Source organism: Muscardinus avellanarius, assembly GCF_963383645.1.
Source record: "Muscardinus avellanarius genome assembly, chromosome: 15".
NCBI classification, from domain to species: Eukaryota; Metazoa; Chordata; class Mammalia; order Rodentia; family Gliridae; genus Muscardinus; species Muscardinus avellanarius.
The window spans coordinates 43010239-43154417 of NC_137801.1; positions in this window are offsets into that span (position 1 = coordinate 43010239).

A 144179-nucleotide genomic window follows, 5' to 3' on the forward strand; every position below is an offset into this window, starting at 1 on the left:
AAGCAGAGTTTTAATGCCACACTGGGAATTAGTTGCCTGCTTGGTGTGTTCTGTCAGATCAGAATCTAGAAAATATTTTGGTAAAGAGCCTTCACTTATTAGTGTTCCTTTTACTAAACAACAAGTACAATGGCTTTTTCAGAATGCTGATTCATGGGCTATTGCTTTTGCATCCTTTATTGGAAAAACTGACAATAATTTACCTAAATTATTACAGTTTGTTAATAAACATGCTCTTATATTTCCTAAGATAATTCATACTACTCCCATATCTCAAGTGGTCTTGGTATTTAATGATGGCTCATCAAATGGTAAGGCATCTTATGTAATTAATAAACGTAGTACTATAATTCAAACATCTTTTACATCAGCTCAAGTTGTAGAATTGCATGTAGTAGCAGCTGTTTTTCAACATCTATCTGATACGCCTTTTAATTTATATACTGATAGTTTATATATAGCTAACGCCCTTCAAACATTAGAACACATAAGCTCAACCATCACATTATTTACATCATCAAAATAGTGCTGGTCTGCATAAATAGTTTCAAATTACCAGAGAAGCAGCACGACAAATTGTTAAACAATGTCCTATATGTTCAGAGTATTTATCTGTTCCCTTTTTAGGTGTAAATCCACGGGGATTGGTTCCCAATAATTTATGGCAAATGAATGTTATGCACATTTCTGCCTTTGGTAAACAAAAGTATGTTCATGTGTCTATTGATACTTTTTCAGGATTTATTATGGCTACAGCCCAAACTGGGGAAGCCGCTAAACATGTGATTTTCCATTGTTTGAAATGTTTTGATTTTTCAGGCCTTCCTACCTACATTAAAACTGATAATGGTTCAGGATATACAGGTATGGCTTTTAAATGATTTTGCAATACATACAATATTCAGCATATTACAGGTATACCCTATAATCCTCAAGGACAGGGTATTGTAGAACGTGCCCACCATTCTTTAAAAACAACACTCTTGAAAACAAATAAAAAGGGGGAGTTATATCCCCATTCACCACAGAACTCTTTAAATCATGTTCTTTTTATTCTTAATTTCTTGAATGCTGACAAAACTGGTCGCACAGCAGCAGAAAGATATTGGCATCCATCCTCCAAAAACAATTTTGCTTTAGTGAAATGGAAAGATCCTTGCATAGGAATTTGGAAAGGTCCTGACCCTGTACTAATGTGGGGAAGAGGGCATGTTTGTGTTTTTTCACAGGATAAAGATAATGCACGGTGGATACCTGAGCGGCTGGTGCGACATATGGATCAAGCAAAAATGGAAGAATCTCAGATTAATTCTAATGATGCTTATAGCTTCAGTGATGAATAAACATGGACTTATGTTCCAGATCATCCCATACTTCATCCAGCTGTTTGGGAACAACAGATCACTCTCTTCAGTGACAACTCACGATTGCTGGGACTTCTTGCTTTTAACTTTATACCCATTACAGAAACTTTTAATTATTTTGGACAAAGAATTGGCACACTCTTATGTTTTTCTAAAAATGTCAAAAAGATGGGATGTCTGCAGTTGATGCCCATGGTATTGCAGACAAGTACAAAGACTGAGAATAATTGTGCTATTAAAGGTGTGGTCTTGTGGGACTCTATTACACAGGGAAAGAAAAGTGTTAGCCCACTAATAAATTGTTTACCCTGTTAAACTGATTTAAAATGTGGAAATCCTAATGTTAATTGAAAAAAATGTCTTACTGAAATACTTATTTTTCATGGTATTCCCAATACCTTGTTTATTAGAGGCTTGGGACAAAGTGTGTCCTCGGAAAAAGTGAGAACATTTTTATTCAGCAGAAGTACATGATCTACATCTAAAAAGTACCCTCATTTAAGAGGCTGGTAGTCAGTGATGGGTAAGATTTCCTTGGGACAAGGAAACCTAAGACAGGATATACAGCTTATAGCTCTGTATTGTCCAAAGATGGGTAAACCTTGATAACTGAAGGAAACAACCTAAGACAGGCACAGTCTTGTTTTGAATATAATAAGAAAGGGGGAACTGTGGGGAGCCATTAAGGTTTTCTCCTTTAAGAATACTTTTGACTGTCCTTTGCCCAGAGCCAAAAAGGTTTGGGGTCATGGAAAGTTCAACATCAGAGAGAAGCTCAGGTGGAATTGATTGGTTTGGCTGTTAAGTGCACAGGTGGTGATGGCACAGGGTTGATAGGTTTGACTGTTACGCACATAGGTGGTGACGTCATGAGGGTTGGTTGACCAGGAGCGGTATAAATAGGACAAGAGTGATAAACCCTGGATCGGTCAGTAGAGATATCAACCCGAGAGTAGACTGGCGATTCTTCCATGAGAGAATTAAATATTCTATGAATAAAATTCATTGAATAAAATTCTTTTCATCCTCATTCCTCTCTTCAGAACCCGTACTTTTGCTGGCAGGCTCCAGCAATATAACTGTAGAAATAATACAGGACATTCAAAAAGAATTTATAGAGTGTTTAAAAGAAATAAAGGATCCAATCATTTAAGTAAAGCATCAGTTCAAAGTATAAACAATAGATTAGACCAAATGGAGAATAGAATCTCACTCATAGAAGATGATCACTCCAAAAACAAACGTATTGTTTATAATTTAGAAAAAGAAATCCAACAGCAGGAATCTGACATAAAAGAAATATGGGCCCATTTTAGGAGACCTAACCTAAGAATAATTGGAATAGAGGAGGGAAAAGAAGGTAAAACCAAAGGGATCAATACTCTTCAAAGAAGTTATAGCAGAAAATTTTCCAAACATAGAGCAAGAGTCTGATACACAGGTCCAGGAAACATATAGAACTATCTTTAGACAGGATCAGAGAAGAGGTTCCCCACACCACATAATTGTCAAAATGACCAATGTTGAAGCAAGGAGAGAATTATAAAGGCAACAAAAACAAAAGGTCAACTGACATTCAGAGGCAAACCAATTAAAATCACTCCAGACTTCCCAAACCAAATTACAAAAGCTAGAAGGGCTTAGAGTAACATATTCCAAACTCAGAAAATAATTTCCAGCCAAAAATTGTCTACCCACAAAAACTCTCTATCAAATTAGATGGGGAAATAAGAAGCTTCCATGACAAACAGAAACTGAAGAAATTTATGTCCTCAGAACCAGTGCTAAAGAAAATACTCAAAGAGATTAAGTACAAATAAGAAATAGGTAATACACGCCAGAACCAGAGAAACAAGATTTTCCATCCAGCAGACAGCTAAGAAAAGAAGAATGAACAGTATCTCAAACAGAAATAAAATCTTAACATGTTAGAAAGTAGAAATTATCTTTCAATAATCACACTGAATGTAAATGGTCTCAACTCCCCAATAAAAATACATTAAGTGGCAAAATGGATTAAAAACCAGAATCTATCCATCTTCTGCTTACAAGAAACACAACTTACAAGTAAAGACAGGAAGAAATACAAGGTAAAGGGCTAGAGCAAGGTACCAATGCTAACAGAACTCGAAGGCAAGCAGAAGTAGCAACTATGGTATCAGACACACCTCAAAGCCCTTGAAAATCAGGAACAATTGAACCCCAAAGCCAGCAGTGAAATGAAACCCTACCAAAGATACAACATGTGGGCCAAAGCTCGGAATATAACATGTAATTCTGACTAGTAAATGTCCCTGTAAGGGTCCTCCCCTAGCAAGGTGTGGCAAGGTGTCTCCTTTCCTCCCATCCTAGCTAGCTTATCCAATTATTATGTAAACCTGTCTTTAGAATGAGGATGAGGAAGTCCTAGTTCCCCTCCCCAACAAGGAAGCAGAAAAGTTAAAACACTTTCAGCTTAATTTGTTGCTTTTTTATTATGTTTTGAGAGAGGGAGATAGAATAAATGGTTTCATGGAAAACCCCAATAAGCTCAGGAAAAGGGTTTTGGAGTCTAATAGATATTTCATTTATCTGCCTTTATGTTCACCCTTTATGAATCCATATGCAAATATACTCTACAAAATCTGTGTCTGATGCAGTCAGTAAAATTTTTCTTCACTTGTCTATTTAAAGGAGAGTGACAGACATTGCTTAGGTCATGTGCTGAGTTCCACAATTCCAGCAACTGTCAGCAGCATTGTTTATTGAAAATAATCAATAGCTTTGACAGATAGAAAGGGGATGATTTAGTGGCATATTGTGATGCATCTTGACAGCATGTTTCAGAGTGGCTGTTCCTGTCAGGGTCTTCTCTTTAATTTTTTTCTAACCAGGACCCAAGGGAAAGTTGTTAGTGTCTTTAACACTGAAATTACTCACACATAAAGGGAAATGTAAACCTAGCACTTGCCTTAAGCTGTACTGCATCCACTATTAAATTTCACATTTTAACTCTTCCTTCTAACCTGATATACACTCAATACATTTTAAAATTTGGAATGAGAACTGCATTGGCCATACTTTTTTTCTTGGTTCTTTCATGCAATTGCAAGTAATTTGAGAAATTGATTAGCATGTATTATGAAATATATTAAAATTTCTGGCCGCAATACAGAACTAAAAAGTAAGTGACATTTTCATTGAAATTCATTACATACATCTAGAATTTCCATCATTGTGGCCACCTAAATAAGTACTATATTAGAACTTACTGTTATATAAAAGGCTTTTTATTTTACATAGAAAAATAAAAATCACAATACAACTTGTTTATGCCTAAAATACCTTTTCTCCTTACAGCAGAAAAAATTTATTATGTTAAATAATTTGACATACCATTTTCTTAATAGGTAATAAAAGGTGCAACTAATAATCCTCCTGTTACTTTAAACCATAGCTACATACTATCACTTAAATCACATTCTCAGCTGCTGCTCTTGCCAAAGCAGAGGATTGAATCTGATTCTCAATCCATAGGCAGTATTTCAAAGACTATGACTAGTCATAGTCTTCCAAATAGGTTGAGTTGAATCCTTAATAAGACAGAGAGACCTTCAATCCACAAGGTAAACTCCTAGTTTTCTGAAGATACAAGTCAATACACACACACAAAAGGTGAATAAGGAACACTGATAGCTTCTCAAGATCCAGGTCACAGTGCCCAGATTTTTCCTGGGGTTTATTGTCCAATTGGGTTAATGTAGTACTGTAGTTTTTTTACTTAATGCCTCCTGATAACTTGCCTGATATCCCAAAGAATTTTAAAAAATTATTCTTAAACCTTTGGCAACCCTTCCTTCCCTTCCCTGGGTCTCATGAATAAAACATCCATCCAGTCAGCAGCTTTGGTAGAGAGGAAAAGCTAGGTTCCATCTATCAATGTCAAGAGCTGAATTGCTCAGTGATTTCAGAGCCTTTAATAACAGTTTTGTTTGTTTGTCTGTTTGTTTGTTTTTAATGGCATTGGTAAATACTCAAATGCTGTTAGCCCCTGATCTCTGGGTAAATGTTTAATTTTTAGCCTGGTAACATATTACTACCATGTGAAAATGGTAAGACACCATGGTAACTAAATTGCTTTGTATTTTCCCATTTTTAATCTAGATTACTTTGATAGGACTGTCAAAGCAAAGTGTCATACACTGAGTGGTTGAAACAACAGAAATTGTCTTATAGTTCTAGAAACTACAAATCTAAGCTATAAGGCTATGAATTTTTAAAGCTATAAGACTGAGATTTAGTTCTTTCTTAGGACTAAGAGAATGTTCCATGATCCTTTCCTAGGTTATGGTCATTGCTGGCAATCTGGCATTTTTGGCTTGTGAAGACATCACTCTGATCTTTGATCTTCATGTGACCTCCCTGTGTGTATGTCTGTAACTGAATTACCTCTTCCTAGAAGAATATCAGTCATTTCAGACTGACAAATACTGCCTTGATTCAGAAATAAAAATGCAGGAAATGTGGAAGCCTTCTTAGTCATCAGGTTTCAGAATGGCTTGGGAGGAGCACAAACTGTCTATCCAAGGACCAAATAGGACCAGTAACCAGAAACCCTGATGATAAGCAGGACCTTAACAATTTTCTTGTTTACTCTGATTCATTTCTTACAATGTTTTGATTAAAACCATTAATTTAAAAAAAGACAACAGTGGAAGGAAATTAGAAGAGATCTTTCTCTTCAGTCCAACAACCCAACAATTTCAAAAGTTATTCTGACTTTTGCCATTCATGTGAGAGACTTCTAATCTAAGCAATCAATCAACATAAACACCATTGGTGAAAATCACAGTTCTGAGCTACCAAGGGCTTGGACTTCAAGAATTTGGGGAGGACACTATTGATCCATAACAAAATGTTTTCTACTATTTTTTATCATTGAGTTTTTTTTCTTCCATTTGGTTGCATCAAGATAAACACATAATCAGGCAAGGTAGCGCATGCTTGTAATCCCAGCATTCAGGAGGCTGAGACCAGAGGAATCGCGGTTCAGGGACAGCCTCAGTTGTTTATTATGCAACTTTTTTTTATGGTACTGGGGATGAAACCCTTTTATGTCCTGGATACACTCCCAGTCCTATTTTTATATTTTTTATTTGGAAACAGAGTCTCTTAAGCCAGCAAGGGTGGCTTCGAAACTTCACGATCCTCCTGTCTCCACCTCCCAAACCAAAGGTGGCAATTATAAGTGTCCACCACCATGCCTGGCTATCATGAAACTTTTTTTTTTTTGGTGGTACTGGGGTTTCTGGAAGCCTTTCTATCTCTGAGCTACACTCCCAGACCTATTTTTTATATTTTTATTTGGAAACAGGGTCTCTTAAGCCAGCATGGCTGGCTTCAAACCTGCATGATCCTCCTGTCTCCGCCTCCCAGGCGCAGGGATTTCAAGCATGTGCCACCATGCCTGGCTATTCTGCAACATTTTAAAACTTTACCTGCCATGTGGCGAGGCTGAGTCTGGAGCCAGTGAGACTGGGCCTGGAGCCTGTTACTTGGCAGGACTGGAACTGGGGACTTTTTCACAGCAAAGGGCCAGCAGGTTTCTTCAGCTGTGTAGCCAGAAAGCACTAGCAGCTGCCACAGCCTCACCTAATCTCTCAGCAGATTCCAGCTTCAAGTAACGTCTATTAAAAAAAATTGGTTGTGAGTGGATCATCTTGTCAAAGTTACCTCTGGCTTTCAGGTTTTCAGTAAGTGGGAATAAGTATGGAGACATAGAAGCTCTAATACATTGTTGGTGGGATTGCAAGTTGGTGCAGCCACTTTGGAAAACAGTATAGAAGATCCTCAGAAGAAAGAAAAAATACTTACTGTATGATCCAGCAATACCACCTCTGGGTATCTACCCAAAATAATGAAAACCAAAATACCAAACTAATGCATGAACAACCATGTTCATAGCTGCACAGTCCACCATTGCCAAACTATGGAACCAACCAAGATGTCCTGCAATGGATGAGTGGATTTTAAAACCATGGGATATGTACACTATGGAATTTTCCCAGCCATAAGAAAGACAAAATTATGGCATTTACAGTGAAATGTCACAAAAATAAGAAATCAGAAGTTTTTCTTAATGTACAAAATATTGGGGAGAAATGGGTAATAGGTGCAACTCTAGATGAAGAAGGCACCCTATAGAGGAGCAATTAAGGTGACATATTTGAGGTGATATGAGGGAGGGTATGGGAAACTCTTTAAAGCACATGATGTACTTAAACATATCAAAGTCAATCAGGAAGCCAAGCATGGGTAAGAGGGAGGGGGAGGGAAGGCGTGAGAGATTGGGTAGGGGCTGATTGGATGATGTGTGCATATATAGCTCCACAAGATTTTTATCCCACTGAGATGTATGACTACAATGAACCAATAAAATTTATTAAAAAAAGAAAAAAATATAATTTCTTCTCAAGTTACTTAAAAGTTATCTGGGTATGGTAGTCTGTACCTGTAACTCCAGTATTTGGGAGGCTGAGACATGAGGATGCAGGTCAGCCTCATCAATGTGGCAAGACTTTCAGCACTCAACTGAGACTGTTTTATTAAAAAAAAAAAGTAAAGAAAAAGGGCCAGGGTTCTAGCTTAAATATAGAATGTCCCTGGGTTTCATCCCCAGTACCACAAAAAAGTTACCAGGTTTAGGGCTTGAAGTAGTAAAAGGACAAGTCCAAACACTTATGAAAAGTCTCAGGATTCATAAAATCATTAGTGTTCCCAGATTATTTTTATTCTCCATTGGACAAAGATAAAAGTATGCTTTGAAAGTTTTTCTTCAGCCAGTTCCACTCTAAATACTTACATAATTACAAAAAAAATACATCTTCATTTAACCCAGAGAATCCATCTTGATCTTAAAGAATAGTGTTGACTCATGGTGAAGATAATTTTACACAGTATTTTTTTTGTGTGTGTTTACATGTGTATGAAGTACTGGGAGTTCAATTCAGGGACATTGGTCCGCTGAGCTATACACCTCAACCCTATTTTATTTTTTTATTTTGAAACATGATATTACAAAGTTTTGAAAGGCCTCACTAAGTTGCTAAGGCTGCCTTAAAAACCTATGATCCTTCTGACTCAGCTTCCCAAGTACTGAAATTACAAGCATATATCACTATACCCAGCTAATAGACAGTATGTGTTAATTTTATATTGCTTCCAAGGAAAAATTGCCTAGTCTATCCAGAATAAAATCACACCTCTTCTGGACTCTTTCAATGACATTAATCCTATTATACATATGGATGATTTTTATATATCCACAAAGTAAATACATGGGGTGGATATATAACTATGAATTAAGACGTGCTACCATGAGCTCTTGTGTGTCATAAAAGCAAATACAATTAAATTAAACCTAATAAAAATCAACCAAAGTGAAAGGGAAATATCATTTTCATATAGACAAAGCAGATGATCAGAGAGATCGTTTCCCTTAGGTCATAGTGGCTCACTTAGTTAGCTAAAAGCCACCTTATTATTCACACTCTGGTTCTCAGTCAATGAGCATCCTGGATGCATACACACATATACATAAATATGCACATACACTCACAGAGCAATTAACTTTCTTAATATAGTATAACTAAATCTAAACATTTTTTTCACTCACCTTCCTTTCCATCATTGTTTCTTCATTCTAACAAAGCTGGAAAGAAACTAAAACCCATTCACTACATAATTCTTTTCTTTACCTGCCAACACTGGATTCTATTAATGAAGCATCATAAAAATTTTTGTGACTATTAGTTTTGACCTGAAGACCTGTTAACCAATAAATATTGCTAAAGCCTTCTTGGATTGGGCCCATCTCAGTGGTAGTTCTGCCATGGAAGATCTGAGAAAACTTTATTTGTGGTTGATCTTTCAATATTCTTCTTGGAAGAAAATAATCATCTTCTTAAGAAACATTTGTTTTTAATATCTCAAAATATTATTTCAGAGAGTTATGTGACTAACTCTCTCCTTTGGAAATTATATTTGATATAGACAACAGAGTAAATCTACATACAAAAGACATATTTGCCTATTAGAGATATGTAATACAGAGGTAGTAGAATCCACCAATTATTTGCAAAGATACTCCTTGCCTATTTGCATGCTTTTCAGTTAGATTAAAATTATGCATCTAGGAAGTAAAAAAAATGAAAACTTAATAAGAAAGAAAAGTCACAGAATATTTGGGATTACTTTCTTGAATGGTTATATTTCTGACAACTGGGGGCATTCTTCCAAGGACATTACTATTTATATTATCCCTAATACTGTGATATGTTATGCACCTGTTTTAATGCATAATTAACTTTACCAGCATATAATTTCCTCAGGAAGCAATAGTTGCAGTCCCAGCTCTTGAAGTAGTCTCATTATACAAAAAAGAGAAAAAGATAAAGAAGCATGATTTAATTGATTACGTCTATTTTCCAAGGATCACTACTGTAGGAGAGAGATGCAGTAAGAATTTTGCTAAGTCTTGTTATGCATCCAGCTATAGCTTGCTGCCTCTTCTCCAGGAGTTGAATCATGGTCACTAAAGATAACAGAAAGTTCTAAAGGTAGGTCATTAGCCAGTGTCTGTGTTAGTTGTGGCCTTCTGCATGGGCCAAAAATGAAAAAAAGCTCTTTATAGTGATTCTTGAGGAGAACATGTGAGGAAGTATAACCCTTCCCAGGTTTAAAAGTCCCAGTTCTCTGAACTTGGCGGATGCTCTCAGCCACCCTGGGGACTCAAAACTCTGCTCAGAGTACAGTAAATGCCTTGGAACAGTTACCCACCTTCCCAACTAGACAAGTTTGCTAATGTCTGGACTGGAAAGAAGTTTTTCAGATAAAAACCACAAGAGACACAGGCACAGTAAAACCTCCACGATTCATTATTAACCACAATCAGATAGAGCATATCAGGTTAATAAAGGCTAAGAGTAGTGTTGTTTCTGGCTTGTCCCAGCTTATGCTGAGTCCTACTGTTAGAGTTGAGAAAATATTATAATATAAACTGAAAGAGTGGCCAAATGCAAAGAAGTCTTGGGCCCTCTTAGTTCTGTACATAGGGAGGGGCTCTGCAAATCCTGTCTCTGTCATACCTCAGGGGCTTTGCTTGGTGCAGTGCTTTGTGCCCTAGTGATGTTTTTCTGCCTTTAATAGGGCAGCTTTCTCCTTATCCACTAGATATCAGCTCACATGTCAATCTCCCAGAAAGACCTTTCTTCCTAACCTATCAAAGCAGTTTATCCCTATGTTATACCACCTACTTCAGAAATCCTGCCTTTATCCTGCCTTGATATTACCATATTTATATTATTTGTTTATATTTACCTTATTTATAATCTGCCTCAATATTGAGTTAATGCTTATAAGGCAGGAACTGTTTCTTAGATTCAACAGGACTTTTTAAAAAATATATAGCAGATGCCCAAGAAAGATTGGTCAAATGAGTGTTTTCTTGAACAAAACCATCCAACAGAACATTCTAGAATAATTGAATGTTCTGTATTACTCAGTGTTCAATATGGACTTGAAGTAAGGCAAGTATGTATATAATTTTTCAGAGCCATCAAAACGCCAGATTAGGAGTTTCTCATTGACTCAATAAGTGGTGGTCTTTGATCATGGAGGTTGTGTCCAATAGTTCTAAAGTACAGTAGTATCTTTAGAGAGAAGGCTCTTGATAAGTGTCTGAATGTGTGAGTGAAGCCCATTGAGCCATTCCATTTGGTTACTCAGGTTTATTTATTTTTTTATTCTTTTCTACTCATTGTGTTTATTTTCTCAACTGTAGAGTTCAAAGTAGATAGAAGGAAAAGGTAGGTTAGTAAGGAAAAGATAGCTTAGTAAGGCCTTTTTTTCCTGTATGTATACTCAAGTTTCTCAAACAAAAAGGCCCAAGCATAGAACAGAATCACAGTACAGGAGATTCATGGACTTAGGGAGCCTCATATTTCCACCAAGTTCAAGCACAATATTTAGAGGTGCACTGAAAGCCTATTTACCAGGGTCTATTTACCCAGATGCCAACAGGGACAGGCAACTTTTTGCCCAGACACATTCACAAAACAATATAAAAATGGGAATATCAAGAAAAAAATAGCAAAAATGGAATTGGCAAATAAGAAACCAAATGTTCTTTGTAAGTCTGGCTTGAATTCAGTCATCCTTGAAGTTTGCTATTCTAGCTCTCAAAGAATGTCAGCACGACATTATTGTAATTCCAGTATGTTAGAGGCTGAGAAAGGAGAATCACAGGTTCAAGACCAGCCTTAGCAACTGAGTGAGACTCTCAACAAACTAGCAAGTCTCTATTTCTAGGAAAACAAACAAACAAACAAAAGTAAAAAGGACTGAGGGTAAAGTTTGGGGGTAGGATGACTCTAAATTCAATCCTCAGTACCTCCCACCACTACATATACACAAAGTGAGTCTCCTACCACCTCTTGCATCTATAGCAAAGAATTACGTTTCCATTTTCTTTAGTCACTTACCTTGAAGATGTGCCCAGATAGACTTGTTCTAATTTGAAAGTTGCAGCTCTAAAAAGGAGTCTTCTAGGTAGAATTAACAATCATCCTTTTCTTCCCTTTCCCCTTTCTAACTCTTTCTCCCATTCTCCCTTCCCTTTAAACATCATCCTCACTCTTTGATATAAAGGAACATAGTCAGAATTTCCTCTTTTTGATCTAGTTAGAAAAATAGTTTCATTGCCTCTGTACTGACATGAACTGCAGCAGGACAGCCCCAGACCAGAAATTCTTTGCTTGAAATGGAAGAGCAGCCAGAACTTCAGAGCTACAGGTTGGACTGCCAGGTAACAGCATGAACTCAGAGGAGCCACAGGACCTGGTGTGCACACAGTGAGTGCGATAACTGTGAGTGCCAGTGTGCACAGAGGGAGCCACCTCAACTCCGGTATCACAGAAGGATGCTTAAGGTGTGATACCTGCACGGGCCCACAAGGGGAAGGTCCAAGCAAATACAAGACAGTGGCACATTCAACATTTATTAGTAACATAGTAGGACTCTTACTTTTTTATTATTTTCCTATCCTTTTATGTTTTATTTTTTTATTTTTGTGGTTTGGTATTGTTTGTTTTATTTTTTGGGTCTTTGGGTTTGTTTTGGTTTTTGGTTTTCTTGGGGGATAAGTTTTTGGTTCCTTCTTTTCTTACTTACGTATGGTGCTTAGTATCTTGTTTTATTTTATTTTATTCTCATACTGTTTATTCTCTTAATATTTTCTGTTCTCTCTTGGCGGTATTTTTCTCTTTTTTTTGTCAAAGTTGCTGTCTATACATGATGTATAAAAGTTAGCCTTTGTACCTTATCTTGTTTCTTTATCTATTTGTCTTTGTTCCCTTCCCCCACTTCTTCTACAAAGTCTTAAATTTAGGCTATATACTATCTTCCCTCAAAACTTTTTCTTTGTCCCCTAAATGTATCTCTGTGTTTAATACACAAAATTTCCCACATCTCCATACTTATATATTCCAATAAATACAACAGCCTTACTATCTATACTTCACCCATTCTCAACCGGATACAACCTTATTAGATGTAAATTCTTCCACAACCTAATCATATGTTCTACCTTACCTGACTCCTGCACCCATCACCCTAGCTACTCCACCATCACCCAACCCTCAACACTTGAAAAAGTATTGCTTAGCGGTTGACTTTTCTAAATTCCCAATACTAAGACTGTGCTAAAAATAATACCCACAAACGATGGGAAGACAGCAGAAAAGCAGGCCTGAGAACTCTGAAAAATATGAGAACCAGAAATAGTGGAGAAATGACAGAAGTCACAAACACTGACCTACAAGAAATGCAAGAAGGGGGGGTTCCGAATCTTGATCTACAATATGATAAAAGTATTTAAAACAAGTTTAGAGGAGAGGAAAGATGAGTTAGAAATACTAAGAAAGAATCAGAAAGAGGTCTGGAATAAAATGAATGAAATGAAGTCAGCAATAGAAAGAAATTCTGGAAGATTAGATGAAATGGAAAGTAGAATATCACTGTCAGAAGACAATTTATTCAAAATCAGAAACACAATCAATAGTATACAGAAGTCATTACAGCAACAAAACCTAAACATACAGCAAATTTGAGACAACATGAAATGCCCTAACTTACGGATAAAAGGGATTGAAGAAGGGATAGAGGTACAGACCATGGGCATCCATAATCTCTTCAGAGAAATAATTTTGGAGAATTTCCCAAACATGGAAAGAGACATAGATCTTCATGTTCAGGAGACATACAGAACACCATTAAGACAAGATTAAAGAAGGACCTCCCCACACAACAAAATAGTCAAAATGACTAACATAGAGGCCAAGGAAAAGATCTTAAAAGCAGTGAGAACAAAAGGTCGGGTGACATACAGAGGCAAAATAATAAGAATCACCCCAGACTATACAACCCAGGTCATGAATGCCAGGAGAGACTGATATGACATGATCCAGACCTTGGAAGAAAATAACTTAAAACAAAAACCTATATATCCAGCAAAACTACCATTCAAAGTTGACGAAGAAACAAAAGTGTTTAAAGATAAACAAAATCTCAAAAATTTATGAATTCAAAGCCAACACTAGAGAAAATACTTAAAGAAATAAACCATAAAGAAGAATAAAGAAGCAGACTTCAGAACCAGAGAAGAGAGGACAGTGATCAGAGGGGCTTCTAAGTAAAGAAGAAAGAAAAAGCTACCAAACAGATGAAAGAGCAAAAAATGACAGAAAACAAAAATCATATTTCAATAATAACTCTTAATGTAAAAGGACTTAACTCACCAATCAGAAGACATAGACTGGCAATGTAGATAAAAAAAAAATAACCCAAATATATGGTGTTTGCAAGAAACTCACCTTACAGCCAAAGACATTCACAGACTGAAAGTGAAAGGATAGAAAAAGATATACTATGCTACTGGAGAACAAAAAAGGGCAGGGGAAGCAATCCTGATATCCAACAAAACAGAATTTAAACTAAGACACATCAGAAGAGACAAATCAGGGCACTTCCTTTTATTAAAAGGAAAAAGACACCAAGAAGATATAATGATAATAAATGCTTATGCTTCAAATGTGAATATTTACATTTGTAAAACAAACCCTTCCAGACATCAGATTTCAAATAGACACAAATACAATAATTCTGGGAGACTTTGATATGCCTCTCACACCACTGGATTGATCTTTAAGGCAAAAGATGAATAAAGACTCTTTAGAACTAAAGAAAACTATAAACCAAATGGACCTAATAGACATATACAGAATATTTCATCCAGAAACTACAGAATACACATTCTTCTCATCACCCCATTGAACCTTCTCCAAAACAGATCACATCCTGGGACAAAAAGAAACCACCATCAAATTCAAAAGATGTAATATAATTCCATGCATCTTTTCAGACCATAATGGAATTAAAGTAGAAATCAACATCAGGAAACTCAAAAGAAACTACGCAAATACATGGAGACTGAATGATACACTATTGAATGATGAATGGGTAAAAGCAGAGATTAGGAAAGAAATAAATAAATTTTTGGAAATAAATGTAAACATAGACACAACTTATCAAAATCTATGGGACACTATGAAGGCAGTATTAAGAGGAAAGTTTGTAGCATTGAGTGCCCACATAAGAAGGACTCAGAATCACCAAGTTCAGATCCTAATGGCACAACTCAAGGACCTAGATAGACTGCCACAGTCCAATCCCAAAACCAGCAGAAGACAGGAAATTATTAAAATTCGAGCAGAAATAAATGAAATAGAGAACAACAACAACAACAACAACAACAACAAGAAAACAATTCAAAGAATGCCGCAAACCGCTCAGTCGAAATTGCCGTGATTCCACTCATGATCGAATAATCTCAGAAACGATGGGTGAGGATTCGGGTGCTGTTCTGCAGCCACTTATCTGCAGTGATTCTTTCCCTTCTAGGAAATAAATTTCTTTAAGTTCCTATTTATGGCGCTTCTGGAAAGAATTTGACATGGACAAAAGCTTCTTGAGCTATTGACATTTTATTACAAGAACCCAGGAAATTTATATCCTTCACCAGTGGGGTTAATAGTAAAAAAAAAAAAAAAGAAAGAAGAAAGGAGTGTAATCACCATAAATCAATAATCAAGGTAAAAAACCAAGTTAGTCTGGCATTCAAGAGATTAGCTCAGAATCTTCTCCGGATCCCGCAGCAGATCCAGCTGTCCTTGCGAAGGGCAAATTCCAGAAGAAACGGCACGCCCAGGGCTTGGAGGCCTCTCATGGAATCTTCTTTAACTTTTTTGGAACTTCCATCTTTAGGGCTTAGTCCATATGGCAGGCATGGGGAGATGTGGCGATCCAGGTGGATGTAATGGAATTCTCCCAGGTGTTGTCCTGCCTTGTCTTCTAAATTCTGAAAGCTTAAGCAAACTCACAACACAGTTTGGCAGATAAAACACCAAAATATACCATGAAGTTTTTAGATTTAGTTGTCAGATGTATTTCCTTAGCTGCTGAACACTTTTCCTCAAATGATAGGCTTATTAGAAGCCTATTCCTCTTTTAATAATCCATTTCCATGTCACAATCCTTCTGCAACCTGCTTTTAATCTTTCTAATTCCTTTCTTTCCCATTTGGGACAATCTTATGATAAGCTCTTCTTCATACAAGAATCCTTTCTTATTCTCACCATATTTCCTTTCTTTTACACATTTATTATATCTATCCTTTGTTCTGACATACTCATTTCTTAGCCACGTGGGACCTTCTTGTCTCGGGCAGTGCTCATACTGGGTGTAAAGGTTAAGAATCTTCCTAGCCTTCAGCTCTATTGTATTGGGCAGTATTAGCTGCTCATAAAGTTTATCTTCTCTGTATCTAGGCAGGATCGCAAGGATAAACAGTTACCGGTTGCCTCCCCTTTAGGGCTAATGGTTTCAGTTAACTTAATGCTTTTACTGTGTGTTAATGAAAGTCAGAGATAGAGGGGAAATCCACATTTTGTAATTGTTGTTACGTGAATGCTGCCACTGCATCTGAATTCTAACTAGATTTTATTACCACTTGAACAAAGCCGAGGACGTTTAGAGGCTTAGACAAATTACCAGAAAGTTTATTTTCCACGGACTCAGTTTCTCTCACAGTCCTGATCTTATACCACCGGAGCAATTCGTGTGGAGAGTTAAAAGAATCATTACCAAAAGAATAATAGTTATAAAAGAATATCTAAAGTGGAGGAGTATTTTGGCCAGAGACAACACCCTCTCTCGGGGCTACTTGCCAATTGGCTACGTGGGAGGTTGTCATGCATGCAGATGCTGAGAGGAAGTAGGTGGTCTTGGCAAAAGAATTAACAAAACAAAAATCTGGTTCTTTGAAAAGGTTAATAGAATTGATAAACCCCTGGACAACTTAACCAAAAGAAAAAGAGAATCAATGCAAATTACTAAAATCAGAAATGAAAAAGAAGGCGTCACCACAGATAGTAGAGAAATACAAAGGGTTATCAGAAACTACTTTAAAATTTTACTCCAATAGACAAGAAAACATGGAAAAAATCGATAGATTCCTAAACACAGTTAACCTACCTAAACTGAACCAAGAGGACACAGGAAGCCTAAAGCAACCAATAGCAAACAAAGAAATAGAAATGGCAATACAAACTCTTCATCAAAGAAAAGCCCAGGCCCAGATGGGTTTCCAGCTGAATTCTACAAAACCTTAGGTAAAGAACTAATACCAATACTGCATAACTTATTCCAGGAAATTGAAAGAGATGGAACTCTCTCAAATTCCTTCTATGAGGCCAGTATCACATTAATCTCCAAACCAAAGAAAGATACCTCAAGAAAGGAAAACTACAGACCAATATTCTTAATGAACATAGATGCAAAAATTCTAAACAAAATTCTAGCCATACACATTCAAAACCATATCAAGAGAATAATACAGCACGACCAAGTTGGTTTCATCCCGGAAAAAACAAGGCTGCTTCAACATATGCAAATCAATATATGCCATTCACCATATAAATAGAATCAAGAATAAAAAACCACATCATTATAGCAATAGATGCTGAAAAAGCATTTGAAAATATCCAACACCCATTCATGTTAAATACACTACAGAAAATTGGAATAGATGGAACGTACCTCAACACCATTAAGGCAATATACAACAACACAAAGCCAAGATTATACTGAATGGGGAAAAACAGCAAGAATTTCCCCTAAAATCAGGAACAAGACAAGGATGCCCATTATCACCACATCTCTTCAATATAGTCCTTGAGACTCCTGCCACAGCAATAAGAAAAGATAAGGAAATCAAAGGAATTCAAATAGGAAATGAGGAATTTAAATCATCCTTATTTGCAGATGACATGATCCTTTATCTAGAAGACTCTAAGAACTCAACCAAAAGACTTCTGGAGCTAATTAACAAATTCAGCAAAGTTACAGGATACAAAGTCAACCTAAAGAAATCAGTGGCTTTTCTTTACACCAACAATGAATCCACAATGAAAGAAATAGAACAATCAATTCCATTCATGATAACCTCAAAGCCAATAAAATACTGAGGAATAAAACTAACCAAAGATGTAAAAGACCTCTACAACAAAAACTATAAAACACTAAAGAAAGAAATTGAAGAAGACCTTGGAAGATGGAAAGACTCCCGTGCTCGTGGATAGGCAGAATAAATATAATCAAAATGGCCTTTCTGCCAAAAATGATTTATAGATTCAATGCAATTCCCAATAAAATACCAACAACATTCTTCAAAGACTTAGAAAAGGCTATCATGAGCATTATATGGAGAAAGAAAAGACCCAGAATAGCCAAAGCAATTCTCAGCAATAAGAATCATGCAGAAGGCATCACAATCCAAGTGTTCAAACTATAATATAGATCAATAATAGTAAAAACAGCATGGTACTGGCACAATTGCAGGTACACTGATCAGAAGAAAAGAATAGAAGATACAGAAACAAACCCACATAGCTACAGTCAATTAATCTTTGACAAAGGGGCCAAACTTATACGCTGGAGAAAAGACAGCCTTTTCAACAAATGGTGTTGGGAGAATTGGCTATCCATTCATAGAAAGATGGAACTAAACCCCTATATCTCACCATGCATAGGAATCAACTCGAGATGGATCAAAGACTTAGAAATTAGACCAGAGACTGTGAAGTTATTAGAGGAGAGCAGAGGCTCATCAATACAACAATAACAGGTACACTGACCAGTGGAACAGAATAGAAGATACAGAAACAAATCCACATGCCTACAGTCAATTAATCTTTGACAAAGGGGCCAAACTCATACGCTGGAGAAAAGACAGCCTTTTCAACAAATGGTGCTGGGAGAACTGGCTATCCATTAGTAGAAAGATGGAACTAAACCCCTATATCTCCCCATGCACAGGAGTCAACTCGAGATGGATCAAAGACTTACAAATAAGACCAGAGACTGTGAAGTTATTAGAGGAGAACATAGGCTCATCATTACAACATATAGGCACAGGCAGTAACTTTCTCAACAAAACCTCCAAAGCTCAGGAAATTAAAGCAAGAATTAACAAGTGGGATAGCATCAACTAAAAAGCTTCTCCTCATCAAAGGAAACCGTCAAGAACCTAAAGAGGAAGCCTACAGAATGGGAGAAGATGTTTACCAGTCACCACTCTGATAGGGGGCTGATATCCAGAATTTACAAAGAGCTCAAAAGACTCTACACTAGGAAAAAAAAAAACCCAATCAAGAAATGGGCAATCGAATTGAATAGACACTTTACAAAAGAAGAGATACAAATGGACAATAGATTCATGAAAAGATGTTCTTCATCATTAGCATCAGGGAGATGCAAACCAAAACTACACTGAGATTCCATCTAACCCCAGTCAGATTGGCAAGCCTAAAGAAATCAAATAACAACAAATGCTGGCGAGGATGTGGGGAAAGAGGAACTCTTTTACATTGTTGGTGGGAGTGCAAAATAGTTCAGCCACTATGGGGATCTGTGTGGAGATTCCTTAGAAAACTGGGAATAGATCCACCATATGATCCAGCTTTACCACTCCTGGGTATTTTTCCAAAGGGGTTGAAAATAGAGAACTACAGCAACATATGCTTACCTATGTTCATAGCAGCACAATTTGTAATAGCCAAAATATGAAAACAGCCTAGGTCCCCATCAACAAATGAATGGTTTGCAAAATTATGAGAAATACACACAAAGGAATGCTATTCAACTATGAATAAGAACAAAATCTTGTCGTTTGTAAGAAGATGGATAGTGCTGGAAGTCATTATTTTAAGTGAGATCAGCCAAACACAGAAAGAGAAGGGACATATATTTCCTCTAATATGCCCAAACTAGTGAGCATTGGGGATACCAGAGGGACTACAGATAATGGAAGGGAAATCTCAGCAAAGTTTGAATAAAAAACTAAGAGAGGAAGGAGGCTGAACTTGATTGATGAGGAGTTACTTCCAAATAGGTGTAAAAGTATGACTATAGCAATGTTACTCTGGGTGTTAATTGTCGGGAGGGGGTAAGGGAAAATGAGGGGGGAGAGGGTACTAAATACAGATTAAATGTATAACATTTACTTTCAATAAAAAAGAAAGAAAAATAATTTACAGAAGTCTTTTTTGATGTTGTGAATTGAACCATTGTGATTCTATCTCTGAGCTACATAGCTCCAGTACTTTTTTTATTTTGAAACAGGGTCTCATTAAATTGCTGAGAGTCTTTTTAAATTGATAGCCTCAAACATTTTGTCCTTCTGTTTCGGCCTCTCAAGTACTGGGACTACATGAGTGTGCCACCACAACCAGACTTATAGAAGTATTTTTGTTATTCTTTGTGACAGAATGGGCAATATGCATAAAACCTCTCTTTCTTTATTATTATTATTATTATTATTATTTATTATTATTATTATTATTATTATTATTGATATTATTACTTTTATTATTTTACTGGAGTTTGAACTCAGCCAGGGCAGTCTACCTCTGAGCTACACTCCCAGCCCTTTTTTATTTTAAGTCTTGCTAGGTTGCTGAGAGTCTTGTTAAGTTCCTGGGGCTGGCTTCAAACCTTCCTGCTTCGGCCTTCCAAGTTCTAGGATTGCAGGTTTGTGCCGCCATGCCTGTCTGACGTAGAACACTTCTGTTGTATGCGGAAGCAGATGTCTATCTCAAGGAAAAAACTCTTCTTTGGTTGAGTGAAGTTCTAAACTAATCATTTTAATGGAACACAAATTTCACTTAAAAGAACATCAGAGAAGCTATGGTATTGACACTTGAGTATTTGGCAGATATTTTTTTTCTAAATTAAAGTATTTGAAAAGTCACAGGGAACAAGTCAAAATATTTGCTGCCCATGTGAGTGTTTGTAAAATATATATATTTATGGAAAAATTGTATCTGTGAACTTAAATGTTTCCCAACTCATAAAAATTAATGTTAACTAATGCATTTTTGATATTGTACATTTAAACATCAATATTTTGAAGATGTAAACTGATATTTCCCAAATAATCCATGAATGACTTGACAAAATCTTGCTTGGGTAAAATACTCTTCAAAGTAGACCAATAGATTTTAACATACTAAATATAAAATATTAACTGATATCTTTTCAGATTTCAAATACTACAATTAGCATTGTCAATTTTTGGTGTAGGGTTAAAGATTACCCACAATTATATAAAAGAGGCTTTTAAAATGGTAATTTGTTTTATAGCTATACATCTGAGTGAGACCAGATTTTCATAATATACACAAATCAAACTAACATGTAACATGGATAAAAAAGCAGATAAGAAAATCCCAGAGTCTTCTTTTATGCAGACATTAAAAGACTTACAAAACTATAAAATAATACCACTCCTGATATTTTTTTTTTTGCTTTGGGAAATGTATTATTGCTTATAAAAACCTTACTGTTTAGTAAATTCATTTTTATTTTTAAAGTAAATAAATATAGTTTCTACTCACCAAAGAAAATCATCAAGAGTCTAAAGAGCGTACAGAATAGGAGAATATCTGCCAACTACTCTTCTGATATAGGACTAATATCTAGAATATATAAAGCCCCAAAACACAGATAACCAATCAATAAGTGGGCAACTGAACTAAATAGACAATTCACAAAAGAAAATCTGCAAAAGGCAAATAAATGCATTAAAACTTTTTGACATCATTAGCAATCAGAGAAATACAAATCAAAACTACACTGAGATTCCATTTAAACCTAATCAGAATGGCAATCATCAAGAAGTCAAACAACAATAAATGCTGGCTAGATTGTGGGAAAAAAGGAACTCTTAAATACTATTGAGGGGATTGTGAATATTTGCTGTAGCCACGCATGGTGGTGCACACCTGCAATCGCAAAACTTGGGAGGCTGAGACAGGAGGATTCCAGGTTTTATGGTCAGCCTCAGCAAGTAGTGAGACTCTTGTAACCTGGTAATGGATGCACCACAAGACTCAGCTATACCACTCTTGGATATCTTTCCAAAAGAAAAATAGCTAAATCATGTGTCTATCAATAGATAGACACTCTTGGGTATCTTTCCAAAAGAAAAATAGCTAAACCATATGTCTATCAACAGATTAATGGATTACAAAATTATGGGCTATACACACTATGGAATTCTACTCAGCAATAAAGAAGAACAAAATTATATAATTTACAGAAAAAAGGAAGGGCCTGGAGAACATTATGTTAAATGATAGTATCCAGCCACAGAAAATGAAGGGTTATATTTTCCTCTCATATGTGAAAGCTAAAGAGTAATTGGGGTATAAGAGAAACTTTAGATAGTGGAGAAGAAACCATAGTGGAGTTATGGAAGAGGTCTAGGGGAGAAGCATTGGGAAGGGAAGATAAGAGGGAAAACCAATGAAAGAAACACATATGTACATATGTGAAATCACCTGATATATGTATGGAAAAGGATAGAGAGTGGGGAGAGAACCAGTGGGAAGCTCTTCAAGTACTGTCTGCATATATATTCCTCTCTCAGAACTAAATAATTATGTGAGATTATAATGTACCAACAAAAGTATTTAATATATATTAAAATCCTATTTCTAATTTAAAATATTTGTAATCATCAATAATGTTGAAGTGTGAGGAATATTGAGCACAAAAAACATATGGACCATTATTTTAGAGAGATGCACACAGAGAGAGAAGGAACTATCCAGAATTTTGAAACCACAAATCAAAAATACATGGAGAGCTAAGTTCTTTAAAAGTCACTTTACCCTCTGGGAGACAATTAAACAACTGCTTTATAATCTGGATCTAACATCTTTACTAAAGCTTACACCATGCAATTCCAGAGCAGAAAAAGACACAGCCCAAGTTTTGCCCTAGGACATAGTTCTCTTCTTGTTTTCTTTTTCTTTTTAATTTTTTTTATTGATGCATTGTATTTATACATCATATTGGGGTAAAAAAAACAAACTCTTGTAGACATAAATGCACACATCACCCAGCCAGCCTCCACCCAGTCCCCACCTCACTTCCTCCCTATCCCTCCCCCCCATGCTTGGTTTAGTGGTTGACTAAGATGTGGATAAATACACAATGCTCTTTAAAGAGTTTCCCTCTCCCCACCTCCCATTCCCACAGTTAGGTTGACTTTTTGCTCCTATACAGGATCTCCTTTTTCACCTGGAGGCCCTCCTATGACCCCATTTACCCTAGCTTTCACATATTAGGGAAAGCATCCGATTCCATTTTGTGACTGACTAATCGTGCTTAACATAATGTCCTCAGGATCCATCCATTTACATGAAAATACAGCAATTGTATTTTTTTTTATGGCTGAGTAAAATTCCATTGTGTACATATCCCACAGTTTTGTAATCCATTCATATGTTAATGGACATCTTGTCTGGTTACACAGTTTGTTTATGGTGAATTGTGCAACTATGAACATAGATACACATGCATTAGTTTGATGGTTTAGTTTCCTTTCTTTTGGGTAGATACCCAGAAGTGGTATTGCTGGATCAAATGGTAGATTTATTTGCATTCTTCTGAGGATTCTCCATACTGTTTTGTAAAGTGGTTGTACTAACTTGCAATCCTACCAAAAATGTTTTTGAGTTCCCACTTCTCCACATCCTTGCCAGCATTTGTTGTTGTTTGTGTTTTGAATGATTGCCATTCTAGTTGGAGTTAGGTGAAATCTCAGAGTAGTTTTGATTTGCATCTCTCTGATTGCCAATGATGTGGAGCATTTTTTTTTCATGCATTTATTGGCCATTTGAATTTCTTCTTTGGTGAAGTGTCTATTTAGTTCACTTGCCCATTTTTTAATTGGATGATTTTTTTAGTGTTGAGTTTCTTGAGTTCTCCGTATATTCTAGATATTAGTCCTCTATCAGAGGGGTAAGTGGCAAAAATCTTCTTCCATTATGTTGGCTCTTGAGATTGAGGTTCTTGACAGTTTCCTTTGCTCAAAAGAAACTCTTCAATTTCATGCAATCCCACCCATTGATTTGCATTTTGTTTTGTTGTGTCTTTGGGGTCTTGTTGAGAAAGTTTTTATCTGTGCCAATTTGTTGCAGTTTTGGAACTATCCCCTCTTCAAGGAGCTTCAAGGTCTCTGATTTGATTTCCAAGTCTGTGATCCATCTTGAATTGACTTTTGTACAGGGTGAGAAAGTGGGATTAATTTCCAATTTTCTGCATATGGTTAACCAGTTTTGCCAACACCATTTTTTGAAGAGACTATCTTTTCTCCAGTGTATGTTTTTGGCCCCTGTGTCAAAAATCAATTGGCTGATAGTGCGTGGGCTTGTTTCTGGGTCTTCTATTCTGCTCCATTGGTCTATGTATTTTTTTTTTTGCCAGTACCATGCTGTTTTTATTACAATGGCTTTGTAGTATAGTTTAAAGTCAGGCATTGTGATTCCTCCTGCATGGTTTTTGTTGCTGAGAACTACCTTCGGTATTCTGGGCTTTTTGTTATTCCAGATAAATTTAAGAACTGATTTTTTCTATGTTGGTGAGGAAAGATCTTGGTAGTTTAATGGGCATTGCATTAAATCTGTAGATCACTTTTGGGAGGATGGCCATTTTAATGATATTTATTCTGCCAATTCATGAACATGGAAGATCCTTCCATCTTCTAAGATCTTCTTCGATTTCTTTTTTCAGTGTTTTATAATTTTCTTTGTAGAGATCTTTTACCTCCTTGGTCAAGTTTATTCCTAAGTACTTTATTTTTTTTGTGGGAGATCCTGAGTGGAAGTGTTTTCTGAATTTCTTTTTCAGTGGATTTATGGTTGGTGTACAGGAAAGCTTCTGATTTTTTAAGATTGATTTTGTATCTAGATACTTTGGTGAATTTGTTGATCAGTTCTATAAGCCTTTTGTTTGAGTTTGTTGGGTTTTCTAAATATAGTATCATGTCATCTGCAAATAGTGAAAGCTTGAGTTCTTCTTTTCCTATTTGTACTCCTCTGATTTCTTTTTCTTGCCTTATTGCTCTGGCTAGAGTCTCTAGTACTGTATTGAAAAGAAGTGTTGATAGTGGACATCCTTGTCTCATTCCAGTTTTTAGGGGGAATTCTTGAAGTTTTTCCCCACTTAATATGATGTTGGTGGTGGGCTTATTGTAGATTGCCTTAATAATATTGAGATATATTCCTTCTATTCCAATTCTCTGCAGTGGTTTTTATCATAAATGGATGTTGAATTTTATAAAATAAATTTTCAGCATCTATTGAAATGATTATGTGATTTTTGTCCTTGGTTCTGTTTATATGGGGAATTACATGGATTGATTTTCGTATGTTCAACCAGCCTTGCATCCCTGGGATGAACCCTACCTGGTCATGGTGTATGATTTTCTTGATGTGATTTTGAATGCGTGTTGCTAGTATTTTGTTTAATAGTATTGCATCCAAGTTTATCAGAGATATAGGCCTGTAGTTTTCCTTCCTTGAACTGTCTTTATTCGGTTTGGGTATTAGTGTGATGTTGGCTTCATAGAATGTATTTGGGAGCGTCCCGTTTTTTTCTATTTCATTAAATAATTTGAGGAGTATTGGTGTTAGCTCTTCTATAAATCTTTTATAGAATTCACTTGGGAAACCATCTGGTCCTGGGCTTTTCTTTGATGGTAAGCTCTTTATTCCTGTTTCAATCTCTTTGATTGTTTTTGGTTTGTTTAAGTGTTGTATATCTTCTTGACTCAGTTTAGGAAGGTTGTATTTATCTAGGAAGTTGTCGATTTCCTCCAGATTGTCCATTATGTTAGAGTATAGTTTTTCAATGTAGTTTCTGATAATCCTCTGGGTTTCTACACTATCAGTAGTAATTTCTACTTTTTCATCCCTTATTTTCATAATTTGGGTTGATTCTCTCTCTATTTTAGTAATCCTGAGTGGAATGCATGGGCTAGTAACTTATTTTTTTTGTCAGATGTTGCCTCTTTGTCTCCAGACAGTGCATGTACTTAAGTACAGGCTTCAGTAAGCTATCTTATTTTCACCTCTATTGTATTAATTGTCTATGAACTGTGGGTGCTTTGAGTAATAGAATTTACATTTCTTATATCCAGGCTGGACTACAAAGACGAGGAAGTAAACAAAAGCGCTGATTGCCTCTATGTATCTTTCAGGCTAAATGCTTCAACTGTCTTTATAGGCATCTAAAGCCAAAGGTCTTATTTGCCTTTACGCTTTTATTGTGGAATAATATTAGGACAAAGGGAAGAGAAGAAGGAGAGCTCTGCAGTATAACAGCTGTTTCCCCTTCCTACCTGAGTGCTTGGGCAACATTCAGGCACTGACTGTCTTTTTACATTTTTGGAAATCAATACTAGAGCACTTTTTCAATAAGGGGATAGCAACTGTAAGATATTTTTTTTCTGGGATAAATATTATTTTTATTATACAATATTGAGGCTTTATATTTCTATGTTTACTAAGGCTAAAAATAACATCAGCAACAATATATATATATATATATATACACACATTATATATTATATACATTATATATATACATTATATAATATATATATATATATATATATATATATATATATATAACATTATTTTATTTTACATCCTTCACAAAGTATGTTAAATGTTTAGTTTTTTCATTTCTTTTTCTTTTTCTTTTTTTTTGGTGGAGCCCTTCTACCTCCTGGCTATATTCATAGACCTATTTTATATTTTATTTGGAAACAGGGTCTCTTAAGCCAGAAAGGCTGGCTTCGAACTTGCATGATCCTCCTATCTCCACCTCCCAAGTGCAGGAATTACAAGCATGTGCCACCACACCCAGCATAGTTTTCTCATTTCTGCTCCCCTCAAAATTAGCAAACAAGCTGATCAAATATTATATAAAGAAATACTATAAGTAACAACAAGTCCTTAAAAGGAAACTATCTACACATTATATCTTGTCTTGATGTGGCATGATTCTAGGTTCCTGGGGTGACCTAGCTGGCTACTTGGCACCACTAGCCAACACATTTTTTATGGTAATGTAGATTGAACCTAAGGACATTCAAACACTAAGTAACACCTTTATTACTTTTTACTTTTTATTTTGAAACAGAGTGTCACTAAATTGTTGAGGTTCTCACTACATTTCTGAGGCTGGCTTCAAACATGTGATCCTCCTATCTCAGCCTCCTAAATATTGGGATTAAAGGTATGATCCACCATAACTGGCTTAACCTGACATGTTAACGTTCAACAAAAGCAACATAGAGTCTCTCAAGTACCAAATGTACTTCCTTGAAACCAGAAGGCTGAGAAGTTGATCACAGCATCCTACTAGTCTCCTCTGATAAGTGATTAAGGAATAAAATGTGGTCTGGAGAGTAATGGTGAAGATTTGATATTGAGTTCCCTCAGATTTTAGCTGAGCCTGAAGTCCCATTGTAGAACAATGGTCTGTTCCATTTGTTAGAAAGTTAGCAAGAAGTGAGGTCTTGCTTCACTGGGAGATACAAGAAGTCACTTTGCCTCATTGATGGACAACTTCATCCATAAATAGCCTCTGTCATAGCCAGATAATACCTTCTTTTGCTTTTAACTGAGTGCATTATAACTTTACATTATATTGAGATACAGCGTCAGAAAAATACATGCACACAACTCTTGTTGACCTCCCCACCAGGTACCCCCTCATGGTCTCTTCCCAAGTCTTTGATATTTATTTTGGCATTTTTATATATTCACAACATTATTTCTACTAATGCATTCTTTATGACTTTTTCCTACTAGTAATCCCCCTCAGTCACTCTACTGGAGTCTCTGCTTCTCTATTTGATATTGCTCACATTTCTGAATATCTCTGTAATTTCCACATATAAGAAAGAACACACATCTATTCATTCTTTGGAACTGGGCACATTCCATATAATATTCTTGAGTTCTATCTAATTTTCTATAAATGGTATGATTTTGTTCTTCTTTATGACTGAGCAAAATTCCATTATGTGTACAGATTTGTGATTCATTTTTATGTTGATGAACACCTAGGCTGATTTCTATTATAAGTTGTGCTGCTATAAACATGGATAATCAAGAATCATCATAATATTCTGATTTCATTTTCTTTGGGAAGATGTCCAGTATCACTATTGATGGGGCATATAATACTTCTGTTCTCAGTCTTCTGAGAAACCATACCACTTTCCAAAAGGATTGTTCTAGTTGGCAATACACCAAGAGTATAATAGAGCTTCTATTTCCCCACATACTCACCAGCATTTATTATTGTTCTTAATAACTGCTATTCTAATGGGAGTGAGATGGAATCTCAGTGAAGTTTTGATTTTCATTTCCCTGCCTCCTAAAGATGATGAACATTTTTTTCATGTTTTTTGGTCATTTATATTCCTTCTTTTGATAAGTGTCTCTTTAGTTTGGTTGTGTGTGTGTGTGTGTGTGTGTGTGTGTGTGTGTGTGTGTGTGTTGGGAATTGAACATAGAGGCATTCTACCTCCAAGCTACACCCAAACTAGATTTTTTTTGTATGGTAATGAGGATGGAACCCAAGGACATTCTACCTCTGAGCTACACCTCCAGCCCTATTTTTTATTATTTATTTTAAAACAGTCTCACTGAATTGCAAAGGGTCTCACTAAGTAGCTGAGGCTGTCCATGAACTTGCAATCTTCCTGTCTCAGCCTCCCAAATACTGGGATTACAAGTGTGAGCCACCATGTCCAGCTTTGGTTTCTCATTTTTTAGTGTTACACTTTTTAAGCTCTTTATATATTCTAGATATTAGATCTTTGTTGAATAGGTAGGTGGTGAAGATCTCATTCTGTAGGCTCTCTGTAGGATATTAATGGTTAATTTGCTATACAGAAGCTTTGAAGTTTCTACCTGTAACTATAGGTTGTCGTGTTGATCCTATACTTTTTTCTAGCAGTTTTAGAGATTCTGGTCTAATTTCTAGGTCTTTGAACCATCTTGAGTTTACTTTTGTGCAGGGTGAGAGGTTAGGGTTTTATCCCATTTTTCTACATAAAAACAGCCAATTTTCCCAACAACATTTGTTGAAAAGGCTGTTCTTTTTCCAGTGTATGAGTCTATCAAGGATCAACTGGTTACAGATAGGAGACTTTGTTTCTGAGTCTTCTGTTCCCTTAGCACTGACTCCCTGTGGCCATCTGAGACCTGAACTATATGGGCTGTTCTCTAGTACTGTGTAGTTGGGGTGAGTGGGGCTGTTCTCAAAGTGGAAAAACACTGGTGCTGGGTCAGTAGTGGAAAGGGTATGTTTTCTTCCCTAGCTTCAGGCATTGTGTCCTTCTCATTTACCATCTTAAGCCCCGCCCCAGATACTATGTCTTAAACCTGAATGGAACTGGGTATAACAAGCTTAAAATGCTTTCTAACTTTGTATCATGTGAAGAGAATTAAGCCTGGGAGTTTTGCTTAAGTACTGATGGGAAAGTTTCCATCCTCATGAATTTGGCAATGGGCACTAGGCTGTGGCATGGAAAAGGGCAGTGGCCTTTTCATTTGCATAGTTGTGATGAAGGAAGTTTTCAGAATATATAGAACTCACAACATGAACAATGCCAATGGAATTTCTATGTATGAAATGAACATCTCTGTAACCAATAAAAGCTGCCAACTAGTAACAGACCATTTTTCCCTTTTGTTTGTGAACAAGAGAACCATGTATTTTAGGTAGTATATCAGAATTTTTTGGCAGATGATGTTTGCATTGGTTTATCACAAAAGTACCTCAATGTATTTGTGTATGATATCAGTTCACTAACAAAACAAATGACTTTACCCTCAACTTTGTAGCCAAAATAAAGAAACAGGTCATGTGCATTTCTCTTACAATTTTGTGATTCATATTGTTGATATAAAATTAATTATCTAGTCTGATATCCATGTTTTGAAGTAAGCATTGTAATAAAAAGTCAACCCCCAGCATAGATTCCCTTTATTAGTGTCTTTAATATCAATTAATTAAGTTGCCAGCAATTTTGTTTTGTCAATTAAAGCAACATGACCATAGCATATTATCAATTGTTAAACTCCTTTTCAATAAAAGATTAAATTGCTCCAAAACTTTAATAGCATAAAGGATTTCAAATAATTTTTAATTCATCAGAAGACAACAGGTTTCTCAAAGATAAAACACAGAAACTAATTATGCCTAATTCATATTTCTTAATATTTCCCCTTAATCTTATTTATTTATTTATTTATTTATTTATTTATTTATTTATTTATTTTTGTGGTATTGGGGTTCCTGGAAACCCTTCTACTTCCGGGATACACTCCCAGACTTATTTTTATACTTTTTTTTTTTAATTTGGAAAAAGGGTCTCTTAAGCCAGCGCGGCTGGTTTCAAACCTGTGTGATCCTCATGCCTCTGCCTCCCAAGCAGACATTAAGAGCTCACTATATCCAGGTATGGTGGTACATACTTGTAATCCCAGTAATTGCAGGAAAGGGCTGAAGCAGGAGGATAACAGGTTTGAGATAAGTCTCTACATTTCAGCAACTTAATGAAACCCTTTTTCAAAATAAAAAGGGCTGGGATGTAGGTGGGATTTGGAATGACCCCGAGTTATAAAAAAGAGATTAATATTGCTTCCTGTGTTTATAAATTTCTTTTTCTTATCATGCCTTTCATGTACCAGGTACACGTGTAAATATGAACTCTTTTTAAACTGGACATCTTATGAGGTAGTCACTGTTACTAAATTTCTTTATGGGTAAAGAAGTTCAAGCACAGAGAGGGTAAATACCTTGCACATATTCATGCAGCAAATAAGTGGAAGAGTCAGGATTTGAGCTGCCAGAAAATATGGCGAATAGACCATGCTGCCCTTGCATTATTACTACCTGTTACATGCTCCTACCAAAATGCACACTGACTCTCTTTATTATAGATATTTCACTTTCTAATGCAATGCAATGTTGAAAAAACAGACTATCCATACTCCTGCCTCCCTCATACAACATCTGAAAATATTTCTGCATATTCTCTCCATTTTTTACTAAATGTGTGATTTTTTGCAATAGTTCTTAGACCAGACATGCAATTTCACCTGCCGTTTTACACCATAATATGAGAGCATAATTATGCAATAAAACATTATTCCCCAAAATGTATTTTATCACAATAGTTGTATTATTAGTCAGCCTTTGTTACTTTCTGTTGGTTTATGTTTATGATGAACATTCTTCCTGGTGAATGTCAGGCTTTATGTGGCTTGGTTAGCTCATACACAGAATTTGCATCAAATTCTGGGTACAATGTTACAGTGGCTAGATCCAAAAAGGAAAGTTGGAGCTCTGCCAGATATGAAAAGTCTTTCTGGGCATGGTTGTGCATGCCTGTAGTTCTGGTACTTGAGAAACTATGGAAGGAGGATCAGAGGCTCAAAACCAGATTCAACAACTTAGTAAGCCAACTCTCAGCTGTCTAGCAGCAAGACTATTTCCAAACAAAAAAGAAAAAGAAAAAGAAAAAGTAAAGAGCTGAGGGTGTAGCTTGGAAGGTAGACTTCCCCTGGGTTAGTTAAATCTCCAGTAACATACCACACACACACACACACACACACACACACACACACACACACACACGTAATGCTCTTCAGCTTATTCTGTGTCCCCTAGAACACAGTGTAGGAAACATAGCCCTGGTGATAAGAAGAGACATTATGGGGAAACCAACACAATAGCTATAAAAGTCCAAACCATACAGAAAGAGAGTTAATCCAATACTAAGTAGAGATGTGCATGGTGCTTTGTGGAGGAGAAGCCTGTATAACTAATACCACTGCCAGTTACCAAGAATTATTAATAGAAATCTGCATATTTAAACAAATCAAATACACTGAAAATCCAAAGCAGGATATTTTATTACATGCTCTTTTTTTTTTAAAGGACAGGTTCTGATAAAACAAATTTCCCTTGAGGCACAATTGTTCTTCATAGCTTCCAATAAAAGGGCTTTGCCAAATTTAATTTCCTTCATTTTGTTCTCTTTTTCTTTAATTACAGAAGCAATATGTGCTTATTATATGGAGTTCAAAGGATATGGAAAAATGCAGAGTAAAAACAGTCCATTTATTTGCCATTACCACCTTCCAATCATTGTATCCAGAAGTAACATCAGGCAGCACTTGAGACTTAAATCTTCAGACTTTTTTTTATTTACAAATATTTTATGCATATTCAAGTATATACAGACATAAAAATGCTTTGGTATAGATACTGAAATATAAAAAAATTGCCTTGTGCTTTTACTAATCATGGAAAAATAGTCTAAAAGAGAACAAATCAAAGCAGAAGTGTGCCCTATTAAAAGTTGCTAATGCTCAGAAAATAACATTAAATTTAAAAGAATAAGAATAAAAAATAAACATGTAGTTGAGAATACAAAGAACTATTCAATAAATGACACATACATATATAACTTCTGTGGCCAATTTGTTGTATAAGTGATTATATAACTATACCTACTCATCAGAATTAGACCAACAATAACACTAGCATTGAACATATATATCAGGTGACACACAGAAATAGGACAAATTTAGCACCTATGCTCATTGTTGTCTGCATTCTAGCTTATTTGATCTGACATTCTGCCAATCATTGTGATCATATATTGTCCCCTGATGTGCTCATATATTACCAAATATTCTTACTTTCCCCCTATGTTTCCCTTCCACGTGCTTAAGGCATTATTTGTGGTTCAAATAATAGATCATTTCTTCCATCCTTGCAAAGACTTTCTTCTCCTTCTCCTTCTCCTTCTCCTTCTCCTTCTCCTTCTCCTTCTCCTTCTCCTTCTCCTCCTTCTCCTCCTCCTCCTCCTCCTCCTCCTCCTCCTTCTTCTTCTTCCTCTTCTTCTTCTTCTTCTTCTTCTTCTTCTTCTTCTTCTTCTTCTTCTTCTTCTTCTTCTTCTTCTTCTTCTTCTTCTTCTTGTACTGGGGACTGAACTTGGGGCATTCTACCTCTAAGCAATGTCCCTAGCTCTTTTTATTTTTGAAACAGGGTCTTGCTAAGTTGCTGAGGCTGGCTTTGAACCTGAGATCATCCTGTCTTCACCTCCCAAGTACTAGAAGTACAGGCATGTGCCACTATGCCCAGCTGCAAAGACTTTCTTGATAGCTATGACCCAAGAAGATTTCTTTAGCTTCTCTGTGGTAGAGTCTGCCACTTTGTGCTCAACCGACCATTTTAGTGTTAGATTGTGGCTAGATTGTGTGTTTCTTGGGCACTGCTAGGTTGACTAAGTTGCCTGGGAGGTTAAGACAGAAGGATTGCAGGTTTGAGGCAAGCCTCAGCAACTTAGTAAGATCTTTAACAACTCAGTGAGATTATGTTTCTAAAAATAAAAACTAAAAAGGGCTGGGGTATATCTCAGTGTAGAAATGCTCTGGCTTTAATCCACAATACCAAAAAAATGCTTGATGAGAAATTGATTTTATTTGCTATGAATTTCATCATATATAGAATCTAGAATATCATTAAACTTCTAAAACCATCAGAAAATTTGGGAAAGTGCATTCATGTGTGGGGTGGTGAAGGAGGGGGCCCATGGCTTTTGAAAAATGATTTATAGAGACTCTGTCTCCAAAGGGCCAAGAACCATTACTTGGGTCATACAGTAGACACACAACAAAGGGCATTGTCTCTTTCCATAGATGAAAGAGGTTATAAACCATTTGTTTCTACCTCTCCATTTCAACTGATTTCTCAGATACTTGACATTAATAAACTAACTGCCTTGTGATATTTTTCAATAACCATAAACTCCCTTTATAGCAGAAGATCGCAGCAGGGAGGGCTGTAATGAGAAAAATGCCTCAGGCCAGAGGGTTTGAATAAAAATGGGACTTGCACTTTAATATGGTCTCAAATCTAAGCACACCATTTTGCATTCCATTAAACATGTGTGCAGTTCTGCAAATATCTCTTTTTTACTCCTTGTGCTTATGCATTATTGCTATGTATGATCCTTGGAATAAAGCATGGATCTGAACAGTAAGAATGATTCTATCGAACAACATCTAAAGCAAAAAGAAGTCCATTAGGTGAGCTCATTACTTCTTAAAATGTTATACCCTACAATAAAAAAAACACATCATTTATACTGACTTAAATTAGAACTGGTTTCCAAGTAAGTATTAGGTTGAATCTCTGAGAGAATGACAGATGACACCTTAGACAATTACACATCTATCATAGAATGAGACATATTTTGACTTCAAATGATGAGAACAATTATACCTGTACAGGAATAGGAGCAAAGTCAGGGCTTTCGGGGAATTGCAGCATCTAGGTTTTAGTCTGTGCTACCATTAACAGGTATGTGGACATGGACAAACCAATTTCCCTCATTTATAAATGAAGTGTGTTGGAATCAGTCTCCTTTTTGTATCCTTCCAGTTTCAGCTTTTAAATAAACTCTGAAACTTTGAAGTGTCACTTCAAAGGCAGTGAAAAGATTAAGAAAGTTTTGACTATAAGGAAAAATAAGGAACAAGGTTTATCTATGAGAAACAAGTTCTTGAAAACTCCTGTTGTATTGTGATTCTGTAAAGTGAAACTCCTTGTTTTTCTAGAGATATGCTATTTTAGGTAATTTATTACAAACATTTAAGCTTTGGGGATCCGAGGCACAGATTCTTCCTACAGGTGAGAACTACTCAAATAAGCAATGAAGTAAGGTGGACTCAACAGTTAAAAGATTTCTGTTTGTTCATGTTCTTCTTTCTTTCTTTCTTTCTTTCTTTCTTTCTTTCTTTCTTTCTTTCTTCTTTCTTCCAAAAGAAACAGGTACAAACTTCTGAAATCATGGGAAAGAGGAACAACAACAGAACAATGAGCCCTCACAACTGCACAATAACAGAATCTGATAACACACAGATGCAGAGATTTCCAGAAGATCAAATCAGAAATGCAAATATAGAAATGATTCAGGATTTTAGAAAATAATTTAGAGAGAGTCTGAAAGAAATAAAGGATGCAATCATTGAAGTAAAGGCATCAACTCAAACTATAATTGATTAAACCACATGGAGAATAGAATCTCGCTCCTAGAAGATGATCACTCCAAATATGAATGCATAGTTTATAACATAGAAAAAATTATCAACAGGAATTGGACATTGAAGAAATATGGGCCTATTTTAAGAGAGCTAACCTAAGAATTATTGGCATAGAGGAAGGAAAAGAAGGTGAAACCAAAGGGTTCAACAATCTCTTCAAAGAATTAATAGCAGAAAATTTTTCAAACATAGAACAAGAGGTGATACACAAGTTCAGGAAACATATAGAACTCCCTTTGGACAAGAACTGAGAAAAGGTTCTCCACACAACATAATTATCAAAATGATCAATGTCAAAGCTAAAGAGAGAATCTTAAAGGCAACAAAAATAAAAGGCCAAGTGACATTCAGAGGCAAACCAATTAAAATCACTCCAGACTTCCCAAACCAAGTCATGAAACCCAAAAGGGCCTGGAGTAAAACATTCCAGACTCTAAAAGAAAACAACTTCCAGCCAAGCATTTCCTACCCAGCAAAACTGTTTTTCAGATTATATGAGGAAATAAGAAGCTTCCATGACAAAGAGAAGCTGAAGAAATTTATGTCTTTAAAACCAGCACTAGAGAAAACACTCAAAGAGATTAACTACAGAGAAGAAATAAGTAATACATGCCAGAATCAGAGGAATAAGAATTTCCAACAGACAACTAAGCAAAAAGGAACAAACAGTATTTCAAACAGAAATAAAATCTCAACATGTTAGGAACTAAAAATCATCTCTCAATAATCACATTGAGAGTAAATGGCCTCAACTCCCAAATAAAAGTCATAAAGTGGCAAAATGGATTATAAAAACAGAACCCATCTATCTGTTGCTTGCAAGAAACACACCTTACAAAAAAAAAAAGAAACACACCTTACAAGTAAAGATAGAAACAAACTCAAACTTAAGGTAAAGGGCTGGAGCAAGGTAATCCATGATGTTAAGGTATATTCCTTCAATTCTGATTCTCTGCAGTGCTTTTAGCATAAATGAGCTTTGGATTTTGTCAAAAGCTTTTTAAGTGTTTATTTAAAAGATCATGTAATTTTTTTCAGTTTTGTTTTTAGCATATTATAAAAATACACTATTTTCCATTGACACAAATCCTTCTCACTAATGTTGAATAACCATTTCAGAAAAATGATTAGATGATGCATTGAGAAATTTTCTTTGATGGTGGAAACAAAACCTTCACCTTACCTCTGGCATAACAAAGAATCACATATTGGGTGGCTTAAACAACAAAAATGTATTTTTTCAAAGTTCTTGAGGCTGGAATTAAAAGAACAAGAAGCCTGCAGAGATGGTACCTGGTAAGACCTCTTTTCTTAGCTTTTGGAGAGAAGCTTTCTTTCATTTTCCTTTTTTTTTTGGTACTGGGGATTAAACCCAAGGACTTTCTACCTCCAAGCTACACCCCAAGACCTATTTTATTTTTTGTTTTGAAACATGGTCTTGCTATATTGCTGAGATTCTCACTAAGTTGCTGTGAAACTGAAATCCTCCTGTCTCAGCCTCCCAACTACTAGGATTGCAGAAGTGTGCCAACATGCCTGACTCCTTAGCTCTTAAAAAAAATTTTTTTGAAATAGGTCTCTGTAAGTTGCTGAGGTTAGCCTCAAACCTGTAATCCCCAGTAATCAGTCTCCATAAACCACGATGCCCCCAAAATGACAGCTTTCTTACTATATCCTTACATGCTCTTGCCCCTCTGCATACATGGAGAGAGTGACCAAACTCTGGTACGTGTCTTATAAGAATACTAATTCTATTGAATCAAAGCCCTACTCTATGGCCTCATTAGACATTAATTACCTCTTTGAAGGCCTTGTCTCTAATATACTCACACTGGAGTTTAGGAGTGCAGCTTAGAATTGAGAGGCGGCTGGACAATTCAGTACAGATCCTCATCACAGCTTCAGGAGCAATGCCTAACATTTTCTAGACACTAACAACACTTCTTTCTGTTATTTGTATAGTAGTAGAATTGCTTTCCCAATAAACTCAAGGCAGGTTAGGAAGATTGCTTTGTTATATAAGTAAAAAAGAGAATTACTACAAAGTTTTTGTTCAAACACCCTTCCTCTGATCACTTACCCAAAACTTTTTTTATTTTAATCTTTAAATTAATTAATTAATTAATTTTATGTGGATCATATTGAAAATGCCATACATTTAGACTGTGGTTAGTCTTCTCTCCCACTTCCACTTCCCCTTCTGACAGAGCCAGCTGGCAAAAGTACGGGTTCTGAAGAGAGGCGTGAGGATGAAGAATTTTTAATTCTAATGTAGGGGAGCCACCAGCCTACTATCTCTACTGGTCAACCCCTGTTCCTGGGTCAATATTTTCTATGGGTCGATGACTATGCCTGGGTCAGTATTCTCTATTGTGCCGAGGCTCCTGGCCGATGCCTACTTCTGGGTCAATCTCATCTTTATTGCACCGATGCTGGGTTTGTTTTTCCAGAGGCATTTATACACAGCCACAGGTCAATCAACATTCTCATGCTATCACCACCAGAATACAATAAAGACCAATACAAAACACATACATTGCAGATAGGTTAATCAGTACCCTCATGCCGTCACCATCTGATTTTCTCCCCAAACCTTGTTGAGTCTGGGTGAAGGACAGTCAGCTAAGTCAGAGACACAAATCTAGGAGAAAGCCTTATTGGTTCCCCATACCCTTCCCCCTCCCAACAATGAGTGTCCAGGTTAACCATGGTATATTCATACTTTTACACATATTTGTATGTAGCTCCTCCATTAATCAACCTCAGCCTTCTTTGTCTCCAATCCTTCCATTTCAGCTAGGCTGAGGTTTTTCCTTCATTATCTGGAGTCCCTCTGGTATTCCTAATAGTCCCTAGCTTGGGCATAATAGAGTAAACATATGTCCTTTTTCTTTCTGTGCTTGGCTGATATCACTTAACATAATGTTCTCCAGGTCTTTCCATCTTCTTGCAAATGACATAAAAATTATGGTAAATACACACAATGTAATTCTATTCAGCTATAAAGAAGTCATTGCTTTCTTATGCTGCAACTCAATCTGTTCAGACTAGGGTCCTGACTGACATACCCACATCCCCTTGGTCATGGGTTATTGGCTCAGGGGCTCAGCCTGGCTTCATCCGCAACTCAGTGGACCACATTCACACACATGGCACTTTCACTCACTGATACCCCAGTAGTTGCTCTGCTCTGTGAGGCAGGGCTGGAGCCACATACAGTAGCCATGACAGTATCTCACTGTGCTTTTATGAACAGGCTTTGAAAGTGGCTCACTTGGCAAAATGAACCTCCACAATATCTCCTATGACTCTTTTCTCACTGGGAGAAAAGCTATTGCTTTATGAAACTGTGACTATTTGGTAGAACCTTTGTCTGTGGAATGCCGAAAGTAATTTTCTTATGCAAATCTCTAAAAAAGAAACTTTTAAGGAGTGAAAGCCATTTTTCATTCTTTGATGATGTAAAATAAATAAAGAGAACTCTTCCTGTTCCAAACAGCCACTCTGCAAAGAAAACACTACATAAAAAATCTACACCTTCTAGCATAATTTGCTGTCTCAGAGATAATTGTCTGCTGTGAATATGGGTGGATTTGTTTGCAGGGAAAGTCATAAAGGGGGAGACTCTTAATACTGATGCTAGACACTGAGTGTTACATGATTTTCAGTCATTAGATAGGCAAACTAAAGGTATCAGGATTCCACACAAGGACAAATATATAAATGTCAAAAACAGAATTAATTTGTTATAAATTAACTTTTTATAAAAATTAGATGACTTAGTATAGATTGTGCAGCTGCAACAGAATATGTAATTATTAACAAGAGAAATTTTATTTTCTTTCCATTCTGGTGCTAGCATATGGCAAGGAACATCTCAATGTTCCATCCCATGGTGGAAGGCAGAAGAGCAGGAGGAAGCACAAGAACATGGCAAGGAGGGGCCAAAATAACCTTTTGCAAGGAATTTACTCCTTCTGGAATTATCCACTCCCACTCTACAGACACTAATTCTTTCATGAGCACAGAGACCTCAAGACCCAGTCACCCTATAAATGTTCCAGCTCTTACTGCTGTGATAATGGTAATTTAGTTTCCAACACTAATGTTTTTTTTTCTTTTTTGGGGGTGTGTGACACTGAAACATTTGGCAACATTTATAGATACTTGAGCCAGTGTAGTTCAAATAATTAGTGATTTTATCTTTTGACATTAAAGTCAGAAAGTCCCTTGATAACTTTTTTCAAGAAAATCCAGAGCTGGATGTGGTGGTACACTTCTGTGATTCCAGGCTGGAAGGCTGAGACAGGAGGCTTGCAGGTTTAAGGCAAGTCTCAGCAACTTAAAGAGCTCATTTTAAAATTAAAAATAAAATAAAAAAGGATTGGGAGTGTACCTCAGAGATATAATACCCACAGGTTCACTCCCACTGAGTTGCAAAGGTCCTCACTAAATAGTATCTGAGGCTGTCTGTGAACCACAATCCTCCTGTCTCAACCTCCAAATATTTATGTTATTTTTATTGTTGTTATTTTGTTTTACAATATCCAACCTAATGAACATGAATTGGTATCCCATTGCAGTTTTATTTTGCATTTTACTAATGAACAGCTATGTTGAACACCTACCTCTTCATGTGCTTATTGGCCATTTGTATATCTGCTTTGGAGAAATGTTTATTTAAATTCTTTGCCCATTTTTAAACTGAATTAGTTGCTCATGTTGGGTAATAGGATTTATATTTTCTGAATATTAATTCTTTATCAGACATATAATTTACACCATTTTGTAGTTGTCTCTTCACTGTCTTGAAAGGGTGCTTTGATACACACACACATCTTTAATTTTGATAAAGTCCAATTTATTTTTATTTTGTTGCTAGTGGCTTGAGAGTCATATTTAAAATATCATCACAAAATACAATGTCATGAAAAACCTCCCTTATGTTTTCTTCTAAGAGTTTTGCAGTTTTAATCTTCCATTTATGTCTGATTCATTTTGAGTCAATTTTTTATATAGTAAGTCCAACTTCTTTCTTTTCCTTATAATATCCAATTCTCTTAACATCATTTCTTGAAAAGATAGGTCTTTACCCCACCAAATGTTCTTGGTATATTTGTCAGAATTATGTAACCATATCTGTTAATGTTTTCTCCTTAGCTCTCTTTTCTTTCAGTTGAATATATATCTGCGGTATATTCACACACACACACAAACATATAGTTCACATATATTTTTTCAATTGAAGAGAATACATATTATATATCATGAAAATTATACATATTTAATAATTACCTATATATTATATATAACATATTTGTACATATTATAACTTTATATATTAAATAAATATGAAACATATATTTTACATATATGTCTGACATTATGCTATAACCACACTTTTTTTTGGTGTGTGTCTGTGCATGTGGTATTGGGGATGAAACCCAGGGGCATTCTACCTCTGAGCTACATCCCCAGTCCTATATTTTATTCTTTATTTTGAAACAGGTTCTCACTGAATTGCAAAAGACCTCACTAAGTAGCTGAGGCTGGCTACAAACCTCCATCCTCCTGTTTCAGCCTCCCAAAATGTTGGGATTACAAGCATGTGCCACCATGCCCAGCTTATACTATTTTGATTGCTGTGGATTTGTAGCAATATTTGAAATCAGAAGTATAAGTTCTTTGACTTTATTTTTTTCAACATTGTTTTGATTAATATGGATCTTTTGAAACTTGATAAGAAATTTAGTATGAATTTTCTATTTCTGAAAAATAAAAGTTTAGGATTTTTATATAGGCTACACTGAATCTGTAGATCACTTTGGGTAATATCTTCCACCCAATCTGTGAACATAAAATATCTTTCCATTTAATTACTTCTGCTATCCCTCCTCAACATACAACAATGTTTTATAGTTTTTAGTTCAATTTAATCTTGGTGGAGAAGCTAGAGGGACTTTTTCAAACTGCAAACTAACTCACATAACTTTTCAGCATAAAATGTGATAGTGGGTTTACCAAAGTCCTTGCCAATACACTAAGATCCACATGAGCCTAAGCAACCCACAACTTGCTTACTTATTTAGCTTTCTCTCATAAGGCCACCAACACTCATCTCCATTCTCCAGCTATAATGCTCTGTGTTCAGTTTCTAGAACATGCCAAAATTTCCCTACCTTAGGGTTTGGGTATATGCTGTTTCCTTAGCCTGGAGCACTCTTTCATTACTCTTCCTCCTCCATTGCCCTTTATTTTATTTTATTTTTATTTATTTAAAATTTTTTTATTGGTGCATTATATTCATACAACTTGTTGGGGTAAAAAACTTGTGTGTACAAACATGTACTCATCGCTGATTTAACCCCTACCCAAATCCCACCCCATTCCCTCCCCGTCCCTCCCTCCCTTGCTTGGCTTAGTGATTGACTTCAATATTTTTAAGTACATTGTGAGCTTTAGAGATTTACCTCTTCCCCCTTCATTTCTCCTCCTTTAGGTTGTCTTGTTTGCTCCTCTTTTCTCCCTAACTCTCACATATTAGGGAAAGCATCTGATTTCTTATTTTTTGTGCCTGACTAATCTCACTTAGCATAATGTCCTCCAGTTCCATCCATTTCCCTGAAAATGATGTAATTGAGGTTTTTTTTTTTTGATGGCTGAGTAAAATTCCATTGTGTACATATCCCACAGTTTTGAAATCCATTCATCTGTTGATGGACATCTTGGCTGGTTCCATAGTTTGGCTATAGTGAATTGTGCAGCTATGAACATAGATACACATGCATTAGTTTGGTAGTTTGGTTTCTTTTCTTTTGGGTAGATACCCAGAAGTGGTATTGCTGGATCAAATGGTATATTTGTTCCCATTCTTCTGAGGATTCTCCATACTGTTTTCCAAAGTGGTTGCACTAATTTGCAATCCCACCAACAATGTCTTAGAGTTCCCACTTCTCCACATCCTCGCCAGCATCTGTTGTTGTTTGTGTTTTGAATGATTGCCATTCTAGTTGGAGTTAGGTGAAATCTCAGGGTAGTTTTGATTTGCATCTCTCTGACTGCCAGTGATGTTGAGCATTTTTTCATGCATTTATTGGCAATTTGAATTTCTTCTTTTGTGAAGTGTCTATTTAGTTCATTTGCCCATTTTTTTATTGGATGCTTTGTTTTCTTAGTGTTGAGCTTCTTGAGTTCTCTGTATATTCTAGATATTAGTCCTCTATCAGTGGTGTAGATGGCAAAAATCTTCTCCCATTCTGTTGGATCTCAATTGAGATTCTTGATTTTTGCTGAACAGAAGCTCTTCAGTTTCATGCAATCCCATGTATTGATTCTCCTTTTAATTTGTTGTGCCTTTGGGGTCTTGTTGAGGAAATGTTTGTCTGTGCCTATGTGTTGTAGTGTTGGACCTATGCCCTCTTCAAGGAGCTTCAAAGTCTCTGGTTTAATTTCCAAGTCTTTGATCCATCGTGAGTTGACTCTTGTACAGGCTGAAAAATTGGGATTAACATCCAATTTTCTGCATATGGTTAACCAGTTTTGCCAACACCTTTTGTTGAAGAGGCTATCTTATTTCCAGTGTATGTTATTGGCCTCTTTGTCAAAAATCAATTGGCTGAAAGTGTGTGGACTTGTTTCTGGGTCTTCTATTCTGCTCCATTGGTCTATATATCTGTTCTTTTGCCAGTACCATGCTGTTTTTATTACAATGGCTTTGTAGTATAGTTTAAAGTCAGGCATTGTGATTCCTCCTGCGTGGTTTTTGTTGCTGAGAACTACCTTGGCTATTCTGGGCTTTTTGTTATTCCAGATATATTTAAAGACTGATTTTTCTATGTCTGTGAGGAATGATCTTGGTAGTTTAATGGGCATTGCATTAAATCTGTAGATCACTTTTGGGAGGATGGCCATTTTAATGATATTTATTCTGCCAATCCATGAACATGGAAGGTCTTTTCATCTTCTAAGATCTTCTTCGATTTCTTTTTTCAGTGTTTTATAATTTTCTTTGTAGAGATGTTTTACCTCCTTGGTCAAGTTTATTCCTAGGTATTTTATTTTTTTTGTGGGAGATCCTGAGTGGATGTGTTTTCTGAATTTCTTTTTCAGTGGATTTATGGTTGGTGTACAGGAAAGCTTCTGATTTTTTAAGATTGATTTTGTATCCAGATACCTTGCTGAATTTGTTGATCAGTTCTATAAGCCTTTTGGTTGAGTTTGTTGGATTTTCTAAATATAGTATCATGTCATCTGCAAATAGTGAAAGCTTGAGTTCTTCTTTTCCTATTTGTACTCCTTTGATTTCCTTTTCTTGCCTTATTGCTCTGGCTAGAGTCTCTAGTACTATATTGAAGAGAAGTGGTGATAGTGGACATCCTTGTCTCATTCCAGTTTTTAGGAGGAATTCTTGAAGTTTTTCCCCATTTAATATGATGTTGGCAGTGGGCTTATTGTAGATTGCCTTAATAATGTTGAGATATGTTCCTTCTATTCCAATTCTATGCAGTGTTTTTATCATAAATGGATGTTGAATTTTATCAAATGCTTTTTCAGCATCTATTGAGACGATCATGTGGTTTTTGTCTTTGATTCTGTTTATATGATGAATTACATGGATTGATTTTCATATATTGAACCAGCCTTGCATCCCTGGGATGAACCCTACCTGGTCATGGTGAATGATTTTCTTGATGTGGTTTTGAATGTGTGTTGCTAGTATTTTGTTTAATAGTTTTGCATCCAAGTTCATCAGAGATATAGGCCTGTAGTTTTCCTTCCTTGAACTGTCTTTATTCGGTTTGTGTATTAGTATGATGTTGGCTTCATAGAATGTATTTGGGAGAGTCCCGGTTTTTTCTATTTCGTGAAATAGTTTGAGTAGTATTGGGATTAGCTCTTCAATAAAGGTTTTATAGAATTCAGTTGGGAAACCATCTGATCCTGGGCTTTTCTTTGATGGTTAGCTCTCTGTTGCTGTTTCAATCTCTTTGATTGTTATTGGTTGGTTTAAGTGTTCTATATCTTCTTGACTCAGTTTAGAAAGGTTGTATTTATCTAGGAAGTTGTCGATTTCCTCCAGATTTTCCATTTTGTTGGAGTATAGTTTTTCAAAGTAGTTTCTGATAATCCTCTGGATTTCTACGCTGTCCATAGTAATGTCTCCTTTTTCATCCCTTATCTTCACAATTTGGGTTGATTCTCTCTTTTTTTGGTTAGGTTGGCTAGTGGTTTATCGATCTTGTTAATTTTTTCAAGAAACCAGCTTTTTGTTTTGTTGATTTTCTGTATTGTTTTTTTCTTCTCTATTTCATTAATTTCTGCTCTAATTTTAATAACTTCCTGTCTTCTGCTGGGTTTGGGGTTCAATTGTTCCTGCTTTTCAAGGGCTTTGAGGTGTGTCATAAGGCTATTTATTTGAAGATTTTCTGTTTTCCTTATGTGAGCACTCAGTGCTATAAATTTTCCTCTTAATACTGCCTTCAAAGTGTCCCAGAGGTTTTGATATGTTGTTTCTTTATTTTCATTTGTTTCTAGAAATTTCTTGATTTCACCTCTTACATCTTCTATGACCCATTCTTCATTCAAAAGTGTGGTGTTCAGTCTCCACATGTTTATGTTGTTTCTCTGGGTCTTCTTATAGTTAATTTCTAGTTTTATTCCATTATGGTCTGAAATGACACAGGGAAGTATGTAACATTTTTTAAATTTGCTAGTGCTCATTTTGTGTCCCAGGATGTGATCTATTTTGGAGAAGGTTCCATGAGCAGCTGAGAAAAATGTAAACTCTGCTGTAGTTGGGTGAAATATTCTATATGTGTCCAACAGGTCCACTTGGTTAATGGTGTTCTTTAGTTCTGAGACATCTTTACTGACCCTTTGTCTGGAAGATCGGTCTAGTATTGTGAGAGGTGTGTTGAAGTCTCCCAGTATTATGGTGTTGGGATTTATGTGTGACTTCATGTCAAAAAGAGTTTGATTTATGAAAGTAGCTGCCCCTATGTTTGGGGCATAGATGTTGATTATTGTTATTTCCTCTTGCTGGACTATTCCTTTTACCAGTAAAATGTGACCTTCTTTGTCTCTTCTAATAAGTTTGGGTTTGAAGTCTAACTTGTCTGATATCATAGTTGCTACTCCTGCTTGTCTTCGAGTACCATTAGCATGGATTACCTTGCTCCAGCCCTTTACCTTGAGTTTGTTCCTATCTTTACTTGTAAGGTGTGTTTCTTGTAAGCAGCAGATGGATGGATTCTTGCTTTTAATCCATTTTGCCACTTTATGTCTTTTTATTGGAGAGTTGAGGCCGTTTACATTCAGTGTGATTATAGAGAGATAATTTTTAATTTCCAACATGTTAAGATCTTATTTCTGTTTGAGATACTGTTTATTCTTCTTTGCTTAGTTGTCTGCTGGATGGGAATTCTTGTTTCTTTGGTTCTGGTGTGTATTACCCATTTCCTCTTTGCAGTGAATCTCCTTGAGTATTTTCTCTAGCGCTGGTTTTGAAGACATAAATTCCTTCATTGCTGTTTGTCATGGAAGCTTCTTATTTCCCCATCTAATTTGATGGATAGTTTTGCTGGGTAGGAAATTTTTGGCTGGAAGTTGTTTTCTTTCAGAGTTTGGAATATGTTACTCCAAGCCCTTCTGGCTCTCATGACTTGGTTTGGGAAGTCTGGAGTGATTCTAATTGGTTTGCCTCTGTATGTTAGGTGGCCTTTTGTTTTTGTTGCCTTTAAGATTCTCTCCTTGGCTTCCACATTAGTCATTTTGACAATTACGTGGCATGGGGATCCTCTTCTCTGATCCTGTCTAAAGGGAGTTCTATAAGTTTCCTGGACCTGTGTATCGACCTCTTGCTCTATGTTTGGAAAATTTTCTGCTATTACTTCCTTGAAGATATTGTTGATCCCTTTGGTTTCACCTTCTTTTCCCTCCTCTATTGCAATTATTCTTAGGTTAGCTCTCTTAAAATGGGCCCATATTTCTTCAATGTCAGATTCCTGCTGTCGGGTTTTTTTTTTTTTTCTAAATTAGAAACTATGCGTTCATTTTTGGAATGATCATCTTCAAGAAGCGAGATTCTATTCTCCATGTAGTCTAATCTCTTCTTTATACTTTGAATTGAGGCCTTTACTTCATTAATTGCATCCTTTATCTCTTTTTGACTCTCTCTAAATTCTTTTCGAAAGTCCTCTATTATTTCTAAAGTTATTTTCCTAATTTGATCTTCTAGAGTTCTTTGGATTTCTGTGTTATCAGATTCTGATGTTGTGGGGTTGTTGGCATTCACTGCTCCATTGTTATTTCTCTTTCCCATGATTTTGGAAGTTTGTGCCTTCTCTGGGTTCTTCCATGAGTCACTACAAATTCACTTAAGATGCTCTGGATCTCGAGTCTGTGGTATCTCAGTCACCACTACTCCTTTACTGGGTTGTATCACAAAGTCTCAGACCCACGGAGTCAATCAAGGCTGCTTAGACCGTGGGGGATGCCAAGTTGGGCGTTCTCCAGTGGAGAGTTGTGACTATGGTATGATATCTCTGCCACTGCCACTCCACCACTGAGCTGCACTGCTAAAATCTCCGACGCAGATAGACTATCTGCGCAAGTCCCTGGGAGTGCAGTATTGGGATTTCTCCCCTAGGGGCCGCAATTTGACTCACAGTTGTTGAGTGTGCTGATGGAGCTGTCGTGAACTCGGTGGATTCGCTGCTGCCGCCACTGGCAATATGGCACCACTGCCATGCCCTCAGCCGTGATGCGGCGTATTTCTTCTCTGGTTTTGAACTCCTCTCTAAGTCCTTGCCAGTTGTGCTGTGCCTGGCCCTTGGGAGCTTTAGATGTTCCCTGCCCCAACAAAACTGCTGGCTACCGCCCGGCTGTTCAGCACCTGCTCACCTTGGCTCACTGTCCACCCCTCCTCTCAGGTGCCTGGTGGCTGGTTGAGTGGGTTGGTCTAGGGCCGTCCGGTGAACTCGCCGCTGCCGCCAGCAGTAAGACGCTGCTTCTGCATCCTAGGCCGCGAGGCCAGAGTACCTTTTCTCTGGATTTGAGCTCTGTTTTGAGTCTCCCTCCTCTCTGGAGCATGGTGCTACTAGGGGAGATGTAGGCCGCGCCGCTCCAGCCGCTCCAGCCGCGGCTCTGGCTGCTCCGCACCACGGCTCTGGCTGCTCTGGCTGCTCCGGCCACTCTGCACTGCGGCTCTGGCTGCTCTGCACCTCGGGTCTGGCCACTCCGGCCACTTCTGCCGTTCCGTGACGCGGCTCTGGCTGCTCCGGCTGTTCTGGCCGCTCCGCTCCGGCTGCTCTGGCCGCTCTGCTCGGCTGCTCTGGATGCTCCACTCAGCTTTTCTGGCTGCTCTGCTCTGGCTGTTACAGCCGCTCCACTCTGCGGCTCTGGCCACTCTGCGCCGCCGCTCCAGCCAATCCGTGCTGCGGATCTGGCTGCTCCGGCTGTTCTGGCCACTCTGCTCGGCTGCTCTGGCTGCTCTGGCTGCTCTGCTCAGCTGCTCTGAACCACGGCTCCGGCTGCTCTGCACCGCGGGTCTGGCCACTCCGGCCGCTCCAGCCATTCCGTGACGCGGCTCTGGCTGCTCCGGCTGCTCAGGCTGCTGCGCTCCGCGGCTCCCCCCAATCCTCGCTGCGGCTCTGGCTGCTCCGGCCGCTCCATGCCGCGCAGGCGTAGCACTTCGGGCTGTTTTTTTTCCGGTGTCTTGTTTTTCCAGCCCTTTTTCTCTGTCCCTTGTATTTACCATTTTTATTTCTTTGCTGGTGGTGTTTTCTGGCTCTGAAAGGCGCTGGTTTTGTGGTAGTAGAGTTGGATTGTTAGCGGGACATGTAAGTGCCGCTTTCCTCCATTGCCATCTTCCCAGAAGTCCCCCCTTTATTTTAGATTTCTTATCAATATATAAATTCCTCAAGGAGGCCATGCCTAAAGATCCTTGGAAAGTAGGTCCACTCATTTTATCTCAGCTTTTTATGTCCTTCACACTACTTAGCTCAATGCAGAGTCATGTGTTTGATTGCTCTTTTCTCTCTGTGTTGAAAACCTCCATAAGCTAAGGGTTTGAACTTTTCTCTTTCCCTGCAAGTATTTATTTTTTCCTTTTAGTACTGAAAATTGAACCCAGGGGGATTCAACTTCTGAGCTACACTCTCAGCCCTTTTTATTTATTTTCCCTTGAAACTAGTTCTTGCTAAGTTGCCAAAGTTGACCTTGAACTTATATTCTTCCTGTTGAAGCCTTCCAAGTCCTTGGATTACAGGCATGTATCACCATGCTTGGCTCACAGTGAGTAATTCTTATATCAAAACTAGCAGTGTTTTCTATAGAAAACATGCATCAAAATCTTGTCAAGGAGATCAGCAAGAAACAATAATCATTCATAATGGAGTGTGGATGGTATAACAAAACCAGTGGGACCACAAAGTGATTCAGAGAAAGCTCTCCAAAAAAACTAACAATTTTCATTGTGCATTGATAGCAATACTTGTCATAAGACCATTGGACCCAGTGTCTTAGCTCACTCTATGGCATTGGGACATTGTATTTAGCAAGAATAATGAAGAAAATGATTATTACATGTACAGAGTAAATTTTTGCTTATGGCAAAACAAGCAAACAACAACAACATACCCCTTTGGAAGCTAGAGTAATTCTATCAACATTCAGCGTTTGGACAGTTCAGACCACTAACTCTTCTCAAAACAATTTTCCAAGGCTAATGCCCTCATAATCTCCACTGAGAGCTCTGTTAGTCACAAAGAAAATGGGTCTGGGAAGTAAGGATGTGGTGTGGCTGTTTCATGAAGAATTGGGAGCAAAAGCAACTTCTACGGGGAAGTCTGTCTCATGTTGAAGCATCTGTACAGGCAAAGCAGGAAGCTGTCAGTATATTCCTTGAAGGTTTCCTAAGGAATTTGTTCTATTTTATTTTTCATAGACTTTGTATTTTTAATGTATCAATGCATATTTTATTTATAAAATATCAATGCACATAATAGTGTTTTGAATTTCAAATTATTGAAACCTTTGGAGAAAAGTAGCCCAATACTTGATAAAGAAGCTTGAGATATAAGTTCAAAATCTGAAAGAGGTATTCATGAAGTTTCTGTCAACCTTTCTTTTTCCTTTTTTCTAATACTCCTGTATAAGCAAAAACATATAAATCTTGACATTCTGAGTCTGTATTATTTTCAGTTTTAAATCAGAAAATACCACAAGCAGAAAAACAGAAGAGGGAAGCAGAAGAGCCTGTTGGTCAACAGCCCTGATTGGGAAACAGTATATTTCTAGCGTGGCTGTGCTATCCATTAGGACTGGGTTACCTTCAGCAAGTTACTGAATTTCTATGACCATACTTTTCTCATCTGCAATAATAGGCCTGAAAAAGCACTATATATATAGACCTTAGAAAAGAATGAATATAGACCTTAGAAACAAATGATTTGGGTTCCAGTACTGATTTTACTAGTCAAATGCTGCTGGGCAATTTGGGTCAGTCTTTGTCTCTGGGCTTTGGTTCCTCATTGGTAAAATGGTGACAATAATAGCCTATTATAAGTATTAAAACAAGATATAGTAGGCATGGTGGCACATTTTTTTCACATGACTTTTTTTTATTCAAATTGTCTATATCAAACTTTTTTATTTATTATTGGTGCACTGTATTCATACATCATAGTGGGATACAAAAAAACATTTCTAGACATACATGCACACTTTGCACAGTCAGCCCCCACCTGATCCCCACCCCATTCCCTCCCCATCCCTCCTTCCCATGCTTGGCTTAGTGGTTGACATCTAGTATTATAGCAATTTATCCAAAATTAAAAATGATAATCTCATATAACAGTTTCATTTGTCTGATACCAAGCTTTTGATAACTTAAAGATAACATTTCAATATTTTTTTTGCTTTCTTTCTTACCAGAGAATATATATTTTTCTTTTTTTAGGTGAAACTATCATATATTTATATATTATTTTTCAGAAAAAATCTACCCTAATATGGAATATGGACTCTAGATACCCAAAATGATCTTGGAAAAGAACAAAGCTAGAAGATATATATTTTCTGATTTCAAACCATATAAAGCTACAATAATTGAAACAGTGTAGTACTGTTATAAAGGCAGATATATAAACCATTGGAGTTAAATAAAAGCCTAGAGATACATTCTTCCATATATTGTCAAGTTATTTTTGACAAGGTTTCCATGAACATTTGGTGGTGGAAATAGTAATCTTTTAACTAAATATTGTTGAAAAATAATAATTACATGAAAAAGATTAAAATGGACCCTTACCTAATCCCATATACAAATATTAACTCAAAATAGATAAAAGACCTAAATATAAATCTTAAGACTACAAACTTTTAGAAGAAAATCTGGGTCATAAAACCTCACAACATTGAAATTGGCAGTGATTTCTTGGTTATGATTTCAATGGCACAGGCAACAGAAGGGTGTACAAACTCCCTAAAAAATAAAATATTGTATATCCAAAGACAATGTGAACAGAGTTAAAAGTTACTGATAGAATGGGATAAAATATTTCCAAATGCTATATCTGAAGGGATATTAATATTCCAACTAGAAATCCTAAAAATTAACAACAATGAAAGCAAACAATACAATTTAGAGATAGGTAAAAGACTAACATAAATAATGAATCTCCACAGATAACTAATCTTAGTTGTCTGTTGGATGGAAAATCTTGTTTCTCTGGTTCTGGTGTGTGTTACCTATTTCTTCTTTGTAGTTAATCTCTTTGAGTATTTTCTCTAGCGCTGGTTTTGAGGACATAAATTCCTTCAGTTTCTGCTTGTCATGGAAGCTTCTTATTTCTCCATCTAATTTGATAGAAAGTTTTGCTGGGTAGGAAATTTTTGGCTGGAAGTTGTTTCCTTTCAGAGTTTGGAATATGTTACTCCAAGCCCTTCTGGCTCTCATGACTTGGTTTGGGAAGTCTGGAGTGATTCTAATTGGTTTGCCTCTGAATGTCACTTGGCTCTTTGTTTTTGTTGCCTTTAAGATTCTCTACTTGGCTTTCACATTGGTCATTTTGACATTTACGTGGCGTGGGGATCCTCTTCTCTGATCCTGTCTAAATGGAGTTCTATAAGTTTCCTGGACCTGTGTATCGACCTCTTGCTCTATGTTTGGAAAATTTTCTGCTATTACTTCCTTGAAGATATTGTTGATCCCTTTGGTTTCACCTTCTTTTCCCTCCTCTATTGCAATTATTCTTAGGTTAGCTCTCTTAAAATGGGCCCATATTTCTTCAGTGTCAGATTCCTGCTGTTGGATTTTTTTCCCTAGATTAGAAACTATGCATTCATTTTTGGATTGCTCATCTTCTAATAGCGAGATTCTATTCTCCATGTGGTCTAATCGGTTGTTTGTACTTTATTTCATTAATTGCATTTTTTATCTCTTTTTGGCTCGCTCTGAATTCTTTTCGAAACACCTCTATTATTTCTACAGTTATTTTCCTGATTTGATCTTCTATAAATCTCTGAATTTCTGTTTTATCGGGTTCTGATGTTGTGAGGTTGTGGGCATTCATTGCTCCATTGTTATTCTTCTTTCCCATGATTTTGGAAGTTTGTGCCTTCTCTGGGTTCTTCCCTTGGGTCACTATGAGTTCACTTAAGGTGCTCTGAATCTTGAGTCTGTGGTATCTCAGTCCCCACTACACCTTTACTGTGTTGTATTGCAGAGTCTCAGACCCAGGGAGTCAATAGAGGATGTTTTAGACCATGGGGGGTGCCAGGTTGCACGTTCTCCTAGGGTGTGAATCTCTGCCCCCACCACTCCCCCACTGTGTCAAGTCCCTGAGAGTGCAGTATTGGGATTTCTCCTCTGTGACCTGCAATTTGACTCACTCTTGTTGAATACGCAGATGGAGCTGTAGTGGACTCAGTGAATTTTTTTGCTGCTGCCGCCAGTGGCAATATGGCGCTGCTGCCACACCCTCGGCCATGAGGCTGGCGTATTTCTTATCTGGTTTTGAGCTCCGCTCTGAGTCCCTGCAGCGTGTGCTGAGCCCAGCCACTTGGAGCTTTAGACGATCCATGTGCCGAAAAATCTGCCAAATCCTGCCAGGCTGTTCCCGCAGCGGCTCACCTCAACTTGCTGTCCGCTGCTCCTCTCTGGAGCTTGGGGGCTGTTGAGTGCATTGGTCTGGTGCCATCCGGTGAATTAGCCACTGCCGTGTCCTCGGCCATGAGGCTGGCGTATCTTCTCTGAGATCCGTTCTGGGTTCCCCTCCTCTCTGGAGCCTGGTGATTTTTTTTGTTTCTCTGGTGATGGTGTTTTCTGACTATGAAAGGCACTGATTTTATGGTAATAGAGATTGGTTGTTAGCAGGGCTCTTAAGCCCCGCTTTTCTCTGTCGCCATCTTCCCAGAAGTCATGGTGGCACATTTTTATAATCTCAGTACCTGGGAGACTGAGACAAGAGAATCACAGGTTTCAGTCCAGCCTCAGCAATTTAGATAGACTTTCAGAAACTTAGAAAGACCTTGTTTCAAAACAAAATATTAAAAAAAAAGACTAGGGATATAGCTCAGAGGTAAAATTTCCTTGTTTAAACCACAGTACCAATGAAAATAACAAAAAATATACTACCAACAGTGAGATATAATCTCTAAAAGCATGTGATTCAGTGTAAAGAACATAAGAACTATACAGAATATGCCAGCAACTCCTACAGTTCTTGTTTTCCAGGATATTCCATGTGTCCTTGACACATTGATGAAACATGTTCTCACATATATCTACCAAGGAATTTCTGAGAGCAAAATCAAAGGTGAAATGTAATGAAATATTGTCTATGCTCTAAGATTCCAGAGACTAAAGCCCTCAAAATCTCTGACCACCAGAATTATATAAGCAACTCTGTCTACCTCTTGCCCCACAATAGGTAAGGATATGTGAGCAGGCAAAACCGAAATCCCATTTAATGGAGAGGGAGAGAGGAAAAATGGGAAGCCACTCAGAGATGAATAACCCATGTTCATCACTCACATTATTTTTTGATCAATTCCAGGAGTTGTTAGACTTCACAGAACTCCAGACTTCATGTACGAGATCTCTGCTGATCTCAGAAAGCTTGAAAGCCCTGACCTATCAAGTAATGACCCCTCTGGGACCTCAGAGCACTACTTCTTCCACAAAACAATGATGTTTCTCAGTAACTATAATGGCAGAATCTCTATCATTCATAATTTTGAGCCTGTTATTAGTGAGGTTATTCTAGGACTAATCTCCCATCCTTAACCAGGTCAACAAATCTAGAAGCTTGTTCTATATGCTGAAAACAATCTTCTTATCTACCAACCAAGAGTGGCAGCTTTTTGTTTTAGCACAAAGTAGTGGGTGTCTGCTGAGAGCCTGACCATTGTGCTAGGGATCAAACAGGAAATAAGACAGGCACCACATCTGTCTCCCATGATTTCATAGATAAGGAAGTTTGGGAGTGCAGAGGTGGTTATGAGATGCTATGGAAACTGATGGGTATGTAAACCAATTCTGAGAATTCCCAGAGCCTTTGTGGACAAGTGTTATTAAAGCAGAGATTGCAAAAAAACAACACATTAAGCAGGAAAGACAACCTTGGAAATTTATGGCAAGAGAGGCTGGGTACTTTCGGGGTTCTGAAAACTTGAGTGCATTTTAAATGGAGAGTATGGGTTGCAAAGTGGAATGAAGGAGCATGATGAGGAATATAAGTTGATATAATTAAATCATGGTGGTTCTAATCTCATCAATAGATCATTATAGTAAATATATTGGGTGATAAGTTAAGCAGAGATGGCTGGAGGAGTTGGGTATTGGGCCTTGGGGACTCTGCAGTGTCTTTGAATCCCTTTGCAGGTTCTCTCTCTCTCTCTTGCTTCTGGCCTCTGTGATGTGGAAGCAGAACCTCACTCTTTCTCTCTCTACCTTCGCAGCCATTCCTTGAGCTCCAGCCATGTAATCCAGTCTGACATGAACTGAACCTCTGAAATATTCAGAACTCTGAACAAATAAATCTTCTTCTAAGTTTTGTGGTAGTGGCCGGTTGTTTTGGATGACTGCAGTGAGAATACGGACTGACAATCTGATAGAAAGCCAGGAGAGTTGAGGAGTTTTGGGTTAAGTCACCCAGTTTATATGGTCTACCAGTTCTGCATGCCAACTATGTTCCAATGAAAGAAGGGACATTGCTATCTTATTTTTGCTCATTGGACATGTACTTATAGAAGCAGGCTTCTCCACCATATGCCCATGACAGTATTCTGTGATAAACAGGGTCCTGCTTCTTCCCTTGTGAAGCTCCCTACAGAACAAGAATGTCTGTATTAAAATAGAACAGTGACAAAAATGTATGGGAGCCTTTGGGAACTAGTACTGAGTACAGCTCTGGCTCACACCAGCCTCCAAGTACATGTGATAGTGTATAGTAGAAGTGTTAGGCGAGAAGACACCCTGCTAAGATTTTGCTCTCCTTGACAGCAACACTTGGCCAGCACAGGAAAAAATTGCAGGAAGCAAAGCGACACTTGATTGCTTATCCTCAAGGCAGGGAACATTAATAAAAGCAGGTGCAAAAGATTTTTTAAATTTTTTTATTGGTGCACTGTATTTATACATCATAATGGGATTAAAAAAAAAAACTTTTGTAGACATACATGCACACATTGCCCAGTTAGCCCCTACCCAATCCCCACCCCATTCCCTCCCCATCCCTCCTTCCCATGCTTGGATTAGTAGTTGATATCTAATATTATAGCAATTTATCCAAAATTAACAATGATAATCTCACATAACAGATTCATTTGTCAGATATCAAATTTTTGATCACTTAGAGATAACATTTCAATATTTCTTTTTGCTTTCGTTCTTGCCAGAGGATATTTTTTTCTATTTTTAAGGTGAAACTATCATACCTGCATTTATTTATTTTTCAGAAAAATATTATCCTAAAATAAAATATGAACTCTAAATACCCAAAGCAATCACTATAAAGAACAAAGCTAGATGATGTAAATTTTCTGATTTCAAAAAGTATAAAGCTACAATAATTAAAACAGTGTAGTACTGCTATAAAGGCAGATATATAAACCAGTGGAGTAAAATAAAAAGCCTAGAAATAAATTCTTCTATATATGGGCAAGTTATTTTTGACCAGGTCTCCAAGAACATTTGGTGAAGGAAATAATAATCTTTTGAACAAATATTGTTGAAATTAATTACATGAAAAAGAATTAACTTGGACCCTTACCTAACACCATATACAAATATTAACTCAAAATAGATAAAACACCTAAATGTAAATCTTAATATTATTAACTTTTAGAAGAAAACCTGGGTCATAAAACTTCAGAACATTAAAATTGGCAGTGATTTCTTGTATATGATTTCAAAGGCATAGGCAACAAAGGAATAAACACACTTCCTAAAAAATAAAAAAAAATTATTGTACATCCAAAGACAATGTAAGCAGAGTTAAAAGTTACTGATAGAATGCGATAAAATATTTCCAAATGCTATATCTGAAGGTATATTAATATTTCAAATGGAAATCCTAAAAATTAGCAACAATAAAAGCATACAATACAATTTAGAAATAGGTAAAAGAATAAAGTAAATAATGAATCTCCAAAGATTTTTATATAACTAATAAACACATGAATATTACTCACCATTGTCATAATATAACTAATCATTAAGGAAATACAAATAAAATCTATAGTGAAATACTGCTTCACATTTGTTAGATGGCTGCTTAACATTAATTCCCTTGCTCCAGCCCTTTACCTTGAATTTGTTACTATCTTTACTTGTAAAGTGTGTTTCTTGTAAGCAGCAGATGGATGGATTCTGGTTTTTAATCCATTTTGCCAGTCTTTTTATTGGGGAATTGAGGCAATTTACATTCAGTGTGATTATTGAGAGATAATTTTTAATTCCTAACAAGTTATGATTTTATTTCTATTTAAATACTGTTTATTCTTCTTTGCTTAGTTGTCTGCTGAATGGAAAATCTTGTTTCTATGGTTCTGGTGTGTATTACCTATTTTTTGTAGTTAATCACTTTGATTAATTTTTCTAGTGCTGGTTTTGAAGACATAAATTCCTTCAGTTTCTGTTTGTCATGGAAGCTTCTTATTTCCCTATTTAATTTCATAGATAGTTTTGCTGGGTAGAAAATTTTTGGCTGGAAGTTCTTTTCTTTTAGAGTTTGGAATATGTTACTCCAAGCCCTTCTGGCTTTCATGACTTGGTTTATGAAGTCTGGATTGATTCTAATTGGTTTGCCTCTGAATGTCACTTGAACTTTTTTTGTTGTTGCCTTTAAGATTCTCTGCTTGGCTTCCACATTGGTCATTTTGACATTTATGTGGCGTGGGAACCTCTTCTCTGATCCTGTCTAAATGGTGTTCTATAGTTTCCTGGACTTGTTTATCGACCTCTTGCTCTATGTTTGGAAAATTTTCTGCTATTATTTCTCTGAAGAGATTGTTGATCACTTTGGTTTCACCTTCTTTTCCCTCCTCTATTCTGATTATTCTTAGGTTATCTCTCTTAAAAAGGTGCCATATTTCTTCAGTGACAGATTCCTGCATTTGTTTTTGGAGTGATAATCTTCTAGGACCTAGATTCTATTCTACATGTGGTCTAATTGATTATAGTTTGAATTAATGCCTTTACCTCAATGATTGCATGCTTTATTTCTTTTAGACTCTCTCTCTCTAAATTTTTGAAGATTCCTTATTATTTCTACAGTTATATTCCTGATTTGATCTTCTCAAGATCTCTGAATTTCTGTGTTATCAGGTTCTGATAATATGAGGTTGTGGGCATTCATTGCTCTTGCTCTATTGTTGTTCCTCTTTCCCATGATTTAATAATTTTGTGCCTTCCCTGGTCACTACGACTTCACTTAGGGTGTTCTGGATCTCAAGCCTGTGGTAATCTCACCAACCACTATTTATTTACTGGGTTGTATCACAAAGTCTCAGACCCAGGGAGTTAATTGAGGCTGTATGAGACTGTGGGGGTGCCAGGTTGGGCGTTTTCCTATGGGGAGCTGCGACTAGGGTGTGGTATCTCTGCCACCACTACTTCTTCACTGGTTTGGACTGCAAAATCTCAGACCCAAGGAGATTATCAAAGCTGCACAAGTCTCTGGGAGTGCAGTACTGGTATTTCTCTTTTAGGGGCTGTAATTTCACTCAGGGTTATTGTGCGTGCTGATCAGGAGCTGTCGCAGGGCACAGTGAACTCGCTGTCCCTGCTGGCAATATGGCACCACTTCCACATCCTTGGCTGTGAGGCTGGCATGTTTCTTTTCTGATTCTGAGCTCTGTTCTGAGTCCCTGGAAGGCGTGATGAGCTTGGCCACTGGCATTTTTAGATGTTCTTTGCACTGAAAGAACTGCTGAATTAAACCTGAATGATCTGCAGCTGCTCACTTCAGCTCCTTGATTATCTTTCCTCTCTGGAACCTGGTGCTGTGAGGGAAGATAGTGCCGGCATAGCTATGCTGCTGCATTGCAGGCTTGATTTCTTTTCTGGTCTCTGGTTGTTCGTCTAGTCTTTTTTCTCTGTCCCTTGTGTTTACATTTTTTATTTCTCTGCTGATAGTGTTTTCTGGCTATGAAAAGTGATGATTTTGTGATACTAGAGATCAATTTTTAGCAGGTATTGTAAATGCTGCTTTTCTCAGTTGCAATCTTTCTGGAAGTCCCCAAGATTTTTAAATATCTAGTGTGTAACAAAGTCATTTGAATCTCCATTTGGTGAATGAAATAATACATTCACCAGCATGTGTGTGTTAGTGATAACTCTGCTTGTCAAGGACAAGAGGAACTCCATCTTGTAAGCAAGTACCTCTCTATGAACCAAAGAGCTGATCATTCTCTCCTATGATCCATGACACCTGCAATAAATTTGTGATGTGGCTCAATTTTTAAAATCCCACCAGATTATCTCTCAGACCCTTGATCTGAGAATACACACTTAATACAATAAAGTGTAAGAAGAGGAGGATTCCATACCAACCATAACTGCTATTAGGATATAATAAACCATAGATTTCTAAGCTTCGTTTTTGAAGTTTTATTCCCTTAAAAGTCATTTAGTCTTTTCAGTGCTATTTCAGATGTTTCAAAACTAATCTCATATTAGGAAATAAGTCATTGGGGACCATCCAAATGTATAAGTTGTAACTACATAGTCCCTTAATTAATCTTGACAGGGGATTTCACAACAAAGATCCCAAGCCAGTCTTGTTTTCCTCAGAAAAGCATTGTTTGTGTAATCCTTATTCACAAGACTCTGCTGAGGGTGAGGTTCAAAAACTGGCCTCTCTCATGACTTTGTTTAGAAATAAGATAAGACAAAGCTACATGTTTCCAGGTACATCATGAAGTCCCACTCATCTTATCCTTATTTCAATGATGGTGGCCTGAGATTTCACTACTCTAAGTGAAATTTCACTACTACTGAGATTTCCATTAGCTTTGCTTAGTCTGGAAACAAAAATGTAAGTTAAGTAGAGAGCCTCCAACTGGTTTTAATGAGAAAAATAATGAATTCCAAAGAAAATAACCATGTTCCTGAGAGAAATTTAGTAGCCTCACAACACCTCAGATTTGATGACCCAGAGCTGAGGCACTACTATCTTTAGGGCTATTTTTGCAGAGCTGAACAAGGGGTCTGTCCTGTCCTGTGTGTCCAGAAAACATGCCTGTATCAACACAATGCTCTGGGTCCCCAGCTCCACAGCCAAGCAATTTTCTTCCATTCTCCATCATTCAATTTCAAGATACAGAAATTACTCATTAATTCTCCAACAAAAACTCTCTCTAATCAAACAGATGAGCCCACTGGTTACACAAAATCACTTTATGTCCTCTTGCCAACTGCTTTGAGTTTTTTCCCTCTTTTTCTTTCTTGCTTTTTCTTCCACCATGGAGTCTAGTATATTCCATGTCCTTTCCACTTACTCAGATGTTGGGTGACCACCTACTATGATACAGCTCAATAATCCTTGACCTTCCAAAGCTGACATTTCAATAGTAGTACCTACGCTATTCCTCTCACAAGGATCTATGGTATGGTAAGATATAGAATGCCCCCTTGAAGAGCTCAAGAAAGCTAAATAGAGAGGTTGTTGGTCAGGGTTGATATGGTTAGCTCTTTCGGGTTGTAATATCATCAGGAGATAAATCCCTGAATTTATCTTGGCTGTAACCTGTGCTGGTGGGGTATGGCTGGGGGTAGGTCCCTGGGGATGTGGCCTTGGGGATTGTGCTCCTGTTTTTGAATCCCCTTGCTTGTTTGACTCTGTTTCCAATCTCTAGGATGTGAGAACAGAGCTTTTGCTTTCTCCTTCTCTCCACTTCACCACCATACCCTGAGCTTCAGACCCTGACCTCATGGTCTAAACCGAGAATCTCCAAAAAATGGTGAGCAATTAAATCTTCCTCCAAGTTATACAACTTGGAGATCAGGTTTACAGAATACAGCACTGAGAATGTTGATGGAAAATTCTTAAAAAGCAATTCCTACTTTAATTATCTCTTTTTATTCCTAGTCCCTGACTGTTCATATTCTAAAATTTGAACATGGGTTTGTTCTTCTTGGCAAAAGTAGTGGTGGTATTGAACTTGCTATTTTTTATGAGCAGATTACAAGTGAGTGGCAGACATTCCATTTCTGAGTCTGGACTCCAGTACTCTCCATATTCAGCACCTTCACACATTATATCCACAAACTATATTATGGTCTTACCTGACTCAAAGCAACTGACACAGGGCCCAGAACACTGCATTTCTATTAGCTTCCAGGTATGTCAATGTGGTTCATCTGTAGCTTGCACCTGGGATAGGCAAGCCCTGATTCACATTAGGTCACAAAAATTTCTCATTTTTGTCCCAGTAAACACAGCATCTTATCTGGGGACAGTGGCATATGCCTATAATTCAGGTACTTGGTATGCTAAGACAAGAGAATCTCAAGTTCGCAGCCAACATCAGCTACTTAGTGAGGCCCTCTGCAACTTAATGAAACCTTGTTTCATAATTTAAAAAAAATAAAAATAAGGCTGGGGATGTAGCTTAAAGGTATAATGCTCCTGGGTTCCATCCCCAGTACTGCAAAAAAAAAAAAAAAAAAAAAAGTAATGGAGGTATAGCTCAAAGGTCTAACACACCTGGGTTTTATCCCTAGTGCCACCAAAGGAAAGAAAAAAAGCCCATAAAAACAGAACAAAACAAACAACAACAAAACAAACAAACAAACAAAAAAAAAAAAACACCACCACATCTTGCTTTTTTTTCTTTCTCCTACCCTGTGGATTTCTTTAGTTCTAAATTACAATTCCTCATCAGTATCACACTGATTTTGTTGGTGTGCCCAAGTATCCATAAAAACCAAAACCATAACCTGAATTAGTTCCACATGGGAATAAGCTATAAGGAGCTCACTTCTTTTTCCATTTGTCAGTTCAATCACCGGGAGATATACAAATTAAAGAGAGAGAAACAATAAAGCACCTCATGTCCCATGTTCCTCTGTTTATCTGAAGGTGTTGATTACTTACAGGTAATTTTTTCCCTTGTAATTCATTTTAAATATAAAAGGTCAGGAGGCTCTTTCATTTATCACAATTACAAAGGAGTCTAACCCAGTGATGGAAGGAGACATTAATTACAAGTCAGAAACTGCAATAGCACTCCTGGTAATTGTGACAAAAAATTTAAATTAGCATTTCTGTCACTGAGAGAAGTTTGATTAATTCTACAATTGGAGATGCTATCACTGGAATATTGGGGTGATGGGAAGACATGGCCTTTTGCAGTTTGAGATGTAGATTTACTTCTTGGAGATTCAGAATGCATCTGCAAGGCACCTTTACACTTTATTAACAGCTCAATCAGTGCCGTGCTGGAAATAATTAGCCAGGAATCCATGAAATAAATAGATTCTCACTGGCAAGTGTGTGAAAAGAAGTATAAGTGAGGTGCCTTTCTGTCCCTGATACAGGCAGTCTTTGTTTTCTATGTTACAAACTATTCCAGGAAGGATATTGTTGCCAATTCAATTTTCCCTTAGGGAATGAAAACAAAAGGAAATAGTTTGATTTTTTTTCATTCCTTGTCTTTACAGGTTTTATGCTAGGTAGGAATGAAGGAAAAACCAAGGGTTAAACAATAGGAATTAAGAGAATGAAAAAAATATATATATATATAATTTAAAACTAGGTGAAAATGTGCCATGGTTATTAATTTATTGATCTATGTAGCATACTGGCCTCTAATGAACAAAGCATTCAGTGTAGGACATAGGATGTTCAGGGCTTTGTACTGATGCACTGAATTCTCATAATAATCTTTTTTATTTTTTTGCGGGTCTAGGGATAAAACCCAGGGGCATTCAACCTCTGAGGTACACTCCCTGCCCTATTTTGTATTCTTTATTTTGAAAGAGGGACTATGGAGGGCCTCACTAAGTAGCTCAGGCCATCTGTGAGCTGCAATCCTCTGGTCTCATGCTCCCGAATGCTGAGATTATGAGCATGCACCACCATGCCCAGCTCTCATAATGATCTTTTAAAATAGATTCTGTAATCTACTTTAGTTTATGGATGGATTTTCTTTCAAGGTAGCACAGGGAGGTTAATAAACTCACCAAATCCATATACCTAGAAAGTTTCTCTTTCTCTCTTCTTTACTTTTCTTTTTTTTTTTTTTTTTCTTTTTTGGTGGTACTGGGGATTGGATCCATGGGTGCTCTATACTGATCTACATCCACATTACTTCTTTTAATTTTAAACAAAGTCTTGCTAAACTTCCAAGACTGGCCTTGAATCTGCCATCCTCATATGTCAGCCTCCTGAGTACTGGGATTACAGGAGTGTGGCACCACACCAAGCTCATTTACACATTCTCTATGCCCATTGTTCTCTACAGTATCACAATTGGGTAGTTGCAACAGACACATATGGCTAATAAAGCCCAAAATGTTTACTATCTACCTTGGGTAGAGCAAGTTTATCAACTCCGGTTCTTCACCAAGAAGCCATACTGACACTTAAAAGATTTCTATAGTAGGTCCCAGCATCCAGCAAAGATGGAATAGTGACAGACATGTTAGAACACTGACACATCAAATAACAAGGAAGGCAAAATCAATGGATGAAAAACTCACTTGTAAAATACATATGCTAATTTCTTAATTTATTAAGTTTCCCCATAATGTTATATAGCAGTATACCAGACTTGATGTACACTTATCCTCCAGCCTGTGGAGAAGCACAAGAATGAAATATAAATATAGCTTCTTGGTATGGGGATCTATAGCAAAAGGGGATGGTGGTTTGCAGCAGAGATCACTCAGCTACTCCCAGGGAAGAGGGCCTGGGAGGACAGACTGATTCTCTCTATCAAGAGCAAATGAAATCACATGGAAAATTGCAGTGTGAGATTAGTGCCCAGGTTGATATCTTTTGGTTCTTTAAAGAAAGTATGAGAACATGCAAGTACTTTACAAATCCCATAGAATGAGAATAGAAACACAAGCAATTTCCATTTGGCAAATACAGCTTTTCCAAGCATCTGAGCTATATAAATGTACAAGTCAAGAGACAAACATCACACAATTGAGGGAGCACAAAGGGGAGAAACACAGTAGGAGTGAAGAAGGGTAAAAAGGTAAGGGTAATTATTACTAACTATTCCTGATGTTTGTGTTCATAGGTATTAACTAGCCCTTTACAAGAGATTTGTGGCCTAAAATAGAAGTCTTCCAGGATATAAACAAATGAAGAACACAAATCTGAGAGCAAATTATCTGGGAATGTAAAATTAGCACCCAAGTCACATTTTCAATAATAATTTATCTGTATAATTGGTGAGGAAGTCATATATTAAAAAGCAGTAAGTCACAGTATCACATGACTGTAATCCAAGTACTTTGGGAGGCTGAGACAGGAGGATTGCAGGTTGGAGGCCAGTTTCAGCAACTCAGTGAGATCTTGTTTCACAAATAAAATATAAAAAAGGGGGTAGGAGCCAGGCATAGTGGCACACACTTGTAATCCTAGTACCTGGGACCTGGGAGACTGAGACAGGAAGATTGCAGGTTTGTAGCCAGCCTCACCTACTTACTGAGGCTCTTGCATTAGTGAGACCCTGTTTCAAAATAAAAAATAGTGCTGGGGGTATAGCTTGGAGGTAAAATGCCCCTGGGTTCTCTTCCCAGTACCACAAAAAAAAAGAGAAACATTTTAGGTTTATAAAAAAAATTTGGAACACATCTGTAATCCCAGGAAGACAAGAGGACCAAAATTTTAACCCCAGTCTGAACAACTTAGGAAGACCCTAACACAAAATAAAAAATTAGAAGGGCTGGAGATATTGCTCATTGGTAGAATGCCACTAACATTGAGGTCAATTAGCAGTAACAGAAAAAAAGAATAGAAAAGAAAAGAAAAAAGATGATGACAATCAATGGAATGTAAAATGCTACTAGTTCTTAAAATATATTTAAAATTTAATAATCTATTTAAAATTTAATAGTTACTAAAATGATTACATTGACCTAAGAATATGTGGGCAGAAAATAGAAAGTAAATCACATTTTAAAATTTGTACATAGTCAATATAGATAAAGATAAAAGGAGGCATTTAAACCAGCAAAGGAGATACTTTATGAATGGTATATCAACCCCAGGGGAATCAATGAGTTAACAAGAAGACTAGATCATAGGAGAACTAAAGGACAAGACAGGACACTTTTACTTTCAAAGCAAGGTCATCAAAAATTGAGGCAAGAGAAAAAGAGTTTTGAAGTATTTGGCAACATAGAAAACAAAAAAAAGTGTTAAAATATATCAGGTAAAATATTGTGAGTTGTCTATGATGTTAAGAGTTTATAAGGTTAATGAAAAGGGATTTTAATTATAATGAATAATAAAATAATAAACAATTAAATTGTATATATTTAATTTTATAATTAAAACTAAAAAAGAGAAACTAAAATACCCAGTGGACACAAGGGGAAAATTCTTGGAAATTCCTACTAAACTAGGCATGGTGGCACATGCCTGTGGTTCTAGTACTTGGGAGGCTGAGACAGAAGGATTGAGGCCAGTGTCAGCAACTTAGGGAGATTCTCAAAAATTTAGCAAGACCTATGTCAAAAAGAAAATAACAAAAGTTCTGGGATGTAGTTTAGAGGTAGAATATTGCTGGATGCAATCTTTGGTATTCCCTCAAAATTCTATCAAAATAATCAGAATTTTTATAATAATTAGATACCTATTTTGACTTATTAAGTTAAGTAAGAATCTATTTTACCACTACTTCCTCTATTTGCAATATGCAGGGCTTAACTGAATGGTCTTCCTCAAATGGTATGAATTGTAAACACATAAAAAATTTTGTAAGGTCTTATTCTCCCAGCAATTCCACTTTGAAAATTTTGATCTTAAGAGAAAAAAACACACAGGTAGAAAAATAGTCAAATAAAAGTATAGCCCTGATGAAATAACACAAAAAGTTGGAAGGGAAAGAAAACCTCTAAACATCTAAAAATAGGGTCTGGGAGTTTAGGGTATGGCACATCTATACAAAAGAACAATGTGCAGCTTGAAAATTTCTGCTGTAAGAGAGGACTTAAAGGTAGGATGATATTCTAAATATACCGGCTGAGTGAAAAGCAATTATAGCACAATATGTGCAATAAGGTCCCTGGTTCAGAAAAAGAAAAGAAAAATTGGATGTAAAATATTTTCTAGAGAAATATGGAAGAAATAATACTGTTTTTTCTTCTTTGTGCTTTCCTGCATATGTTTTCAGATAACTCAAAATAATTTCATAATGAGAACTAATAAGCCTATTCAGTATTTTCTTTGAAAGAGAACTTGGAAACAAAGCAAAGTTGATTTTACCTTCTCAAGGACCCAGTAGGGCTGGATATTGATTAAAAAAAATAGTTCTGCCTGTTTTGAGAGAGAACCAACTCAGCAATAGCTGATCTGTTACTTTCTTAGACCAGTTATAGTTATAGTTAGGTCAGCTGCAGGAACTTTCTGTGGAACAGGTCACCTGGAGAAGGCAGTGATTTCATCCTGATTAAATCCTGATTCAGGTGGCCATGAGATGAACAGGGACCACCACAAGAAGGGTCCTGTCCCTGGAAATTTCCAGTGCATGGGCAGAGGCTGCACCAATTGGCCTCAGAGCCACCAGTTCACTTGTTCCAGATGCTAGGATCATAGTGCCATACATGTCTAGAGAAAAACATTGGAAGGTGGAAAGCATTTCAGAGTGAGTCTGAATAGGGAAGCCATCAAAAGTGAAAGGCTCCAATGGTGTCTGTCACCCAATTTGATGCTTCTATTTCTAGAAGGAGTTAGAAATGATAGGCAACACGAAGACAGCTTTTTGTCTGGATCCAGATACACTTCATTCCTCTGATGGATGGTGAGCTCCACTTGTGAGGTGTGGGCTTCATGCAGAGGTGAGCTCAACTGTTACTCCTCACTCAGGCCCCACCATCTCTTTCTGCTTATAGAGAAAAGAAACAGCAGGGTGTTATTTCACAGTTTATTTTGATTTATATTCAGAATTCTACTAATGGATTCCATTTCCCAAAAGTGTTGGGACATGATATATAGCAGGAACTCCATAAGCAGGTGTGAATAAATAGGCAATTATGTAAAACCCACACTTTCTGAAAGGCAACTGGAATTGTGTTTTCTCTTAAATTCCCTCTCCATAGATATAACTGGCCAATAGTGGATTATATTTAATGTTACTCATTTTATTCATTCTGGAATTACTCTGTGAGGTTTGACTTTCTAGACATGAAGTTATACTCATCAGCATAAACCTTTGTATTCCAAAGAGTTTAAGGTCCCTGCTAGATTCTGCCTGTTTGCTGGAAGAATGTATCATGCTCACCTAGTCCATCATATCTAGCTATACAGATGAGGAAACAAAACCAGAGGGCAGGGAGGGCAGGTGGGAAGGATAAGCTGCCTTGAGATCAGTTTCCATGATTCCCTGCTCCTGGGCAAGGTCTCTCAGACCTACCTTTAGTTTAGCCAATCTTCTTGCAGGAAGGGCAGGGGAGAGTGCAGCTCATACTTTGTGTAAGAAATCACTGGGTTCCCTTCTGTATCAGTTCCCTTCCATGAGGTCACAGTGTATATCCCCAGTCAGTTTAAGTGATTAATGCAAGTCATTGTATGCAAGGTGGTGGTTTTGAACTGTGTATATGAACTAAAGCAAAACATTTAGACTGTCTTTTCATAATGCATTTTTTTTTCTGTGGGTCTGGGGATGGGACCCAGGGACATCCGACCTTTGAAGTACACCCCGTGCCCTATTTTTTATTCTTTATTTTGAGACAGAATCTCACTTAGTTGTGGAGGGCCTCACTAAGTAGCCGAGGCATGTCTGCCAACTGTGATCCTCCAGTCTCAGCCTCCAAAATGCTGGGATTACAAGCGTGCGCCACCACGCCTAGCTCAAAATGCATTTTTCTTTCTCCTGTCCCTCCCACACCCAGAAGTTTTGATTTAGACAGACTTGGATGGAATCCATGATGGATTTTTAACTAGTTTCCCAGATGACTGAGAAGAATAGATGGAAATAGTTCATCTGACCATGAACATTTTGCCCATCTATCTACATCATTGAGTTCCATGCTGACTATGGAGAAGTTGCCCTGTAAATGTTTGCTGACTTGGAATGTTTTGTGCTCCCTTTAAAAGACATGAAGATCAACCTACTACTTGGAAAGAATGAAGTCAAAGTGTTCTTACTTTACAATGTCTATTCTTTTCATTCTCCTTAGCCTCTACTGGAGTTCTGCTGCCTGTACGCTCACAGGTTATTGCTCAGAAAATGATAGAAATGGAAAGAAGACCACCTGAGTCTACAACCTGTTCTTGTCACATTCCTTTCTGAGAAGGTCATATCAAGAATGTTGGTAAGAGTAACACATTCATGGAGTGCCATCCACTATTGGCCCCATATATACGTGAGCTGTATGATCTTGAGAAAGCTAAAATTTCTCTGAGCCTCAGTTTACTCAGCTATGAAATGAGTAGCTGTTTTCTATATTTTTAGTCCCTCAAGGGAGATTTAGAATCACTGGGTAAATGTTACAACTGTATAAAATTGTTTCATAAATCTCAAGAATTATATATCTGTTGGGTTTTTATTACGAAATTTTCTTCCCCCCCCCCCTTTTTTTTTTGGTGGTACTGGGATTCCTGGAAACCCTTCTACCTCTGGGCTAGACTCCCAGACCTATTTTTATACTTTTTTTTAAAATTTGGAAACAGGGTCTCTTAAGCCAGCTTTGAACCTACATGATCCTTCTGTCTCTGCCTCCCAAGCACGGGGATTACAAGCGTGCGCCACCACACCTGGCTATTACTCATTTTTCTAGTAATGATTTTTATTCTTAACCCCCCCCCCAAATGTTGGCATGTCTTGGTGTCACCTATGTAGTCAACTTATTGAAACTATTATATACCAGATCTCACCCCACCAAGATAAAGATGGGGAATATTAACTTCATCTCTCTTAGCAATTTATTGTCCAAAATTATGAATAGTTTTAGTTTCTATCACCTAAAACTTAGTTTTTCTTTCCTAACAAGTATCTCTTCAGATCCCTTTTATTATCACACAAACCTAAAAGTAGTTTATACTCAAAAGTGGAAGCAAAAACAGCCATTCCCCATATATAAAATCAGAACTACACAATTATCTGTGGAATAATTCAGAGTATATAATTGCGCCCTCCTTCTTTTATTATATTTGTCATGTTTATTGCACACCTTTGATCCTCAACTGCTTAAGAAGTATGTGAAAATATCCTAATGAATATATTGAATCTCAATTGGGTTAATTAGGCAGTGTTCAGTCTAGTGAATTTTTTTTTTTTTTTTTTGGTGGTACTGGGGGTGGAACCCTTTCTACCTGCGGGATATACTCCCAGACATTTTTTATATTTTATTTGGAAATAGGGTCTCACTAAGTTGCTGAAAGCCTCACTAAGTAGCTGAGGCTGGCATTGAACCCATGCGATCCTCCTGTCTCAGCCTCCCAAGCGCAGGGATTACAAGCGTGCTCCATCACGCCCGGCTTCTAGTGGATCTTTGAAATAACAAATGCTACATATCCTATCTTAAGAACTAGCTATTCCCACTTCATCCCATTAGTAAAATTTTACCAACTCAGTTTTCTCCTTCAGAAAATACTGGCTTTTGATTTGCCTGTTTTACTCATCTCTTCAATATTATTCTCTATGTATAGTAAACAGGTTTTTTTTTTTTTTTTGTGTGTGTGTGTGTGTGGTACTGGGGTTCCTGGAAGCCCTTCTACCTCCGGGCTACACTCCCAGACCTATTTCTACATTTTTATTTGGAAACAGGGTCTCCTAATGCAGCACATGGGGCTGGCTTCAAACCTGTGCAATCCTCCTGTTTCTGCCTCCCAAGTGCGGGGATTACAAGCGAGCGCCACCACGCCCGGCAGTAAACAGGTTTTGATATGAGCAGAGGAGGGGAAAGAGTTGTGATGGGTCTTTGGGAAGAAGTAGGAATGGTCTGAGAAAGCATAGATCATTAGGCAATCTGATGCCACATGAATCAAGAAGGTGGAAAAATAAGGCTCTCACTTTCCAGGAATGGATCTACCTTAGTTATTCGCAAGGACTACTCAGTAGCAATGTGGTTTTGAATCAAACTCCTGGTGAATTTCAAATTCCAGCAGGTAGAGCCTCAGTTCTGCCAGACTCAGTAAGACTGAGATACTTCTAGTAAGAGGGCTGCAAAGAGCATTTCAGCTGATCATCATTGTAATTTTCTGTGACACATGTCACTGGAGGATTTTCTAAAGCTCACAGTTCAAGTAGCTTATTTAACTGGCTCTGAAGGAGAACAGACCAGAAGGAAAGAAAATACAGTATTTAGTAAGGTGTTCAAGAAAATAACAACCAGGGTCTCCTAGAAGGAGAATTTATTTATAAACCAGAAAGGTTATGTGATTTTATTTTATTTTATTTTTATTTTTTTATTTTTTTTTGGTGGTACTGGGGTTCCTGGAAGCCCTTCTACCTCCGGGCTACACTCCCAGACCTATTTTTTACATTTTTTTATTTGGAAACAGGGTCTCCTAAGCCAGCGTGTGTGGCTGGCTTCGAACCTGCGTGATCCTCCTGTCTCTGCCTCCCACAAGCGTGTGCCACCATGCCCGGCTAAGGTTATGTGATTTTAAAAGACAGCTTCCACCATGGTGCCATCAGAACTCATAAGATTCAGTCCTGGGAAAAGCAAGGCCTTTTAAGTTAAAGCAGTAAATAATTTGAGTGAGATAAAGATTAATATCCAGAATCATGCAAGTCAGTTAGATGCACTAGAGAGCATCCATCTTCAATGATTAATAATGGTAAAATACAACACTGTGATGATCAGTTTCATAGTGATGGATCATGGGAGAATTTAGTGGATGAATTTCAGGAGTTGACTAAACTCAGGGAATGCACGCATCATGCAGGTGAACCTGAAAGTGGGTTATCAGCCCAGAGGACCCAGGTGGGAATACCATTTTCCTGTCTTCATGCTAAATGCTAAAATATCACACAAAATGATGTCAAGAGGTTGAGTGGAATCTGCTGCATCAGGACAAGACTGGGGCAAAGAAATTGTGCTCACCATGCTCATTTAGAAGGCAGGAGAACTGAGCCAACATAATGTAATCATGTTTTAATGTGCTCAAGGAGGCTGAGCATCATTAGTCACTGTCTGAGGAGGCATACAAACTGATGTCACTTTGGAAACCATATAATTTTTCAGAAAGTAGGAGGTCATCATCCTCAGCACTTGTTTCTGCCAGCCTATGTGGGCACAAAGCTGATCCTCCTAACAGGGACCTGGTACTCACCAGGCAGCAAGCAATATCCTGGGTCAGGAGAATTGAATGACAAATGATCCATGGTCCTGAACCTTAGAGGACTTACAGTTTTAAAAAGAGAGGCATCTGGCATGATGGAGCATGCTGGCAATCCCAGTACTTGGGAGGAACAATACAGGAGAATCACAGGTTCAAGACCAGCCTTAACTTAGCAAGGTTCTCAACAACTTAAGCAGACTGTTTTAAAATAAAAATAAAAAGGGCCAATGTAGCTCAGAGATAAAAATTTCCCTGCGTTCAATCTGTAGTAACCCCCCCACCCCAAAAAAAGACCTAACTTATAATGAAAGGGATCACCTGGTTTTAGAACATAGACTTCAGGGATAAACTGGCTCATCTTTAGCCTTAGCTCTAGTACATACTAATTACAGAGCCATGACAAGTGAATAAGTCTCAGTTTTCTCATTGGCCAAACATGAGAAAATTATAGTTCTCAGTTCATTAAGGTATTGGAATGCTTAAATGGGATGGTGGTGCACACTTGTAATCCCAGCACTTGGGAAGCTGAGACATAAAGATTACTGTTCATGTACATCTTCAGCTACTTGGTGAGGCCTTCTGCAACTTAGTGAGACCTTGTTTTAAAATAAAGAATAAGGGGCTAGGATGTAGGTCAGTGGTAAATCACCTGCTTTGCAGGTGTAGTCCTGTGGGTTCGATCCCCAGTTCCAAAAATGACAATAAAAGAACCCTTTTTTAAAGAAATAAGAACAAAATTAAGAATAAAAAACAATAGGGCTGGGGTGTATCTCAAAAGAAGAATGACACTGGGTTCCACCCCACTACAACACACACACACAAAAAAAAAGAAAGAAAGCTTAAATGGAACAAGTCAGGTGTATTCTTTACATGGTGCCTGGTACGCTGTGATGTTCTAGAAATCATTGGTAACTTGCACCATATGTAAGTAACTATTTTAATCAAAATGTTATCATACACAAAATTAGAAGGGAATAAAATGTATAGAGAAATGAGTTATTTTTGCAAAGAAGAATGGGACCCAGATTTGGATCAAAATTAGGAGAAAATTAAAAATCAAGAGATAGATATTTAAGATTGATATTTATAAACTATTCTTTTTGCAAAATAGTTTTCGAGATTCAGAAGGGACAAAAGTATTCAAGGAAAAAGAAAATCTTGTGAGCCCAAACAGAGAGTATGAAAATCCATGGCTAGTTTGAAAAATAATAAAGAATCTTAATGTGGCTAGGTTATTTTATAGTTTATGGGACAAGGTAGGACAAACTGGTTTTGACAAGACAGTGAAAAGTTAACTATGCAAGAGAATCCTGAATAACCCAAATTTGTAGCTTAAGTACTTAACTTTAAAAGAAAAAATTTTTTTTGAATATTTCTAGAACATAGACACATCTTCAAAGGAAAGAATAAGCAAAATATATTGGATAAAACTTGCTAAGATGTAATTTGTTAGGTTTTATATACTCTTTAGAAAATCAAATCCCTCCAAACAAAACTATATTCATTACAAGTATTATTAAGCTTGCCATGGTGGTACACACCTGTAATCCCAGTACTTAGGGGTCTGAAACAGGAGTATCACAGGTTCAAGGACAGACTCAGTAACTTGCAAGGCCTTCTGTAACTTTGTGAGACTCTGTTTCAAAACAAAAAATAAAATTGGGCTGAGATCCATGGATTCAATCCTCTGCATCACAAAAAAAAAAAATGCAGAGGTTCTGAGAGATTAAATCACTTGCCCAAGGTCACATACATAGGAAGTGGGCACCTGGGATACAATTTAAGTCCCTGTCTCTTTCTTTCCTCTCTTCCAAGAGAATAAGCAGCAAAATTCCCTCTGCATGGAGCAAGAAAGACTTTAGTTTCCCACTGGCTCCCATTCCATTCACATTGGGCAAATTATATTATAAATTAATCCTGATGAAACATTCAAAGTCTTCCCTCCCCATAAGCTAAGTAGGCATGCAGTATTCCTATGGCCCCCCACAAAAGGACCTTAGGAAAAAAAATCCAGAGGCCTTGATTACATTTGCTTTTTAATTAATCAAAAGTATTAATTTTCCTTTTGTTAATCTAATGACTGCAGGAGAGATTTTGTGCCATTGCAGCAAAAGTTTGGAATGATTGTCAAGCACCCTGTTGCTTCAACAAATGCAGTGGCACATAAAACAGCCTCCCTGGAAGGCACATGAATTTAAATAATCTACAGATGGCACCTGCTTCTCTCAGTGAAAAGGAAAAAAGGCGAATCCTGACCTAATCAGGCCTCCTGAATGTCCAGGCAATACCATTATTTTCATCTTTTCACATTTCTTTTTCTGAAAGTGAAGAAAAAAAGAAAATGATTTCTTTCAGTAGCAGAGAAGCACTACAGGTGTGAGGTTCAGGTGCTGTTCTATACCCTAGTCTTCTTTCTTGTCCCCATTATATAACTATAGGTTGGGACTCTTAACAGAGATTCTGAGATAAAGAGGTTCTATTTTTGGAAATAAAACAAAAGTGACAGTCCACTGGGTTTTCCTGAAGTAAAGTCAGAATATGTCACTATGTATCCTAGGACTTAAGGAGGTAAGTACAAATATGCCCACTGGGAGTAAACAATAATCAAAGTTGAGAGGATAAGGTTCTTGCAGCTACATATCTTGTCTCCAGAAACCTTAATGAGGTTTGGGACATTCCCCAGAGGACCAACAAGCATTGGTCAAAAGCCTATGCAGGTGATGGGTATGTACTTGTAATCCTAGTACTTGGGAAGCTGAGATAGAAAGACCACAGGTTCAGAGTCAATATGAACAATGTATTGGGGTCCTCAGAAACTTAGTTAGACCATGTTTTATTATTTATTTATTTATTTATTATTTATTTGGTAGTACTGGGGTTCCTGGAAGCCCTTTTACCTCTGGGCTACACTCCCAGACCTATTTTATAAATTTTTAAAATTTGGAAACAGGGTCTCTTAAGCCAGTGAGACTGGCTCCGATCCTCCTGTCTCCACCTGCCAAGCACAGGGATTACAAGCGTGCGCCACCACACCCGGCAAGACCTTGTTTTAAAATAAAAAATAAAGAGGACTGGAGGTGAGGCTAAGAGGTAAAATTCCCTGGGTTCAATTCCCAGTACTCCCCCACCCCACACACAAACAGCCTACCCCTCCATAGGAACCTCTGTAGAAACTTGAATTTTTGGAATTTAGGAAGGATGGTTAGATAGCAGATGCAACTATCTACCAAGTACATGATATTTGCCCGGGAATCCAGACTTTATAAGTGTTGGTCCATATGGCCATTCATGCTTTCCAAACACTCTCTTACCACATTTTTAAAATTTTATTCACCACCCTCATTTCACAGGCCAATTCCAATTTATAATAGCAACATGTAGCACCATGTTTAAAAGACATCATGAGATACAGTGGGTAAAAATCCCCTCATTTCAGTGATGTACAAGACAGTGCTCAGTGGAGCCAAGCAGAAGGAAGTAGGGTACACATGTGAAGTACCTGCCACCCACACACCTGCTTATCTGTTTATCTCTCAGCTTGCCAGTGACAATAGAGTTTCAATGCAGGAGGGAATCTTAACTCTTCAAATATCACTTGCCCAATGAGTAGAGCCCAAAGCCATTGCAAACAGGAGCATCAGCTACCCGTGAAAAAATGCCACAATTTTTATTTTCCTCCCAAGTCATTCTTGCAAAAAAAAAAAAAAAGTTGTTTTCTGCAGTGAACTTGTGTTTTCCCTTTTAGAAAAAACTTCTCTTTCAAGATAAGGTGCTTGAAAGACTGAATTTGACTCTGAGTCTCTAAATGAAATATATGTTTAACTCTATATCCTCAAACAGGGGGAAAGACCTATACAGATATCAAGGGGTTATACCTTTGTGCACAGAAAAATGCCTTCCCAATAAGGCTTAGAATCAGACACAATGAATTCAGCCTATCCACTTTTAATGGCCTGTGTTATTAAAAACATTGCTTATGCTTTTTTGCATGACAAAGAACATGAGTAATAATTTTGATAATAACTTTTTCTTTCATGTATAAAGGAACTCAGTGTGAAAGTTTTTAAAATACTCTCTTTGGGGCAAAACTACAGATTAGCAACACACTAGGAAATAAGCTATTCATTTGAGTGAGAAGACTGAAGCCCTTTTTAATTTTAAATTTGGAACTCCAGAAGAAATTAAAAAAAAAACTCAGACAAACATGCACAATAGAATATTTTGTCTGTGGAATAAGATGTAAAACTACTGGAAGATAAGATATGCATATGTACACATATGTAGTTTCTTCTCTTCAAGCCTCAACCTACTATAGCTTTTTTCTATCTATCAAGTACAATTTGAAGACATTCATATATATATATTATATATATATATATATATATATATATAAAATATATATGTGTGTATACATATATGTATATATACATATATGTGTGTATGTGTGTGTATATATATATATATATGTCTTATTGTTCAATACTATTAGCAGACAATTAACACATACTTTTATGACAAGTTTGAGCTTTTAAGCACACCTTATTGGAAGAGACAGTGGCATTCACTCATTTGACAAATGTTATTAAGCATTTACTACACACACACCTGATGCTGAACTTAAGAGACTGAAAATAAGAATGTCCACCCTTGTGGAATTTGCATTTTACCATGGAAGAATGGATGCTAAAAAATAAAAATAAATAATTAAAATATACTGTATGTTAGAAGATAAGTTTTATGGAAAAAGCTGAGGGCAGTTAGGATAGCCTTCTTGAGAAGGAAATATTTAATTCAAGAGTGTAAGAAAGTAAAGGATGCTGCAGTTTTGATATTGGAGTTCCCCCAAAGGCTCATATGTTGAAGGCTTGGGCCCGAGGATGGTCTCACTGGGAGGTGGTAGAACCTTAATATGTGAGGCCTCATAGAGATTCTTAGGTCACTGGGAGCATGGCCTCAAAGAAATCTGTGGGACCCTGGTCCCTTCCTCTTTCTCTTTTGCTTCCCATCCATGACATGATTAGTTTGTTCAGCCATAGACTCTTTGTCATTACCATTCATACACCACAAGAAGTCTAAATGCATGGGACCAATCAATTCTCAACTGAAACTTCCAAAACTATAAGTCCAAATCCATTTTTTCTAAGTTAATTATTTCATGTTTTTAATAATAGTGACAAAAAGCTGACCAACATAGGGGATTAGTTATATAGTCCATTATAGCCAGTGCCAAAACCCTGGTAAAGACTGGGAAGGCTGCATGGGGAAATTTAGAATTTTAGTGTTTTATCTTTGATCTGCTGAGTTCAATACTCCATTATACTAGAGATGACAAGAGGCTTAGATGTCCTAGTGTGCAATTGAGAAAGAAAAAGTGGGCTGCAAAATCAAATGTGCCTATCCTTGGCATACAGAGGGCGTTTAACACCATGAGGCTATGTGAGATCCCTAAGGGAGGGCATGCAAATGGAGAAGAAAGAAAGAGGCAAATTATGGAAGAAGAATAGATGTTCATCAACAGATGAATGGATTATGAAATTGTTGAGCATATACACAAAGAAAGTCTGCTCACCCATAAAGAAGAACAAAATTATGTTATTTGCAGGAAAATGAATTCAATCCTTATTTGCAGATGACATGATCCTTTATCTAGAAGACCTAAAGAACTCAACCCAAAGACTACTGGAGCTGATTAACCAATTCAGCAAAGTTGCAGGATACAAAATCAACCTAAAGAAACCATTTGCTTTTCTTTATACCAACAATGAAAGAAATAAAGAAAACAATTCCATTCACTGTAACCTCAAAACCAATAAAATATCTAAGAATAAACATAACAAAAGATGTAAAAAACCAGCCCATGGAGGACTTGAATCTACAATGAAAACTATAAAACATTAAAGAAAGAAATTGAAGAAGACCTTGGAAGATGGAAAGATCTCCCTTGCTCATGGATAGGCAGAATAAATATCATCAAAATGACCATTCTGTCAAAAGTGATCTATAGATTCAATGAAATTCCTATTAAAATATGAACATCATTCTTCATAAACCAAGAAAAATCAGTCATGAATTTTATATGGAGAAATAAAAGACCCAGATTAGCCAAAGCAATCCTCAGCAATAAAAATCAGGCAGGAAGCATCACAATTCCAGACTTCAAATTATACTAGAAAGCAATAGTAGTAAAAACAGCACGGTATTGGCAAGACAGCAGGAAGACTGACCAGTTGAACAGAATAGAAGATACAGACATAAACCCACACACCTAGAGTCAATTGATCTTTGACAAAGGGCCAAACATGTACACTGGAGAAAAGACAGCCTTTTACACAAATGGTGCTGGGAGAACTGGCTATCCATTTGTATAAATATGGAACTAAATCCTTACCTCTCACTATGCACAGAAATAAACTCGAGATGGATCAAAGACTTAGAAATTATACCAGAGACTGTGAAGTTATTAGATAAGGGCATAGTCTCAACACTCCAACATATAGGCACAGGCAGTAACTTTCTCAACAAGACCTCCAAAGCACAGAAAATTAAAGCAAGAATTAACAAGTGGGATGGCATTAAACTAAAAAGTTTCTTCTCATCAAAGAGAGAAAACTTAAATAGAAACATCAAACATCAAAAACTTAAATAGAAAGCCTACAGAATGTGAGAAGATCTTTACCAGCCAACACTCTGATAGAGGGCTAATATCCAGAATATAAGAAGAGCTCAAAATATTCTACACTAACAAAACAAATAATCCAATCAAAAAATGGGCAACTGAACTGAATATAAACTTCACAAAAGAAGAGATACAAAGGACCAATAGATACATGAAACGATGTTCACCATCATTAGCCATCAGGGAGATACAAATCGATACTACGATGAGATTCCTTCTAACCCCAGTCAGAGTGGCAAGCATAAAGAACTGAGGCAACAAATGCTGGTGAAGATGTGGGGAAAGAGGAACTTTTTTACTCTGTTGGTGGATGTGCAAAATAGTTCAGTAACTGTGGATATCAGTGTGAAGATTCCATAGAAATCTGGGAATATCTCTACAATATGATCCAGCTATACCTCTCCTGGCTATTCATCCAAGCGTTTTGAAATCAGAGAACTATAGTAACATATGCATACCCATGTACTTAGCAGCCCAATTTGTAATAACCAAATATGGAACCAACCTAGGTCTCCATAAACAGATTAATGGATTGCAAATTTATAGGAAATACAATGGAATTCTACTCAGCTCTGAAGAAGAACAAAATAATTTCATCTGCAAGAAGATGGAAAGACCTGGAGAACTTTATGTTTAGTGATATCAGTCAAGCATCAAAAGAAAAGGGACTTATGTTTCCTCTAATATGCCCAAACTAGGGAGTATAAGAGATACCAGAGAGACTCTAGACAATGGAGGAGAAACCTCACCAAAACTAGAATGGAAGGATGGGAGAGGAAGAAGGCTGAAGTTGATTAATGAAGGAGCTACATCTGAATTTGTGTAAAAATATAAACACAGCATGATTGACCTGGACACTCATTGTTTGAAGGGGGAAGGGGAAGTGGGGGGGCACCAAGCACAGTCTGAATCTATGCCATTTTCCATATGTTACACATAAAAAATAACAAAAATAAAGATTAGGGTTATCTCCCAGGTGCTCTCCAGCATTGCCAACACAAAAAGAAAGAAAGTAAGAGAGGGAAAGAAAAGGAGATAGGTAAGGTGAGAAGTCAAACAAGAGCTTGCACTGACCTGTAAGCTAATTGAGGGAAATGAATCATGGAGAAAGAAATCATCAGTAGAGCCAATGTATTAACTGAACAAGTCAGGAAAGGTGAGCATGGAGAATCACCAGCCTATGGAGGACTTGAATCGCCAACAGCATTTCCTAGTCACAGCTTTTGTGGCAAAAACAAATTCTTTTGCTTTTATATATTTTTGAATCTTATAAATCTGAAAATGATTGATGCTGTGTTTTGAATTTGTTCTCCAAATTTCATGTGTTAATTGTATTTAGAGTTGGGGCCATTAGGGGTTTATGGGTTCATAGATTCATGGAATCAATAGGATATCATGGAAGTGATAGCTTGCTCTGCCTTGCCACATAGTACGCACCACCAGGTTAGAACATGGCATGAAACCCTCACCAGAAGCCCAGAACATTTCTACAATACTGTCTGCAGAACTAAGCAAAATCCATCTCTATTATTTATAAATTCCCTAGTCTCAGGTACAAGTTATAGTAACAGAAAACTAAGGCAGTCCATGACCCCATCCTTTAGGGCCATCTTCTAGCCTGGTAACATTTGAAATTGGGCTGGTCTCTACTTATGTTTGTTATTAGTGTTTTTATTGTTTTGTTTATGCTGAGCCATAGGAGTTTTTTGTGCACTTAAAATAAATAAAGTTGCAATATTTCATACTTAGAAAAAACAATAGAAGATTCCATGTCCCCCTAAGAAGTATAAAGTGCTTAGATGTTTGGCCCATATTCCCATCACATGCCAGGGCTGGGAACATGGCTCAATGGCAGAGCACTTGCTCAGAAAGTATGAGGCCCAGAATTCCATCCCAAGCTTCAAATTTTGTGACTTATTTTCTCATATTTTTTGGAGAGTCTGAATTCAATACAGTTGAAGCCAGACCATGGCAGCAGGAAGTGGAACAAGAGAAAGAGAGAGGAAATAGATAGAGATGTGTGAGAGAGAGAGAGAGAGAGAGAGAGAGAGAGAGAGAGAGAGAGAGAGACCGACCTGCTTTCACAACATTGAGTCTGGAACACAATGTATAAGGCCACACCCCAACTAAGTTCTCCAGCCACATCCCCCCTAACCTAGGTTACCAGCCACATTATAATGGATTTACTTACTGATGAGATTATATCCCTCATGACCTAATTATTTCAACCCTGAGCTCTTTAAAGAACATTACCATTGCAACTAAGTTGTTTATTTTTTCTTTTCTATTCAGCATCCCAGAGATTTCTGATGTTGGTGAGTACTATAATGCTTCAAGAGTAACAACCTTGCCTGGCCATGGGATACTTTTCTGATGGATGAGATATTTTAAAAGATAAGAAATGATCAGGACACTCAGGGAATGGCTTTAGACTGGACTTAATGCTGACTGAGGCTGTGTCTTACTCCTTGGATCTTAAATAACATCTAATGCATAGATGTTCAGCAATTTACTAAACAAGTTACAAATTGATGAAGCTGGACATGTCATGTGCAAAGGTAATGTGATGCCAGATTCCACTCCACACCTAGATTACAGCAGATAAAAGTAGTCCTCAGGACCTGCACAAAGCTGGACCCTGGAACAAGTGGTGGGAGCATGCTCTCAGGGAGCTGGGTTCCCACCCATTACGCAAATGGCATGGCCACATCACAAGGGATCTGCTCCAAAGCCCTTGGTAGTCTACTGAGCTAGTCAAATGCAGAGCACATGCCCCTCCCTCTACTTAGCAGGCCTCCATCTCTGATTTCTAACTCTGCTGTGCATCACAGCATCAGTTGGCACCAAAACTGATATTGCATTAAATTGAGGATGATCTCTGGCAGGAGATGACTGTGGCAGTTTTCCTACCTTATGGAGACAAGAGCTTAAATCAAAGGCAGTGTGAGAAAGAAATGCCTGACAAAGGCACTTCCTGGAATGGATGAAGCAGCCCCCACACAGCTGTATCTCTGCCTGTCTCTATTGTTCTTGCTTCTTTTTTAAAAAGCTAGCATTTACTCAGCCTTTGAACCAGGCACTTAATATTCACAATAACATGTGCTTGCATGTGTGGGTGCGTGTGTGTGGGTGCATGTGTGTGGGTGCGTGTGTGTGTGTGTGTGTGTGTGTGTGTGTGTGTGTGTGCTACTGGACATTCCACCTCTGAGCTATACAGCAACCTTTTTGAAATTTGGAACAAGATTTCACTAAGTTACCATGTGCTGACCTTAAAACTGCCATCCTTTTACCTCAGCCTCCCAAGTACTTGGATTACACCCATGTTCCACTATGTCTGAAAAATAGTAACAATAGAATTATGATGCAGATGTTATTTCTATTTAACAGGTACAAAAACCCAAATTCAGAAAGATATCACCCACCTGACACAAAGTCACACACCTGGTAAGCATTAGGGCTCAGGCTTTTATCTCATATCTGGCCTGATTCTAGCTAAACTGCTTTACTAGGTAATTCTCAAGAGTGCTAAAAGAGGCTTAGCCACACCTCCAGGAAGATTGAGGAGGACAACTTGTGACACTTCCTGGGGAATCTCATAAACAAGTCTCCACCTAAACCTGGACATGGTAGACAGAGCATAACATGCACATTTAGGAGATTTGGTGTAGTTTATTCCAACCTATTCCTGGACCTTCTTTGCCTCGAATTTGTGCCCCAGATTTTCAAAATTTTTGTGTTTTCAATGTGTGTGTGTGTGTGTGTGTGTGTGTGTTAGAAAATATATTGCCTCTAGCCAAGCGTGGTGGCACACCCTTGTAATCCCTGCTTTGGGGAGGCGGAGACAGGAAGATCGCACAGGTTCAAAGCCAGCCAAGCTGGCTTAGGAGACCCTGTTTCCAAATAAAAATATAAAAAGTAGGTCTGTGAATGTATCCCGGAAGTTGAAGGGTTTCCAGGAACCCCAGTACCAGGAAAAAAAGAAGAAAATATATTACCTCTATAAATTTGGAAAAATGAAAAAGAAAAAAAAAACATTAAAATATTAATGAATTAAAAAGTGTCATAAAGCCAGGCATTGGAACACACCTCTAATCCTTGGGAGGATTGGACAGAGGGATAGCAGATTTGAGGCCAGATCAGCAATCTAGAAAGACTCTCAGCAACCTAGTCATATCCTGTTTCCAAAAAACAAAAACTAAAAAGAAATGGGGGATATAGCTTGGAGGTAGAAAGTCCCTGGGTTCAACCTCTAGTACCACTATCACCAAAAAAAAAAATATATATATATATATAAGATGTCTTTGTTCCTAAAACAAAACTAAATAACAACCATTAGAAATATTTAATCCTGAGCTGGGTGTGGTAGCATAAGCTTGTAATCCCAGCATACGGGAGGCTGAGACTGGAGGATCATGGTTTGAAGACAGCTTCAGCTACTTAGTGAGGCTCTCTGCAATTTAGTGAGACCCTGTCTCAAGATAAAGAATTAAAAATAGGGTAGGGAGTGTAGCTCAGAGTTCAAATGCCCTTGGGTTTCATTCCCCAGACCCTCCCCCCCAAAAAAAGAAATATTTAATCTTCATAAAAAAGGTGATTTTAAGCATTGTCAGATATCCAAACCCCATTCTTGTGGGCTCTCATTTGGGAATGATGAAAGTATTTTGGAATTAGATAAAGATGGAGGTTGAAAAACACTATGAATATATCAAATATCATTATTTGTACATTTTGAAATAGTGAATATTTTGAATATGAATTTCATCTTTAAAAAAATATACACAATCCTGGACCATAAAATTGAATTTAAACACAATTTTATCTTGGAGGATTAATTCTATTCTTAGCAGAATCTCTGCCAAACTGCAGCCCTTCTGGTGATACCCTTGGCATTCTCAAAAATTCAAGATCATAGCAGCTCCCAAGTTGCCAGATGACAGGTTGCCATTGGAAATACAACTGCAGAGTCAACTCATTCAAAGCAAAGAAGAAACCTCTGAAGAACATGCACTATAGGCACCAGTTGTTAGAGCATTCAGCAGCCTACAAAGATTTGAAAGGGAGTTTGTCACAGCTTGGTTCTCCATGGTGAAAAATAAAGGTTGCCCAAAGTCAACTGGTTCAGTGGCCCCTACTTGAGTCAGTGAGGGATATAGATTAAATGTATCCCCTCCCCCAGTAAAAATACAAGTCTTATTTGTAGGCAGGAGTCCCCAAAGGGTGTAGTCTATAGTCATCACATCTAATTCTGTTTCTCCTTTTCTTTCCTGCCTTGGTTCACCAAACACTGCTAGGAAGATTCCAATACTCTCAATTCCAGCCACCCTCATGGGCATGTAGACACCTGAATCTGGGCAAGGGTGCCATTTTAGTGTGGAACCAGCACTTCTGGCCCTGGAGTGGCAAAAGGAAAGTGCAGAGTAAAGAACTTGGCCCCTCCTCCACTCAAGGAGGAGTCACCTGAGCCTTGAAGCCTAGTCACCTAAGCCTTGAAGCCACCTGGCTTGTACCCAGTTTCTTACAAACTTCGTCGCCTCATGTAACAGTTAAAATGGTGTCTGTCCCTCACCCTCCTGAGCTCAGGTCACTGTATCCACAAGTCTTATCTGACCTTTGCTCAGCCAGCTAAAAATATCTGCTACATAAATAGGTCCATCTCATTATACACAGTGCTACACTTCTGGGTCATTATTGCCAAGTTCATGTTTGGTGCTCAGGAGTGAGAGTGGGATGTGCTGACTTGGTGTCTGCTGTACCTGCTGACTCAGTACACACACTGCATTCCACCAGAATTCAGAATGCAATTTCAGGATAGGGGATAGTTTGGCTCCATGTGAGGCTAATCAGCCATGTGGGGGTCAAGGTGGCCACATTCCCTTTCCCCACACTGTTTACACTTCACAGAGATCAAAAGACATGCCAGGAATAAAGGCAAGTACCATGAAATGGCCCTGTATTTTAATTTCATTTCTGAAGGTCAAAGCTTTATAATGAGACTCACAGAGGAGCAATCCAGTGAGCTAGAAACACACATTAAAGGGACATCTTTTCTATCAAAAGGGAAAAATATAGGTCATCGACCATTTTAATGGGATCATTTCAGTCTGCTGGCACCTGGTGCTGAAACCATATTGGAAATGGAAAAGCAAGTGAGATATTTTATATTCAGTAATCAAGTCTCAATAGCAGTGAAGGAGACTGAATTTGGTCTAAAATTACACACTTCTAAGAAAGGCAGGTGAGGGCAATGAACAGAGGATAGGGATAGATAGGGATAGGCTTACAAAGCCTACAAACTTTGCTCAAAGGACACTTATCTTGCCAGTGGACTTCCCAGAAACTGAGGTAGTAACATCTAGGTCAGGAAGTCCAAAGACTTCATCAGGTTGGTCCCATTGTGGATGCTGTGATGCTCCAAACCCAGTATTTTTTCCCCCAGTATTGAGGATTGAACTCAGGGCATTCTACCTCTGAGCTATAACCTCAGCCCTATTTTGTTCAAAAGAGAATCTCACTAAGTTGTGGAGGGGCTTGCAAATTGCTGAGGCTGGCCTTGAACCTGCAATCCTCCTGTATCAGCCTCCCAAGTACTGGGATTACCGGTGTGTACCACCACACTTGGCTTTGAACCAAGCATCTTTGAAAGGTCCTGATGAAATGCACCATAGATGTGTGGGAAGGGAAATATTTATATCTCAGCTGCTAATTCTTCCTGGCTCCTTTCTCACTCTCTCTGCTTCCCCCTACACACCCTTCTTCCCTGATGAATCTTCTTGGTTTAAAAGCAAAGGAGCCCACTGACTGTGCAGTAAAACCTTGGAACCTAGGGGCCAAGATAGATCTTTTTCTCCTTTAAGTTGATGTTTTTAGAGACTTGTCACAGTAATGAAAAGTTGACTAACACCCCCTCCCCCTTGACTATATATCTGCCAATGCCCCCACATAGAACACTTACAACTCAAAAACCAGGAGTTCCCTTTCCATCTTCTACACTTGCAAAATGCAATTCAAGAAGAACCTGCAAGCTAAAAGTAGCCTGTCCTATGGTATATAATGAACACCTTGGTTTTTATAAACACCTAGGCCACGTCTTGAATTTTGCTTTTTTTTCTTCAACTAACAAAGAAACAGTCCCATGAAAATTGTCAAAAACTACTTATTGAATAAATCTGGTTGCTTTGCAGTAAGATGTGAAGATAATTTTCTGGTTATGTTGCTTAGGAGAGAAAATTTTATGGTGGCTGTAAGTGTGTGGCAGACAAAATAAGACAGTGTATCTTTTTATTTTGTGGCTTCTCTAGGTTTCTAGAATGATGAATGACTTACTATCTTCCTTGCCTTCTAAACTTGGTATGGCCAGCATCTGGCTCTTGGCAGCTGATTCTGGAATGTTCTACCTTCAGTACAAATCCTGAAGCAATTGTAGTAACACCCCTTGATTTTTCATCTGGGTATTTAAATTGCTCCATGAGATATACTGACACCAAATTTTGGCCAGGGGTTTGATTTAATATGCCATCAGTTTTGATTTTTCACATTACCTGCTCATGCTAGCAGAGAGTGCCCATTAAACTAGCAATAAGTTTTCAATCCAAAGAGGTCATGATAAACTCAGTGAAACATAAGTAGCTGGGGCTTCTTCTGATCACATTCAGAAAACTGAAGGAATGGGGTAGCCTGTCTAGTGGATATGTTGAAGGAGAAGGGGCTCCTCTCCAGGACTGGGTAGCAGGATTCTTCTCACATTAACTTATTACTTTTTGTAGAATAGATTTGTAAATTGTCTGTATACAGATGTAGTAGCTGCTAATCAGGTATCCTCCTTACTGATTGCATAACCACAAAGAAAACAAACAGAAATTCATGGAGAATATTAGTTGCTTTCCTCTTAGACAGTGTCTAATGAAATGATCTGAGACCCAATTATTGCCTTATATGCAAGAAGCATTCAATAACATGTGCAAAGCAAAAAGGGATGGATATGGCCCAGCATATAAATTTGTTTGGTCAGTGAATTATTTTCTCTTTTCATGAAAGATTTTGGTTTTTTATTTCCTCCTCAATAACACACAAGTTCTGACAGGACCAATTCAATAAGTGTGATACATAGAATAGCAGTCTTCAGAGACAGTCCACCTAGAGACTATGCGGAGCAGTAATTGCTCCAAATAAGCAATCAACTTGACAGATTTTTTTTTCTCACTCAACTCTCATCCATTTTGATCACTCAGATCACAACAGTCAGGATGAGCTGGGTTGTGCTGTAGTAATAATAAGCTTCATGTTAACAGTCTGGATGGGCCAGGTTGTGCTGCAGTAATAATAAACTTTATATCGTATATATTTACAACTGCTGAGGTATTTTTATTGTTCACACTGAATGATGTATCTTGATTTCCTGGGGACTTTGATTTGTGTAGTTACTGCAGGACCCAGGCGAGGAGGGTCCCTGGCAATTAAATGTTTCTGTCTAGAAGAGACACATGCCGCTTTCTCTCATTTTATCATGCCACATTTTATCATGCAGAGAAAGTCACAAATTCATCTAACAGCAAGTTTAAGGAAGTATAATCATCTAGGTACAGGGGGAAAGGGATAGTGAAATGATATACTTAGAAATAGCCCTAACGACTAGCACACAGGTCTGTTCTGGCTTCATGTAGAAGGGTTCTGATTTGTGAATTTGTCTCTAACTCTAAATCATTTTAAAGTCTACTAGGGAGAGATTTCTTTGGGAGAAAACTAATGCATGACAGTGAAAATCAGCCCAATTTTATTTTGAGATAGGATCTTACTAAGTTCCTGATGCTGGCATTGTACCTGTAATCTTCTTGACTCAGCCTCCTAAGTACTGGAATTACAGGGAGATGCCAACCCACTTGACCACCTATTTACACTTATTATTTTTATTTTAACAGCTTTGAATGGGCCCTCTCTTTCTTGGTTTACTACTTCTCTGTGAAATGGGGGTAACATTCCTTGGTCTCCCAAGTTGTCTGTGTTGGTACACATAGCAAGCAGAACCATGAAGTAGAGTCCCCATTTTAGCCCTAAATGGGCCTGGGCAAGGGGACCTGATACTAAAGTTGCTGGTGGTTTACCATCTGCACACAGCACAGATGGTACCATTATCTCATCCATGAGGGACATTCAGCAAATGCTTACCAAGAAATTTGTGTCATTCTTCATTCAAATAGGAGTGAATTCAGGTAATAAAACAAGGGTTGGCATGGTTCCCCAGTTGTGACTTCTCAAGAAATCTCTGACATCACTAATTTCACTATTAATTAGGTGCCAGATCATATATAACAATAGAGTGTGCTTTGGCTCTGGGTGAAGAAAAGAGAGATCCCAGATTATGGAAGAACTTTCCTTTGCTATGTGACTCATTTTAATTCATGCAATTCTCCATCTAGGAACTGAGGAGTTTTTATATTCAACATCCTTTCAGGGATAGAAAAGATAAATAAGGCCTTGTCAAATAAAGACATAAGAGAATTATAGATGGTGAGGTATGCATGGAGGAAGTTAAAGAATGTTGAAAGTAATTACATAAACCAATTTTAAGAAGAGTGATGTGACATTTGAGGGTATTCTGAAAAGACATATAGGAATCAGATGGGATAAGAGGCAGGGAAAGTATTTGAGAGAGAGGGAACAGGAAATTCAAGGGCCTAGAAGTTCGAGTGGGGTAGAATGAAGTGGAAGAAGAGAGGAAAGTAGAAGAATATGGCGGGAGAAATAGAACACAGATTGTGCAGACCTATGGGCCTAGCTTAATTTTGATTCACTATCAAAAATAAGGTTGAATATTTATGATTTCACATCTGTGGTCCAATTCCTGATTTGGAGGCTGGCTATAGTAGAAGATGTTACACAGAGGGACCAGGATCCAGAAAGGCCTCAAAAACTCCTACTGGAATGAGGTGAGGCTGGCCAAACTGGAGTAGTTCAATCTGTAGTGAGGCCTGAGAGTTTAGGTGTGGGAAACAAGACAGGGACCAGAGATGGGATGCAAAGACACAAGTGAGGGCAAAGTGAAAGAAGAGATGTCAAAGATACAAGAAGTGTTACCATAGACCTGAGTTTCTAGTTAGTTAGTTCCTTGAGACTTCCTTTTTTTTTTTTTTTTTTTTTTGGTGGTGGTACTGGGGATAGAACCCTTCTACCTACGGGCTACAGTCCCAGACCTATTTTTATATATTTCTTTATATTTGGAAACAAGGTCTCTTAGCCAGTGAGGCTGGTTTCAAACCTGCGCAATCCTCCTGTCTCTGCCTCCCAAGTGCAGGGATTACAAGCGTGTGGCACCATGCCCAGCTGAGACTTTCTCTTTCAATGCTGGTTCATTGTATAGTTAGGTTGGCTTTGATTAAGGTATGCTATCTAATTATGAATGTAGAAATATAATGGATTCTGTGAGTGCATATTGAAGGCTAACTCTTTTCTGCTTTCTAACAGTTCAAAATCTGGCAGAGAACATGAGATAGAAGTCACAACTAAAGGTCAATGCAGATAGTGAGCTGCATGAATCAGTATAGGAAGTCACGGGAAATGGAGCTCATAGGTTGGAAACATCCAGGACACAGGGGAAAGGACCTAGAACTCTGGATGAGCTATGGAGGAAATGACAGATTCCAAATGGCAAGGAATGGACAGGCTGAGAAATAGGGTTCAATTTAGAACATTTCAAATGAAGATCTCCATGGTGTTCTTTTCTAATAATTAGAGTAAATCTGTATTTCATAGTGATATTTTAAATAAACAATAGATTTCATTCCCTTTACCTCCCACCTGGTCCAGATCAATATCACCTATTCTCCTGAGGCCTCTGGACAGACTCTTCATAGAGATAAGAGGAGAAAATGTTCTGAAAACAGAGGAAATGTTCTTTATTCTTTGAAACCATCTTTGAAGGGGAAAGTTGTATGTTAATGAAAGCTATCATCATCAGGATTATTTATTTAAAATGTTGGCCCTGTCATAACAAAGGTTTCATTCTCTGTAATCTTATTGTCATCTGATGTCATGAAGACATTGAAATTCACTTACTCTTCCAGTTCTGGATATGATGGGTGCCCCCTACCACTCTCCCCTGTGCCTGGTTTTATCCTACTGATTTATAGGGCCTCTTCAGTGAAGGTGATTAAATAGCAATGCCAATGTTTCCTGCTTCCCTCCATCTGACAGCTGGTATGCTATCTGACAACACAAAGGGAGAGAAGAAAGGTTGCATATCAAAATATTTTGAAGGCATACAAACATACAAGCATACAAACACATGACATGGATAATTACTTATTTTTTCACTGCATTGTCCAAAACAAAAATCTTTGTAACCTGGTGACTGTTAGAGAATTTCAGAAAAATATTTGGGTTTCGACTCCTAAATATATACACTTTTTAAAATTGCATATTTGCACATATATAGACACACATACATGTATACACACATCTTCAGACATATAAAAAATTCGAAGTAACTATTATTTAACAAGGATATTAATTTTTAGGATTTTTAAATCTAAAAAGAGTTGATCTCAATACATTTTCATTAAGTATATGATATTCTTTTTTTTTTTTTTTTTTGGTGGTGGTACTGGGGATGGAACCCAGGGAACTTCTACCTCTGGGCTACACTCCCAGACCTATTTTATATTTTTTATTTGGAAATGGGGTCTCTTAAGCCATCTGAGGCTGGCTTTGAACCTGCGCTATCCTCCTGTCCCAGCTTCCCAAGCGCGGGGATTGCAAGCATGTGCCACCACGCCCAGCAGTATATGATATTCTTGTCAACTTTTTGTGTGTGTGTGGTACTGTGAGTGGAACTCAGGGGCTTTTCTACCTCTGGACTATACTCCAAGACCTATTTTTATACTCTTATTTGGAAACAGGATCTTACTAATTTGATGAGAGCCCTACTAAGTAGTTGGGGCTGGCTTCAAACTTGTGCAATCCTCCTGCCTCATCCTCCCAAGTGCTGGGATTAAAAGCTTGCATCAGCCGGACGTGGTGGCACACACTTGTAATCCCTGTGCTTGGGAGGCAGAGACAGGAGGATTGCGCAGGTTTGAAGCCAGCCGCACGCGCTGGCTTAGGAGACCCTGTTTCCAAATAAAAATGTAAAAATAGGTCTGGGAGTGTAGCCCGGAGATAGAAGGGCTTCCAGGAACCCCAGTACCACCAAAAAAAAAAAAGCTTACATCACCATGTCAAGCTTATTCTGGACAACTTTTGATTAAAAAAAAAGACCCAAATTGTTCAAAGACAACATGGAAAACTCTGGTTGGCTAAGATGGCACCTCATGAAACTAATTCTCAGGAGTACCTCACTGAAAGCTGGCATAGTGGTACATGTCTGTAAATCCCAGTACTTGGGAGGCTTAGATGAGTTGATATTGTGATCTACAGGAACTACAGGTTCCATGTAGCCTTGGAAATTTAGTAAGACCCTTAGAAATTTAGCAAGAAACTGTTTCAAAATAAAAAGTAAAAAGGGCTGTGGGTATGGCACAGAGGTAGAATACCCCCAGGATCAATCACCAGTACAAAAAAATAAGTTTGATTCAATTAAATAACAGCCTTTACTAATTAGGAACATTTTCTACATCTGTCAGCCTTTGTATTTTAAGAGTTTGTCAGGATGTAAATACTTTTGCAAAATCCTCTGAGTATTCATATCACTAAAACATCATACTCTAGAGCTGTGTTATACAGTGGCTGCCCTTGGAGAATGTACCATAAGGCAAAGTCCTTTTGTTAAGATAAATGCATGCTTCTCATCTTATCATGTGTCATAAATTTTGGGGTTGAAATGGTAAGAAGGTGACAAAGAGGGATACTTGGGCCCCTCAGACTCCTCACCCCTTTGCTCCATAGAACTTACCTTCCACTGCCAACCCCGATGCTGTGCCAGCTTGTGGGTTAGAACAAGATTCCCAGCTGAAAATGTTCTCACAGAAGTTGGTCCTTACCTCTGACTTCCATACCAGGGCTCCAGAGGCTGGCTCTACAGTTATCTTCTATCTCAGAAAAAAAGATACAGAAGATAAAGGTAAGGCCCCAAGAGGTAGTGAGGATAAAGTCTAGCAGAAGAGCTAAAGCAATAAAGGGTGACATGTGCTATTGTTCTGAGCACCTGAGTACTTAGTGGAAAATGTTTGGAAGAGATAATATGGAGAGAGAGAGAGAAAGAGAGAGAGAGAGAGAGAGAGAGAGAGAGAGAGAGAGAGAGAGAGAGACTGACTTAGCTCAGGTTGATGTAAGAAACTTCCCATAGTTTGAATGTCTTAAACAACAGCTTCTCTGGGAGTCTGAGATCAGGGAGCCAGGGTTGGCTGGGTTCTGGCATGGGCCCTCTCTGAGGTTACAGAGAGCCAGATTCTCCTTGTGTCTTTGCATAGCAGAGAGCACCTCCTCAGGTCTGTTTTACAACAGCACACACGGGGTCTACCTCATGACCCAAGTCTCTCTCAAAGGCCTAATGTTTCAATTCCATCACAAGGAGTTATGATTTCAACCTTTGGATTTTTGGGGGGAGACACAGACATTCAAGTCATAATCAGTGGATATCAAGTAAGTTACTGGGGCTGCTTTGGTGTTGAACTGGGAGTGGTCTAGTTATTTCCTAAATTCCTGAGTAATAGCTGTATTCTTCCAATAGGGAGATGGCCTTTCAGCTGGAGCTAGCTGAGTGTGTCTGTTTCTTGTAACTGCAAAAGTCTAAAGACTATCTGGTCCCAAGTTACCTGGTGGTTGTTATGGATATTGAACATGGGTCTCCATCTCAGACCTCCTGAAACAGAAGATACTGGGGATGAAGACTACATTGTAACAAACACGACATATCACATAGAATCAGAACTGCATTCTCAGCAGAAACACCTTCAAAAGCATTTGGTGAAAGTTTCTGAAAATACAAAGTACAAAAATGCAAGGAAATACCTATTCTATTTTCAAAACTTGTTCATGTTATCTTTAAGTTCTTATAACACATCAAAATCATAAGAGTAGTTAAATTAGGCAATGAGCAGCAAACACATGTGATAATCACCATTTCTTATTGCAGTGGCTTCTAAATGTTCTACTTTAAAGAGCATGTGCCTATTAAAATCAGTGTGTAACATGAAACTTGTGTTTCTCTTCTATCCTTGCACTCTTATGTGTCTTTGAGAAGCTGTTGTGTTACAACTGTATGGTTTTACTGCCAACTCAGGGAGGAAGGTGAAGTCATTTTACACAGAGAATCACAGAGCTTAGTCTTTAAACAAATATTCCAAGTTATAACTTTGTGTCTAGAATGTAGCACTCTGTTAGGCATAAGGAATATGTAGATAGCTGAAAAGCCAACCCTTGCCTCTGGGAACTACAACCTTGGAACTGAGGGAGAGATAGACCTATATTTATTAAGATTTCCAGTAAGAGTCATGAACACCAAAGTAGATGTATCCAATGGGTATGGGTAGAGGGTGGGGTCTACTTTACACCAGGAGAGGGCTTAGCAGGGTCCTTTAAGTCTCTTCACAAATTCAGTCTTACACAGCACTGCCAATATTGTATAAAGTCACTTTTTTCATCCTGAAAGCGACAGATAGCAAGAATGTTGATTTACAGGAAAACCGTGTCCTCTAGACATTATATATATATATATATATGGTGGTACTAGGGTTCCTGGAAGCCCTTCTACCTCCAGTCTACACTCCCAGACCTATTTTATATTTTTTTATTTGGAAACAGGGTCTCTTGAGCCAGTACACTGGCTTCAAACCTGCGTGATCCTCATGTCTCCGCCTCCCAAGCGCGGGGATTACAAGCGTGTGCCATCACACCCGGCAGACTAAATTATATTAATAATAAAATGGCCAAAAACTTCCTTTTGCCCTATCTTCTGGTTTATTTCTCAGGTTGGTCAAAATTCAACAGGATATTATCTATTGCAATCAAAGAGCCTGGCACAAAGATGTTGGTTAATAAGAAAATATTTTTTGAAACTTTTCTACCTTTATTGCACTTAAATAAATGTTTCAATGCCTACTACAACTGAAGTTATGGTGCTAAGCATTAAAACATATACAACTTTCCTGTTAGGCAGATTCTCTGAGGGTAAGATATGATATGTGACCTTGGCCTGAATCTGAATAATGGTTTGAGAGTTTAAGAATTATATTAAATGAAGACCAAAAAACCCATAAAATTTATGGTAATCAACTCTAACAAAGATCATATACTTTGCATCACGTTTGCTAGCAACCCATTGACCAAAGCAAGTCACCAAGGCAACCAGATTCCAGGAGTGGAGAAGCAGATCCAACCTCTATGGGAAGAACAGCAAAGTCACACTGCAAAGGGGTGTCCACATATATGAATAGGACCAAAGACTATGGCATCTAAGCAGTCCATTTGTATTAAGCATAGTCCTCCAAGGTTCCACAATCCAGGAATCAACTGACTGAGAATTGAATACACCCCCCGCAAAAGTGCATCTGTATTGTCTAACAATTTTCATAGCATTTTGTTGTATTAAACATACAACATCGAGATGATTTCAAGTATCTGGGACAGTATGCTCAGGTTATATGCACGTACTGTGACACCTTAAATAAGGAAGTTTAGTATCTGTAGTGTTTCTGGAACAGATTCCCTACAGATACCAAGGGAGAGCCATACATGCAAAATCATAGCCAGGTTAACCCATTTTTCATTTGGGACAGGAGCACAAATGAAGAAAGAATATGGGCTAGAAGGCCCAAGATGTCAGTGGCCATGGTTGCAGTGGTGACAGCAGCCATTGAAAAGGACATGCATTCCTCGGAGAAGCCCTAGACACCAGATTTTGGTTTAATATCTGATTGGGCAACTTAAGGAGACATTTCCAGCCATGACTTTCTATCTAAAATACAGGAGAGAGAATGAACAATGGCAGAATTAGAAGCAAGATGACAAGGAGGTTCATGCCATGCAAGAGGTGATTTTTGGAAGAGCATCCCAGAAGGAATTAGAGAAAAGACCACTTCAGCCACACACGCTGGGAAATCTTAACAACATAACTTGTGAGAAAAATGATTCGGGCGTCGTGGAGGGAGCCCTGCAGTGCCAGGTGGGAAGCTGAGCCACACTTCCCAGAAGCTCAGCACACCTGGCTGCCATGATCCTCTATGTTGTGCTTGGGTTCGTGGTGTGCTAGGAGCAGCAGATCCTGCTATATGCAGTGAGGCTGTGGGCCTCTACTCTTGGAGGGGAGATAAAATTCAGTGCTGCTGAGTGCTTGATTCCACAACCTCTTCAAAACACACATACTGTCTTCTCTTATTAAAAAATACTGGAGAGGGGCCAAGATGGTGGCAGTGGGAGCCAGGATTCAGGAGATGCGGACAAATTCTATCAAATTCACTTGGAACTTTTGGAAAAAAATCCCCGCGAAGGGGGACTGCTCCTGCTGCACATGCTTAAGAATTCTGGACATCATATCATGTAAGGAAAAAGCTCAGTGGAGAACCAGGAGGAAGGCTGTGTTGGTGGTGGTGGTGGCAGCAGTGGCAGTGGTGGCTGTGGAGGCTAGTATTGGGGAAAGGCAGAAATCTGATCCAACCCACCCTGCTCTTCTGAAGAAATTGCCCCAGTAGAATGCTACTGCTGCACATGCTCAGGGATTCTGGACAACTTGCAGTGTGGGAAATGTGTGTGGGAGAGAATTGAGATGATGGAGGCAGTGGCAATGGCAGCATCCAGTATTCAGGAGAGGCAGAGATCTGATTCAATCCACCTTGATCTTCTGAAGAAATCGCCCCAAAGGTTGAATGCTACCACTGCACATGCTCAGGAATTTGAGACAACATGCTGTGTAAATAAGGTGCTAGGAAGAGAAGCAAGATGGCTGTGGCAGTGGCAGCAGTGGACAGTATTTGGTAGAGGCAGAGAGTCGATCCAATCCACCTCATAATTTTAAAGAAATCCTCAAAGGTATACTGCTACTGCCGCACATGCTCAAGAATTCTGGAAAACAAACTGTGGGAAAGGTGTTCAGGACAGAACCTGCCGCTGTTACTTCCTTTTCCTAGGCATCTGCATGAAGATATTCCCACGCAAGAAATTGGCTAAGCTTAAAGGAAGCAGAGCCCCGAGGGGAAGTGTTGTCTCTAGCCAAAGTACTCCCCCACTCTTAGATATTCTTGCATAACTACTATTCTTTTGGTAATGATTCTTTTAACTTTCCACATGAATTGCTCCGGTGACGTAAGATCAGAACTGTAAGAGAAACTGAGTCCATGGAAAATAAGTTTTCTAGTCATTTGTCTAAGCCTCTAAATGCCCTCAGCTTTGCTCAAATGGTAATAAAATCTAGTCAGAATTCAGATGCTGTGGAAGCATTCCAGTTACAGCAATTACAAACGCAGATTTCCCCTCTATCTCTGACCTTCATTCTAATCATTAACCTATAGTAAAAGCCTTAAGAGTCAGCTGAAGTCATTAGCCCTAAAAACTTGCAAGGGAGGCAACCGGTGCCTCTGTTTACCCCCTCTCATTGTGATCCGGCCTAGATACAGAGAAGATAAACTTTGTGTGTGACTTCAAAGCAGCCTAGTTGATGAACAGCCAATATTGCCCGATACAACAGAGCTGAAAGGCTAGGAAGATTCTTGACCTTTACACCCAGTATGTGAGCTGCCCGAGACAGGGAGGGAGGCACCACGTGGTTAAGAAATGAATATGTCAGAACAAAGAACAGATATAATAAATGTGTAAGTGTGAAAGAAAAGAAATATGGTGAGAATGAGAAAGCATTTTGTATGAAGAAGAGCTTATCCTACAATTGTCCCAAATGGGAAAGAGAGAATCAGGGTAATCAGAAAAGAAGAGGAATTTGCAGAGGGTTTGTGATAGGAAAAATGGATTATTAAAAGAGGAATAGGCTTCTTATAAGCCTGTCATTTGAGGAAAAGTGCTCAGCAGCTAGAGAAGTACATCTGGCAGGTAAATCTTAAAACTTCATGTTACTTTTTGGTGTTTATCTACTAAACTGTGTTTTGAGCTTCTTTAAGCTTTCAGACTTTGGATGGCAATGCAGATGTAAACTGGGAGACCTCCATTGCAGCCCCTTGGATCGCCATATCTCCCCATGCCAGCCATATATACTAAGCCCTAGGAACGGAAAATTCTGAAAAGAGTTAAAGGAGATTCCACGAGAGGCTGTATTCTCCAAGCCCTGGGCATGCCTGTGCCTTCTGGAATTTGCCCTTTGGAGCCACCTGTCTGCAAGGGCAGGGGGCTCAAGGACAGGGGGCTGGATTTGGTCACAAGATCCGGAGCTAATCTTGAATGCTGGACTAGTGTTTTTTTACTTTGTTTACATGTCCTTCACTATTGTTTTGTGGTGATTACAATTTTCTGGGTTCTTGTAATAAAGTGTCAATTGCACTAGAGGCGTTTGTCCATGTCAGATTCTTTCCCGGAGAGGAATCTCCACTTTTAGTGCTGTGAATAGGAACTTAAAGGAGTTTATTTCATAAAAAGGGAAAAATTGCTGCAGATAAGTGGCTGCAGAACTGCAACCAAAGCCTTTGTCCATCTTTCTGAGAAACTTGGTCTCAAGTGGACTCAGTACCCATATTCAGTGCTGGATTTATTATTCCAGATTGAGCCAGTCTTTTGCAAGAACCGAGATGGCAGTGGTGACAGCAGCAATGCTGGTGACCAGAATTAGGAGGGGAAGACAAATCCAGTCCAGTTCACCTTAAACTTTTGAGGAAGTCTCCCCAACAGTAGACTGCTCCTGCTACACATGCCAGGAATTCTGGACAACATGCTAAGTGGTAAAAGGGTTTGGGGTTATAAGGGAGTCCGAATAGTTGGGATGGGCCACCACCCTGCGTGTTCTGAGAGTCATCATCCCTCATGGCCACCATGCTCCTCTGTGCAGAGTGGGAAGCTAGGGTACACGTGGAGCAGCAGAGCCTGCTCTCCAAAGTGAAGCTGTGGACCTCTGCCTTTGGAGGGAAGACAAAATTCATTTTCACTAGGTATTTGGGTTCCCAGCTTTTGCAAAAGACATCTATTGCTCTCTCATATTAAAAAAAAAAATCAAAGGATGCTGGGCATGGTGGCGCACGCTTGTAATCCCCATGCTTGGGAGGCATAGACAGGAGGATTGTGCAGGTTCGAGGCCAGCCTTGCTGGCTTAATAAACCCTGTTTCCAAATAAAAATATAAAAAAATAGGTCTCCAGAAGTAGAGCCCAGAGGTAGAATGGTTTCCAGGAACCCCAGTACCACCAAAAAAAAAAAAAAGGAACAAAAAAGGGAACATCTGTAGACAACCTGCTCATAGTGACAGAGACCAGAGCCACATGCACAGCAAGACAGAAAGGCCGGTTCTGGGGCCTCCGAGGCCAGCATAGAAGCCTGCTGGGCGGCTAGGCTGGTGCTGGGGCCAGCGAGGCCGGGATCGGAGCCTGTCCTGAGAAAAGGCCAATGCTGGGGCCTCCAAGGCAGGGATTGGAGCCTGCCAAGGGGTGAGGCCGGTGCCGTGGCTAGCAAAGCCAGGATTGGAGCCTGCTGTGAGGCAAGGCTGGTGCTGGGGCCTCAAAGGCTGAGATCGGAGCCTGCTGAGAGGTGAGGCCGGTGCCAGGCAAGTGAGGCCAGGGTTCAGAACCTCCCCTGCTGAGAGGCAAGGCCAGTGCTGGGGCTTTGTAGGCAGGAATTGGAGCCTACCGAGTGGGAGGCCAGTGCTGGGGCCAACGAGGCTGGGATCAGAGCCTGCCATGCAGCAAGGCCAGAATTGGAGCCTGCCATGCAGTGAGGCTGTACCTGGAACCAGTGAGGCCAGATAGCTTGCCTTAAGGCAAGGCCAGTGCTGGGGCCTCTGCAGCCAAAAAAAAAAAAAAAAAAAGGAGCCTGCCATGAGGTAAGGCCAGTGCTGGAGCCAGCGAGGCCAAGATCAGAGTCTGCCGGGTGGCCAGGCTGGTGTCAGGGCCTTCAAGAGTGGGATTGGAACTTGCAATGCGGCATACACAGAGAAATATCACAGAAAATAAAAAATAAGATGCTTTCTATAATATGCAAAAACTAGAAAGAAATGAGTAATAAGAGGAAATCTAGTGGACGAAAGGGCCCTATGGAGGAGCAATTAAGGTGACCAATCAGAAGGGACTGGATGTGGAAAGATGGAATCTCTTTGATGTATGTAAACAAATATATCAAAGTTAATCACTGAATCAAGCATGGGATTGAGGGAGGGGGAGAGAATGGGATGGGGATTGGATAAAGGCTAATTGGATGATGTGTACTTGGATATCCTCACAAGTCTTGTATTCCATTGTAATGTTTTACTACAATGCATCAATAAAAATATATTAAAAATAATATAAAAAAATCTTTTTTAAGTGGTGTTTACTACACCATAGCCACATCTCTATTGCTATCACTATCGCAAATTCAAAAACCAAAATTTAAAAATATGCATAAGGTCATAAAGATCAACTGTTTTAAAAAATATAATTGAAGTCACCCTGAGATAAGGAAATGGAAGAATGGTATCATCAATGAAAATATCGCTAATGCTAACTCTATTTACTATGTCATAGTGAAAACACATGCTGGAGAAACTGGGCACTGTAGGTAGTAGCCTTGACTGGCAGGGTCACCCCCCACTGGGTGCTCAACAGACCTGAAAAGTAGTCCAGGACCATCATATGATGGCATACAACCTGGGTTCTCCATGGCTGAGCCTGCAACTTAGAATGTTGGCAAACTGAGTCTTATCACAAACTTTATAAGGCACTGAAGCCGATACCTGGATTCCTTTCCTCTCCCAGAAGGTGAACTGATATTATATTGAATCCACCTTGTGCTATTACAAAATAAGCCTTAAAAAAACAATGAGCAAATGGAAAATAGAGTGTCTTTTATTGATGGTGATGTTTCCACTTAACTCAATTCCAGCAGGAGAGCATCAAGGGTGGCATGAGCAAAGGCATTGTTTCATTCAATAATTCTAAGGAAATGGATAGGTTTGTCTGCCTTATGGATCTCACCAATTTTCTCCATTCGAATCCAATTTGGGATTATTCACTTGCCAGATCTTTCAATAGTTCCTCCAGATGTTTTTTTTTTCTTCAAACCAATTTGGTAAATGTCATCCAAGCATCTGGTATACTTTCATGATGAAGGCCTCGTTTTAAAGTCACATTCCACATAGCATTAAGGTGGTGGTCTGCCTTTCTTTGTGGCCAAGTAGTAGCCTTTGTTTTCTGTGTTTTTTTTTTCTCAGTATGTGATGAATAAAATACACACTCCTTTACAGCACATGGTGTTCACACATACACTATAGGAAAAAAAAACTGTCCATAGTTACAGTACTTTCTTAAATTTCCTTCTCACCAATAAAAGTATCTTAAAATTTCCCTTCTTCCACTCCCCTGCTGCTTTCTCCATCATTGTTGTCACTGGCTTGTTGCTGCTGTAACCAAAATGCCTGACAGGAACAACCTAGAGGGGGAAAGGTTTATTTTGGTTCAGGATCTCAGAGAACTCAGTCTATGGCTGCTTCCCCCACTGCTTTGGGCCTTAGATAAAGCAGAAGAAAATCATCTCAGAAAAATTAGCTCAGCTCAATGCAGCCAGGAATCAGAGAGAGGGGGGAGAGAAGAAGAAGGAGAAGGAGAAAGAGAAGAGGAAGAAGAAGGAGGAGGAGGAGGGAAAATGGGAGGGGGAGGAAGAGGAGGGGAGGGGAGAGGAAGGAGGGGAGGGGAAGGAGATGTGGAAAGAGGAAAGGAAGGGAAAAGTTAATGAGAAGGTAAACCCTTAAAGGGCATTTCCCCAGTGACCTACTTCCTTCAACTCGGCCCCATTTCTCAGTAGTCCATTCAGCTATAATCTATTCGATGGAGTAGTGGCTGAATGAAGTCAAAGCCCTCTTGATCAATCATTGTCTAAAAGACCCACCACTGAACCTCACTGCAATGGATAAATGAACCAAAGCATAACAACCTGTGTTAATAAACTTTTTTACTTTGCAATATTTTCAGGTTTATAGCTACATTGCAAATATAGGAAGTTCCTATAGACCCTTCACCCAGCTGAGTTTATGCTAATGGCACCATATTAATGAGATACATTTGGCAAAACAATTAAAACAATAGTTAGGAAACTCCAAACTTGATTTGGATCTCACCAGTTCTCTTACTCATGTCCTCTTCCTGTTCTGAGATTGGTACAAAGAACTACAGACATTTGGTTCTCATGTGCCTTTAGCTCCTTCTGGTTTCTTTCTCAGTCCTTATTTGTTATAACTCTAACAGTTCTGATAAGTACTGGTTAGGCACCCTATAGAATATCCCCAAATTTAGATGAGTCTGATGGTTTTCTCATGGTTAGCTTAGAGTTACAGGTTTGGGTAAAGTGCTATTCTTATTATATCTTCAGTAGAAAAAACAATCAATACAGCTTATCACTGACAATGGTAAAGATGATCACCTGGCCAAGGTAGTATTTGCCAGTTTTCTCCTTTTTCTCTGTCAAACATTTTTTTCTAAAACAGATCTGACTGAAAATGCAGTGTTATAATTGGGTGATATTTCTACATATTATGCTTCTCATGATACCAATATTTAAAGTTCTATATTTTTAGTTTCCATAGTAGTAGGTTAAGTGAAGCTGAGTAGAACGTTGAAAGTATTAGGGTGACAAGAGAGGAAAGAGAAGAATGTCATGAACTTATTTCAAGTAAAGTTTTTATTTCAAATTCCCCTTAAAATTCATTTTAAATCAGATTCTAATTTATATGGGCCTACCAGTCAGTGTCAGCCTTACTGGATTCAGTCTCAGAACCTGTTTTTAGTTATAAGCACAGTAAACCTTTTGCATTTCAGAAGAATTGAGAATTGGTCTGTTTAACTCATTTAACTATATCTTATAAACAAAAAAAATTCTATTTAATCTTAAAATATATTATGATGTAGCATACATAATGTTCCTTATGTATTTTTCATGGTAGCAAAATTCACATTGCACAAGAGAGGCTTGCTTTCAAAAGGGCATAGAGTGGTGCTCTGATCAGCGGCACTATCATCATATGGGAGGAATGTAGAGTCTCAGGTACCACCTCTGGATGGTGTATATATGCTTAAAGTTTGAGAAGCACTGCTTTAGAAATTGCCTATGAAACATCAGATGCAAAATAAAACATTAATCCTATAAAAATAAATATGTGTGGACTTCAGATCCTCTGTCTTCAAGTGGATATTAATATATAAGTTTTAAAAGGACAGTTTACTAAAGGAATTGGCAGTATTAGTTTGTGAATTATGCTATTGGATTTACTTTTCAAAGGGAAAATTGTTGTCTCCAAAAAATTTGCTAATTGGATACATTGTGAGGTAGCCAAAGCACATTTATACATTGTTCTAACACAATTAAAAAAAGAATTATTAGGAAAAAAGGATCCACAAAAGGAACTATGCAAGGACTGAAGCTGCCTATTTCCAAGTTCATCTCATGCCTGAGAGGCATGAGAAGCCTCCAATCCCTGTGGTTTGTGACAGATCTTTCCCCACTCTGCCTTAATGCCTTTTGCATTCCCAGCAAGTCTCTAAGACAGAAGACTTTTGTTTTAATCCTTACAGGAGGATGAGGTGGTTTTTTTGGTGGTGGTACTGGGGTTCCTGGAAGCCCTTCTACCTCTGGGCTACACTCCCAGACCTATTTTATATTTTTAATTGGAAACAGGGTCTCTTAAGCCAGTGTGGCTGACTTTGAACCTGTGTGATCCTCCTGTTTCTGCCTCCCAAGCGTGGAGATTACAAGCATGTGCCACCACACCTGGCGAGGATGAGGTTTAAAACTTGCTTTCAGCACTGCACACACAGTGACTACTTTGCTATGGGTTGCATGTTAGTAAAAGAAACAAACAAGACACACCAATTCTTAATTGCATGGTAACACTTCTTACCAATTTCCAAATACCTTTACTGCTACTTTGATGAAAAAAGAAACATAACATAGGAAAAATTATAGTTGAAATAGACTGGGGCAGGAGAAAAGGCATAGTACAATTTTTTGGGGAGAGGAGGGATCTGCATATCCTAGGAAGAGTCAGAGTCAGAGGAAAAAAAAAAAACCTCAAAGCAAGTCGAGCTGTCAGCTGCTAGATGTGCTAAAATGCAGAGGTCAGAAGTAAAATAGGACTGAAGGAAGAAAACTTCTGGAACCAAAATGAGATTTATGTCCATCTTTCCTCCTCACTAAAGTGTGACACTGTGCAAGGTGCTACACCTCTATGAAGTCTCAATTTCCTTGTAAAATATAATCATAGTAGTACTACAAAGGGGGTTCATTATGTTTTCACAATGCAATGCACAATCTCTGTTGAATATACATGAAAAAGTTAGTTAAGCCTGGTGTAGTGGTGCATGCTTGTAATCCTGGTACTTGGGAGGCTGAGAGAGGAGGATCACACCAGTTAAAAGACAGCCTCAGCAACTTAGTGAGGCTCTCAGCAACTTAGTTCAGTCCTGTTTCCAAATAAAATATAAAAAAATAGGTCTGGGATTGTAGCCCAGAGGTATAAAGCCCCTGGGTTCCATCCCCAGCACCATAAACACACATACAAAAAGCTAGTTATTAACAGTATGTGTGTGTATATATATATATACAATGCCAGACACATGTAGTGCAATAAATGACTACCATTCATGATAGTCATAGCTTCCTTGTATCACAGGATTTCAAATTTCAGAAAATGATAGGATAGCTGGGTGTAGTGGAACATTCTTGTACTCCCAGTACTTGGGAATTTGAGACAGGAGGATTTCAGGTTTGAGGCCAGCCTCAGCAATTTAGTGAGGCTCTCAGAAACTTAGCAAGAATATGTTTCCAAATAAAATATGTCTGGAGTCATAGTCTGGAGATAGAAGGCCCTTGGGTTCCATCTTCAGTACCACAAAAATGGAATAAAAAAATAAATGATAGGATAAATTGTAAAATAAAGTCATTTTAGCCTAAGCTGGACACATTCTATCCAGGAACCATCCTCACAAGAGCCTCTGAACAGCAGCTTGTAATTTATACTTGGGGTTCCTTCTCTCACTGCAGGAAAAGGCCCTAACACTTGAGCTTGACATAATCTGTAAGTACAATTATGACTTTGTAGAAAGATCCAGTCCCTGGGCTGAGATTCAATGCTTTCAAATAGATATAATGAAGGTCATCTGAGAGACAACTTTTCTTAACAGATGATGCTCCTAGGCATCAGAGAAGCCAAAATGGACTTCTGCTCAGATCTCCTACCAAGATTCTGCATTGTGACAGCTATAATTCTTCCTTTTTCAATTTCAATTCTTATTGATTTTCAAGGTTCTCATTTCAGAGATGTATGCCATCACTGTATTGGAGTGTTTAGCAATTTATCTGTGCCTGCTCTTATATGCTAGATTGATCCTTTCCTAACAACTCTGCAGGAGAGGGAGCATCAGGGTTGCTATTCAGGTGTCTGGCTGCTCTGCTTGCAAGCTATTACACTGAGACTTTTCGGCTTATCACCCTAGAAGGAGACTTCAAACAAGGCAAGAGCCAGCTGAAGTTTATAGTAGGTAAGAAAGCAGAAGCAGTTGGCAAGGAACTACTTCAGAAAAGAAGAAGCATAAATTAGAAATCAGTCCAATCTAAAAGAAGAATGGGCAATAGACATTGCTCTGGATTTAAAAGGCCCAGATTTCAATCTGGGAAGACAGGGAGAAAACGACATTAGGCAACTAAATATTTGGCTGGTTCCAGATAAAAACAGAAATGCAGTTTTTCCCCTTATCATGTTCACATAAACACAAGAGATCTTAACAAGTGCAGAGAAGGCAAATAAAATAAACCTAAGAAGATGGCAACCAAGAAAAGCACTGTTTACGAGTCCTGCTAACACTCGATCTCTATTGCTACAAAATCAGCATTTTTCATAGCTAGAACACACTATCAGCAGAAAAATAAAAAATGTAAACAAAAGGGACAGAGAAAAGAGGTCTAGAAAAACAACCAGAGACCAGAAAAGAAAACAGTCTGCAATGTGGCGGCAGAGCCATGCTGGGGCCATCTTCCCACACAGCACCCGGCTCCAGAGAAGAAAGGTAAACAAGGAGCTGAAGTGAGCTGCTGTGAATCATTCAGGTGTAATTCAGCAGTTTTTCCTGTGCAAAGAACGTCTAAAACTCCCAGTGGCCAAGCTCATCCCGCCTTCCAGGGACTCAGAACAGAGCTCAAAACCAGAAAAGAAATATGGCAGCCTCACAGCCAAGGGTGAGGCAGTGGCTCCATATTGCCAGCAGTGCTGATAACTTCACCAGGGCCATGACAGCTCCAGATTGGTGCGCACAATAATCATAAGTGAAATTGCAGCACCTACAGGAGCAATCCCAGCACTGCATGCCCAGGGAGTTGTGCAGCTTTGATAATCCCTCTGGGTTTGAAATTATGCACATCAACCCAGTGAAGGAGTAGAGGTGGCAGTGATACCATATCCTAGTTGCAGCTCTCTGTGGGAAGATGCCCAGCCCGGCACCCCCACAGTCTTGCACAGTCTCGATTAACTCCCTGGGTCTGAGACTTTATGATACAACCCAGTAAAGGAGTAGTGGTGGCTGAGATTACCACAAACTCCAGATTCAGAGCACCCTAAGTGAAGTCATGGTGACCTGGGGAAGAACCCAGAGAAGGCACAAACTTCTGAAATGGGAAAGAGGAACAACAAGAAAGCAATAAATACCCACATTCCCATATTATCAGAACCTGATACCACAGAAATTCAGAGATCTCCAGAAGATCAAATCAGGAATATAACTGTAGAAATAATACAGGACTTTCAAAAAGAATTTAGAGAGAGTCTAAAAGAAATAAAGGATGCAATAATTGAAGTAAAGGCATCAGTTAAAGTATAAACAATCAATTAGACCACATGGAGAATAGAATCTCGCTCCTAGAAGATGATCACTCCAAAAATGAACGCATAATTTATAACTTAGAAAAAAATCAGACAGCAGAAATCTGACATTGAAGATATGTGGGCCAATTTTAAGAGAAGTAAACTAAGAATAATCAGAATAGAGGAGGGAAAAGAAGGTGAAACCAAAGGGGTCAATAATCTCTTCAAGGAAGTAATAGCAGAAAATTACCCAAACATCGAGAAAGAGGTAGATACACAGGTACAGGAAACTTATATAACTCCCTTTAGACAGGATCAGAGAAATGGTTCCCCACACCACATAATTGTCAAAATGACCAATGTAGAAGCCAAGCAGATAATTTTAAAGGCAACAAAAATAAAAGGCCAAGTTATATTCAGAAGCAAACCAATTAAAATCACTCCAGACTTCCCAAACGAAGTCATGAAAGTCAGAAGGGCTTGGAATAACATATTCCAAACTCTGAAAGAAGACAACGTCCAGCCAAAAATTTCCTACCCAGAAAAACTATCTATCAAATTCAATGGGGAAATAAGAAGCTTCCATGACAAACAGAAACTGAAGGAATTTATGTCTTCAAAACCAGCACTAGCCCGGCATGGTAGTGCATGCTTGTAATCCCTGCTCTTGGGAGGCAGAGACAGGAGGATCCCACAGGTTCGAAGCCAGCCTCGCTGGCTTAGGAGACCCTGTTTCCAAATAAAACTATAAAATAGGTCTGGGAGTGTAGCCCAGAAGTAGAAGGGCTTCCAGGAACCTCAGTACCACAAAAAACAAAAAACAAACAAAAAAAAATCAAAAAAACAAAAAACCAGCACTACACACTAGAACCAGAGAAACAAGATTTTCCATCCGCAGACAACTAAGCAAAGAAGAATAAAAAAGTATTTCAAACAGAAATAAAATCTTAACATGTTATGGATTAAAAGTTATCTCTCAAAAATCACACTGAATGTAATGGCCTCAATTCCCCAATAAAAAGACAAAAAGTGGCAAAATGGATTAAAAACCAGAATCCATCCATCTGCTGCTCACAAGAAACACACTTTACAAGTCAAAATAGTAACAAATTCAAGGTAACGGGCTGGAACAAGTTAATTCATGTTAAGTAGCCATCCTAAAAAATGTGAAGTAGTATTTCACTATAGTTTTTATTTGTATTTCCTTAATAATTAGTTATATTATGATAATGATGAGTGATATTCATATAAAATCTTTGGAGATTCATTACCTATTTTAGTCTTTTACATATTTCTAAATTAGGGTTTTTTTTTGGTGGTATTGGGGTTCCTGGAAGCCCTTCTACCTCTGGGCTACACTCCCAGACCTATTTTTATACTTTTTAAATTTGGAAACAGGGTCTCTTACACCAGCGCATGTGGCTGGCGTTGAACCTGTGTGATCCTCCTGTCTCTGCCTCCCAAGCGCGGGGATTACAACCATGCATCACCACACCCAGCTACCTATTTCTAAATTGTATTGTTTGCTTTTATTGTTGCTAATTTAGGGTTTCTATTTGGAATATTAATACACCTTCAAATATAGCATTTGGAAATATTTTATTCCATTCTTTCAGTAACTTTTAATTCTGTTTGCATTGTCTTTGAATGTACTATATTTTTTATCTTTTATGAAGTTTGTTTATTCATTTGTTGCCTGTGCCTTTGGAATCATATCTAAGAAATCACTGCCAATTTCAATATCATGAAGTCTTATCATGAAGGCTTTCTTCTAAAGGTTTATATTCTTAAGATTTAGATTTAGGTCTTATATCTATTTTGAGTTAATATTTGTACATGGTGTTAGGTAAGGGTCCAATTTTATGTCTTTTCATGTAATTGTTATTTTTCAACAATATTTAGAGAAAAGATTATTATTTCCTTCACCAAATGTTCTTGGAAACCTTATCAAAAATAGCTTGGCCATATATGGAAGAATTTATTTCTACGCCTTTTATTTTACTCCACTGTTTTATGTATCTGCCTTTTCAGCAGTACTATACTGTTTCGATTTTTGTAGCTTTATAAGGTTTGAAATCAGAAATTGTACATCTTCTAGCTGTGTTCTTTTCTGAGATTGAATTGAGTGTTTAGAGTTCATATTTCATGTTAGGAGAGATTTTTTTCTGAAAATAAGTAAATGTATAAAAAATAAAGTAAAAAAATGTTGGAGTTGAACACCAAAAAAAAAAAAAAAAAAGCATAATACAATCACTTTGGAAAACAGTATAGAAGGTTCTCAGAAGAAGGAAAACAAACTTACCATATGACCCAGCAATACCACCTCTGGGTATCTACCAAAAAGAATAAAAACCAAAATACCAGACTAATGCAAGAGCAACCATGTTCATAGATGCACAATTGACCATTGCCATAATGTGAAACCAGCCAAGATGTCCTTAAACAGATGAGTGGATTACAAAACTCTGGGATGTGTACACAGTGGAATTTGTCCAGCCATAAAGGAGAACAAAATTATGGCATCTGCAATGAAATGTCACAAAATATTAAAAATCAGACGCTTTCCCTAATGTGGAAAAACTAGGGAGAAATGGGTAACAGGAGGAACTCTAAATGAAGAAGAGATCCTATAGAGGAGCAATTAAAGTGACCAATCAGAGGGGATGGGAGGGGAGAAGAGGAAAATTCTTTAAAGCAAATGATGTACTTAAACAAACATATCAAAGTTAATCAGGAAACCAATCATGGGAAGGAGGGAGGGGGAAGATAGGGGTTAGGAATTGGGTAAAGGCTGATTGGGTGATGTGTGCATGTATATCTCAAGATTTTTTTTATCCTATTAAGAAGTATGACTACAATGCACCAATAAAAATTTATAAAAAATAAACCTGAATGAGAATAAATTTCTTATTGGCTATTTTTTTCAAGATAGACATTCTAGATCTAACATTGGAATTTATTTTCATTAAATTAAAGCACTCATACTAAACACAGAAAAGTGATTGGAAATTTGGGGGTTAAAACACAATCAAAAACACTTAGGGATTAAAAAGTATTTACTGTTTTCCATTAGCTTAAATTGAACTATTACATTCCTGGTGACTGTGACAATTTTATTTCCTTTTCTAATTCTTCTAAAAATTCTTTCCAAAGTCCACTTATCTGTGCTGAAAAATATCTATTGTACAACAGATGAATGGATAGCAAAACTTTGGGTTATACACACCATGGACTTCTATTCAGCCATAAAGAAGAAAAAAATTATATCATTTGCAAGAAGATGGAAAGCCCTGTAGAACATTATGTTAAGTGAGATCAGCCAAGCACAGAAGGAGAAGGTACATATGTTTCCTCTAATATGCCCAAACTAGGAAACACAAAGGATACCAGTGGGACTCCAGATAATGGAGGGGAAATACCAGCAAAGTTTGAATGGAAAGATAGGAGAGGAGGAAGGCTGATCTTGATTAATGAGGGTCTACATCTGAATATGTGTAAAATTATGAATAAGACATGGTTAACCTGGACAACCATTGGTGGGAGGGGGAAGGGAAAATGGGGGCGGGGAGGAGAGAGCACCAAATATAGTTTAAATGTATACCATTTATGTTCAATAAAAATTTTGTTAAAAAATACGTATTGTAGGAAATTCAAATCTAAATGGGCTATGTGACACCTAGTTATATTAAAATTATTTGTTGTTTATCTGAAGCTCAAACTTAACTGGACATATTTAAGCCATTGTTAAAAAAAAATTGCCGGGTATGGTGGTGCGTGCTTGTAATGACAGTGCGTGGGAGGTTGAGACAGGAGGATCACAGGTTTATGAACAGCCTCAACTACTTAGTGAGTCCCTGTTTCAAAATAAAGAATAAAAATAGGGTAAGGGTGTAACTCAGAGTTAGAATGCCCCTGGGTTTAATCTCCATTACTGCAAATACATATTTTTTATAAAATACAATAACTTTCCCCTCTTTACATAAGGCAGCAACTTACATGTTAGATGTTGTGTGAGATGCTGGAACTTTGGGATTAGTCACATTGTTCTGTATCTTGACTTATCTTTGCTATGGCTGGTGAGATTCCCTAACCAACAATAACTTTGATAACATTTGTTAGCAAGAGAAAAGACAACCACTGACTTAGGAAATGCAGTCTACCACTATGTAACCTATTGTATGCAATTTCCTAGGGTAGTACATGAAGATAGCACTTTGGTCTCAAGAAGGTTCCCTTCCAAGTGGTCCTGAGCAGGGCAGAGTGAGGGAGTGAGTAGGCTGAGGATTCACCTTCATTCCTTTCCTAGTCCTTCCAGACCACCCCACTCAACAGCAGTCCATCTGTCCCAGTGTTGTTTAGTGTTCACAGTAGTGCTTTCCCATTAATCTGTGGTCTTGGGTCAGTGAATGTTCTAGAAATCTTGACCTCTTCTATCTTTCTCTACTTCTCCCTAAATTCCTTTAACAGTCTAGAAATGATAGTATACTATGGTAGTCAAGTTTCTAATCTCCTTTCATTTAGAGACACTTTATACCCCCTCCCCACCTCCACACCACACACTAAAAGGGCATTCTGAGGCTGGTTCCCTGCAGTCTTTAGCCCAGAGGACCTGGCTCATGGGTATGTATTTTCTTGACCTTTCACATCAGCCATGTAGCCTTTTACCAGGACAGTGGCATTTTACATTCACTTTGTGGAAGAGTCTTTCAATGAATATGGGAACAGGAGTGCTACTGGGTTAGAATTTGAGGTTTCCAGATTGTATTTATGCAGCCCTGAGCTGAGTGCCACATAAATGATACATTTTATAAATAACTCTGAGACCTTGCCCTGTATGTCCAGTTGGTAGGAAGAGTTTAACTTTTTCTGTGAGCACTAAGGTTCACAGTCAGGAGGAAAGAGAGTGGTAGGGGAAAAAAAGGAACAGATTCAGAATTTTCAGTCCAAATGAGAATATCAAAGATATTTCAAACCTTGAATTTGATAAAATTAAATTGTCCTGAAATGTGAAATTATGGAGCTTGAACAAACCTCCAATGTTTACAAATGCAATTAATTGGAAAGGTTGTACAGAACCTCTTCCATGCCATTCTCCTATGAATTTTGGACTGACATGCAATAAATGATAACCTATAACACTTAAAATATTTCATGGTTTTTATTATTTTCATTTTTATTTCTTCTTAATTTCAAATAAATTTGGAAATATGATCATCAATCCTATGTTTTAGGTGAAGAGATATATTTTAAAATACAATGAAACCAAGTGTGGTGGCTCACGTTTGTAATTCCAGTACTTGAAAGGCCGAGACAGAATAATTGCAGGTTCACAGCCAGCCTCAGCTACTTAGCGAGGCCCTCCACAACTTAATGAGGCCCTATTTTAAAATAAAGAATTAAAAATCAGCTGGGGGTGTATCTAGGCAGTAGAATGCCCCTGGATTCAATCCCCAGTACCATACACACACACACACACACAAAAAAAAAAATTAAATACAGGAAATTTTCATTGTCACAGATACATTAGATGATACAAACCTCAGACTTTGGGGCCTGAAATCTTTACTGTAGAGGCTCTATGTCCCAGGCATTGTTACAGACACTTAGTGAATAAAAATAGACATTCTTCTGCCTCAAAAACTTAGCATGATACCTCTACATATATACAAAACAATTCAAGTCAGTATTATTTGTGTGTGAGTGTGTGTGTGTGTGTGTGTGTGTGTGTGTGTGTGTGTGTGTGTGTGGTGCTGGGGATGGAACACAGGGCCCTTTACTTCCACACCTATTTTACATTTTATTTGGAAACAGGGTCTCACTAAGTTGCTAAGCGCCTCACTAAGTAGCTGAGGCTGGCTTTGAATCTACACGATCCTCCTGTATCAGCCTCCCAAGTAATGGGATTACAAGCATCCTGGATATATTCAAGTCAGTATTATGAGAAATGGAACAACTTTACATATATTCAAAGAGTATAACAGGTGATACAAAATCATTCAATATATTTGACACATAAAATCTTAAGTTCTTAAGAAGCCAGTTTAAGAAGAGAGACAGAGAGAAGAGAAAAGGAAATAATAGGTTTAAGGAGGGAGTCAGTGAGAAAGAATCCAAATGTTTGTAATGTAGAAAACAGTAGAACACAGTCAGGGACAGTAGTAACAATCAGACACGCTCATAATGGGCCCTTCTTGCCTTTATAGATTTTACCATACAGAAGTGCAGGCCCATTGCCTGCTTCAGTCTTCATGATACTGATGCTTCAGGACCTTCCAATGAATAAGTCCACTCCTACCAGCCTTTGCACTCTAAGTATTCCTGTTTCATAAAATAGGTGCTAATCTACTTGCACTGAACACATCAATTCTGTAAATTCTGTAAATTCTTTGAGGCTAAAATTTCTGGGTCCTCAGCAAACCTTCACTAACCAGAGATTAAGTTCAGGTTGATCATTCCTAATTTACCTACTTGGGTAAATAAATCAGACTCTATTTGAGCAAGATTGATTTTTATATCCACCACTACACAAAAAACTCTATTCTAATAAGCTTATTGAATTTTCTTTTTAAAATTTTTTTATTGGTGCACACTGTAGTCATACAAATTAATGGGATAAAAGACTTGTATAGACATACTTTCACACATCACCCAATTAGTCCTTACCTAATCCCTACCCTATTCCCTCCCCATCCCTACTTCCCATGCTACGCTTAGTGATTGACTTTGATATGTTTAAGTATATCATGTGTGTCCCTGTTCCCATCTCCCATCCCCTCACTTAGGTCACCTTATTTGCTCCTCTCTAGTATCTCCTTCTTCATCTAGAGTTCCTCCTGTTGTCCATTTTTCCTTAGCTTTTACATATTAGAGAAAGCATTCAGTTTCTTCTTTTATTAACATTAGTTTTCTATTTTTTATTGGTGCATCATATTGGGATAAAAAACTTGTGTGGACATATATGTACATATCACCCATTTAGCCCCTACCCAATCCCCACCCCATTCCCTCCCCATACCTCCTTCCCATGCTTGGCTTAGTGGTTGACTTTGATATGTTTAAGTACATTGTGTGTTTTAGATAATTTTCTTCTCCCCCCCCTTCCATCCACTCATTTAGGTCATCTTGTTTGCTCCTCTATAGGATTTCCTTTTTCATCTAGAGTTCCTCCTATGACTCATTTCTCATTAGCTTTCACAATTAGGGAAAGCATCAGATTTCTTCTTTTTTGTGACTGACTAATCTCACTTAGCATAATGCCCTCCAGTTCCATTCATTTCCCTGTAAATGATGTAATTGTGTTTTTCTTTATGGCTGAGTAAATTTCCATTGAGTACATATCCCACAGTTTTGTAATCCATTCATCTGTTGATGGACATCTTGGCAATGGTGAATTGTGCTGCTATGAACATAGATATGCATGTATTAGTTTGGTGGTTTGGTTTCCTTTCTTTTGGGAAGAAACCCAGAAGTAGTATTGCTGGATCAAATGGTAAATTTGTTCCCATTCTTCTGAGGATTCTCCATACTGTTTTCCAAAGTGATTGCCCTAATTTGCAATCCCACCAATAATGTTTTAGAGTTATCACTTCTCCAAATCCTCACAAGCATTTGTTGTTGTATTTTTAATGAATGACATTCTAGTTGGAGTTAGGTGAAATCTCAGGATAGTTTTGATTTGCATCTCTCGGATTGCCAATGATGTTGAGCATTTTTTTTCGTGCATTTATTCAGCATTTGAATTTCTTTTTTGTGAAGAGTCCATTTAATTTACTTGCATTAAGGGAAGAAACTGATAGATTCTGGGAAGAAGGAAGAAATGGAAAACAGGAAAAACCTTACAGGGACTTAAAGTTTGTTCCCCACAATGATGTGCTTTCCATTTTAATCCAGACTTACTGAAACAGCACTGTCTTGGTTAGCCTGAGACAAACTAGCCTAATTGAACCATTGAGATTGTTTCGGTCTTCTTACCTATCAGTAAAGTCCACCAAAGGGTGAAATAGAGAAAGGAGCTGCCCCTGGTGTTCTCCTGGATGCCATCCAGCTATATGCTGATGGGGAGATCATATTCCAAATGCATGGAGAATGGCAGACAACATATAAGGTGTACACATAAGCACTGATATACACTTAAAAATCAGCCGGGCATGGTGGCACATGCTTGTAATCCCCATGCTTGGGAGAAGTAGAAGGGTTTCCAGAAACTCCAGTACCACCAAAAAAAAAAATCAAGTGCTTTTCTATATTTTTCTGACTTTTTTCTTAAAGAGTTTATTAAAGGAAAACCATAGGAATGTTCCCTGTCTTGCATGATACGTGATAGATGAAGGCCTTGACCAAGAATCAGAGAATTCTCTAGAATGCAAAATACTTTGCTGATATACAGATGAAGTTTTCTCAAGTGACTTTCAATGGGAAAAAATGTGAAGAATACTGATGTATTGATGGTTCTTGGTTGTTTATTGCAGAACTCTGCAAAAAACCAGGGCTTTTTCATAGGCATTAATATAAATATGCTGTGATTCTAACACAAAAAATTAATTTTTGTCTGTATTAAAGGTAAAGATTGCTAAGATTTGATACTTAAAAGAGGCTACAATGAGTAAACTAATTGTGGTACATTCATTCAATGGAAAAGACAAAGTCAAAAGAGAAAGAGAGATGGATGAGCATTGGGCCATAAAAAAAAAAAAAACAGAAGAACCATAAATGTGTATCGCTAAGTGAAAATTTGAAAATATCTCGTTGATAGGGGCTCAACTAGATGGAACATGGGTTTTTTAGAGCAATGAGGGCATGCCATCCTATATAATGTTATAATGGTGGCTATGTGTCAAGTTACATATAATGTCAAAAGCTAAAGAATACAGTAAATTATTGGCTTTGGCTAATTACAATGTGTTAACATTGGCTCATAAACTATAACAAATATACCATACTCATGATAGATGTTAATAAAAGGGGAGGCTGGGGTAAATTAGGGCTCTTATTATAGGATATATGGGAGTGCTATGCTTTCTGCTTATTTTCTATAAACATAAACTGCTAACAAAAAAACATAAACTGCTGTTAGCGTGGCATGATGGCATGGACCTGTAATTACAGTATTTAGGAGGTTAATACAGAAGTATCATAGGTTTGAGGATAATGAAAGAAACTTAGCAAGATCCTGGTTTTTTTTTTTTTGTTTGTTGTTGTTGTTGTTGTTGTGGTGGTGGTGGTGGTGGTGGTGGTGGTACTGGGGATGGAACCCAGGGGCCTTCTACCTCCAGGCTACACTCTTAGACCTATTTTATATTTTATTTGGAAACAGGGTCTCTCTCTCTTAAGCCAGCTGAAGTTGACTTTGAACCTGTGTGATCCTCCTGTCTCAGCCTCCCAAGTGCGGGGATTACAAGCATGCGCCACCACGCCCGGCAAGATCCTGTTTTGAAATAATAAAATAAAATAGGGATGTAGGTATAATTTGAAATAAAATTTCCCTGGTTTAATCCCCAGTGCCAATAATGAAACAAAACATAAAACACTCATACAAAAAAAAAAAACCCACCAAATGATCCATATTTTTTTCATACTGGGGATTGAACCCAAGAATGTTCTACCTTTTAACCATACCCTCAGCCCCTTTTACATGTTTTGTTTTGAAATAGGGTCCCATTAGGTTGCTGAGAATATTATTATGCTGCTGAGGCTATCTTTGAACCTGTGATCCTCCTGTCTCAGCCTTCTAAGTACTGGTATTACAGATGTGGCAAATATACGTGACAAAGACCCACTGTTTTTAAAGTAGATATATAAGAAAAAATTCAGTAGAACAAATATCTTAAGACAGTTTTGGGGGAGAACACAGGCTTGGTCTATGGTAAATTTCTTAATGTATTTTTCATGGTAGGCAGGATAGATTTCGGGAGGTGGAAAGGCAACTTGTTAAAAAGTACAAAAAGACAAAACAAAGTAATAGAAAATCCAGCAGCCTTGATCATCCCATGTCAACCACAGAGTGCTGAGATGCAGAAGCAATTAGAGTAGAGGAAGAACACAGAGAATAGGATAAAAGGTCACAATAAAAATAGAAGAATTATAGTTGAAAGTAAAATATACATTAAAAGTAAAGCACACTAAAGAACTCAGAGAAATGTTTTTAACTACTGTATTTGCTTAAGAATTTCAACATGAAGCCACAGTAGCATACAGCATTGTGCAGTCAAAGAGGAATTATTTGAAGATTTTATTGTCTTTCAATAGTTTAAAAGCTACAGAAGGCTCTAACAACTTTGCAAAACTTTCTAGTACTTTCTCACTGCTAGTAATATTTATCTCTTCCATTTACTATTTTCTCTTATGTAAAAAGACTTTCTGTTTTACATTCCAGACATGCTCTGTTTTGATCAGAAGGTAGGTCAATAAGAGGAACAAAAGTAATTTTGGCTTAGTTTCTTCTCTTGTTTAATTTTGAACCTGTGCAAATATTCCAGCTAATGGAAAAGGATGAAAGGGATAGCGAGTTAGATTCCCTCCTGCTACCTACCACATTCGCTCAGATGCCCAGAAAATCTTCTAGAAAAAAACAAAAACAAAAACAAAAAAATGGGAGTGAACACTTTCTACAACATCCTATATTATTTAAAGTACCTTAAAAATTGCTGTGAAAGCACAAAATGGAAATATGCAAAAAGTATCACTGGGGAGACTGAAGCCTACTGTGATAATTTTCCTTTGAAAGGGTGAGCTGCTAGTAGAAACTTGTGGACACTCAGTGCTCTTCAAATTTAGGGTTGCTACTCTAAGTGTTGTAGATTTGATTTAGTAGATCTCAGCATAGTGTCCCATTTGGTGTTTAGAATATTAAATTTGCTCTTGGTCCCTATGTTTATTTAAAATATTATGAAAAGAAATTGATGTTAATTTTTAAAATTTATCATCTATAATATGGAAGTTGGTTCAAAAAATTATTTCACAAAAAACAAATTTTTTAACAATTTTTTATTGAACATAAATAGTATACATTTAAACTATATTTGGTGCCCTCTCCCCCATGCCCCCGTTTTTCCTTCCCCCCTCCCACCAATGGTTGTCCAGGTTAACCATGTATAATTCATAATTGTACACATGTTCAGGTGTAGACCCTCATTATTCAAGATCAGCCTTCCTCCTCTCCTATCTTCCCATTCAAACTTAGCTATTATTTCCCCTCCATTTTCTGGAGTCCCACTGGTATCCTTTGTGTTTCCTAGTTTGGGCATATTAGAGGAAACATATGTATCTTCTCCTTCTGTGCTTGGTTGATCTGACTTAACATAATGTTCTCTAGGGCTTTCCATCTTCTTGCAAATGATATAATTTTTTTCTTCTTTATGGCTGAATAGAAGTCCATTGTGTGTATTTCCCAAAGTTTTGCTATCCATTCATCTGTTGATGGTGGTCTGGGTTGGTTACATATTTTGGCTATTACAAATTGTGCTGGTATGAACATAGGTATGCATATGTTGCTGTATTTCTCTGAATTCAACCCATTTGGAAAGATACCCAGGAGTGGTATAGCTGGATCATATGGTGGATCTATTCCCAGTTTTCTTAGGAATCTCCACACAGATCTCCATAGTGGTTGAACTAGTTTGCATTCCCACCAACAATGTAAAAGAGTTCCTCTTTCCCCACATCCTCACCAGCATTTGTTGTTGTTTGATTTCTTTATGCTTGCCACTCTGACTGGGGTTAGATGGAATCTCAGTGTAATTTTGATTTGCATCTCCCTGATGGCCAGTGATGAAGAACATCTTTTCATGCATCTATTGGCCCTTTGTATCTCTTCTTTTGTGAAGTGTCTATTTAGTTCATTTGCCCATTTCTTGATTGGGTTGTTTGTTTTGCTAGTGTAGAGTCTTTTGAGCTTTTTGTATATTCTGGATATTAGCCCCCTATCAGAATGGTGGCTGGTAAAGATCCTTTCCCATTCTGTAGGCTTCCTCTTTAGGTTATTGATAGTTTCCTTTGATGAGAAGAAACTTTTTAGTTTGATGTTATCCCACTTGTTTATTCTTGCTTTAATTTCCTGAGCTTTGGAGGTTTTGTTGAGAAAGTTACTGCCTGTGGCAATATGTTGTAGTGTTGAACCTATGCTCTCCTCTACTAATTTCACAGTCTCAGGTCTAATTTCTAAATCTTTGATTCATCTTGAGTTGATTCCGGTGTTTGGTGAGATATAGGGGTTTAGATTCATCTTTTTACAAATGGTTAGCCAGTTCTCCCAGCACCACTTGTTGAAAAGGCTGTCTTTTCTCCAGAGTATGAGTTTGGCCCCTTTGTCAAAGATTAATTGACTAAAGATGTGTGGGTTTGTTTCTGTATCTTCTATTCTGATCCACTGGTCAGTATATCTGTTTTTGTGCCAGTACCATGCTGTTTTTTACTACTATTGCTCTATAGTATAGTTTGAAGTCTGGGATTGTGATGCCTCCTGCATGTTTCTTATTGTTGAGAATTGCTTTGGCTATTCTAGGTCTTTTCTTTCTCCATATGAAGTTCATGATTGATTTTTCTAGGTCTCTGAAGAATGTCATTGGTATTTTAATGGGAATTGCATTGAACCTATAGATCAATTTTGGCAGAATGGCCATTTTGATGATATTTATTCTGCCTATCCATGAGCACGGGAGATCTTTCCATCTTCCAAGGTCTTCTTCAATTCCTTTCTTTAATGTTTTATAGTTTTTGTTGTAGAGGTCTTTTACATCTTGTGTTAGGTTTATTCCTAGGTATTTTATTGGTTTTGAGGTTATAATAAATGGAATTGTTTTCTTTGTTTCTTTCATTGTGGATTCATTGTTGGCATAAAGAAATGCCACTGATTTCTTTAGGTTGGTTTTGTAACCTGCAACTTTTCTGAATTTGTCAATCAGCTCCAGAAGTCTTTTGGTTGAGTTTTTTGCATCTTCCAGATAAAGGATCATGTCATCTGCAAATAAGGATAATTTTAATTCCTCTCTTCCTATGTGAATTCCTTTGATTTCCTTCTCTTGTCTGATTGCTGCAGCAAGAGTCTCAAGGACTATATTGAAAAGGAGTGGTGATAGTGGGCATCCTTGTCTTGTTCCTGACTGTAGCGGAAATTCTTGCAGTGTTTCCCCATTCAATATAATGTTGGCTGTGGGTTTACAGTATATTGCCTTAATGATGTTGAAGTACTTTCCTTCTATCCCAATTTTTTGCAGTGTTTTTAACATAAATGGGTGTTGGATTATGTCGAATGCTTTTTCAGCATCTATTGCTATGATGATGTGGTTTTTGTTCTTGGTTCTATTTATGTGGTGAATAACATGTATTGATTTGCATATGTTGAACCAGCCTTGTTTTTCTGGGATGAAGCCGACTTGGTCATGATGTATTATTCTCTTGATATAGTTTTGAATGCGTATAACTAGTATTTTGTTTAGAATTTTTGCATCTATGTTCATTAAGGATATAGGTCTGTAGTTTTTCTTTCTTGAAGTGTCTTTATTTGGTTTGGGGATTAATGTGATACTGGCCTCATAGAAGGAATTTGGGAGAGTTCCATCTCTTTCAATTTCCCGGAACATGTTATGAAGTATCGGTATTAGTTGGTCACTGACGGTTTTGTAGAATTCAGCTGGGAACCCATCTGGGCCTGGGCTTTTCTTTGGTGGAAGAATTTTTATTGCTGTTTCTATTTCCTTGGTTATTATTGGTTGGTTTAGGCTTGCTATGTCCTCTTGGCTGAGTTTTAAAAATGTTTGAAGAACAGTGTTCTGAATGTGATAGGAGGTAGTTTGAAGTCACCAGAGATGGCTGAGGAGAATTAAATTGAATGTCCCCAACCCCAGCCCACCCAGCTTGAATGCCAGGGCCCAGTCTGCCCCAACAACTCCTTCTAAGGGAGGGTGTTTCTATCTGTCAATACATTGTGCAGGAGAAGTGATTGCTGTGGCATCTGATTTCTGATCAAAATAATAATTTCCCATGCCTCATTTTCAGAGATGCCTGGTTTACTCTGCTGTGTGCTTGATACTTGATATGTTCTATTTCACCATAAACAGAGGCTGCTAAGAGGCACAGTGGAATCCAGGACTCTGTAGGACAACTTCTGGAGGCATGTCCACAATGATGAGGGAAATGGCTCTGTGAAGTGTATTTTAATTGTTTTGAGTTGTGCTGTGCTTAGAACAAAAGGCTGAATACTAAAAGTGACAGACAGGCTCATTATCAGAAAGTGTGTCTGGCACTTTCTCACAGCATTGGGCACATACCAAGGTGGTGAAGGGAGATCAAAATAAATAAAAACTTTCTTTAAAGTTGAGGACTAAAATGGTCTTCTTGCTGCACATCCTGGACTCTGACCCTGTCACACTTGCAAAGGAATATAGTTGGAAGGTATCAATAGAAACTGAGAAAATTTCCATAGAAACAGATGTTACTGAACTCTGTTAAAAGGGATTTATAGATGTTATATTATCTAATCATTAGAAGTCTGAGAAATTTATTTTCTTTTTTACGGATGAATCCTATTATCTCATTCCAATCTTCGTTTTCAGGAGTGACAATAAAATATGAAGACTCTAGTGTTCATATAGGTATAGACAATCCAGAATAATAGAATGTGTATAATCAATAAGATAGTATGTCTCAGTTCATTTTTCCTGTTTTTACCAGGCTGATGATGGGCCTTTCATATCAAAGGCAATGAAAATCTCTTAGAATTTCACAATGTTCTTTGTTTACAATAATTCTTGAAATAGAATCAGTATGTGACTTATATAAATTATAGAAAAAATGTCCAACTGGACATGTTCTTTCTTTAAAATATAAGAGAGAGCCAGGAATACCAGTACACATTGTAATCCCAGTACTTGGGAGGCTGAGAAGTGAGGATCACAAGGTTGCAGCCAGCTTCAGCAACTTAGTGAGGCCCTCTGCAACTTAGTGATATCTTGTTTCAAAATAAAGAATAAAAATAGAGCTGAGGGTGTAGCTGACTATAAATAAAACAGCATGGTTCTAGCATAATGACAGCCATATAGGTAAAAAATAGAGTTTTGAAACAAGCTCAAACTTCTATAGTCAACTGATTTTCAATAAGGACACAAATATCATTGAATGGGGGAAGAATAGCCTCTTCAACAAATGGTGTTGATATAACTAGAAACATACATGCAAAAGAGTTAAATTTGCATTTCTGCCTCACATCAGCACACAATAAATACATTATGAGTCAATGGCATAAATGCAAAAACAAAATCTATGAAACTTTTAAAAGAAAATATGGTATAAGTGATCTTGGAGTTGGCAATGAGTTTTTAGATATGACACCAAAAGCACAGGCAAGAAAAAAAATAAAAATATTGGACTTGATTAGATTTTTAAACTTTTATGGTCCTAAGAACATGATTATAAAGTAAAAAAGGCATTTGTGTTTCTGAGAACACTGTTATTATAGTAAAAAGGCAATATACAGAATGAGAAACAATATTTGCAAATGACATATCTGAAATTAATTGTATCTGATAATTAGTGAAAATCTGGAATAGTGTCCAGAATATACACAGAACTCATAAAACTCAACAAAAGGGGAAAATGAGCAAAGGACTTAAGTAGATATCTTTCCAAAAATATGCAAATATCCAAAAAGCACATGAAAAAAATGCTAAACACTATTAGTCATTTTGGAAATGTAAGCCAAAACCACAATGATTAATGGTTATTTAAGGAAAAAATGAAAAAAGCAAGAAATAACAAGCATTGGTAGGGATATAATAAAATTTAAATTCTAACTAATTGCTACTGGTAATATAAAACAATGTGGTATATGTGTGATCTCAGGCACTGGAAATTAGCCTACACTAATTAGGTGTGGGAAATAGTTCAGTAATTCCTCCAAAGGTTTAACACAGAACCACCACATGGTACAGCAATTCCATATCTAGATGTCTATTCAAATAGTTGAAAGAAATGTGCACACGATTGTTCATAACAATTTAATTTACAGCAGCTGAAAGATAGAAATAACTCTAATGTCCATCAACTGATAAAAGGAAAAATAAAATGTGATATCCATACAGAGGAGTATTATTTAACTGTAAAAATAAATTATAGGTACTTGCTATCATATAAATCTTGAAGACATTAAGCAAGTTAATACAGACTATATACAAAAGGCCACATATTATATGAATCCATGTATATTAAATGCTCAGAATGGCTAAGTCAACAGAGAGGGAAAGCAACAAGGTTGTTTACAGAGTCTAAAGAGGCTACATGGAAAAGACTAGAACAAAGACAGGTTCATTGTATTTAAGCACTCTTGTATTTTTTTTTTTTTTTTTAGTTTCCTTCAACATTATTTTAAAATTAAAAATTTAATGGGACCAAAGAAGGCCTACTTAGTGGGTATGGTTTCCTTTTCATTGATAAACATTTTTGGAACCTATCCTATTTAGTTCTTTGATTCTATTATATAATACTACAGACTGAGTAGTTTATAAAGAATAGAAACTTATTTTCACAGTTATGGAGGCTGGGAATTCTAAGATCAAAGTGGGCAACTGATGAGGGCCTTCTACCCTTGTCAAATGGCAGAAGGCAGAAAGGGAAAAAGGGGCTGAATACTATGTCCCGAGAGGGCAGAAGAAAAGAGAATGAACTCCTGTGAGCCCTTTATGAGCCCTTTCATAGAGGCATGAATCTAATGCTAAGGGAGGAGCCCTTCTGACATAAACACATCCCAAAAGGTCCCACTTTCCAACTTTGTTGCTAAGTTTCCAGTCTATGACTTCTGATGGACATATTCAGATCATAGCAGGAACCAAAAGAGATGATAGTTACACAAGATTGTGAATGTACTAAATGTCACTGAATCACAGCCTTTAGCTGTCTAGTTGTATTGATTTAATTTTTCTTCAGTTTAAAAATTGCACTTTACAAACTATGTAATAATACATCATGTTTATGACTCACTTTTAAGAAAACCAGAACTAATAATAACTAATAGCATAAGCTTTCAATTACACATAAATGGAGATGCTTAAAAGAAAAGATACAAGATACCTAGAAGAAGACAGAAAAAGAAAAGAAAGAATATAAAATGTTAGTAGGGGTCATCTTCAGGCTGTAAAATGGTGAGTGGTTTGATTTTATTTCTTTCTATATACTACCATATTTTTGTGTTTTTTAATTTTTTATTGGTGTATTATATTCATACATCAATATTGGGGTAAAAAAAAACTTGTATGTACATACATGGCATATTTTTAAAGTTTCCTCAATATTACTTTTTTATGGTACTGGGGTTCCTGGAAACTCTTCTACCTCCAGGCTATACTGCCAGGCCCATTTTTTATATTTTTTTATTTGGAACAGAGTCTCCTAAGCCAGCGAGGCTGGCTTCAAACCTGCTTGATCCTTCTGTCTCTGCCTCCCAAGCACAGGGATTACAAGTGTGCACCACCAGGCCTGGCTCAATATTACTTTTAAAATAAAAAATACTTGGGTGTGGTGGAAAATATCCATAATCACCATACTTGGGAGGCTGAGAAGGAAAATCACAGGTTCAATCCCAGCCTCAGCAATTTAGCAAGGCCCTCAAAAACTTGGTGAGACCATGTTTCATAATCAAAATCAATATAAAAACAGGACTTCTGTAGATCAGAAGTAGATTGGCCTTGGGTTCAATCCTCAATACCACAAAAAATATGTCCCACAAAAAGCTCATGTGTTGGGCAATGCAGCCAGGTTTGGAGGTGGAACATGGCTGGAGGACATGGTCATTGGAGGTATGGCTTTGGGAACTGGATTTGTCCCTGAGCATCTCCCTTCCTCTTTTTCTCTTTCTTTCTGTTTCCAGCTGCCTTGAGCTGAGAGTTGCTTTTCCTTTGCCATGATTTCATGAGCCAACTGACCATGGACTGACTTCTGAAAAACCACGGGAACCAGTAAAACTTTCTTCCTCTAAGTTGTACTTGTCAGGTATTTTTGTTACAGAGATGAGAAAGCTGACTGCCACATGCTTGGATGCACGTGCGCGCACGCCCGCACACACACACACACACACACACACACACACACACACACACACTACATTTGCTTTGGGGCTGTAGTTAACAAGTATCTGGGCATCAGAGGATAAGAGAGTGGTGTTCTAAGCTGTGTGCGGGAGATGTATTTAGTGGCTTTGCACCTATAGTAGGTTAGCAGGCAGGTTGCCAGTGAATGCATATGGCAAAGTGCCGCCAGAAAGATGAGCTTGAAGAAGAAATGGCCACTTTTCAAAAATAGATAAATAAATATGAAGAAATATACAGTGGCCTTTATTCCCAGTGCCCAAATTAACTTTTCAATTGGGTAAAATGACTCAGAACAAAAACCAAATGAAAGGACTGGTTTCCCCACTTATTGTTCCACTGAACCTCGAGGTAATGGTCATTCACTTGGAAAGAAGAAAGGATGGGTAAACCAACTCAAAGTACAGTTGAGAACCATGCCTCAAAAATATTTCAGCATGGCTAGTGATTCATGGATCACCAGATGCTTATTGAGTTCTTAAGGGAAATGTATTACCAAAAGAAATGGGATGCTGGGACTTGAAAGCCTTTGTGACTTAAAATGTTTCTCAGATTTCCACTTCCCACAAACAGAAAGTAGACTGAGGAAACAGTGCAACTTTGGGGGAGGGAATACTGCCCCCATCTCCTCTAGTTTTGGCCAAGAAAAATAAAGGAGACACCCCTGAAAAGGGCCAGGCTATTGTCTATTGGAGAACACTGTCAAAGGAACTCATACTAGACAGCCTAATGAAGGAATAACCCCACCCAGGAGAATAGACTGCTTTCCAGCGGGGGCCTCATTGGATCAAAAAGTCTCTTAAAAAATAAAGGCCAACTCAGTACTCATCCCCCCCCCACCGACTCCATTTAGGGAGGGGGATCGTAGAAAAAAAAGTCCTGAGTGGATTAAAAAAAGTAACCCCTGGATGAGTGAAATTGGGTGAACCAGTGACTGCAAAGAGAATGACTCTCTCTCTCTCTCTCTCTCTCTCTCTCTCTCTCTCTCTCTCTCTCTCTCTCTCTCTTGTTTTCTCTCCTTCACTCTTTTTTTGTGTACATTACTTATTACTGAAGATAGAACCCAGGAGCCTTGTAACTCCAGGCTATACCCAGAGCTTTATTTTATTTTATGTTTTACTTGGAAACAGTATCTCACTAAGTTGCTGAGAGTAGCACTAAATTGCTGAGGCTGGCCTTGAACTCAAGTATTCAGATTACAGACATGAGCCACTCTGCCCAATTTTTAAATTTTTTTAAAAATTTAATTCTAATTTAATCCAATTAAATATATATATACAAAATATATATATATATACATACAAAATATATATATACTATATATAAATATATATTTATATATATATATATATATATATATATATATATATATATATATATATATATTTTTTTGGTGGTACTGGGGATCCTGGAAACCATTCTACCTCTGGGCTACACTCCCAGACCTATTTTATACTTTTTAATTTGGAAACAGGGTCTTTTAAGCCAGCATGGCTGGCTTCGAACCTGAGCAATCATCCTGTCTCCACCTCCCAAGCATGGGGATTACAAGCATATACCACCATGTCTGGCTTTTTATTTTGCATCTTGCTAAGTTGCTGAAGGTCTTTTGCTAAGTCTGGCCTTAAACTTGTGATCCTTCTGTTTCAACCTTCCAAGTACTGAGATTGCAGGTATGCATTACCACACCTGGATTTTTTTCCTTTCTAAATAACTGGAATTATCTGGAATGACAGTAAATGTACTTACTGTAATTATCTTCCATGGATACTGCTGTGATAGAGGAAGGCAACTAATTTATCTTTTTGTTTCTTGATTTCCATACCAAGAGAAGCCATATCTGGATCTGAGAGAGTATTTTATAGGGCAATATCTAGACCTGGTCTTGAGTTGGATGCAATGACAAGATCAGTTGGTCACCCTTAGCAATGATTACATATGCCCTCTGTGTGAAAAGAGAGGACAGCCAAAGGGAATCTGATTTTCAGACTGACTATGGCAAAACTCATCAGTGATGACCAAACATTTGCAGAATCCTCTATTCTTTCTCTTCCATGTGCCCAATGGACTGTAAGCCAATCAACTTTTTTTATCTCTCCCTCCCCCACCATTAATATCTTGGGGACATATATTCCTAATGACATAGATACAGGGGCCATCAAGCCATGTATGACTTTATACAAAGAAGAGATAATCACAGGCTTATTAGGTTTTAAAGAATTTTTCTTATAGTGCTATGTATAACCCTTACCATATAAAACATCTGTTTTATAATAAAGATATTTTAATTAGTATTAAAACAGAACAGGATCTGGCTTCAGGGTCCAGTGCAGTGATGTCAGCACAAGAATTGGCCCTGGGCTTCAGTAGGAAGAGTGACTAGAACCTCTAGTGGTACCTGGCCCACCCTCTAACTTGCTGGGCACTGTGGGCGAGTCCTGGGCACCTCTGAGCTTTGCTGGCCACTTTACAAGACATGGTCAGAACATTTGCCAAGTGTTTCCAGCCATCAATATGGACCTCTGTGGTTGCCTTCTACCTAAGTCTCAGCACACATGCATCTTTCCCCATTTAAGTATCACAAAAAGTATCAGATCTATAAGCTAGAAGACTAAATTGAGAGATAAACTGATAAACTTCTTTTTTTTTTGGTACTGGGGATGGAACCCAGGGACCTACACTCCTAGACCTATTTTATATTTTTATTTGGAAACAGGGTCTCTTAAGCCAGTGGAGGCTGGTTTCAAACCTGCGCGATCCTCCTATGTCAGCCTCTCAAGCGAGGGGATTACAAGAGTGTGCCACCATGCCAGGTGGGGGATAAACTTCTAAGAAATGATTCCTTTCCAATTTCCAAAGTGGTCTCAGGCTGTGGGTGAGGGGGCTCCCAGCCACTTGAAACCGTATATGTTATATCCCCAGAAGAGATACCAATTAAGTTCCCCCAAGTGGAACACAAAAGAAAGGAGTTTTTGCAGCTATAGAAACAGCCATTGGTGTGGCTTCCCTGCTGTGTTTCACTGGCAGAGAGCTTTACTGATGGGTCACTGCTGAGCATTGCAACTATGAATTCTAATTGGCTTACTTGCCTGAAGTCTTTTTCTAAGTTTATCCTAATGGGTGGCTTTGATTAATTCTATGTGTGGGGTATTTTTCTGACATCAGCTAGTCATCCAACAATTTAATTCTGATACAAACTCCAGAGTTAGTGCAGTAACCACAAGTTAAGGACTCACTACCACCAGACTGTCTCCACTTCAGATGCCAGCCACAAATGAGGTGCCCAAGCTACCTACATTTCTTCCCAGACAGCTACAAATTCAAGGGTTTCTTAGGACTGCAGTTTCCATAATTGACTACACCACTTATAGAACTAAGAAAAGTGCTTTGCTTACTATTACTGGTTTATTATAAAGGATAGAACTTAGGAACAGCCAAATGTAAGAGACACATAGGGCAAGGTGTGGGGAGAATGGAGGGAGGGCTCTTAGAGCTTCAGTCTGTCCAATGATCTGGAAGCTCTTTGGACCACACTGTTAGGAATTTTATAAAGGTATTGTTAGATAAGCATGATTGATTAAATAATTGACCATTGACTGAATTCAACTTGAGAGGTACCTCATCATGAAGTTATCTTGGGCCCACCAACAGTTACCTCATTAGGGTAAATGAAGATGTACTGAAAGGGGCTCATTATGCATAACAGGAAAATATTCCTATTACTCAGGAAATGCCAAGGGTTTTAGGAACCAGGGAAAAAGACCAAATAGAATACTTATTATACTACACCATGCTTTACAGGTTTATTTTTTAATTTTAATTAGTAAAAAAAAAGAGCTTGACTGCTCTAAAATAATAGCCATCCTTCATATTCTCCTGGGGCTCTGAAAGCTGGGAAGGGGCCTTGAATTTTTACTGAAGAACCCAGATGGCTTGTCAGCTGGCTTCCTCTGAGAGCTCAGCAGACAGACCCCTTGGTTGCTATTAGTATGTTGACTACCACTGGAGTTACCTAGTGACAAGATCAAATTACAGACAGCAGTTTAATTTCATACCTCCTGCCTGGTAGTCAATTTTCTAGCACCAGTCACCCTTTTGAGGAGTATGTAATTTTGATACCTGTTTAATTTCAGTCCTTCTCTCTGGTTTGACAAAGTGATTGCTAACCCTTTTTAGACAATGTCAGGCAGTCCTCAATTGGGTTTCTTCTTCCTGCTGATATAGATGATTTCTGTACTAAATATTTAGAGACACAGTTCTCTAAAAGCTGTTAATTTAGATTGCCTGTATGCACACAAACACATACCCACACTCAAGTATAGTTTTTTATCCTTTCTCTGACACAAAGAAAGAACTCTTTCAATATTTTCATTTCCCAGTTAAATTATTTACATAGTATCCTTCCTTACACAGAAAACTTAAGACTTAAGCAAATTCAAAACCTATAATATATAGATATTCTTCTTAAGGGAAATATAAACATAGACAATTGATCCATAGTGATTTTCTTCTGACTTGAAATAGTCTACTATAAATAAGAAGATACCATGACTTCTAATCTACCCTCAATTTTTTAAAAAAAATGATTCTTGAAGATCTGTAAAATCTAGCTCCCTGACTCAACAGAGTTCTTGGTAGACAGGTCTATGGCAATGTCATAGAGCTAGAGTATAACTCCAGAAGTAAATTTCCAGTAACACACATGGTATGTACTCCCCCCCACACACAGATAATATATTGATCATTTTGATGACTGCATCTAAATCAGAAGCAAAACCAAAAGAATGACTCATCAAAAACTATTTCCTGACTTAAAATACTCACACCCACTTTCCACACTTATGTCTAGTCTATTTTTATTTTGTCCTTTCTTTGAAATGGAGAAATTGGCAGAAAAAAAGCTTGCTCATAAATCTCCACAGCCATAAAGCTGCTTGGACAACTTTTCTCACTTTCTTGCTTCTTAACTTTCAAACAGTGTTTCTAATGGATTGCATCTTCTTTGGGGGGTGGGGGTGGGATGGGGTAGAGAGTGCTGGGAATTGGCCCCAGGGCCATTCTATCTCTGACCTACACCCTCAGCCCAACTTTTCATTCTTTATTTTGAAACAGGGTCTCACTGAGTTGAGGAGGGCATCACTAGCTAGATCCTCCTGTCTCAGCCTCCCAAGTACTGGGATTACAAGTGTGTGCCCCCATGCTCAGCTTGTACTGCATTTTGGAGAATGTCATAAGAAAATTTGAGTTTGGAAAAATTACCTTCAACTTCATGCCCCACCTACATCATTTTAACCAATCAAGTCAAATATATAGTACACACTTGGGAAAGGAAGAAGTATTGGGATCTCATGTTTGTGAGAAACAAATGCAATATAGGTACCCTTGTGATTCAGTCTTTGTTCTGTGGTATGGTTGAAGAAATATAGGTCCATCAGTGGAGGCACCTGAAAACTTTTAAACTTTCATCTCTCAAAGAGCAACAATGTAACCCTAATTTAGAATGCATAACAACTCCAGAAACCTTTTCTTTCCTCTCCAGTTCATAAACCCAACAAGGACTCCAGAAACTCCCTCAATCCCTTATTCTCATATTTTCATTAAAAAAATAGGCCACATGAGAGAGAGAGAGAGAGAGAGAGAGAGAGAGAGAGAGAGAGAGAGATCTATTAAACACAAATATGTATATGTGCATATATACAGATACATGCATGCATATTAGGCATGTATGAGTGTGACATACACATATACTCATGTACAACAATGTGTCATAAATAGTTAATGCTCAAGTTCTGCCTCACTTATAAATAGAATCAGCAAAGGAAAAACTCTACTTAGAGATTGGAAAGAAGGGAAATTGAGACAGCATAGACAAGTTTAATTACATGGCTGTGAAGGGTAAAGACAATAAGAGTGTTGTGTTCCACATCACTGAAGTCAGAGGTACCTGATAACAGATTGTGATATTTTTCTGAAGCAAGACAGTCCTGGGGCTGATTTTCTCCTCTTTATATAACCAATAGTTTCCAGAGGCAGATCTGAGTCCCTGCAGTTATTTGCATAGATTTGAATCCTTTATATTTGATGCAAGTAAAAAAAATTCATAGGGATTTTCCAAAGAACTAAATTCTCCAGGTTCCTTTATAAGGTACAGAAACAGAGACACTATCTTAAAAGCCAAAGGAATTTACATCAAACTTTTTTTAAGAGCTCCTATAGCTCTTCAATAATAATTTTGAGTTTTCATGAATTTGGCTGCAAGTATGCAACATATGAGAAAGTCCCTGAGAGGACTTTCTCTAGTAATTTTGCCTGGAGACATGTACAGCACCACAGAACATGGCAAACTCATTATAACAGGGAGATTCTTCCAGACCTCAGTCAGCATTCTCACTTCTATAATCCAAAACAATGCTGACTACGTAACTCAGAGGAAGAAATATTTGTTTTCTCACAGTTACTTTTTTTTTATTTTAGAATCTGGGTCCATTCCATGTGAGGCTTAGGGCATGGTGGTGGGAACCAGAGAGAGGAGGAGAGCAAGGGCTCTTTCACATCATGGAGGCCAGAAGCAAGAGATTTAGTGCAAGGATTTGAAGAAAAAAGCACAATCCCTAAGGCCACACTCCCAAGGACATACCTTCTCTAGCCTCACCCCTCCTATCTAGGTTACCATCTAGGCCATGGTAAATCCCAATGGACTTATCTACTGATGAGATAGAAATCTTCATGACTCATTAATATATGAGCTCTTCAGGGGACATTCTATATGTAACCATGACATTCAGTTTAAAAGAAGATTTTGGAGGAAGTCCTATGGGAGAATATAGGTAAAACTCACATGAGTTTTGGAATTAGAACATAAAGATTAAGTACTTTTAAGCGCTGTACTGTTATTCTTTCCAATTATTATGGATAGTTGAAGGAAATCTATGAGGAGCTTCTCCACATTTTCCACACCCTCCAAAATCCATCTACCCATTTATCTGGTCCATAGATTCTACTTCTCTAGAATGGCCACTAACATATCAACAAGGTTTGCTTAAAAATATAATATTCATTGTTACCATTTAACTTGTATAAGTTATAATATATATAATACCATCAGTGACTCTTCCATGTGAAGACCACATTAGGAAATTATTACATTTTTTACTTCTTTGGCAGAAATAAAATAATATGAATATTTTATTTTGACATTGTGAATTTTATGACCATTTCCACCTTTCTTCTTTGACCATCAGGAGGCTCAAAGGCAAACTTCAGTGGTCACAATAATGTGTGTCCTTAGAGCTTGCTTTTTTCATTCTGTGACTTTTTTCATTCTGTGACTTAATATCCTCTACTTCTTAACATATTTCCTGACTTTGATCTACTTCTCTGTATTTTTCTATCTTTTTAGTGTCTATCCTCTCATGACAAACTACCTTGACTCCTTTATGTGTTAGGATTATTGTGGAGCTTTAAATTATTTAACAGAATCTTCACAGGAGGGTATTAAGTTACACAAAGATACATACCTAAAAAATGACTAGAGTGAAAATAAACTTTATTTATCTCCCTCCATTCCCTCACAGTCTTTCCATTCACTGGTTCTTAGGAGAAAATGCCCAAAGTTCAGCCTGTCAGCACCACTGGCAGGTGACAGGAAGCACATGGTTACACCACCATGTCTGCCCTGTGAGCACTCAGGTCTTCTCTGTTTGAAATCCTTACATGGGCTCTACCATGTTCACATAACTTCATGGATTCCTGTCCTATCACCAAGGTCTCCATTGGTCAGTAGCACATGAAAGAAACCCAACTCTAACTTAAGCAAACCAGAAATCAAAGCCAAGCAGAAGTAAGAAATCTATTATTCATATTTGAGAAGGAAAATAAAAGTCTTTATGCACAGGATTCAATATCTTTACTCTCCTCCACTTGACTTAAAATTAGCCTTCATCTGCTTAGCAGGAAAACTCTTCACAACAGCTTCAGACATACAAGGCCAAGAAATAAAGATAAGTGATACTTACTTCCCCAGAGTCTCTATCAACTCTTGATAAACATACTGCTAAGCTCTGCTTAGGTATCAGGCACCCTTTAATCAACCACTTTGTCTAGGAATATTGGGTTCAGAGCCAACAGGCTGAGCCTTGCATCTACTCCTGGCACATAAACAGGCAGCATATGATGCTTCACCAGCATCACAGGGAACAACGGAGAAACGATTTTTAAAAATGAAGAAATGGTGGAAAGACAAATGTGCAAGTCCATGGCACCATGTATTGCTGTCTTGGGTATAATAAGGTTGTGACCTGAAATATTTACTCTCCTGATGGGGGCTACAGTGCTGAGCCATGTCCTTTGCAATTACAGCACCAGCAGATGGCATATGGCAGGAGTCAGTACAAGTTAGTTTGGAGGAGGAGTAAAGCATTTTTCTATTTTAAAAATAACTCATCAAAATGATCACTTTTCTCTATGACCAATGATGGAAGTCTTAGTTAATCATGAAAAAGCAATATAATGATATACACAAATAAATGGCATTATAAAACATACCTAGGCCAGGCGTGGTGGTGCACGCTTGTAATCCCCGCGCTTGGGAGGGAGAGACAGGAGGATCGCGCAGGTTCAAAGCCAGCCGAGCATGCTGGCTTAGGAGACCCTATTTCCAAATAAAAATGTAAAAATAGGTCTGGGAGTGTAGCCCGGAGGTAGAAGGGCTTCCAGGAACCACAGTACCCCCCGCCCCCCCCCACAAAAAAAAACATACCTACATCTGCCTCTTTTTTTTTGGAACTGGGAATTGAACCCAGGGCAATCTACTTCTGTTCTATACCCTTAGCCCTGTTTTATTTTGAAACAGGGTCTCACTAAATTGCAAAGAGCCTTGCTAAGTTGCTGACACTGTCCTTGAACCTGTGATCCTCCTGTTTCAGCCTCTTAAGTGCTGGAAATAAAGGTGTAAATCACTATATCTGGCTACTGTCTGCCTCTTAATCAGTAGGTCCCCTTTTTTTATATATTACCAGATGTGATTGGCTTGTTTTCATCCTAAGGAATAATGAAAATGATCTTTCCACCTTATACTAACTATTCTGTTACTTACCTGGCTTCCTTGAAAACTATGGTGATACTACACATGTGAAGGTTAGAAGAAATGAGAGAGAGAGAGAGAGAGAGAGAGAGGAAAGGAGAGAATTGGTATTGCATTCCTCTTAGAATAACATCAGCTTGTCCCTTCATCTGATCAACAGAGTCAGGTATAAACAATTGTGTACATATATAAGAATAACAAGGTCAGTATCAATACTCTGTATAGGGAAGGGAGGATGGGAAGAAACCAAGGAAAGCCCACTAAATGCATGTATGTTATTATCACTATGAACTGCATTATGATGAGAGACTATAATGTGAGACCAATAAAAGTGTTAAAAAATAAGGAATTGGTTAAATAAATTATAACATTACTTTTCACTCTGCAATGATATTGAACTGGTAAAGCTATCTAAAATGCTAATTCTAAACTTACATGAAACTCTTGTAATACACTGAAATTGAACAACTTTCACATATATATGACATGTAAAACACTTTTCTGAGCTTTTGCGCCCAGGTTAAACTAACGCATCTAAGTAGTTAAACTAAATGATATAGAAGTGCTAACGCTATCTGAAGTCCTAATTCTAAACTTATGTAAAACTCTTCCCATACACTGAAATTGAAAAACTTTCACATATATATGACATGTAAAACACTTTTCCAAGCTTTTGCGCCTAGGTTAAACTAACGCATCATAATAGTTAAAATAAATGTTATAGAAGTGCTAATGCTATCTGCAATACTAATTCTAAACATATGTGCAACTCTTGCAATACACTTAAATTTAACAACTTTCACATATATATGACATGTAAAACCCCTTTTTGAGCTTTGGCGAATACGTTAAACTAACGCATCTAAGATGTTAAACTCAATGGTATAGAAGTGCTAACGCTATCTGCCATCCTAATTATAAACTTATGTAAAACTCTTGCAATACACTGAAATTGAACAACTTTCACATATATATGACATGTAAAACACTTTTCCGAGCTTTTGCGCCTAGGTTAAACTAACGCATCTAAGTAGTAAAACTAAATAATATAGAAGTGCTAACGCTATCTGCAATCCTAATTCAAAATTTACCTGAAACACTTGCAATACACTGAAATTGAACAATTTTCACATGTATATGACATGTAAAACACTTTTCCCAGTTTTGGCGCCTAGGTTATAATAACGCATCTAAGAAGTTAAAGTCAATGATATAGAAGTGCTAACTATATATGAAATCCTAATTCTAAACTTATGTGAAACTCTTCCTATACACTGAACTTGAACAACTTTCACGTATATATGGCATGTAAAACACTTTCCCGAGCTTTTGCGCCTAGGTTAAACTAACGCATCTAAGAAGTTAATCTAAATGATATTGAACTGGTAAAGCTATCTGCAATCCTAATTCTAAACTTATGTGAAACTCTTGCAATACACTGAAATTTAACAACTTTCACATATATATGGCATGTACAACACTTTTCTGAGCTTTGGCACATAGGTTAAACTAACGCATCTAAGAAGTTAAACTAAATGATATAGAAGTGCTAACGCTAACTAAAATCCTAATTCGAAACTTATGTAAAACTCTTCCCATACACTGAAATTGAAAAACTTTCACATATATATGACATGTAAATCACTTTTCCGAGCTTTTGCGCCTAGGTTAAACTAACGCATCTAAGAAGTTAAACTAAATGATATTGAACTGGTAAAGCTATCTGCAATGCTAATTCTAAACTAACATGAAACTCTTGTAATACACTGAAATTGAACAACTTTCACCTATATATGACATGTAAAACACTTTTCCGAGCGTTTGCGCCTAGGTTAAACTAACGCATCTAAGAAGTTAAACTAAATGATATTGAACTGGTAAAGCTATCTGCAATCCTAATTCTAAACTTATATGAAACTCTCCCAACACATTGAAATTGAACATCTTTCAGATATATATGACATGTAAAACACTTTTCCTAGCTTTTGCGCCTAGGTTAAACTAATGCATCTAAGATGTTAAACTCAATGATATAGAAGTGCTAACGCTATCTGAAATCCTAATTCTAAACTTATGTGAAACTCTTCCCATAACCTGAAATTGAAAAACTTTCACTTATATATGACATGTAAAACACTTTTCGGAGCTTTGGCGCCTAGGTTAAAATAACGCTTCTAAGAAGTTAAACTAAATGATTTTGAACTGGTAAAGCTATCTGCAAACCAAATTCTAAACTTATGTGAAACTCTTGAAATACACTGAAATTTAACAACTTTCAAATATATATGACATGTAAAACACTTTTCCGAGCTTTGGCACATAGGTTAAACTAAAACATCTAAGAACTTAAACTCAATGATATAAAAGTGCTAACGATATCTGCAAACCTAATTCTAAACTTATGTGAAACTCTTGCAATACACTTAAATTGAACAACTTTCACATATATATTACATGTAAAACACTTTTCCGAGCTTTTGCGCCTAGGTTAAACTAACGCATCTAAGAAGTTAAACTAAATGATATAGAAGTGCTAACGATATATGAAATCCTAATTCTAAACTTATGTGAAACTCTTCCCATACACTAAAATTGAACAACTTTCACATATATATGACATGTAAATCACTTTTCCGATCTTTGGCGAATAAGTTAAACTAACACATCTTGGAAGTTAAACTAAATGATATTGAACTGGTAAAGCTATCTGCAATCCTAATTCTAAACTTATGTGAAACTCTTGCAATACACTGAAATTGAACAACTTTCACATATATATGACATGTAAAACACTTTTCCGAGCTTTTGCGCCTAGGTTAAACTAACGCATCTAAATAGTTAAAATAAATGATATAGAAGTGCTAACGCTATCTGCAATCCTTATTCAAAATTTACGTGAAACACTTGCAATACACTGAAATTGAACAATTTTCACATGTATATGACATGTAAAACACTTTTCCCAGCTTTGGCGCCTAGGTTATAATAACGCGTCTAAGAAGTTAAACTCAATGATATAGAAGTGCTAACGCTATCTGCAATCCTAATTCTAAACTTATGTGAAACTCTTGCAATACACTGAAATTGAACAAATTTCACATGTATATGACATGTACAACACATTTCCGAGCTTTTGTGCCTAGGTTAAACTAACGCATCTAAATAGTTAAAATAAATGATATAGAAGTGCTAACGCTATCTGCAATCCTAATTCTAAACATATGTGCAACTCTTGCAATACACTGAAATTGAACAACTTTCACATATATATGATATGTACAACACTTTTCCGAGCTTTGGCACATAGGTTAAAATAAAAGGTCTAAGAAGTTAAACTCAATGATAAAAAGTGCTAACGCTATCTGCAATCCGAATTCTAAACTTATGTGAAACACTTGCAATACACTGAAATTGAACAACTTTTTCATATATATGACATGTAAAACACTTTTCCGAGCTTTTGCGCCTAGGTTAAACTAACGCATCTAAGTAGTTAAACTAAATGATATAGAAGTGCTAACGCAATCTGAAATCCTAATTCTAAACTTATGTAAAACTCTTCCCATACACTGAAATTGAAAAACTTTCACATATATATGACATGTAAAACACTTTCCGAGCTTTGGCGAATAGGTTAAACTAACACATCTTGGAAGTTAAACTAAATGATATTGAACTGGTAAAGCTATCTGCAATCCTAATTCTAAACTTATGTGAAACTCTTGCAATACACTGAAATTTAACAACTTTCACATATATATGGCATGTACAACACTTTTCTGAGCTTTGGCACATAGGTTAAACTAACGCATCTAAGAAGTTAAACTAAATGATATAGAAGTGCTAACGCTAACTAAAATCCTAATTCGAAACTTATGTAAAACTCTTCCCATACACTGAAATTGAAAAACTTTCACATATATATGACATGTAAATCACTTTTCCGAGCTTTTGCGCCTAGGTTAAACTAACGCATCTAAGAAGTTAAACTAAATGATATTGAACTGGTAAAGCTATCTGCAATGCTAATTCTAAACTAACATGAAACTCTTGTAATACACTGAAATTGAACAACTTTCACCTATATATGACATGTAAAACACTTTTCCGAGCGTTTGCGCCTAGGTTAAACTAACGCATCTAAGAAGTTAAACTAAATGATATTGAACTGGTAAAGCTATCTGCAATCCTAATTCTAAACTTATATGAAACTCTCCCAACACATTGAAATTGAACATCTTTCAGATATATATGACATGTAAAACACTTTTCCTAGCTTTTGCGCCTAGGTTAAACTAATGCATCTAAGATGTTAAACTCAATGATATAGAAGTGCTAACGCTATCTGAAATCCTAATTCTAAACTTATGTGAAACTCTTCCCATAACCTGAAATTGAAAAACTTTCACTTATATATGACATGTAAAACACTTTTCGGAGCTTTGGCGCCTAGGTTAAAATAACGCTTCTAAGAAGTTAAACTAAATGATTTTGAACTGGTAAAGCTATCTGCAAACCAAATTCTAAACTTATGTGAAACTCTTGAAATACACTGAAATTTAACAACTTTCAAATATATATGACATGTAAAACACTTTTCCGAGCTTTGGCACATAGGTTAAACTAAAACATCTAAGAACTTAAACTCAATGATATAAAAGTGCTAACGATATCTGCAAACCTAATTCTAAACTTATGTGAAACTCTTGCAATACACTTAAATTGAACAACTTTCACATATATATTACATGTAAAACACTTTTCCGAGCTTTTGCGCCTAGGTTAAACTAACGCATCTAAGAAGTTAAACTAAATGATATAGAAGTGCTAACGATATATGAAATCCTAATTCTAAACTTATGTGAAACTCTTCCCATACACTAAAATTGAACAACTTTCACATATATATGACATGTAAATCACTTTTCCGATCTTTGGCGAATAGGTTAAACTAACACATCTTGGAAGTTAAACTAAATGATATTGAACTGGTAAAGCTATCTGCAATCCTAATTCTAAACTTATGTGAAACTCTTGCAATACACTGAAATTGAACAACTTTCACATATATATGACATGTAAAACACTTTTCCGAGCTTTTGCGCCTAGGTTAAACTAACGCATCTAAATAGTTAAAATAAATGATATAGAAGTGCTAACACTATCTGCAATCCTAATTCTAAACATATGTGCAACTCTTGCAATACACTGAAATTGAACAACTTTCACATATATATGACATGTACAACACTTTTCCGAGCTTTGGCACATAGGTTAAAATAAAACGTCTAAGAAGTTAAACTCAATGATATAGAAGTGCTAACGCAATCTGAAATCCTAATTCTAAACTTATGTAAAACTCTTCCCATACACTGAAATTGAAAAACTTTCACATATATATGACATGTAAAACACTTTCCGAGCTTTTGCGCCTAGGTTAAACTAACGCATCTACGAAGTTAAAATAAATGATATTGAACTGGTAAGGCTATCTGCAATACTAATTCTAAACTTATGTTAAACTCTTGCAATACACTGATTGAACAACGTTCACATATATATGTCATGTAAAATACTTTCCCGAGCTTTTGCGCCTAGCTTAAACTAACACCTCTAAGAAGTTAAACTGAATGATATTGAACTGGTAAAGCTATCTAAAATGCTAATTCTAAACTTACATGAAACTCTTGTAATACACTGAAATTGAACAACTTTCACATATATATGACATGTAAAACACTTTTCTGAGCTTTTGCGCCCAGGTTAAACTAACGCATCTAAGTAGTTAAACTAAATGATATAGAAGTGCTAACGCTATCTGAAGTCCTAATTCTAAACTTATGTAAAACTCTTCCCATACACTGAAATTGAAAAACTTTCACATATATATGACATGTAAAACACTTTTCCAAGCTTTTGCGCCTAGGTTAAACTAACGCATCATAATAGTTAAAATAAATGTTATAGAAGTGCTAATGCTATCTGCAATACTAATTCTAAACATATGTGCAACTCTTGCAATACACTTAAATTTAACAACTTTCACATATATATGACATGTAAAACCCCTTTTTGAGCTTTGGCGAATACGTTAAACTAACGCATCTAAGATGTTAAACTCAATGGTATAGAAGTGCTAACGCTATCTGCCATCCTAATTCTAAACTTATGTAAAACTCTTGCAATACACTGAAATTGAACAACTTTCACATATATATGACATGTAAAACACTTTTCCGAGCTTTTGCGCCTAGGTTAAACTAACGCATCTAAGTAGTAAAACTAAATAATATAGAAGTGCTAACGCTATCTGCAATCCTAATTCAAAATTTACCTGAAACACTTGCAATACACTGAAATTGAACAATTTTCACATGTATATGACATGTAAAACACTTTTCCCAGTTTTGGCGCCTAGGTTATAATAACGCATCTAAGAAGTTAAAGTCAATGATATAGAAGTGCTAACTATATATGAAATCCTAATTCTAAACTTATGTGAACTCTTCCTATACACTGAACTTGAACAACTTTCACGTATATATGGCATGTAAAACACTTTCCCGAGCTTTTGCGCCTAGGTTAAACTAACGCATCTAAGAAGTTAATCTAAATGATATTGAACTGGTAAAGCTATCTGCAATCCTAATTCTAAACTTATGTGAAACTCTTCCCATACACTGAAATTGAACAACTTTCACATATATATGACATGTAAAACACTTTTCCGAGCTTTTGCGCCGAGGTTAAACTAACGCATCTAAGTAGTTAAAGTAAATGATATAGAAGTACCTACGCTATCTGCAATCCTAATTCTAAACTTATGTGAAACTCTTGCAATACACTGAAATTGAACAACTTTCACATATATATGACATGTAAAACACTTTCCTGAGCTTTTGCGCCTAGGTTAAACTAACACATCTAAATAGTTAAAATAAATGATATAGAAGTGCTAACGCTATCTGCAATCCTTATTCAAAATTTACGTGAAACACTTGCAATACACTGAAATTGAACAATTTTCACATGTATATGACATGTAAAACACTTTTCCCAGCTTTGGCGCCTAGGTTATAATAACGCATCTAAGAAGTTAAACTCAATGATATAGAAGTGCTAACTATATATGAAATCCTAATTCTAAACTTATGTGAAACTCTTGCAATACACTGAAATTGAACAAATTTCACATGTATATGACATGTACAACACATTTCCGAGCTTTTGTGCCTAGGTTAAACTAACGCATCTAAATAGTTAAAATAAATGATATAGAAGTGCTAACGCTATCTGCAATCCTAATTCTAAACATATGTGCAACTCTTGCAATACACTGAAATTGAACAACTTTCACATATATATGATATGTACAACACTTTTCCGAGCTTTGGCACATAGGTTAAAATAAAAGGTCTAAGAAGTTAAACTCAATGATAAAAAGTGCTAACGCTATCTGCAATCCGAATTCTAAACTTATGTGAAACACTTGCAATACACTGAAATTGAACAACTTTTTCATATATATGACATGTAAAACACTTTTCCGAGCTTTTGCGCCTAGGTTAAACTAACGCATCTAAGTAGTTAAACTAAATGATATAGAAGTGCTAACGCAATCTGAAATCCTAATTCTAAACTTATGTGAAACTCTTCCCATACACTGAAATTGAAAAACTTTCACATATATATGACATGTAAAACACTTTCCGAGCTTTGGCGAATAGGTTAAACTAACACATCTTGGAAGTTAAACTAAATGATATTGAACTGGTAAAGCTATCTGCAATCCTAATTCTAAACTTATGTGAAACTCTTGCAATACACTGAAATTTAACAACTTTCACATATATATGGCATGTACAACACTTTTCTGAGCTTTGGCACATAGGTTAAACTAACGCATCTAAGAAGTTAAACTAAATGATATAGAAGTGCTAACGCTAACTAAAATCCTAATTCGAAACTTATGTAAAACTCTTCCCATACACTGAAATTGAAAAACTTTCACATATATATGACATGTAAATCACTTTTCCGAGCTTTTGCGCCTAGGTTAAACTAACGCATCTAAGAAGTTAAACTAAATGATATTGAACGGGTAAAGCTATCTGCAATGCTAATTCTAAACTAACATGAAACTCTTGTAATACACTGAAATTGAACAACTTTCACCTATATATGACATGTAAAACACTTTTCCGAGCGTTTGCGCCTAGGTTAAACTAACGCATCTAAGTAGTTAAAGTAAATGATATAGAAGTACCTACGCTATCTGCAATCCTAATTCTAAACTTATGTGAAACTCTTGCAATACACTGAAATTGAACAACTTTCACATATATATGACATGTAAAACACTTTCCTGAGCTTTTGCGCCTAGGTTAAACTAACACATCTAAATAGTTAAAATAAATGATATAGAAGTGCTAACGCTATCTGCAATCCTAATTCTAAACTTATGTGAAACTCTTGCAATACACTGAAATTGAACAACTTTCACATATATATGACATGTAAAACACTTTCCTGAGCTTTTGCGCCTAGGTTAAACTAACACATCTAAATAGTTAAAATAAATGATATAGAAGTGCTAACGCTATCTGCAATCCTTATTCAAAATTTACGTGAAACACTTGCAATACACTGAAATTGAACAATTTTCACATGTATATGACATGTAAAACACTTTTCCCAGCTTTGGCGCCTAGGTTATAATAACGCATCTAAGAAGTTAAACTCAATGATATAGAAGTGCTAACTATATATGAAATCCTAATTCTAAACTTATGTGAAACTCTTGCAATACACTGAAATTGAACAAATTTCACATGTATATGACATGTACAACACATTTCCGAGCTTTTGTGCCTAGGTTAAACTAACGCATCTAAATAGTTAAAATAAATGATATAGAAGTGCTAACGCTATCTGCAATCCTAATTCTAAACATATGTGCAACTCTTGCAATACACTGAAATTGAACAACTTTCACATATATATGATATGTACAACACTTTTCCGAGCTTTGGCACATAGGTTAAAATAAAAGGTCTAAGAAGTTAAACTCAATGATAAAAAGTGCTAACGCTATCTGCAATCCGAATTCTAAACTTATGTGAAACACTTGCAATACACTGAAATTGAACAACTTTTTCATATATATGACATGTAAAACACTTTTCCGAGCTTTTGCGCCTAGGTTAAACTAACGCATCTAAGTAGTTAAACTAAATGATATAGAAGTGCTAACGATATATGAAATCCTAATTCTAAACTTATGTGAAACTCTTCCCATACACTAAAATTGAACAATTTTCACATATATATGACATGTAAATCACTTTTCCGATCTTTGGCGAATAGGTTAAACTAACACATCTTGGAAGTTAAACTAAATGATATTGAACTGGTAAAGCTATCTGCAATCCTAATTCTAAACTTATGTGAAACTCTTGCAATACACTGAAATTGAACAACTTTCACATATATATGACATGTAAAACACTTTTCCGAGCTTTTGCGCCTAGGTTAAACTAACGCATCTAAATAGTTAAAATAAATGATATAGAAGTGCTAACGCTATCTGCAATCCTTATTCAAAATTTACGTGAAACACTTGCAATACACTGAAATTGAACAATTTTCACATGTATATGACATGTAAAACACTTTTCCCAGCTTTGGCGCCTAGGTTATAATAATGCGTCTAAGAAGTTAAACTCAATGATATAGAAGTGCTAACGCTATCTGCAATCCTAATTCTAAACTTATGTGAAACTCTTGTAATACACTGAAATTGAACAAATTTCACATGTATATGACATGTACAACACATTTCCGAGCTTTTGTGCCTAGGTTAAACTAACGCATCTAAATAGTTAAAATAAATGATATAGAAGTGCTAACGCTATCTGCAATCCTAATTCTAAACATATGTGCAACTCTTGCAATACACTGAAATTGAACAACTTTCACATATATATGATATGTACAACACTTTTCCGAGCTTTGGCACATAGGTTAAAATAAAAGGTCTAAGAAGTTAAACTCAATGATAAAAAGTGCTAACGCTATCTGCAATCCGAATTCTAAACTTATGTGAAACACTTGCAATACACTGAAATTGAACAACTTTTTCATATATATGACATGTAAAACACTTTTCCGAGCTTTTGCGCCTAGGTTAAACTAACGCATCTAAGTAGTTAAACTAAATGATATAGAAGTGCTAACGCAATCTGAAATCCTAATTCTAAACTTATGTGAAACTCTTCCCATACACTGAAATTGAAAAACTTTCACATATATATGACATGTAAAACACTTTCCGAGCTTTGGCGAATAGGTTAAACTAACACATCTTGGAAGTTAAACTAAATGATATTGAACTGGTAAAGCTATCTGCAATCCTAATTCTAAACTTATGTGAAACTCTTGCAATACACTGAAATTTAACAACTTTCACATATATATGGCATGTACAACACTTTTCTGAGCTTTGGCACATAGGTTAAACTAACGCATCTAAGAAGTTAAACTAAATGATATAGAAGTGCTAACGCTAACTAAAATCCTAATTCGAAACTTATGTAAAACTATTCCCATACACTGAAATTGAAAAACTTTCACATATATATGACATGTAAAACACTTTTCCTAGCTTTTGCGCCTAGGTTAAACTAATGCATCTAAGATGTTAAACTCAATGATATAGAAGTGCTAACGCTATCTGAAATCCTAATTCTAAACTTATGTGAAACTCTTCCCATAACCTGAAATTGAAAAACTTTCACTTATATATGACATGTAAAACACTTTTCGGAGCTTTGGCGCCTAGGTTAAAATAACGCTTCTAAGAAGTTAAACTAAATGATTTTGAACTGGTAAAGCTATCTGCAAACCAAATTCTAAACTTATGTGAAACTCTTGAAATACACTGAAATTTAACAACTTTCAAATATATATGACATGTAAAACACTTTTCCGAGCTTTGGCACATAGGTTAAACTAAAACATCTAAGAACTTAAACTCAATGATATAAAAGTGCTAACGATATCTGCAAACCTAATTCTAAACTTATGTGAAACTCTTGCAATACACTTAAATTGAACAACTTTCACATATATATTACATGTAAAACACTTTTCCGAGCTTTTGCACCTAGGTTAAACTAACGCATCTAAGAAGTTAAACTAAATGATATAGAAGTGCTAACGATATATGAAATCCTAATTCTAAACTTATGTGAAACTCTTCCCATACACTAAAATTGAACAACTTTCACATATATATGACATGTAAATCACTTTTCCGATCTTTGGCGAATAGGTTAAACTAACACATCTTGGAAGTTAAACTAAATGATATTGAACTGGTAAAGCTATCTGCAATCCTAATTCTAAACTTATGTGAAACTCTTGCAATACACTGAAATTGAACAACTTTCACATATATATGACATGTAAAACACTTTTCCGAGCTTTTGCGCCTAGGTTAAACTAACGCATCTAAATAGTTAAAATAAATGATATAGAAGTGCTAACGCTATCTGCAATCCTTATTCAAAATTTACGTGAAACACTTGCAATACACTGAAATTGAACAATTTTCACATGTATATGACATGTAAAACACTTTTCCCAGCTTTGGCGCCTAGGTTATAATAACGCGTCTAAGAAGTTAAACTCAATGATATAGAAGTGCTAACGCTATCTGCAATCCTAATTCTAAACTTATGTGAAACTCTTGCAATACACTGAAATTGAACAAATTTCACATGTATATGACATGTACAACACATTTCCGAGCTTTTGTGCCTAGGTTAAACTAACGCATCTAAATAGTTAAAATAAATGATATAGAAGTGCTAACGCTATCTGCAATCCTAATTCTAAACATATGTGCAACTCTTGCAATACACTGAAATTGAACAACTTTCACATATATATGATATGTACAACACTTTTCCGAGCTTTGGCACATAGGTTAAAATAAAAGGTCTAAGAAGTTAAACTCAATGATAAAAAGTGCTAACGCTATCTGCAATCCGAATTCTAAACTTATGTGAAACACTTGCAATACACTGAAATTGAACAACTTTTTCATATATATGACATGTAAAACACTTTTCCGAGCTTTTGCGCCTAGGTTAAACTAACGCATCTAAGTAGTTAAACTAAATGATATAGAAGTGCTAACGCAATCTGAAATCCTAATTCTAAACTTATGTAAAACTCTTCCCATACACTGAAATTGAAAAACTTTCACATATATATGACATGTAAAACACTTTCCGAGCTTTGGCGAATAGGTTAAACTAACACATCTTGGAAGTTAAACTAAATGATATTGAACTGGTAAAGCTATCTGCAATCCTAATTCTAAACTTATGTGAAACTCTTGCAATACACTGAAATTTAACAACTTTCACATATATATGGCATGTACAACACTTTTCTGAGCTTTGGCACATAGGTTAAACTAACGCATCTAAGAAGTTAAACTAAATGATATAGAAGTGCTAACGCTAACTAAAATCCTAATTCGAAACTTATGTAAAACTCTTCCCATACACTGAAATTGAAAAACTTTCACATATATATGACATGTAAATCACTTTTCCGAGCTTTTGCGCCTAGGTTAAACTAACGCATCTAAGAAGTTAAACTAAATGATATTGAACGGGTAAAGCTATCTGCAATGCTAATTCTAAACTAACATGAAACTCTTGTAATACACTGAAATTGAACAACTTTCACCTATATATGACATGTAAAACACTTTTCCGAGCGTTTGCGCCTAGGTTAAACTAACGCATCTAAGAAGTTAAACTAAATGATATTGAACTGGTAAAGCTATCTGCAATCCTAATTCTAAACTTATATGAAACTCTCCCAACACATTGAAATTGAACATCTTTCAGATATATATGACATGTAAAACACTTTTCCTAGCTTTTGCGCCTAGGTTAAACTAATGCATCTAAGATGTTAAACTCAATGATATAGAAGTGCTAACGCTATCTGAAATCCTAATTCTAAACTTATGTGAAACTCTTCCCATAACCTGAAATTGAAAAACTTTCACTTATATATGACATGTAAAACACTTTTCGGAGCTTTGGCGCCTAGGTTAAAATAACGCTTCTAAGAAGTTAAACTAAATGATTTTGAACTGGTAAAGCTATCTGCAAACCAAATTCTAAACTTATGTGAAACTCTTGAAATACACTGAAATTTAACAACTTTCAAATATATATGACATGTAAAACACTTTTCCGAGCTTTGGCACATAGGTTAAACTAAAACATCTAAGAACTTAAACTCAATGATATAAAAGTGCTAACGATATCTGCAAACCTAATTCTAAACTTATGTGAAACTCTTGCAATACACTTAAATTGAACAACTTTCACATATATATTACATGTAAAACACTTTTCCGAGCTTTTGCGCCTAGGTTAAACTA